Source organism: Indicator indicator, chromosome 30, assembly GCF_027791375.1.
Source record: "Indicator indicator isolate 239-I01 chromosome 30, UM_Iind_1.1, whole genome shotgun sequence".
NCBI lineage: Eukaryota > Metazoa > Chordata > Aves > Piciformes > Indicatoridae > Indicator > Indicator indicator.
In genome coordinates, this window is record NC_072039.1 from 1,819,872 (window position 1) to 1,957,237 (window position 137,366).

At 56.4% G+C, this 137,366-nt stretch overlaps 3 protein-coding genes across 3 annotated transcripts; 1 reads left to right on the top strand and 2 right to left on the bottom strand.

Moving 5' to 3' along the window:
- Nucleotides 1-5,684: 5,684 nt before the first annotated feature.
- Nucleotides 5,685-19,407, bottom strand: CCDC92B (coiled-coil domain containing 92B). Its single transcript, XM_054394448.1, has 4 exons — nt 19,363-19,407; nt 14,218-14,371; nt 9,936-9,983; nt 5,685-6,355 (listed from the first exon to the last, which is right to left on the bottom strand). Exons 1-4 carry the CDS (start codon nt 19,405-19,407, stop codon nt 5,685-5,687), a joined length of 918 nt encoding a protein of 305 aa, XP_054250423.1.
- Nucleotides 19,408-24,569: 5,162 nt separating this feature from the next.
- On the top strand, nt 24,570-87,759 carry RAP1GAP2 (RAP1 GTPase activating protein 2). Its single transcript, XM_054394308.1, has 25 exons — nt 24,570-24,619; nt 26,734-26,850; nt 41,021-41,056; nt 66,818-66,902; nt 72,670-72,705; nt 73,519-73,563; nt 74,116-74,148; nt 74,477-74,686; nt 75,239-75,342; nt 75,821-75,899; nt 76,351-76,404; nt 76,997-77,080; nt 79,195-79,295; nt 80,198-80,327; nt 80,508-80,663; nt 81,077-81,148; nt 81,363-81,449; nt 81,614-81,748; nt 83,899-84,036; nt 84,636-84,754; nt 85,070-85,183; nt 85,713-85,830; nt 86,062-86,188; nt 87,428-87,504; nt 87,738-87,759. The coding sequence occupies exons 1-25, from the start codon at nt 24,570-24,572 to the stop codon at nt 87,744-87,746; spliced, it is 2,316 nt and encodes a 771-aa protein (XP_054250283.1). The 3' UTR covers nt 87,747-87,759.
- A 7,856-nt stretch (nt 87,760-95,615) lies between these two features.
- Nucleotides 95,616-100,722, bottom strand: LOC128977052 (tapasin-related protein-like). The gene is made up of 10 exons (XM_054394519.1): nt 100,677-100,722; nt 99,982-100,209; nt 99,453-99,713; nt 97,716-97,752; nt 97,416-97,681; nt 96,943-97,269; nt 96,184-96,264; nt 95,999-96,015; nt 95,865-95,904; nt 95,616-95,680 (listed from the first exon to the last, which is right to left on the bottom strand). The coding sequence occupies exons 1-9, from the start codon at nt 100,720-100,722 to the stop codon at nt 95,890-95,892; spliced, it is 1,278 nt and encodes a 425-aa protein (XP_054250494.1). The 3' UTR covers nt 95,616-95,680; nt 95,865-95,889.
- Nucleotides 100,723-137,366: the final 36,644 nt, after the last annotated feature.

Here is a 137,366-nt window from a genome sequence, read left to right on the forward strand (position 1 = left end):
CACAAACTCAGCCAAGGAGAATATTTCTGCCCCGACAAAACCGCAGCTGCTCTGGGACCAGGGGAGCTGCACCCAAGGGGTGCTTGCCTCCCTGTCCTCCTGCCAGAGCACCCCTCAGGGACCCAAGCATGGCTCTGGCCAGGCAGAGGTGTTGTCCCCACCTAAGGAGGCCTGACACAACCTTGGCAAGCTCTGGGATGGCAGTGACCTTCTGTGTGACCTTGAAACACCCAAGCTAATGCAGATGGTGCCCACCCCTGCAGGGCTGAGGGGCTGTGGGTCTCCTGGAGGGAAAAGGGCCTCTTTGCTCAGCTGTACAAAGATCTGAGGGGTTCCATGGCCTGAGAGTCTCATTCCTGCTGTAACTGCAATGACAGGGGCAGGGATCTCTTTTGGAAGCCCCAAGATCAGTGAAATCTATCAGAAAGAGGCCGGAGGCATCACTGCAGCCTATGAAGGACCGGGTGCCGCGTGGGCTTGTGTTGGGTGCACCCAGCAGAGGCAGGAACGTGGCCCTGGGGAGCAGGGCAGCTGTGCCCAGCGAGGGGACAGGGCACTCTCATCGTTGTGCTCTTGCAGGCCACGCTGCGTGCCAGGATGCTCTGCGTCGGCTGTGCCCATTGATCCCAGGGCTGCCTTGCTCACCGGCCTGGCATGCTGGCAGTGCTGATCTTATCCACAGCATGAGGCAACCGACGGACGGGAGGGAGGGAGTTTTCTCTCCCCTCCTATTGTGTTCCCTGCAGGACCTGGCAGCCAGGCGCCAACAGTGCAAGAGGGTGACAAGAAGAGACGTGCAGCGAGGCGGCCCTGGCAGCACTGCAGCCAGACTGGCTCGTCAGGAAGCTGGGAATGCCAGGGCTGGTGCTCCCGGAGAAGGGCAGGATGTGTCAGCTTCACCAGGCCAGCAGGAGCCAGTTGGCAAGGCTGCACATGAAGACCTTGGAATGTTCACCAAAGATGGAAGTCCATTGGCAGGCTGCTGCTCAGCCTTCCTGGTGGGGAGCGCAGCGCTGCAGTGCTGTCTTTCCTCTGCCTCCTGGGAGCTTCTTCTGGGGAACTCATGCCTGGAGATGCACTGTGCAGAGTGCAGCAACCCCTGGCCATGCACGGCTCCAGCTCTCCAGCCACTTCAGGCAGATGCTTCTTGCTGTGCCACTGCTGGCTTTCCTGGTCACCCAGGAGAGACCACCCCTCGGCCCTTCCATGGTGGCTGCCCCTGTGCAGCACCCCTGGGTTGGGCTCTGCGCCCAGCTTCACCTGCACTGAGGGGGTTTGCAGAAAGCCTTTGGGGTCACACAGAATCACAGAATCGACCAGCTTGGAAGAGACCTCCAAGATCATCAAGTCCAACCAATCACCCAACCCTATCTAATCACCCAGACATGGCACTGAGTGCCTCATCCAGGCTTTTGTTAAACACCTCCAGGGACGCCAACCCCACCCCCTGGGCAGCCCATTCCAATGGGCAAGCTCTCTTTATGTGAAGAACTTCTTCCTGCCTCGGGGAAAGCTGCCCAGGGCAGCAGGATTGGGCTGTGCCACAGGCAGGTCTCTGCTCAGTGCTGGGAGAGGCTGTGCAGCCTCCTTGGGGTGTTCTGGGGGCAGCTTTTGCAATGGCATCCTGGCAGCAGGGACACAGCTGGGAGCACCTAGGGCAGCCCCAGCAAACACATTCAGAAAATATGGCTTTTTAATTCGTGGGGGGCAGGAGGGACAACCCCCTGACTGCTCTGCCTGGGGTTAGCACAGGGCACAGCACAGAGTGGGCAGTGGACACATCTCCTCCCCACCTGCCCCTTGCCCTGTGCCCGCTGCAAGGTTACACAATGTGAGACATTTCTTTCTCAGACAGCATTAGGGAAAAAAAAAACAACCAGAAACATAATAATAGTAATAATAACAAGAAGGAAAAGAGAGGTTAGCAAACCAAAGACATCAAATCCATGAGCCCCTACAGAGCTGCAGGAGGAAGGGGGTACAGAGGAGCGGTGCCTGGCTGCTGGTCTGTAGGCAGCAAGCTCCCAGCAGGTCATGGCTCACAGAAGGGGTGGCACAGCTGAGCATTATTGCATCGTACCCACTCCAGGCTCCCAGCTTCACCAGTCCAGCTTCCACCTTGCTTGCTCCACACAAGGCTCAGAGGTGTTGCCAGGTACCCACCTCGCTCTCTGCCTGTCGGGCACCCAGCACAGCTTGGGGCCCTGTGTGCCCTTTGGACTCTGGTGGCACTGCCAGCTCCCTGCTACACCTCACGGGCCAAGGGCTGAGCCCAGGGAGGGCTGTGAGAGCCCCCCGTCAGCCCAGGGAGAGGTGGGCAGCCACTGCCCAGGCTCCCACTGCTCCCTGGGTCTAAGAGCAGCCCCCTCCTTACACCACAGGAAATGCTGTCTTATTAGTCTTTTTTTTTTTTTTTATCATTTTGATCTCTTTGATCATTTTATAGAAATACAAAGATTAAAATAATTTATCTCAACATCATTTCTATTACAATCATACAGTGTTTTCCCTTCAAAACAAGTGCATATATATATATATATATATAAGTGTATATATAGTATCTCTAGAGCTTCCCCCCCAAAAAAGCAGCAGTGACTGAAGCAGGTACAGCATGGGGGGGGCTGATCCTTCCTGCTCTGAGGCCCAGGGAAAGTGCAGGGCTCACCCCCACAACTCATTTCCCAGCACAGGACATTGGTGAGAAGGGGGATCTAGGGATGCTTCCTCTCCACCCCACTAGGAATCAAGCCCCTTGCTGTAGGCAGCTCTGCTGGGGGGCTCAGGGCCTGCCCAGCTGCCTGCCAGCACTGCAGAGCACTGGGAGAAGCCATGGGGGCACTGGAAATGAGATCACCTCCTTGAGCGAGCTGCTAATTAGTGGCGGAGGGGGAAGGATGCTGCAGCTCAGACAGGGTTGCTTCATTTACATACTAGGCACTAAAAATGATGATTGCTAGGCAGGTATTTACACAGAAGGATCATCCCTCTCCCTCCCCTTTCCAGTGCTCAGGTCAGTCCTGAACACCACGATCTCATCCAGGATTTGATCATAAAAATGCCACAGACTGTCTCTTGGGATTGTCTAGGAAGGAGAGGGGAAGGCAGCTGTGCACACCACAGCTAAAGGGACAGCCAGACGTTGCCCTCTTCCACATTAAGAGAACAGAGGCAAATCCTCAGCAGCCCCCTCTCTGACCCTGAGAGAAAGCCATTTCCAAAGGTCAAGTGTCACCTGGCTTGTGTGACATCCCCGGGAAGCAGGTGGCCAAGGAGCTGCACCCCCAGGTGTTGCTTGTGCCATGCAGAACCAAGAAGAGGGAAGGATCCCACAGCCTTGCCCTGATCCAGGCTTGGAGCTTTTCTCCCTTGTGCCCTCATACCCAGGTGCTCATGCCCCAGCTGGAGGTTACAAGTGCCCTCTGTGCTGCCCCTGCACCCCCCTCCCAGGGCATGTGAGAGCCCTGCCTGGGCTCTTTGCAGCTTCCACAGAGGGTGACAGCTGGGGAGGGCAGATAGGAGCTGGTGGGGTCTCTGCTGGGTTCTGTACTCCCTGAGGCAGTGGCCTGGGATACATCAGGGGCTGCAAAAATGTCCTGCTAGAGCTTTGCCTTTGCCCCCAGGAGCTGCCCACTTTTGCTGGGCTCCAGGCAGGGCAACACTGGGCAGGCAGGACCCAGGCAGAGCTTTGCTGGGCTCCTTCCCAGACTTCCCAGGTGTGCCTCAGAGACCATGGCAGCAGCAGGCGAGTGAGTGGCAGGCAGGGGCGGGGAGGGAGGTGTCCCAAACCTCCCTGGGGGGAGCAGCAGGGGTCTTGCCTTCTGAAGCCTGACTATTCACATCACAGCCAAAGGAAAGGGACCAAAGCTGCTATTTTTCTGTCCTGCTAGTGCAAGTGCTACGCATAGGGGTTTGGGTTGCCCCCAGAGCTCACCGGGGGACTGCTGCTGAGAATCTCATCAAAGCAGTTTCATGGAGGATATAAATATTGAGCTACAAAAATAGACACCTCTGCCTGCATGGGCACACTGCAGGGGAGCTCAGGCAGCCTGAGCCTGGCCACTCTGAGAGGAAGGTGGTTTTCAAGAGGCTTCAAACTGAGAGGGAATGAAGCAGGGTTTGATGGTGGGCCCTGGCATCCTCCCACCTGTGCTAGCTGCAGTGGCAGCAGGGCTCCTGCTGGAAGCTGCTGCCCACCCAGCTGGGCATTGACACCCCATCCTGCCAGGCCAGCCAGGGCTGGCAGCCAAACCACCAGGGTGAAACCTGCCCCTCGGTGCCGCTCAGAGTCACACAGGTCCCATCCTTACCTGAGCAGCGAGGCCTTCACCCTGCCCAGCCACCAGAACCCTCCTCTGCCTGTTTCTGCTGTCTCACAACATCCAGGGCATGGATGTCTGAAGCTGGTGGCTGGGTTTGGGCATCAGGCAAGGCTGCCCTGGGGGGCGGAGGTGCGGCCACAGTGCCAGGATGCAGCAGGGGAGGACTGGAGACCTGGTCAGCACCTGGCTGTGGACATGACCCAGAACCAAGATGCTGGTGCCAGACAAGACCTGGGCATGAGTTGCAGCCCTGCTCCAGCAGCACACGAAGCAAGGCTGCAGTGGGTGAGGAGCCACACGGGGTGCCCGGCGTGGCTGGCATTCATGGTTCATGTCCATCCACCTTGTCCAAGTGCTGGGTGTAAATGTAACACAGGAGGAACCCATGCTGGAAACAGCAGGAGAGCAAGAGACTGGGACCTGGCTGGCATGGCTCCTGCATCCACAGCAGCAACTGCTGTTCAGCTGCCTGCATCCCAGAGGATCTTCCTGGTGATGTCTGGGGTCTTTTCCAGCCCAGCTCCTGTTTGGGTGATGATCAGGGCAGGAGACCCAGCTGAGCTCATCTTGCTGTGCCCAGCCATGTGCCACACAGCCTCCTGCTTGCTGCTGCACACCCACCTCCTGGCATCCCTGGCCAGGGCAAAGACACCCAGCATCTGCTCTGAGGAGCAGGAGCAGACCTTCTCATCCCAGAAATGCTATCTTCATTTCTTTCTTTCTTTCTTTCTTTCTTTCTTTTTCTTCCTTCCTTCCTTCCTTCCTTCCTTCCTTCCTTCCTCCTTCCTTCCTTCCTTCCTTCCTTCCTTCCTTCCTTCCTCCTTCCTTCCTTCCTTCCTTCCTTCCTTCCTTCCTTCCTTCCTTCCTTCCTTCCTTCCCCTTCCTTCCTTCCTTCCTTCCTTCCTTCCTTCCTTCCTTCCTTCCTTCCTTCCTTCCTTCCTTCCTTCCTTCCTTCCTTCCTTCCTTCCTTCCTTCCTTCCCTTCCTTCCTTCCTTCCTTCCTTCCTTCCTTCCTTCCTTCCTTCCGTCCTTCCTTCCTTCCTTCCTTCCTTCCGTCCTTCCTTCCTTCCTTTCTTTCTGTCTTTCGTCCTTCCTTCCTTCCTTCCTTCCCCTGGAAGCTCTGGACAGGTGCCTGGATGCTTACCCTCCACAGGCCCTGTGCTGGGGTTGCCTCCCTGCCCCATGGCACCCCTGGCTCAGACCCCTCGGGCAGGGAGGATCCTCCCCAGATCAGGAGGTTTGAGCAGAACATCCTCCTTCCACTGCCCCTTCCCCTCCAAGAAGAGAGGGCAAAGCAGCCTTGGCCAGTGCCTGCCCCAGTGCCGCTGGGCTCAGCCATCCCAGCCAGTCAGGCCACGCCAGCCACCTACTCCCGGGCCCGGGGGGCACCGTGGGCACCAGACCCCTGCCTTTTGCCAGGCTCGCTCTTGGCCGACCTGGCCCTGGCCACCGGCTCCTGCATGGGCTGCCGTGGGGCCCTCTGCACTCGGGGGGCTGCGCTGGCACCGGCGGTGCCACGGGCCTGGGAGGGGGGCTCCGGCGGTGGTCGCTGCGGGGCGTGCGGCCGTGCCGTGTAGAGGAAGAGAGCCGGGTCGGGCATGGCGTCGTGCTCCTCCTGCACGGGGTCCCTGAGCCGGGCACCAGTGTCCCCGGGTGGGCGCCGGGGGTGCGCCCGGTGGCCGCGGCGCCGGGGTCTGCCCTCGGCTGGGGGTCCTGGGGTAGGCTGCTCGGGGGGCGGCCTCCCAGCCGGCCGGGGCCCCGGGAGCCGCTGGGCCGTGGCGTGCAGCTGCAGAGAGAGGTACGCGGCAGCCTCCGTCTGCTTCTGCAGCTCGGTGTCGAGGATGGTGACGCGGTGGCTCCGCCGCTTCAGCTCTTCCAGGAACCGGCGCTCCTTGCTGCGCAGGCTGGAGCGCAGCGCGGCCACCAGCGTCTCCTTGTGCTGCAGCTCCTTGCGCAGCTCCAGGTTGTCCTTCTCCTTCTCCTGCAGCTGCGCCTCCATCGCCCGGCACTTCTCCTCCAGCTCCCGATCCAGCACATCTGCGGGGACGAGGCACAGAAAGGGCTCAGGGGAAGCAGTGGTGGAGGTTCAGCCCAGTGCCATGGCCTCAGCTCCCAGCAGGGCTGTCAGGGCACACATGGACACGGCTGCTGGCCACTCTCCTGTGCCAACATGTCCCAGCTGTGCCACTGAGGCTGCTCGAGTGCTGTCTGGGAGCTGAGGTGGGAACAGGGACCCTCGACAGCCCTGAGCTGTGGTGCTGTGGCAGGTTGTGATGTGCAGCACCACAGCGCAGGGGCTGGAAGCAAAGGCAGTGCTGGTGCAGGACGCCGTTGCCATGGCAGCTGCCGCCTCTGCCTCGCTGCAGCCTCACGCTGCAGCTTTGGCGTTTCCCAGCGCACTCAGTTTTCACGCTAAAAGTGACTTTGTGCAGAGGGCGCAGGGGAGCATACGTGCTGGAGAGAGAAGGGAACGGCAGTGAAATCATCAGTTTAGGAGGGGCTGTTGACCTCAAGCCCCGAGACCCCACAGCCTGATTGGAGAGGATGGAGATGCTAATCCAGGCTTATGGAGGAGCTGGAGCCGGGCTGGGCTGGGTAGGGAGGGAGGAGTGGGCTCAGGGGAGCAGGATGGGCAGGTCCCAGCCCTCCCTGGCTGCTGTGTGCTCACACCCAGGACCTCTGCTTTCTGTCCTGTTCAGCCCTCTGCTCCTGCCAGCGCTGGGGTGCGGGCTGGACTTGTTAAAACAGAGGTGCTGCATCAGGGCTCCTCATGGCTCACACCGCCCTCCCTGCCCTTCCCACACCTCAGCAGCTGATGGATGCCCTCCCTGCCCTTCCCACACCTCAGCAGCTGATGGATGCCCTCCCTGCCCTTCCCACACCTCAGCAGCTGATGGATGCCCTCCCTGCCCCTGCCCTTCTGAGTCACAACACAGGCCCCCAAAAAAGGGTGACATGGGCCCTGCACACTGCTCCTGCACACCCTGCCCTGTTCTGGCCAGCCCATGTGGGCTCCTTCAGCCTGCAGGAGGATAGCACGTGCCTGACATCCATCCATCCATCCATCCACCCACCCATCCATCCATCCCTCTCTCCATCCATCCATCCATCCATCCATCCATCCATCCATCCATCCATCCTTCCTCCATCCCCACCTGCCACAGTGGCATTGAGAGCCAGTGCAGAGTACACACATGTAGAGCAGTTTGGATGACAAAATTTGGCATTCCCAATCCCTTCTGCTAAAGATCCTGGAAGGTTGGAGGAGGTGAGGGATGGGAGGAGAGCACTGCAGCCACACTGATTCATTTCATGGTGTCTGGGGGATGGGGCTGCTTGGGGAGGGGGCACATCCCACCTGTGGGTGCGAAGTAGCAGCTGGAGCTGCTGGCACGGGGGGTTGACACCATTGCAGCAAAGGGGCTGAGCTCTGCAGCTGTGCCATGAGCCTGGCATGGGGACACAGGAGGCCAGACTGCCCTGGTGCACCCCCTCTGCTCACAGCCAGACTGCTGACCCTGGCAGTGAGCTCCTGCAGCCAGCCCTTGGTGGGGCACAGGGAGGGGAGCAGACGCTCCCCGCCAAGGCTGGCACCCACAGGCTCACCCAGCCTGCCCAGGCCTGCTCCCATTGTCTGCACTAATCCTGCTTTTTACGATGAGATTTGCAACTGCCCGAGCCCCAGCTCCTCCTGCTGAGGAAAATGCTTTATGAGGAGAGCTCGGGGAGGCAGCTGCACGCTGCAATTACTCCTGAGTGGCATCTGCAGAGCAGTCATTTGATGGCAGCTTAAATGAGGTGGTTGCCCCATAAGTGTGGCAAAAAGTGATGCTGCTCTTTGCAAGCTGTGCAAAGGCAGAGACCTGTGCGTGGGACTGGCTGCACAGGATGGTCTGTGCCATGCTGCTGGCACCCACAGGCAGGGTGCCAGGTGCTCCCAAAAGCAGCAAGGCACCAGCCTCAGGCTTAGCAGCAGGAGGGAGGTGAGGTGGGAGCAGGGGGTCTGTTGGGATCAGGGTGGGCTGAGAGGGGCTGGATGTCTCCTGGGGACAGCCCTGGGGCTCAGAGAGCCAAATCCCTCTGAAGCTTGCTGTGGCACTGAGCGAGGGTGCTGCCAAGAGAGGAGAATGCTAATGGCCCTGGTGAGGGCAGCCCCGTGCCCACCAGGCACTGTCCCCATGGCACTGCCAGCCCCTGCTCCAAGGATGAAGAGCAGGTTGCAGCTCAGTGCCAGGGACTGTGCCCAGGCAGCACCAGGGATGAGTTTCAGCTTCATCTCTGGGACAGAGGATGAAGAAGAGTTGGGCTGCTCACAGAGCATCCTCTGGCAGGCACCACTGCCTGTCTGAGCCTCCCCTGGGTGCTGTTTGGGACAGGGGTGAATCACCTAGAGCTGTGTGGTGGCATCATGGCAAGGGTGGTCTCATCCTGTGGCACCTAGGGGCAGAGGCAAGGAGGGAGCCCCTGGGGACACTGGTGTGCACCCACTCCCTACTGGGCTGTGGACAGAGCAAGGCCATGGCAGGCAATGGGATCCAGGAAAGGCAACAGGAAGGGTGGATGAGCCAGGGAAATCCTCGAGGGAGAGCCCAGCTCCCACCTGTGGGCCCCACTGTCCAGACTGCACCTCCCAGAGGGTTGCCCAACACAGCCCACGGGTGCCAGGCTGGCCAGAGCCTGCTCCAGGGGTCAGGGCTGCAGGTGAGAGTGAGAGATGCTGGGATCTGCCTTCAGACGAGGGGCTGAGGCACAGGGATGCTCAGGAAGGAGGGGGGCAGCAGGACATGGTGTCTGGGGTGTCTCTGCTCTGCTGGTGTGCCCACGTGCAGGTGGGTACAGCCCAGCACACTACCAGGCACAATCCTGCCTGGCTGGGCACTTCTTGCTGGAGGAGAGGCTGAAATCAGGGTGAGTTCAGTGCCTGCTCCTGTGTCCCTTGGCACTGGCTTTCAGTTGGCCATCAGGCTGCAGGGTCCAGCACTGATGCCAGAGCCCTGTGCCATGCTGGTCTGGCAGGAGGTCTCCTGCCTGTGGCAGACTTGGGGTGAGGGAATTCCAGTTACCCCCAAGTTTCCAGTTACCCCCAGTCCCATCTGCCTGTGCAGATATTTTCCATGCCCCAAGACATTTCTGGCCCTCGTTTTGGAACGTGAAGGATGAGTCTGTGGGCAAAGTTGCCTGTTCAGTGACCCAAGAGCACTGGCAGGTTTCTGAATGGTGTCTGGATTGCAGGGAGCTGGAGGTGGGGTTGGATATGTCCTTGCTGGCTTTTCCCTGGGTATGAAGGGTTTGTAGGCTTGAAGTCTCGACCTGGGGGTCTGTGAGCTGCCCCCCGGGGGGGGGGGAGCTGTGTAGGAGCAGTAGCAAAGCTGACCCAGAGGTGATGGCTTTCATGTGCAAAACCTTCCAGGGTGGCTGCCCAGGCATTTGAGAGGCTGCCAACAGGCTGTGAATGTGCTCACTGACTTCCCAGCCCAGCCCTGCCCAGCAGCCAAGGTCCACTTCCCCTCCTTGGGTGGCCTGATGAGGCCCCCTCCAGCTCCAGGCTCTTTGGGTGCCCCCTGCACCCAAACACACTCCCCCCTTATCTTATCTCTGCACAAACCTGTGCTCTTACCTTGCTGGCGGGCTTCCAGCTCCTTTATTTCCAGGTCATGGGTGAGCTCTGGAGGAGAAATGGCAGAGGACTGAGAAGGAGCAGCCGTCCCCTCCCCTCCCGCCCCCCCCCGCCCCATCCTGCGTGCTCCCCGAGTCCCCCCGTGCCAGGGCAGCGACCATCACCGCGGCTGCGACGTGGCCCCTACCCAGCCCATGGGGTGAGAGTGACCAGCTGGGAGCAGCGGCCCCAGGCCCAGATGATTCCAGCAGTTTATACATTATTGAGCAGCCCTGGGACCTGGCATCTGCCGTGGCACTTGCCCCCCGTGACGTGGCCATGGTGGCGCCCGCGGGTCCTGCCCCGCGGTGCTGTTTCTCCAGCGGTGCCTTTGCTTTTCCTAAGAGCCCTGCCGAACCACTTCTGGTGCTCTAAATCAGGACAAAGAGCAGAGCGAGGGACTGAAAATAGACCAAAGTGTGAGCTGCCACCCGACCGATTTCATCATTTGCTGCTCCCAGGCTGATCCTGTCTCTCTCTGGCATGAGCGGAGCAGCCTCGGCACCCTGTGCCCACAGGAGGATGCTGCCCTGCTCCAGGGGCACCCTGTGCCTTCAGAATCCACTCTCAGCCTGGCACCGAGCCCCTGCCTGCCCGCTCGGCTCTCACACGCTGCCTGCTGCTGCCTGCTGTTCCCTGCGCTCTGCTGAGCCCCTGGCTATGAAACCAGCTCACGGAGGGCATCGAGGGAGGGAGCTCAGGGACTTTCCAGAGTTCACTTTAACCCTGCACACTTCTGCAGGCAGCCTCTCCTGCATTCATCATCATAGCCCACCAAACCCCAGAGGAGGATGAGAGGGCTGGCAGCACCATTTAGTTGTTTTGGAGCTTTCCTCCTCCTTTCCCCTCCCCCTCCGAAAATGAGTTCAAACGGTTAATCTTTGCCCTACATTTTTCTTTTAATCTGCTTTCATGTTGACTCTAATCCTCACCACCCCATCCTTCTGAAACAGAATGCTTGGCTCGGGCTGCTCTGCCAGGCTGTCTTGGAAAACAAATCTGCAGTGAGAGGCAGAAGTAACCAGGGAGGTAATGCAGCTTCTGGAAAGCTTTCAGCACCCCGACTGCCCCACTGGAGATCGATGGCTGCTGTGTTATGCTGCTGAAGCCAGAATAATAGGTTTGGAGGCTCAGATGTGTTTCAAACGAAGAGTGAAGCACTTTGCCCATTTCCAGAGATGATTCTGCCCTGCTGAGTGGGGATGGGGTGTGTGTGTGGGGGGGGGGGTGTGTGTGTGCACAGCCTAGGCTCCCAGCATCTGTGCTGGAGCCACAGGGGCTGGTGGGAACCTGCCCCAGTTCCAACCCCATGACCCCCGAGGGGCAAATCCAGGGGAGAGCACCCAGAGGGCTCTCAGGTAGTCCCAGCTCTGTGGGATGGATCCAGTCATGGACTGAGACATAGTGGTCTGCGTTCCCTGCCCCAGGCTGGGACAGGCTGGTCTGTATCTCCTGCCATGATCTGGGACAAGCTGGTCTGTGTCCCCTGCCATGGGCTGTGCCATGTGGGTCAGCCCTGCAGCAGCCTCCCAGCTGTGTGACCCTCCTGGTGGTGGCTGTGTGCCCCTTGGAGGGCCAGATGCCTGTGGACAAACTAGAACTGGGTTTATTGAAGGCACAGCTTCTTTCCACACTGCATTTCCCCCTTTGCTGCCTGGAAGGACTGTCCTGGTGCCCCGAGGTTGCAGGGTGCAGAGAGGCCATTGGCCAGGGTGCAGAGACCCCATCTGCCAGCTCTGTGATGCCCTGCCCTGCTGCAGGGATCACCCAAGCCAGCTCTGCTCCCACCCCAGGCTTTCCTGCACCGCCCTGCTGGCACAGCTGAGCAGGCTGAGCATGGCCACAGGGCCTGAGCTCATCTTCCAGGAAAAGGAGAAGGAGAGGAATCAGGAACCCATCACTATTTCTGCTGTGTTTGTACCTTGCAGATGAAACAGGAGTGGGAGGGAAGCCAACTCTGCTCTGTAAGACCAGGCTGGTTCCAAGAAATGAATCACAGCACGAGGCTAGGGGCTGTGCCACCTTCCTGGGAAGTCTCCAACTCGGGACACTGGGCTGTGGGCTGTGCTGGGGCCAGCTCTGCCCTGCCTTGCAGGCAGGACTGTGGCACATGCCCACAGCAGCTGCTTACTTTCCCTGCCAGGCTGTGGCACGGGGCACAAGGCTGCCAGGGGGTCATAAGCTGGCAGGAGCTGAGCACCTGATTTCAGCTCTTGAAATCTTCCTGATTTCTTGCTCCTTGGTGTTGGAGTCTCCCAGAACACTGGGAATTGCCCTGTGTCCAGGGACAGCAAATCTGGGGATCTGTTTACTTGAATAAGGTCCCTTCCGAACCCAGCTGCTCTGCTGCTGGATCCAAAGCCTCAGGCTTGCTGTGTGCCACCTCTGGGGTTTCCTGGCACATGGCCAGCTCAACTGCCCCTCTGTCAGCAAGACTCTGGCATCTGGATGGAGCCTCTCAGGGCTGAGTAGGTGGCAGCTGAGAAACAGAACTGTGCAAGAGGGTGGCCATTTCCAAGGGTGACACCTCAGGGGACTGAGGGGATGGGGCAAAAGTCTAAGGTTTGAACCAAGAGCTGCAGAGCAGCCAGCACAGCTCTGTGGGGCATGTGCTGGGTCACCAACTCCTCCTGCCCCAGCTGCATCCAAACCATCAGCAAAGCCATCCTGAAACTAACCAGGGCTTGGTCCCCACCACTCTTGGCAGAAGGCACTGCAGGATCCCAGAGGAGGATGTAACTTGCCCAGTCAGACAGTGGTGGGAAGGAGATCAGTGATAACCAGCTGGGCAGCAGCCTCCCTTCTGCCCCTAGGGCTCCAAGCCCCCAGTCTGATTCAGGCACCAGAACTCCGCTGTCCCAGCCACATGGAGAGGACATGGATGAAGCCATTGGAGCGATGAAACAGAGCAGCAAAAGCTGGGAAAGGCTGGGGAAAACCAACCAAGTACTGATGCAGCCATGCCTTTGTTTCCTGGGAATCAGGGAGGCTGCAGACAAGGAGTAATTAGCTGTGCCTGAATTATTGATGAGAGCAGCGGCACAAGTTGGAATGAGCTCCGGCGGCGGGCAGGAGCCTGGGGAGCTGTGGCTCTTGTGAGGCTGGCTGGAGGGCAGGGTGACACGTCTGTGGGGTGGGGGCTGGCTCTGTGCACCCCACAGGCAGGTCCCCAAGCCCCATGCCAGGCTTGTGTCTGTGCTTCTTGGGGACTGGAAATGGGCAGACTCTCACTGGGGGCTGCAGGGGCTGCTGTGAGCCTGGGCAGCATTTGCCCTCTTCCTGAGGCTCCTGGGGACAGCCTCTGATCTTGGGCAAGGCTAGGAAGCTGCAGCCTCTGCAAGGGGCTGCTGGGGATGCCTGGCAGGGTCCCTCCCTCCAGAAGAGGGAGTAGCATGGGACAGGGGAACAGATGTGCTGATGCTGCTGGCAGTAGTGCTCTTTCAGCACAGCTGCAGTAAGGAACAGATTTCACCTCTCTGTGTGCAAGAGAATAAAGAGCAACAAAACCTAAGCAAGAAAATCACATTTCTTCCTCTTCTGAAAGTGGCCTTGGCATGGTCTCATACATCCCCATTATCAATGGTGTTTAACCCTCCTCCCTCCCCAAGTCTCCTGGCACCTGGCAGAAATGATGAACGACTTTTCCATTTTCATAACCAAAACCCCTTTGAGGGCACAGAGCCCTGGAGGAAAAGGCAGGAGCACCTTGCTGGCTGAGGCTGGGCTTTTCCCTTCCCCCACACCAGTCAATCCCTTGGGGCAGTGACTGCTGCAGCCAAACCACTGCCAGGGCAGGAACATGCAGCCAGGCAGAGCTGGGCCCTGGGCATGGTGAGAGCACAAGGGATGGGCTGAGGGGCTACCAACAGCCTCCTGTCCTATCACCTCCCTGGAGAGCTGAAGTCCAGAATCAAAATCCCCCTGGTTCTTTGGTGTTGCAGCTGCAGGAAGCTCCTGGCACACACTTGCAGAGCAGCAATCTCAGGCTGTTGCATCCACACCAAATCCAGTCCAGGGAGGTGCTGCTGGCAGCTGGGCCAGGGGTGCAAGTCAGAGGCTGAAGGAGATGGGGATCCCTGATCCCACTCCAAGCAGGATCCCCTGCGTCTCACTGCTCACCATCTCCACGTCCTGCCGAATGCTCCTGCATGGGACCATCCCTAGGGTGCCAGCAGGAGTTTCTCTGCCCAACGTGCTCCATGGGCACACAGCTTCCCCATGCCATGACCACCCCAGTGCTCACCTGAGCAGTGCTTCTGCAGGCGGAGGATCTCCAGGTGCAGGTCATGGAGCAGCTCCATCTGCTCCTTCTTCAGGAAAGCAATGTGGCGCTGCACGCTCTGGATCTGGTGCTCCAGGGACACAGTCTCCATCGCAACCAGATTCACAGTCCAGGCCTGTGGGGAGCAGAGAGGGCTGTGATCAGACACACAGCAGCACCCCAGGCTCAGGTGCAAAGTGGGGGTCTGCTCCCATCTACCCTTTCCACAGGGATGTGGCTGTGGGGGAAGCAGCTCTGTGTAGAAGATCCCCAGGGAATGGTCCCTAGGCCATCCGACGCATGGCAGGGCCAGCTCCCATCCTGCCTGCACTGGAGCTGGGAGGCTCAGGGGCTCAGGGGCTTTCTGAACAGAAGCTGCTGCTGCATGGACTCCAGTTTCAGCTCTGGTTTGAATTTGGCCTTGGGAAGTGTTTTGTCACTGAGCAGGACAGCATCAGGGACAGGACTGCTCCCAGCGGGCCCTGGCTGGGAGCTGTGCCGGAGAGGATCTTGGCTCTTGCTCGACAACCCCAGCACTGCGAAGCAGTGACTGCAGTGAGAGATCTGACACATGGAAGATGCAACATGCTCTGTCTGACCTGATCAGCATTACGTGCCCAGGGCAGTTGTGCTGCCCTCCAGAAGCAGGAATGCTGTCCCTGGCACCCTCCTCGCAGAGCAGAGCTGCTGGCAGCCCTGTGCCGTCACCATGCCTTCATTAATGGCTTCAGCTAGCTGCCTACCTGTGCTGCTGCAGCAGGCAGATAAAAATAAACCTCTGAAAGAACCCCTAGCCTGGGGAAACACCATCTTGGGTAGGTGTGGAGTGTGTCCTTCATCCCTGCACTCAGTCCAGGAGCACAGGAACCTGCAGCACACCCAGCTGATGCCAGAGGGACAGGAGGCACAGTCCTGTCACTGGGAAGCTGCTCCTGTTCCCTCCTCCATCACCCTCTGAGTTCAGGTTTCTGCCTGCAGAAGTTCAGGGGCAGTGAGTGCCCAGCTGCAGCGCTGGCATGCCCAGCTGGCCATGCAGCCATCCTGAGATAATTCCTGCAACCAAAATCAAACCACAGCCTAGTTAAGCTCTGCTCCACAGCAAGAGATCTTGGCAGTGCCCCGAGTCCAAAGCTTGGCTCTTGCCAAGGCCTCTCCAGATCTGTGAAGTCCTCCAAGCCAGCTCTGCCTGTTCCTGCTGTTTAATGGAGTAGGGGAGTAAGGGGAGGCTCCACAACTAATGGGTCTGGGTGAGGGAAACATTGGCACTGCCAGGACCCCAGGGACTGGCAGTCCCTCAGTGCTGTGCATTTTAAAATGGAACCAGGGGGTAAAAAAAAAAAAAAAAGAACTCTAGCTTCTGACTTAATTTCCTCATCATTCATGTTCTGAGTGGGGAGGTGATGGCTTGAAAGCCATCACCCAACACTTGCTGGTGGCACCCTTATTAACAGACACGAAGCTGGCACTCATCCTGTGTGCCACCAGAGTTGGCAGCGATGGGCATTGGTTAATGGTGTGATAGCATCGACTGACTTGTGCCAGCACAGCAGCCATGGAAGTACCTGGCATCTGCCATGGACTGGGGGCAGGAATCACAGCATGGCACAGACCCTCTGCCAGCCCCAGCTGTGGTGTGCTGGGTGCGGGGTGGGAGCTGTGGAACCTCATCTCAGGAACCATCAGAAAGTAGGTTGGACGGAGCCCGGGGGACATGTGGAGCTATTTTCAAGCACTTTGTTCTGCCTAGTTGAAATGTCTTTAGAAGGAATGGCTGCAAATTTTCCACTCAACTTTCCCTCCTCCCTGGAAGGAGGAAATTCCCCTCTTCTTTTTTTTTTTTTTTTTAACCAATGGAAATGTTTTTCCTTTCAAAATAAATGGTTGATAAATATCAAGCTGTAAAGAAAAGCCAAAGGAAAATCCTGGCATTGAGGTTTGTTGGCTCTGATTTGGAAGATAAAAATCCTGCCTAATGTACCTGTGCATGGTTCCAAACTCACTGGGAGAAATCCTTGGTGGGTCTGGGCCAGCTTTGCCTGGCCAGTGTGACTTCCCCTTGAGAAGTCACTCTCAACTGGGGGCAGGAGTGTCAGAGATGTTGTGTCTGGGGGAGAGCAGCTCACTTTGTCCACACGTGAAGCTCCTGTCAGCACTGAGGATGATGAGGCAGGCAGGGGCAGGAGCTGCCTTCACAGGAGTGACAACAGGGATGTCACTGGTGACAGTCACACTGCTACCTGAGAGCAGTGATGGGGAGATGTCTCCTGGGGCTCCTGTGCCCCTTGCAGGAGCCAGGGAAACACAGGCTGTCACCTGAGCCTGATGCTGCTTCACCACCCCAGGGGTGAAGAAGGAAGGTGCTTGGTGTCCCAGGCAATGATGCAAGAGCCAGGAGCTGTTAACAGAGCTGCAGGTTGGTGCTGAGGCTTCAGCAGAAGCTGCAAGAAGCTCTTGAAGCATCTCTAGCATTACCAAGGCAGGGGATGCACTCTTGCCTCCCCAGGGCCATGTCCACTCATTACCTCAAAGCTCTCAACAGCTGGAATCTCCCCTCCCTTGCTTCTGGAGGCAGGTGGGGCTTGCAGCAGCGTTCTGAGCCTTCAGCTTGGTGTGTGCCTCTGGTCTTTCCATGCAGCACAATCACTTGGGAGCAGTTGGGAGCTGATAGGGATTAGCTGCTGCTGCTGCTGGCTGACTTAATGATGCTTTACAGGGCCACCACATCTCCCAGCTAGCAATGCCAAAGCTCCCCATGTTGAGGTCTTCAAGGCACCCAGCAAGTGCTGGTGACCACATTTCAATGTGGTGAAGCAAGGTGGGGACCCTTAGCCCGTGCCAAAGACAAGACAGCCAAAGCACAGTGGTGAGGGCTGTCTCAGGGATGCTGAGGAGCATCCTCACCCTGGCCTCATGAGCACAGCTCCCAAAAGGATGGTTGTGAGCAGGGATGAGACTGGAAGTGAACCTGCTCCGATCCCTGCCTTGTTGCTGTAGCTGTTGCTTTTCTTTTCCAGACTAGTTCCATCCTGCCAAAGCAACCAGTGGTGGCAGCCTTCACAGTGACCATGTCCTCTGTGGCTCTGAGGAGTTCTGTATGAGGCTACAACTCCGGAAAACAATGTCATTCATCATGAAAGCCAAGGGCAAGTCACAGTCCTCTTTAGCTGGAAGGATGCTCTGTGCCCTTGTGCTTCTGGCAGCTCTATGTACAGAGACACAGAGCCAGGGAGGAGGCAGTGCTCAGCTGAACAGTTGTTTCTGCCCCTGTTCAAAGGTGACCTCTTCCTTCTCATCTGATCCTTTCTCCCAGCAGAGCTATGTCTGAATGCTGCCTCAGGTTTTGGAGGGGATGTCAAAGGGACTTTGCTCTAGCACTGAGAGCTTTCCAGGAACAAGCTTCTCTTGCTGACCATCCAAGATCTTGAGCACAGGGCTCCCAGGCCCCTCCCTGGAGTGGTGAGCCCCTCAGCAGGGCCCTTGGGATCAGATCTTTACATTTAAAAATGCACTTTTAATACCTTAATTCCCAAATTTACTCAAAGGAACTGTGAAAGCACAGCTCTAGAACAGGCCAGAGTGCTGCTCCCTTGCAGAGAAAGCTTCCCTGCTGTGCTGGGATCTCCCTGCCCACCCTGCCCCTGCCCAGGCCCTTGGCAGAAGCTCTCCAAGCCCTCAGTAAGAGTCACAATTTCATCTTAATTAATCAGAATTCTCATTCCACAGAGCAGAATGGCTGGAGCAGCATCCTGAAACAGCTACAAGGAGTGACTTAGTTCCAAGTCTACTAAGAGTTGATGTCCTTCGTACAGACTGTTTGAGAATCTGCTTCCGGACTTCTGCTGGAGTCTGTCACTGAAGGCCAAGCAGAATCCCAGAACTCTGACCCAAGGAAAGCCCTCATCTCCCAGTGATGCACTGGGCAGGTAGTGTACACACACACACACAGAGCCCAGCACAAACGCTGGCACACCACAGAATCATTTCCCCCCAATAAATGGCAAATTAACTGGGAGTCAGAGGGCACAAACGAGGTTTGCAGGAGCAGGTCGATACTTCATCCTGCTGTGGATGCCAGCAACGCCCTCCCCATCAGACTGGGACACACAGGAACAAGCACTGACACACCAGAAATCCATACTGCTCCCTGGCTAGGAGCTCAAACATCAACACAAACTTTGCAGCCACACCAGGCAGCAGCTCTGCCTTTAAGCAGGAGGAAAAAGAAGGCAGCAGGAAGATGAGAAACTTGCAGAAGGTCACAGAGGTAGCAGCGATGCCAGGAATAGAAACTAGAGGTGAAATCCCAGCCTTGGGAAAGTCACTGGGAAATGTCCTCTGATCCCAGCAGAGGCACAATGACACCTGGAGCCCTATCTGTGTTCACCATCTAGCAGCATCTATTTAAAGGCAAATCGATGCAAACCTGATCATAAATGACTGAGTTTTGTCACAATTCCCTGAACACAGCTGCCTGCCTGACAGCCAGAGCCCATCGTGTGGCTGCAGATGCTGGAAGCAAGGCCACCCTCTCCCCTGCTGGCTCCAGGGGAATTCACTATGGATCCAGCTCTCCGTCGGGAGCAGAATTTGGCCCACCATCAGCACTCTGAATCAATCCTCCTCATAAGTGGGTGATCCTCGCGGTGCCACCCTGCACTTCGGGAATTTGCAGCAATGTTGTCTGGTCCCCAGCTGGGTCCTTCCTCTGGCGCTGAACTCTGCAGCTGCCAGTGCTCACGGGCAGAGCCTTGCCGGACCTGGAACTGCTCCCTGCAGCGGGAGGTGAACCAAGCCACGGGAGGAGAACCGAGCCAGGAGAGGAGAACTGAGCCATGATGGAAGAACCAACCCAGGAGAGGAAAACCGAGACACGGGAGGAGAAATGGGCCAGGAGAAAAGAACCGAGCCACGGGGGAAGAACCGAGCAGTACGCGGAATGAAGCAACTTCCAAACAGCACGAGTGGGCAGCTCCCGGAGGACCGGTTCCCCCCGAGCCGCAGCCCGTTCCCCGGGCCTGTCCCCGCTGGCTGCGCAGCCCGGCCCCGCACCCAGCTCCCGCATCCCCGCTGCCAGCTCCGCCGCCGCCATCCCCCCGCACCCGTCCCGCCGAGCCCCCGATCCCTTACCTGGGGGGAGCGGCGGGGCCCCGCGGGGCGCCCGCTGGGCGTCATGGAGAGGGCGGCGGGGCCGGGGCCGGGGCCGCGCCGGGCTCCCGCGCTGCCCGCGCTGCCTGCGGCGGCCCCGCCTCGCCCGGCCCGGCCCCGCCACCCACCGCCCGCCGCGCCGTAAACAGGCGGCAACGTGACCGGAACTGGGGAGCTCCGCCGGGGCGGGAGCGGGCGGCGGGCGGGGAACGGGGCACGGACCCCCGCGCCGGGAACATCCCCCCCGCAGTCGGGCTGGGGCTCCGCGGCCCCTGGGGCTCCGCTCCCTGGGGACTCCTTACCAAGGACGGGGCTCTGCGGCCAGGACTCGGCTTCCAGGGACCCTCGGTGGGACCGGGACTCCTCACCCCGGGGACCCCCACAACCATATCGGATCACCGGTTCCCAGGGCCCCGGTGCGGCCTGCTCTCGGTTCCCCGGGCTCCCTATGCCCGGGCTCCGCTCCACGGTCCCCGTATCCCCGTGCTCGGCCACCGCCCCGCCGCTGTCCGCGGTGCTGAAGCCGCCCCGGCGGAGCAGCCGTAGCCCATACCCTGGACCTGGGGTCACCGAGCAGCGGGCCCGGGGAACTTGGGATCTGCTGGACAATCAGCCACCCTCACTCCCGGTGGGGGGTTCAGTGCTGGGGGGATGCGAGTGAAAGCGGGGTGGGGTGGGGAGGGTGGGAAGGAGCCATGCCTGCTCTGGGGAGGAAAGAGTCGAAAAAGAGGAACCTCCCTCCCGACCTTGGTGGGCAGAGGGGTGGCAGGGGAAGGCCGGGAGTCGGAGGTGCGGTGGGCTTTGCTCGGGTGGGCACTGACTACTCGTGCCCTTTTGCTTTGTCCGTAGCGGCTGGGCCGGCTCCCCGGGCTGGCTGACCTCGCTGCGCCTCCTTCCCGGTGGGAACCTGGGGCTCATGGCCTGTTCCATGGCGCAGGGAAGTGGTAGCGTCCTCCCCTCCCCGTCAGCTGACAGTCTGCTGATTGCCTTCCCCTCAACCCAAACCTGCTGCAGGCAGCGCAGCCTCCCTGTGCTGGTGCTCAGGGCATCAAGCTGCCAGTGATGCTGCTGCTGCTCTGCCTGGCTTTAAGCTGGAAGAAGGAGGGTTTAAACTGGAGATTAGGAAGAGATTCTTTACAGTGAGGGTGGTGAGACACTGAAACAGGTTGCCCAGGGAGGTTGATGGATGCCCCATCTCTGGAGGTGTTCAGGACCAGGATGGATGAGGCCTTGAGCAACCCGGGGTAGTAGAAGCTGTCCCTGCCCAGGGCAGGGGGGTTGGGACTGTTGTAACTGTCAGACCAGTGCTCACCAATGTGTCATTTGTCCCTTATTGTGCAGTGTACTAAGTTTGGGGTGTAGGGGGGGCTGGTTTAGTGTCTCTCTGGGCCTCCCCCAAGCCCTACGCTAACTTGGATGGCAGTGAATTGCAGAGGGAGGCAGGGGGGGAGGGAAGGGAAGCTGCTGGGTGCATCATGTTTCGCCACGATTGTACAACTGGCATTGATTTTCCACTGAATAAAAGGGACACCTGCAAACGGCCAAGGTCAGGCACTCAGGACCAGAGCTGCTGCTGTAAATGAGGTCATGGCTGCGGGATCCAGTGTGTGGGGAAAGCAGCAGAGCACAGCACATCCTCTGCGCCCAGCATGGTGTTGGGTGAAGCCTCTGCAGCCACTGCCTGGCACTTGGGGTTCAGCCACCACACGCACAGAGCATTGCCCATCACCTCACTTGCTAATGCTCACCCTTCCACAGAGAACTGGTTTCACTGGCAGCTTTTTGCTGGGAGAGCTGCTCTCAGCCTTTCTGGCAGGGACATGAGCCCATGGTCCCTTTGGTGATGCCTCCAGCAACCACCATGTCCTGGCACTGCAGCTGTACTGCTGCTCTTCCCCGCTGCCCCCTTGCACTGAGAGACAGGAGCCACTTCTCCAAGGGCTCTGAGATGGGTCCTTGATCAACATAAGCAGCCAAAAATGGCAAAAATGCCACTGCAGCCTCGGGAGGAACTGTGGGGTTCCTGCTGCCAGCCCAGGTGGTGATCCAGCTCTGCAGGCTGTCAGGCAAAGTTGTGCACCAGTTGGGAGACATCCAGCCACAGTGACCTCTGAAACAGGGCACCGACAGCACCCGTTGGTGCAGGCAGGAGATGAAGTGACAGGGTGGCAGTGGGGCTCGGGGGCTGGCAGCTGTAGGGGGGACCCTCCTGGGAGCCGCGGGCCCCGACTTTGCTGCAGACACCCGGCTGCTCCCTTTCGGGAGCCCTGGGGAGAAAGCGACGGAGGCGGCTGCGGGACTGCGGGGGAGCTGCCGGCAGCCGCGGCTCTGCCGTGAGGGATGGGCGCGGGCAGCAGCGGCAGCTCCCGGCCCGGCACCGACCTCTAGCGGCTGCGGCACCGGCAGCGGCACAAGCAGAGGTGCGGGAAGCGGGACAGGCAGCGGTGCGGGCAGCCGTGAGGGCATCAGGACAGGCATCTTGCACAAGCTCCATCACCAGGCTCGGTCTGCTTTAAGGGGCCAGTCAGAAAGCTGGGGACACGTTTTTGAGCAGGAGCTGCTGTGACAGGACAAATGGTGATGGTTTGAACTAAAAGAGGGAGGTTCAGACTGGGTATTAGGAAGAAATTCTTTACAGTGAGGGTGGTGAGACGCTGGAACAGGTTGCCCAGGGGCCTTGAGCAACCTGGGCTACCAGAAAGTGTCCCTGCCTGTGGCAGGGAGTTGGCATTAGATGATCTTGAAGGTCCCTTCCAACCCAACCTGTTCTGTGAGTCTATAGATGCCTTGTGTTGGGTGAGACCAGCTCGTATCCTGAGTGATCCCAGGATAAACCAGCCCCTTCCCCAAGGGACCATGCATCTTGGTGTGCTCTCAACCCACACCCTGCACCCTTCTAGCCCAACTACATGGAGTCCTTTTAGACCACTGCTTTCCCCTCCGCCCCCCCCCCCCCCCCCCGAGTTATTTATTAGTGAAATTTTCGCATTTAATTTTAAAATTAGTTTAACTTTGCCTCAGATATTATTTTTCAGCCTAATTGAAATGTAGGGGGGGTATGCCTCCTAATTGCTTTGAAGAACCTAATAAGAAGCTCCTTAAAGCAACAGAGGGCTAAAAGCTGGAAGGTTTTGATAAATTTAACATTAGCTTAACATTTCCACCGGGATTTGAAAATCTGAGGCTTGCAAGGATATTTGCCTGAGCTGTGTAATGCAATTTGTCCTCTTCAGAGAGCTGTGGCTGTGCCCAGCTGACTGCAGGAGGGCTGCAGTCTGCTGCAGCTGCGCCAGGGAAGGACATAGGGGCACATGGCCCTGTGACACCAGCTGATGGGGCAAAGCTTTGGCAAACAACAGGTCAGGGCTGGCAGCTCAGCTGGGGCCAGCGTGGTGCTGGCAGCACAGAGGGCATGTGAGGGATGCCAGATGCATCAGTATGTGCCCTCTGTGAGCAGTCCACTGTTCTGGAGTTCTCATTGGTTTAGCACTTTCCCCATTTTTTCCTTTTTCTTTCTTTCTTTTTTAATAAAAGTTGAGTTTGCTCTTTAGATCTCACAGGTCTGCCAAAAACCATCTGTGTGCTGAGGCGGGGTGGGTTCGTTCCTCAGCTCCAAGGGCAGAGCTTCTGCCTCTCCTGTACCTACTCCTCTGGCCCCACATCCTCACAGGGTCTCACTGCTGCTTCCCACTCATGACCTCTTGAGCAGAGACTCAGCCATTAGGACTGAGCCTCTCTCTGCTCACGAGTGTGAAACCCAGCAGGGCTCCAAGGCTCTGCAGAGCAGGGATCAGATGTTTGATCTGACCTTGGCTCTGAACCTGATGGTCAGCAGCATTTCTCCACACCACGCTGGTGCCTCTCCTGGGCATGATTTCAGCTGAAGCACCCAGCTAAGGACCAAACCGTCAGCCCCAGGTGGCTGCCAAAGCAGCACGTGGACACAGCCTCTCTGGGAGGTTGCTTCTTTCTAGCCTCCAGCCCATCAGGTGCAAGAGGTAACAGAGGGCAGGTAGATCACTGCCCAGAATTTGGGAGACCCCCTACTGAATTCCCTCTGTGTGACCCTGAGCAAGGCTCAGCCTCTCCAGCTGATGAGGGACAGCTGAGAGAGACCTCAATGCCCTTCAGGTGTGGTTGGACCCTACAGCAGTGGGGCTTTAGGGTTACCAATAATAGGTATTTAGTTGGGTAATTAACATCACTTGATTTAAATGAAATTGTGGGTGTAGCACCTGGGTTTACTGAGCTGTGAAACTGAGCTCTCCAATATCAGAGAAGTTGGGAGTTAGGGTCAGAACAGCACTTCTGAGCAATAGCTTTCAGTGTGGTTTGAGGCTCCTTGAAATAGCCTCTAGGTGTGCTTCCCCTTCATTTCCTGGGCACTGTGGGCCATCCATAAATGGAATACACCTTTCAGCTCCTGAGGGTTTTGGCAGAGGAGCCCCAGCCTGGGCTGGTGTCAGCTCTGAATCTACAGCAGCGTTTCCTGGCTACACACAGGCAAGTTCTGCTGGGGGCTTGTTTGCTCTCGAGGGTGAGCAAGGAACAGGAGCAGAACCAGGTTCAAGGGGTGGGCTCCAGCTCCCCAGCCTGCACTGGTGTGGCTGTGCACGTCCCTGCAAGGGGAAAGGGTGACTGGCGGAGGGCGAGGGGGGTGGCTGGCAGGACCCCGTTTCTGTGTTTATTTCCCCCGTTAACTGTTCCCGAGGAACTTTATGACACTGCCCAGATTTGCTCTGAGCCTTCCAGAGGCGGAAAAGGAGCCTTTCCCTGCAGACTCTGGAGGAACCCAGCCGGTCGGAGCTCTCCCTCTCGCAGCCGGAGCTGGAACCGGGGTCTCTGGTGTGTGCAGCACACCCTCCCCCCCACCTCCGGCATGCCCGTGGGGGGAGCGGCCATTGCATAAGGCTTTACATAACCGGGCACGGTGATGTGACCCCCACGGGCCGGACCAGGTTTCCCCCCTCCCGCCCGGGTCCTCCCCGGGTGCCGAAGGAGGCGGGAGCGCGCAGGAACCGGCGCAGCCGCCCCAGCCCCGCGGGAAACGGTGCCGGTGGTCGGGCGCTGCCCAACACTGGGACAGGTCGGAGACGGACTGTGCTAGGGAGAAATCCCCCCTGCCCCGGCCGGACCGCTCGGTCCCCGCCCGCCCTGCGGCAGCGCTTCCCGCCAGCCGCGCCACCGGCATGGCCTCGGGCAAGGCGGCAGGGGAGCGGCGCTGGGAGCTGGTGCGCTGGTGAGTGGAGGGGGTCCGGTCCTGCGCTGGGGGTCCCGGCAGGGTAGGGGAGGGGGAACCCCAACAGGAGGCACTGGTGGGTAAGTTTGCAGGGGGGGTCCTGGCTCTGGTGTGGGAAGGGGGCGCCGGGGCGTGGTCCCAGCCCTGGGGGAGCCCTGCCTGCTGAGGCTAGGGAAGAGGGGAATGCCGTCTGGAAGGATTTGGGGGCTGCTGGGAGGACCTAAGCCCACACCCTCGGGCTCTCCGGGGCATTCCGAGGGTCGCAGTGTGGTCCTGAGTGTGTGAGTCTGGGAGGTGCTTCAGCTAAAGCTGAGAGGAGGGGGTGCAGCTGCTGCGAGGGGCACCCCCGGCACTTGGGGTCCCGTTGAGGTGCAAGAGTGGAATCTCAAAGCCGGACCGTGCTGCAGGGAGATGTCCCAGTTCCGCACCGGGAGAACGGGGATGCAGCAGCAGCCTGGCCCGGGCACTGCTGGCGTGCTCTGGGGACGCCCTGGCTGGCATCATGGGGTGGAGGGTCCCGAGGCTGCACGCCTTGGGGACGGGGCGATGGCGGTGACCGGAGGAGCCGGGTCGGGCTGGCATTGGGAACAAGCTCCTCTCTCTCTGTTGTCATTTTCAATTGTGCAGTTTGTGACGTCCAGAGCTTGTGACTTTTGAGCAGGGCGCTGTGGCGATGCCAGGTTCTGACTGGGGTGACTCCGGCTGCAGCGTGGGGCTGCTGATGTCAGAGCTGGGAGCCAGCCCGGGACTCTCCGGGCGGGGGAGCAGAGCCAGGCTGGGTGCTGGGGCTCCCGGGTTGGGGTGGGATCGGATCCCTGCAAACACGGGGAAGCAGCAGAGGATTGCTCTAAGCTGGTGAAGTTGTCTTGTTTTATTTCGCCCCCTCATCAGCAGCCTGGGGAGCTGTTCTTCTCGCACTTAGAGCATAACAGTTCCAATGTCCCTTGGCTGGGCCGTTCTTGTACCCCTGCACCCTCACCCCCCTCTTCCTCCCTAGAAGCCCTTCTCACTCTCCTGCCTCTGCTTTGTGCAGTGCTCTCATATGCAGGAGATGCAGGAGAGTGTTGGGACTGCACTGTGCTTGGTTGCTTTTACCAGGAAAATTATCAGGTCAGTCTGTTCCAGGGAGACTCAAGGAGCTTCCCAGGCTTCCTTTGCTGAGAGCAGCAGGTCCTGATTCGAGTCCTGCACTGTCACTGCCCCTGGTTCTGGCAATTTTTGGGTGGGCAGCAGAGCCCAGAAGCTGCTTGTCAGGGCTTTGGGAGGCCTGTTGTAGCACTGTGGCATGTCCCCTTGGAGCCAGTGTGGTCAGAATCCTGCAGTTAATGTTGGGAAGGTACCACCTGGAGCACCCACAGGCAGGGAAGAGAGTCCCTGAGCTTGGCCAAGGCCTGGTTGGGGTTTGTGGGTGAGCAGTTGTGTGTGTGTGTGTGTGTGTTTGTCTCCATCCAGGATCACAGGGGCTTTGAATAATTAATCACTTGCTGATGAAATTTCATGTTCAGAGGAAGGAGTGTGAAGTGCAGCTGCTGCTGGGATGGAGCAGGCAGCAGGACTGTTCTGAGAGGGGAACAGTTGTGGCTACCCACATTTTGCCCATGCTTCCCCAACCCCAATGATTGCCATCGACTTAATAAGCCTCAACATCTGTTCTGACATTTGGAACGATGTTAGAAAGGCATCAGCCTCCTCCTGGAGCCAGTGATAATGCTTAGGGCAGGGCTGCTGCTCAGGAGAGGCCAGGTGGGAGCTGTTGGAGGCGAGCTGGGTGTGCCCAGAGCGATGGGGACCGCTGCTCTGGTGGCCACAGCGAGAGGGGGCAAGGGTAGCTGGGGAGCTACTGTCCCCTCATCTAGGGGATGCACTGGAAGGGACGCCCTGTTCCAGCCCTGGTCATGTGCAGTGGGAGAGTCTGCCGCCGGCCAGGGAGGGACGGGGACGTCGCAGGGATGCACATGGATGGGGCTGGAACGTCAGCTCGCTGCTCCCTCTGAGGGGCACGCTGGTGGTGATGGTGCTGGGCGCGCAGCGCTGCTGAGCCAGCCGCTCCTGCAGCTCCCCCTGCACACTCCTGCGCTGATAAATATTTCAGTCCTCGCTGCTGTTATTTTTAGGTACGTGCGAGAGGGACGGTTCCGGATCGAGGAGAGGACGCTGACGGCTTTCCAGTGGCTGTACCAGCCCCACCAGCACCGCATTGTCAGCAGGGCGGACCTGGGCTCACCCAGCAGGTAAGGAGGGTGGTGGGCGTAGGGCTGGGGACCACAGGGAACACTGGCACGTCCCCTGCCCGTGATGCCAGCAGCCTGTCCTGTCACAAACCTCGTGGGTTTGACGTGGGTCTCCTGAGTCTCAGCCTCTTTCTGGAGCCCTGCAAACATCTGAGCACCTTGGGGTTGACTTTGAAGTGAGGTTCCTGAGGCAGAGGTTGCAGCTGAGGGTTGCCATCGTCATGGGAGCAGCCCTCTGGTGCAGAGCAGTGGAAAGGACAAATTGTTGACTGCCTCCCCAGACTTTCACTTTTAAAACCCCCAAGCACACAACCTCGTGAGGACCTGCTTTAGGCATGTAGCACACCTGAGATTTACTTAAAAAGTAAACTGGGAGCCAGGGGCTGCACATCTCCTGGCCACAGGGGACCTCTGGAGAATATTTCCTCTGACACCATGATTTCATTTGGTGCTTAAGCTCTTCCCTTAGCAGCTCTGTGGGGATGGGTGTGGGAGCATGGTACCCTGGGCACACGCTGTGGCTCTCCTGCTGAGGCTGGCATGTTGCTGTCAGTTCAGATCCCAGGCTTTTGGTGATCCAGGCCTTGTGGGCATCACAGCTCACACTGTGCAGCGTCTGTCCCCTGCCTGCTAAGAGCACTGAGACACGGCGAGGCCCCACGTGGCTGCGTGGATAAAAGCTTTTCCCTCTTTATTTCAGCAGCAGTTTTGCTCTGAGAGCCCTCAAAGCTCTGAAGTGTTTATCTGCTGGAGTCACACGTACCAGGCTCATGGCAGGAGGGAGGGAGAGAGAGATGCCTGCAATGATGCCTCGTGGGGAGCATCGCAGGGCTCTTGGAGGCTCCCCGCAGGATGAGGGGTCTTGGGGAGGGGACAATGCTGCGGAGTCCCTGGGCTGGGTAGGGAGGACATCCACAGCTTGAGGATATTTCCTGGAGCAGGAGGGAGGTGTCCCAGTTCCCTTGGCAGGAGCCATGGTGTATGTCATGGCCGGCTGCTCCCCAAGGCAGTGATTCCTCTGCCTGCCACCGGAGAGGCTTTCCAAAACCTGGAATGACTCTGCTGGTTCTGTACTTTAGTCTTTGCAAATTTCTATCAAAGGCTGCATTCATCTCCCCCCTGCTGCACACATATCATGGCCATGTGGAGCTTCAATGTGTGTTAATGTCATTCATAATTAATGCTAAGTGCCACTGGGGTTAATTCCACTGGATTCATTTGCTTTCCCAGGGGGCTGAGAAGCTACCTGGAAAAGTCTGGTGGAGTGTGTGGGACATCCATGGCCTGATGGTGCCTGCATCCCTCTTACAGGGATGAAACCTTTACCCAGGTTGAAAGTGGGGCCTCAGAGCAGCACAAGGGGCACACTCCAGCTCAGCAAGTTCTGGGTTTGGCTGACTCTGAATCTAAAGCAGCCAGGGGAAGCAGCTGGCTTGGGGAACAGAGCTGCTGGCCCCACTTGGGGTACAGTCATGGAACCATGGAATCATTAAGGTTGGAAAAGACCTCTAAGATCATCAAGTCCAACCATCAACCCAAAGCCACCATGCAGCTCCATGGGACAGGAGCAAGCAGGAAGCTGCACTGGGGACCTGGTATCGCCTTTAAGCTCCTTGTTTGTCACTGGCAGCAGTGAGGTGTCCTGCAGCACGTCCTCACTGGTGGGTAAGGACCAGGGCATGGCAAGTGGAGAGCCATGCCCACATCCAGCACTGATGTTTGTTTTGGCTGTCACACAGCATTGTGGAGGCTTCAGCTTGGGGATGTTGATGTTTTTGTGCCCTGGGTGGCATCCTGACATGGGTGCTCTGTGGCATTTCAGGCTGTCACATTATTTATCTGTCACATTAATTGGATCTCTGCCTCTGTTTTGCACTTGCTGCTTTTCCTTTGGGTAATGGTAGTGACAGAGCTGAGCAAGAGGCTGCCTGACCTGCTGGGGAGGGATCCCACAGCAGGGGAGGGGGGTTTGATTAGTTTCATTATTTATGGACATTATGTACTCACTGGTCCCACCTGAGCAGCACTTTCTAGAAGGATGAGAGCTTGGGTCCTGCTTCCCACAGCCAGGTTGGTTTTGCTGTGGTCCCACACAGTGTCCTCTCTGGAAGCAGCAGCAGCTGCTGCTGCTGGCTGAGCTGCTACGAGATGAGCCTCTCCTGGGGCTCAGGAAGGCTGGGGCAGCTGGGTCCTGCTGCTGGGGACAGTGTGGTGCCCGTGGCTGTTTGCAACACAGAGCAAACCTGGTACAAGAGACCATGAGGGTTTGGAATTGTGTGGCTTTTGGTCACCTTGTGGCCCATGAGTTAGAAAGGATGGGCCTGATGGTGGGAATGGAGACTGGGCCTTATCTTTCACTGGGTCCAGATTTTGGCCCTGGAAACTCTCCTCTTGTCTGGTCCAGGTTGTATCTGTCTTCAGTCGTCACAGGCAAAAGGGCTCAAATGTGAGACCAAAGCTGCTGTGAGGCTGAGGGTGCTGAGATTGTTCAGCCTGGGGAAAAGGAGCCTGAGGGGAGACCTTCTGGCTCTCTCCAACTCCTTGAAAGGAGGCTGAAGCTGGGTTGGGGTTGGTCTCATCTCCCAAGGAACAAGTAACAGGACGAAAAGGAATGACTGCAAGTTACCCCAGGGAAGGTTTAGGTTGGACATGAGGAACAATTTCTTCCCCAAAAGGGTTGTGAAGTACTGGCTCAGGCTGCTGAGGGCAGTGGTGGAGTCCCCATCCCTGGAGGGATTTTAAAGCCTTGCAGATGTGGTGCTGAGGGGCATGGTTTAGTGGTGACCTGGCAGTGCTGGGTTAATGGTTGGACTTGGTGATCTGGTCTTTTCCAGCCAAATGACTCTGATTTTTCTAGTAATTTGTTCACAAAACATTTCTTTCCCTCTAAAACCCCCAGGCAGGTTTAATGGGCAGGATCCTCACCTTTGCTGGTGGCTATGGCTCCAGTGATGCTTCCCAAGTCTCTGTGGTGTATCTCGAGGCTCATGTTCTTTCCTTCAGCCCCATCAGGGAATCCAGTCCCAGTTTGCTGACACACTTCACCCGAGCAGTGCTGCTCTCCCTCTGCAGGGGTGATGCGTAGGGGGGCAGGCAGGGCAGGGCTGTGGAGGCAGAGGTGTAGGCAGGGCAGAGCAGGCAAGGTGGAAGAAGCGGCTCTGCCCCCCGGCGGCCCCCTAGCAGCCTTCATCTCGGTGCTGTCGTGGTCGGGGCTGCCAGCTTGTCCCCGCCGGGGGTCGCGGAGCTCCGCGGGTGCGCAGCGGCAGGCGCAGGCTCCTCCGCGGGTGCGGAAGCTGCGGGGCTGGGTCCGCAGAGCGCAGCAAGGAGAGGGAGGTAAGGGGCTGCGAGCTGCCCGAGCCCGGCTGCGGGCGCGGTGTACGGAGGGGTTTGCACGGCGGGGGGTGGCTGGGGTGCGGACAGTCGGGGTGAGGCTTCGGCAGCAGAGACTGAAGTGTCTGTTTGTCTTTTTTTTTTTTTTCGCCCTGCCTGGGCTCTCTGGATGCAAACGCGCCGTGGAACCGGGAGCTATTGTTGGAACGCTTGGCGGTTCTCAGCTTCTCTGCTTGCATGTAAATAAATAGGCGGTGGGGGCTTTGGGGATGGTGGTGGGGGGCCTCGGGGGCAAGGACGTGGGGACTTTGTGTTGGGGGGGCTCGGGGACAGGGATGTGGGGGTCTGTGCCCTGCTGCTACTGATGTGTGGTGGCCAATGCTTTTTGGTAAATAACGAAAATTCAAGGAGGCAACTTCCCAAGCTCTGCCCCCCTCACCCTGCTCCCATGGCTGGGGGGGGCGCTTCGTGGCATTAGGGTTATGGGGCCATGGTCCTGCCCTGGCAGGGCACCTCCTGTGCTGGGGAGTCCCAGATTTCGGCATTTGACAGAACCAGGGTACTGAGATTGTTCCCAGCACCCTGTTTACTGGGGGTGACCCCCTCTGAACATGAGATCCCAGCCTGTCTGCGTGCTGTCTGCTCACCAGGCTGGGCAGAGCAGAAAATTCCTCTTCCCCCTGCTCTGGTGTGACCCAGTGTGAGCCCACAGAACTGGGAATGTGTCACCGGCATCCCCAGCACACACAGGACCTGAGCTGCACCCTGCCAGGTGCTGCCTTCTTTCCTCCTCTCCTCTGCACTCCCCTGTTTATTTTAGAGCAGTTGTTTTAGCAGCACAAGGGACGTGAGACCTGTCCCCGTGCAGGATTTACTGGGCTTGGAGGCAGGCCAGGGAGTCTCAGTTCAGAATCAGCAAGCAGGGTGACCCCCAGCCAGCACACCCCAGGTCTAACAGATCTTTCATCCTCCTTCTGTTGCTAATTCCCTTCAAGGGCAGCTCACCATAACCACAGCAGCAAAACTGCCTTTTTATTCCTGCCTCCCCCTATCCCCTTTTTCCTTATGTTTGTTTTATCATCCTTTCTCCCTCTTCATCCCTAAGAGTATCCATATGGCAGCAGGGTCCCAGGGGCTGCTTGCAGAGCCTCTCTGCTGCTGCTGCCTGTTGTGCACCTGAAGTCAGACTCTGCTTGTTGTTAGTGGCTGCTGTGGAAACAGGGACAGGACTTCAGCAGCAACAGTAGGCAGAGACATTTTTTCCAGGAGCTAAAAACAGCTCATTCTCCCCAGACCTCTTTCCAGTTTCCTGGGGGTAGATGAATCCCTGCTTAGAGCTAACATCTGCCTTCAAGTTGGATGCCAAACCAGAAAGAGCTGTTTCTTGATTCTGCTTTGAATCTAGCCCAGCTCCTGCAAAAGCCACCCAAAATGGTGGAAAAATACAGGTGGTCTTGGCAAGATATGGCAGGGCTTTGAAAAGCTTGAGCCCCAAACCTGTGCGCCTGGTTTGTAGGGTTTAGATGGAGCCATGCACGAGTTTGGCCTCGAATCTGAGCCCTGATGCCTGCCTAAGTTTAATCCCACACCAGCTCGTCTTGGCTGCAGCAGTCACTGCTCACCCACCTGCTGCTGGGGGGCTGGGGAGTGGGGCACAGCATGGGGGTGCCACAGGAGGCTTCACCCAGCCCTGCTTCCTGCTGCTGTAGCCACCAGCTCCTATAACCTCTTCATGCTGAGCATCACTTAGGCTTTGGGTTTTTGTTTTTTTTTCCCCTTCTGTTATTAGGAAACAGTTCCAGAGACTGTTTGTATTAAAGATTTGAAAGCTCCTCATTTCCAGCCAAAGCCTGTTCAGGTCTCTCTCATGCCAGTGCTTTCCTGCCACCCCCATGCTGGGCCAGCCCTGGGTTTCAGTTTAAAGCAGATCTTTTTCTGCCTTGCCACAATTTCTCCACAGGCTGCAGTCACGTCCCCCCTGTGTCTGTTGTGTGAATTGGGCCAAATGCTCCCCATCTCCTTTGCTCTGGCTGTGTGCCAGTGCCAGCAGGAGTGGGGTTTTGGTGGGGTTGTGCCCAACCTCCTCCCTCCACCAGCCCCTGCAGTGCCCAGGCCAACAGGCAGTGAGCTCCTGCTCCTCTGGGCTGCAGGAGCAGGGCACTGTGGTGTGAGATGTGCAGTGGATGTGCAGGTATCCATGGAGACAGTGCTCAGGGACCTGGCACTGGGCATGGCCAGCTGCCTGCCTGCCTGCTCGCCCTCTTGCCTGGGACCAAGCTGTCTCTGGAGCATCCTCAGCAAGGCAGCTTTGTGTGTGCCACAGCACAGAGGAACCTTGGTGCTGGATCCTCAGGACAGGCATGGTGTGTGTGGGGCATGGGCATCAGCTGTCTGTCTGAAGCATCCTCTGGCTCAGCTCGCATGGGGAAGGACGTGGCTGGAAGAGGGAAAACAGAAGGGGGGAAAGTCAGTGTGCTTGAACAGCTTTTCCTAAAGTAAGAGCCTTTCCAGGGAATTTCCCCCCCCCCCCCCCCGCTAGCAAGGCAAGGCTCTAAAATGGGTGGATCTGAGAAAACAAGCAGCTCTACACCTTAAACCCAGAGTGGAATGAGGAGAGTTGGAAGAGGCTGGAAGCCTGTGTGTGATAGGTTTGTGCTGTGGTCAGACAGAGCTGTGTCACCTTGCAGTAAACAGCTGGGCCCTGTGATGCTGGGAGTGACCACCTGCTGCTGTATGTGGGGCTGCATGTCTGAGTCCAAAATGTGGGTGCTGCATCCCTGCAGCATCTCCAGAGCAGGGACTACAGCCTGTGCAGGGCTGGCACCCACGGGCCCTGGAGCATCCCTGCAAACTCTGCAGGAGCCAGAGATGTTAGCTGCAGGGTCGCTGGAGCTGCTGACTCCTTCCAGGGGAAGAAGTGGATGTGAATTTGCACTGGGGGCTCCAGCTCACTGCTGCTCTGCTGCAGGTCATCAGCTGTGTAAAACCTCAGTGCCCAGGACAGGCACTGTCTGCCCTTCTCCCTGTTTTCTACTCCTCAATTTAGGAGCCCCAGAAGCCTTTCTTAAGTTGGCTGTTCATGCTCTGGACTTTTTTTTTTTTTTTTTTTCTGGCCAGCTAAGCATTTGCTGGGAATGAGATCTTCATTCCTGGGTGGATGTTTGCAGTTCTTGCTCTGTTCTGCAGCCTGATCCAGTTAAGGCTCAGATGTATCAAGCCCTCCCTAATGAGTTTAAGGAGCTGTAGATAAGCAGCTGTGTGGCTCTGCTCTGCAGCCCTTCCATCCCTGAGGAGCAAAGCCACACAAATCAGGCTGTTGGGAGGAGGTGGACAGGGAGTCCCCTGCAGTGAGCAGCCTCAGGCCTGAAGGAGGCATGGTGTGGAGTCTGGAAGCTCCCCTTGGCTTTCCTGTCCTTCTGCTGACAGGTGAGTGTGTTCCTCCTCCCCCAGGCTGAGGGAGCTGGGTGCTGCAGACCTGTTGATTACTGAGCAGTAAGATCCACCCTGCAGAGCAAGCTGGGAAGCTGCTTAAGGCACTGAGTTTCTCACTTTGTTGTAGTTCAGCAGCGTCAGGAAAGGGAGAAAATGCTGTGAAGAATATTCCATGCACTGAGTCAGAGTTAATTCAGACACTGTTTTCCTTTGCTTTCTACATCAAGGCTGGTGATATGCACAGCCTGTTCTTCCTGCCAGGACCAAATCTAATATTTCTGGGTGCCCACAACCTTCCTCACCATCATAATAGAAAGATGAATGCCCTCAGCTTGCCGCATGCAATATTAAAGCACTGATGATGCAATCAGTCTCTCTTAGCCCCAGTAACAAAGGAAAGAATTACTCTGCCCTTCCTGGGCATGATTCTGCTCTGTGTTGTGGGCTCTGACTGCTGCCTACCTGCCACAGGCCCTGCCTGTGCCCACTGCTCGTCCCTCGGCTGGGACAGTGCCATCCGTGCCTGGCAGTGCCAGGGGCTCGTGCTGGAGCACCCCATGAGCAGGTCACCTTTCCATGTCTGCCCAAATGGCTGGAGCCTGGAGCAGCCCTTGGGACTGGAGCATTGGGTACCACTGGCACTGGTTCCCCATGCTGCTGGGGGCTGAATTGTGCCTGTGTGCTAGAGGCTGGTGGCCTGACTAAGCCATCCTGAAGCTGGCATGTTTGCAGGGGGCCAGACTGGCATCTTCAGCTGCCTGGGAGGAAAGTGCCTTTGGACCCTCCCTTCTTCTGCACCATTGTTTCATGCATCAGCTGGTGCTGTGCTGCATGGACCCTTGAATGCCCTGGGTTTGGTGGCTGCAGTGCCAGCGGTGATGCCAGGGGCAGTTGGAGCCCCTGGGTTCCCTGTGAGGTGATGGCAGAGCTGAGTGGGGGCCAGGCAAGATGAGCTGTTTGCTTTGGTAAACAGAATGGCACAGTTTGTGCTCATTAGGCACTGCTGGCATGTGGCTGGCAGTGTGCTGCTGCTGCCCTGGCTCCTCTCAGTTGTGCCTGGGTTGGGAGGGAGTGGGGGTGGGTGTTGGGGCTGGGCACCTCTTTCCTGAGCTGCCCCAAGGAGCTGCAGGTGCTGGCTGCTCCAGGGCACTTTGGTTTTATCAGTTAGCTGTTAACAATGTGCTCTGTGGCCCCCCTCCCTGGTGTCACCAGTGGCACTGGGGCTGCTTACAGGAGTGGAGAGCACAGCCAGGGGTGGGCTGATGGGCTCCTGGCTCTGGCAGGGAGCCCTGGCAGTGTTAATTTTGGCTGGTGCAGATGGTGCCAAGGAGACATCCGCCCCCCAGGCCTTTGTTTCTCCATTGTGGCTGATGGGTTCTGTGCTGTGCCTGCTCTGAAGGCAGGAGGTTGTTAGTTATTTTTTTTTCCCTTTTGTTTTTGAGCCCAACTGTGAAATAACCTCCAGGGGGGAAGTGAGAAATGTCATCACAGAGAAACTATTTCTGGTGCTGTGCAGACACTGATGCGGTGCCCTGGAGCAGAGGGAGGCTGGGGGTCTCTGGGGAGATGGAGTTGGGTCTTTGGTGCATTTTTGACCTTTGTTTGTAGCCTGTGTCTGTGGTGGCCAGCACGGCTCTAAGGGGCTGCTGGACTTGTGAGGATGGAGAGCAGGGCGAGATCTGCTTCTGTTCCCACGGGCCATGAGCATCCTGGGTGCTGGTCCTGCTGGTGCAGGGTGAGGTTGACTTCATGTGAGGGCTGCCTCCTGCCTCTTCTGGGCAGTGGGAAATGGAGACAGTGTCTCTGTGGCTGCATCCAGCTCCTCCCCATCCCGGGCTCTCAAATCCCAGGGGAGGTGTAGCAAGGACCTTGCCAGAGCAACTCTGACCTCCTGTCTGTTGAGAGCTGCTGTGAAAGGGGAGCCTGGCCCTGCCTCACTGTCTCCCTGTCACACTCTGTGCTCCTGCTGCCTCCTGGAGCAGCAGAGCAGGACCTGGTGCTTGCAGCACCGTGAGAGTCAGTGCCTCAGCGGAGAGCTGGCAGCTGTCCTGGGGCTCCCTGGGTCGGCCCTGGGGTGGTGCCAGCTATGCATCGATCTCCCCGTGGCTGCTGCGTGCTGGGCTGGAGCTGCAGCAGGGGGTTTGCTGCTCTGAGAGCTCAGCCATGCTGAGAGCTCCCTGCTCCTGTTCTCAAGCTGAGTGAATTGTGAGCAGCTCAGTGGAGCTGGGCAGAAATCAACTGGTGCCAGTGAGAGAGAGACGTGACCTGGGGGAAGATGAGGCAGAGGATAACGTCACCTTGCTGCTGATGCAGAGCTGTGACGTGGAGCATGCAGGACACAAATGAGCTCCTAGCAAATGTCTGCTCCAAATGTTTCATGGCACCTGAATTGTGGCTTTCGAGCCTGCAGCATGCTTGGGATTTTAAAATGTTTTATTTTTTTTAAAATAATGTCCTGAAGAGCTCTAAAATGCAAAGGATTTCTATCATTTCATGCCTTTAAGGAGAGATGGCTGTGGGCAGGGAAGTAGGAGTTGAAATAGCTGTATTTCAATCCAAGCTTCTTCCCTGGAGTTGAGTGATTTCTCTCTCCAACTCCCTATCCCGCCCCCCCCTTGATTCTTTCACACATCAGACAGAGTCCAAATGTCTCAATTTAAAGCTTTTGGGTGCTTGGATGAGAGTCTGATTCCTGCAAGTGCCAAGTGCTGGGCTGGGAGCTGCCTCGAGTCCCCAGGAGCCACAGGAGCTGGGCAGTGCCTGGTGGTGCTGAGTCCCTTGGTGTGCTGCAGGTGCCATTTCAGCTCATGCCTGCAGCAGGAGGTGAGTGTTCAGGTAGCTTGAGGGCTCTCACCCTTCCTCCTCACTCTGACCATGGGTGGTGACCACCTGTTGCAGCCCAGGCCTGTGTGGGCACAGGTGGACCCCTGGTGGCTGGTTTGGGAGGATGAAGGGTGGGAGGCCAGGGTGGCTGGAGTGGGGCAGGCACTGTGCCTAGCCTCCCCATGGATTCTGCTGTCTTGTGGTGCCCAGGGACAGATGCAGGGGGTAATAGTCTGTGCCCTTGGGATTGATGGAAGCTGGTACCAGCTAGAGGTCAGTATCTCCATGGAAATGGGATTTCTGAAGCCTGGCTGTTTAAGTCCAAGGGGCTTTGGAGGTGGCCAGGTTGCAGAGCTGCATTTCAGTGTTATGAGGCTGCCAGGAACCAGAGGAGAGGAAACCCTGAGTGCTGCAGCTGTGCAGGGGCAGGGTGGGAGATGCCTCTCCAGGGATTTGTTTGCCTGCAGGATGAGGGGATGGGATTTATGCTTGCTGAGCTTTGATGCTTTTAGCCTGGTGTCCCCTGAAATGCACTGCGGGGGTCTACTGGAGAATCCCCTCCCAGGGAGCCAGCCTGGTGCAATGAGCACAGCCCTGCCATTCTGGGGACAACTGGGGCCAAAGGCAGACCGGTGGCTCTCTGCAGCAGTACTGGTGGCCAGCTGGGCTGATAGGGTGGGGACAGCCCTGTGGCACGGTGGCTTCCATGCCCATGGCTCAGCCCTGGTGCCTGTGGTGCCCGTGCAGGGCTGCCCGCAGCCCCAGCCTTAGGAGAAATGCGACGCTTGCAGCGTGAGGTTGTGAAAAGCCTCGGGCCACACACGCACACACAAAAGCCCAAACCGAAGAGGAAATGACTTTTTTCTGGTGTTTGTGTGCGCCTGTGCAGGCTTCTGCCCGGGGGTGGCTGACCGGGAGGCGCTGGGGTGCCCCTGCCCTGGCACAGCGCTGAGCACGCTGGCAGGAAGTGCCTGCTGTGGCCATCCATCCTCTCCCAGCTCTGGCACAAGGGTGCTGCCAGCCCTGAGCTGCGGTGCTGCTGGCCCCATCGCCGTGCCCCCCATGGCCGGAGCGTCCCGGCAGCACCAAGCTGCCACCATGTTCCAGAGGAAGCGCAGCGTCTCCTTCGGCGGCTACGGCTGGTGGGTGCCTTTCCTTTCAACCCCCCTCCCTTTGCTACCAGCAGCTTTTCGTCCCTCTGCAGCTTCGAAGGAGGAAGCACCGCGGTGCTGTGGCATGGTGCCCTCGGCAGAGCCCCTCCTGTTGCCCCATGCCGACATCACGTGGGAGTTGGGAAGGACTTTTTCTCCTCATGCCTGTGGGGATGCACCCTTTGAGCCGCTGTGTCTCTCTCAGCGATGTCCCTCGTGAACCCCACGGGTGCCCAGTGGTCTTGTGGTAGTCTCCCGTGGCCACTGCCTGCCTGCGAGAGCATCCCGTGGCTGTCCCCCACTCCTTTCTCTTGCTGCTGAGGACCTGCTGCCTGCCTCTCTTCTGTCTGGGTAGTGATGCTTGCAGCCGCCTTTGGCATGCATGGTGAGGTCCCACCTGGTCCATGGCAGGTTCCTGGTTCCTTTCTAGGTCATCCCTGGTCCTCGGCAGAGCTCTGTGCCTGCTGCTTGTGGTCCGGGTTCTACAGGACTGTTTGCATTTCGTGTCCCTTTTCTGTGGGATCTGCTGAGCTCTAGGGAAACATCTGAAGAAAATCCCACGGTTCTCCCCTCACTTTATGCCATTTTTTTGCCCGCTCCAAGTCTGTGCTCTCTGTGTGGAAACTGGTGGTCAAGTTGGCAATTTCAAACTGGTTTTGGCATTTTGGTGCTGGGGCAGAGGGGTTGCTTTTCTTTCTGTTCCCTGTGTGATGGTGCCTGGAGCCGGGAGCCCTGGGGGCTTTGGGAGCGGCTCTGTGCTGGTGAGCTTAGAGCTGCTGGAAACCTGCCGGGGGAGATGCTGAGTAAGGGCGACGGCTGTGGGAGGGCAGAGAAGTTGTTGAGGTTTTGGGCAAATCTCATGGGATTTCAGCGTGCACCTTGCCGAAACCAAGGGCTTCGTCTCAGCTGGGATCGTTTAGTTTTTTACGTAGAACGGGAAGGAAGCACTCGGTGAGAAACTTGTGCACCAGAAAATTGCGGCTGTCAGGCAGCTGTTGGGAGCGGGGGCACAGCAGGCACATCCTGGGGGCTGCTGCTGGTGGGCTCCCCGTGCAGTGGAGCACAGACGTTATCCCTTCACAGGGGCGCTTGAGGTCAGCTGGGCTTTGCTTGGTTGTTTTCCTCCTGTGCTCTGGCGAAGGTGCAGGGGGGAGATAACCAGGAGCTGGGGGAGCCGTGCAGGAAAATGCGGTTTGTGGGCTGCTGGGGGCTGTGCTGCCGTTGCAGTCGGGGCTAGGGGGATGCAGGGCACAGCCTTCCCTTTGAATACCAACATCTACCTCTGCAGGGTGAGGAGAGCGGATGAGGAGGAACGGGGGAGCCCTGTTCTCTGTGCTCCAGCGTGCAGCTTCCAAGGGGAGTTAGTGACAGCGGAGGCCCCGGGGAAGACACCCCTTGCAGTCGTGCATCATGCAGTGTGCAGCTGGGAAAATGCATCCCTGGGCGTTTGTGAGAAAGGAAGGGACCTGCCACAGCCCTGTACCTGCATCTGCAGCTTCTCACAGCCGCCTCACGGGGTGGGTGCGGGCACACCCTTCCTGTGGGCACCGTGCTGGGGTCCGGGCACGCCCAGCTGCTGCTCGCTGTGGCCACAGTCGCTATTTCCAGCCCCCGGCTGGGGTTTGATGGCTGCATCTGCCCCCAGTGAGGGCCCAGCAGCGTCCTTGTCCTGCGGAGGCCATTCTTGGTGCCTTCCCCTCTGGGCTGTGGGATGCATACTGCGGGCCATGCAGAGCCGTGGGTGTTTCACATCACCCCAGCCCGGGAGGGGACGCAGGGCAGGGCCTGGCCGAGCGGCTCCCGTGACTCAGCCGCGGCGCAGCTGTGGTTTCCCGAGCAGAGAGCTCCTTTCTTCTCTGCTGCTTTTCTGTGGCCTTTTTTTTTTTTTTTTTTTAAACTCTCCCAACGGACTTTTCTTCCTTTGGTTCTGGATGGAGCTGCTCGCTGCAGCTTCTCGCTCCCACACAGGTCCTGCCCCAGCCACCCCCTGTCCCCAGAGCCCAGCCACGGAGTTTAGCAGCAGCCATCGACACCAGGGAGAGTCAATGTTCTACCTGATGTCGTGATCAAGGAGCCCTGCAGATGGTCTTGTTAAGTATTCTGTGACATCAGCAGGTGCCCCAGGTCTGTTTTTAGGAGTAGTAGGTCCAAGATCAGAGCACAAGAGCTGGTGGCTGGGGACATGCCTGGAATGAAGCACCCATGACTGTGGGGGGCTGTGAGCTCAATGTTGGCCCAGGAGAAGGGCTTCAGGGAGGTGCTGGGGTCTGCAGGTGGGATGAGGTGGCTTCAACCTCACCCTTGGGAAGCAGGAACAGCCCATACAGAGTTCCTAACGGTGCATTTGGGATCTGATGTGCCAGGGATCCATCCCCACGGGTGCAGCCTCCTGGTGATGGAGGAGTCCAGGCTGGCAGCCTGGATGGGAGGTAAAGCTGCAAGCAGAAGCAGGGGAAGCTGCATTTCTGCAGCCTGGCTGCATCCTCTGTGCCCGAGGTGTAAAAACAAGTGAGGTTTGGAGGTGTTTGATGTTTGCCTTTTTATTTTTTTCCTGAGAGCTGTGGAATTCGTTCCACAAGGCAGATAACGAGCAGAGCATTCACAACGGCTGCCAAAAGGCATGGGTTTGTGTTGGGAGGCATTACTATCATATCATTTGCATTAATTAATATGAAGATGGCTCTAAGCACAGTGATTCTGTGCAGATAGGTGTTTATTAAGGGTGCCAGATCAATAAAGGAAGGTGCTAGGGCTCCCAGCCCCGGATGAGCTGGCAAGGACTGGGAGGGATGGGGCTGCTCTCTCTTCCAACCCTCCATTCAGGGCTCTGGCTGTGGCTGAGGGAGATAAGTAAAGGGCAAGCTAGCAGCTGATGCCCAGGCAGGGATGGTGCAGCCCTCAGGCAGCGAAGCAGCAATGGTCTAGGCATGAAAATCCTACCCCTGGCTGTATCCTTATTCCTTCCCCATTGGACTGGACTTGGACCTGGCTCAAGGTCGAGTTTGGGGTGTTTGGGATCTTCCTGTCACAGGTCTGTGGTCTCTAAACCTGTGTTTTGTGGGAGGTGGGAAGAGTGCTTTGGAGAGAGCTGAGACATAGGGAATGTCCTCCTCTGGTGCTCAGTTCACCTCTGGGGTTTTGGATAAGGAAGCAACAGCTCTCCACTGGTCACCAGTAGGACATGACTGGAGGGGGGCAGGGGGGGGTTTGTTTTATTTGCCACTGGGCTTCACTTTAGGTTAAATTTTGGTAGAATTTGTTGTTGTTTTTTGGTGAAGTCTTTCCGTGGTGATTGTGGTGTCAGCCAGACTGATGCCACCTTCAAAAGAGATGCTGGAACTGGGTTTGCCAGCAGCCCTGGTACCCAGCTGGGGAGGAGGGACAGCCCAGATCCTCCTGCCCCACAGTAACCTGCTCCTCTGCTTTCTCCCCAGGATTGACAAGACGATGCTCGCCAGCCTGAAGATCAAGTGAGTACTCCCACTCCGCTCTCCTGTGATGTCCCTGTGCAGTGTGTGGTGCTGAGATGGTGTTGGCTGTGGGGGATGCCTTCTCCATAGCTGGGCTGTCTTCCCAGCTCCAGCTCTGTGCAGTGGTAGAGCAGCCAGGTGTGCCCATTCCAGGAGACAGCCTGGTGCGTATCCCACAGCTCCTTCTCCTGCTGAGTCCAAGGGGGTTCAGGCACTGGGGGATTTTAACAACCCTGTGAGCAGGGGCATGGATGGTTGCAGTCCATGGGGTACCAGCTCTGCCTTGGGAGGGGTGGGAAAGGGCAGGACAGGCCCCACTGAGCTTCTGGTTGTACATTTGGTGAAGTCTGGGGTTTTGGTTGGGGTTTTTGGGTATTTTTTGGCATTGTTTTTGAATCTTGCAGTCTGGAAGGAAGGGTGGGTGTGGGTGGATTAATGGCTGCCTGTGCTTGCTGCCCAGCTCCTGCTCCATGTTGGGGAGGCTCTGGATGCTGCCCTGGAAGGGGTGAAGATGCTCTTGGGTCCCTAGAGGGCCTGGGAGCTGGTGGTGTTGTTTGGTGGGTCTGTCTTGGGCTTGCTGTGGAACTTGCTTGAAGGCTGGCAGCATGGGTTGTATGGCTGCTGGTGAGGAGGTTGCTGGGCCAGATCCTGCCCTGTGATGGGGTGAGGGGTGTGGGGTCACCACCCCTGCTGGAAGATGCCATCAGCTTGGTGGGGCAGAGAAGTGAGAAAGGGCTGAGTGGGGTGGTGGTGCTTGTGCTGGCTGTTCCCCAGGCACTCCCAGCTGTCTGGGACCTGCCTCCCATTCCTGCTGGACCTTTGCCTCCTGGCTGCAGGACCCAGGGGATGATCCTTTCCCACCCACTGCAGTGCATCCCTGGCTCTGGATAATCTTCCTGTGCTGGGAATTTCTGTCTCAAGCATGCATGGCTCTAGTGTTGATGGTGTTCTGCTGGGGCAGAAATGTCCTGGCCAAGCCTCCCTTGAGCTCAGGGAGCAGCCCCTGCGGTTCCCTCTCTAATCATTGCTTGTGCAAATTGCTCATTAAGGGAGAAGTCGACCGGAAGCCTCGGGGGCTGTCTGCAGAGCCTGCCCATGCCCCTTGTGAAGAGCACCGCAGACACGGGGCTGCTAAGCTCATTGCTGGGGATTTTGCTGAACTAATGAGAACTTTAAATCACTGGTTACCACCTCTGGGAGCAGAGAGAGGTCTCAGTGGACTTCCCTTTTCCCTTGGAGCTGAGACGGATTTAGCTGCTCCTTGAATGCTTGGATTTGTTTGCCCAGCAATCCTGCTGTAGAAATGCCGTTTCCCCTCCTGTCCCCACAGTGCCAGGCAGTTAGTGCCAGGCTCAGGGCCCAGTGCTGGTGCTGTGGGACATGCTGCTGTGCCAGGACGAGGGTCTGGGGGCACATTTCTCTCTCCCTCCTTCCCTGAGCCGAGTGTTTGATGAGCATCCTCTGGCGTGTAGCCTCCTAACGCTCCTGCTTTGTGACCAGATTGCTTCGTTAAGTGGTTCTGTAATTGGGGCCCAGCCAGAGCCATTTTGGATATTTGTTGAAGGCTTTTAAAATTTAAAATAGACATAGTTTTGGTTTTTCTAACTCCCTCGTGATTGCTGCAGCCTTATTAACAACCAGGCAGCTGCTTTCTGTGAGCCAAGGAGCCCCTGACCAAGCCCTGTGTGCTGCAGCCATCAGCACTGACCTGCAGAAGCCTGGCAGGGGAGGAGCAGTGCAGGGTGCTGGATGGGGCTACAAGGTCTCTCTTGCAGAGAGGGTCACAGTGTGGCTGGGGGGCTGCAGCACCCTTGCCTACCCCTCTGTACTGCCAGCCCATCGAGTCCCTCCACCTTGGAACCATGGCCAAGGGGAGTCGAGGGCTGCTTCTGGGACAAGGTCCTGTGCAGGGATGGTGTTTGGTGGGACCAAGTACGATGCCAGGCTGCAGGATGATCCTTGCTCGCTGCTGTGGTTGTTTGTCACCACGAACTTGCACACGCAGGTGGCACTAGAGCTTCAAAGCGGTTTCCCCTCTGCCTGTCTTTTAATTTGGTTTCATTAGTTGCCATGGTAACCACGGACATGTCTGAGGGACTCACCGGGGAGAGTGAGTGGAGATTGCGGAGTGGGAGTGTCGAAGAGAGGGGATGGATGGAGAGCCCTGGCAGCGCGGCCAGGGGCTCGGCTGGCCTCGGCTGGTGACGGGCACGGCAGGGAGGGACCGGGGCTGCACTCGGCAGGGAAGGTGCTGCAGAGGACCAAGCATCCCCGGGCAGCTGCTGCTGAACGGCCTCACTTGCTGCTCAGCCTCCGAAATGCCCAGGAAGCCCTGGTGAGTTTGGGTCTGGCTCTGCTCCTGGGGCTGTGCCCATGACCTAGCAGCAGCAGCAGCCCCTGTGTGCCCAGTTCCACCACGTCGGGTTTCAGTGTGAGGCTGGCAAAGGGCCACCCTGGCTCTCAAAACCTGCTGCTCTGGGGTGGAGGCTGAGTTTTTGGCTGCTGCAGGGAGCTGTGGGCTGCTTTGGAGAGCCTGGGCACGGTCCCACCTCTGGGGGATGTTCCTGGGAAGCTTTCAAAGCTCCCAAAGGCAGCTGATGGGGGTGGAGAGTCTGGGAAAGGGACTGGAAATGCTCTGCTCGCTGGTTTTAGGGATGCAGGGGGCAGCAAGGGCTGGGGCTGTGGTGCTTGGGTGCCAGGAGAGGTGTCAGGGCTGCTGACAGCCATTGCGACTTGGGCCAAGGTGGGGTGATGTGAAAGGGATGGACCAGTGGAAACCTTCCTCTGATGGGGACAAACCCATGGGGACCTTCCTCTGGCATCCAACTGGACTCCTTGGGAAGGAACTGGTCAGGTGGTGGCCCACCCTGGAGGGCAGCAGCCCTTTGCCTGTTGCTGGCACCCTAGCCCTCTGCATTCTGGTTGTTTTCTCTTTGGCATCACCAGGGGAGATGTGCTGTAGAAACCATGAGGTGTTTAGAGAGGGGAAAAAAAATTAAAATCAATTAAAAAAAAGTCCCTCCTTCAGGCAAAGAGTCACCTCTTGCTTTAGCCTTGTAAGGCAAAAATAGCAACAAAATAATCATGTCTCTGTGGAACAGAGCAGCCTCTACACCAATTACCCAGAGTCAGCGTGTGGGGGGCTAAAACTCAGATGAAAGAGCATGTGATGCTCATCTGATGGTGGGAACAGCAGTGGAAGATAAAGGTGGGAAGAGATGAAAGACTCCGCTTGACCTTCGTAAAATGAGCTGTGTCCAGGCTTGAGGCTCTTTAATATTTGATGGGCTGGAGCCGAGCTAATGGGAAGATGTGGGAATGATTTAGCAGCAGCTGTGCTGACTTGATGCAGTAATCTTGGAGGTTTGCACTTGGGTCTTGTGAGGACAAGGTCTGGAGAGCAGATTGTGTCTTAAGTAAATTCCTGTGACTTTAATGCCACCTTTTGAAGTGGGTAATTGCATGCACTGGTCTGGTCTGCAATTATCCCTCAGCTGCAGCAGCATCATGCTGCAAGAAAGATGCTCCAGAGCCTGGCAAAGCAGTGAGCAGGGTGCACAGGATGGATTCCCACCTCGCTGCGTTCCCAGCTGCTCATCTCCAAGGCTGGTGTCTCAGCTCTGGCGCAGGAATGCGAGAGGAGGACTGGGAGTGTGGATCTGGGGAGCAAAGGATGCACTGGGACTTGGAGCAAGTTAAGGGCAGTGCTGGGGCTGGAGGGGCAGAATGAGGTGTGGGTTGGTCCAGGCTGCCAGATGGGTGCTGGTCTGTGTGTTGGGTGAGTGTTGCTTGTGTGCCCAGGTGAGGGTTGTTCAGTGGGCATCACCCCACAGCTTGGATGCTGTTCTCACTCCCTCCCTGTCACTCTGCTGCCAGTTGTATCAGTGTCATTGGTGCCCATGTGGCTCATCTCACCATGGCAAATTCTTCTGAGCTTTTCCTAAGCCATTGGTGTTTTGGTTTTCTGACTCTAATCTTGCCCTGATTTTCCCCTAAAGCTTTGCTGGAGACTCCAAGTGTCTGTGATGGGTCATGAAGCAGCCCTCCCCTTGCCTGTGCTCATGCACAACGAGGAGGCAGAGTGCCCCCTGTCCAGGGATGGCCCTTCCAGCAATGGTCTGACCTCGGCTCACCTTGCTGAACGTCTCCCCAGCTCTGCCCCCTCTCCTGGGAGATCCCTGTGGCACTGTGGGCATGTGAGGCAGTGGCAGCTTGGGGGGACGTGGCTGGAGATGGCATTCGAGGCAAAATGAGTCCTTGTGCTGGTGACAGGTCTTGTGCTCAGGTCCCTGCTGGGACAAGGTCCCTGACGAGAGCCAGAGAGGCTACGGGCGGTGGCCAGGGCTGGTGACAGGTCCCTGCTGCTGCCGCAGGCTCTGGCTGACTCCGTCCTCGCTCGCCGTCTGCTGTCTGCGAGCCGCCTCTGCCCTGGCCAATGCCGGGGGACCCGAGGGATGCTCGGATAAATGTCAGAGCCGAGGTGACAGCTCTGCCTCGCAGTAGGCTGCTGGCACTGGCACAGTGAAGCACCTGCCCCACGGGCTCCTGGGGCAAACGGCTGGCATATGGCTGGAGCTGCCCCTGGCTTTGGCTGCTCGGGCCCTGATCCGAGCCCCTCAATGATCCAGGGACGTTTGGTGTTGCTCCAGGATCCACTCTGAACAGGTTTGGCTGCGTGTCCAGGACCAGGCAGCCCACTGGATCTTTCTTTCACGGGCAGGTGTGAAAGTGTTTCCCAATCCTTGATCGCAGTATGGATGCGAAGAAGCAGGAGAGGCTAAGGGTCACTGCTGAGCAGCATCAACCTGGGACCTTTCAGGGGCTCTTTCTCAACCTGGCTCCTCGGCTGGGCTCCCACCGGCACGCCCGGTCCCTGCCGGTGCTTCCCTGGCTGGCTGGAGCCTCTTCGAAGCTGTGCCAGCAGTCGGCACACGAGCGCTTGGCTGCTGCTGCCGCTTGGTCCTGCTGCGAGTGCATGCGGGCGAGAGGACCCCAGGCTTTGCTTTTGGGGTCCTGCCGCCCTGTGCCCATGCACCGAGGGACTTCTGTCTGTTAGTCCCTCCCTTCGAGGGGGTTTCTGTCTGTTAGTGACCAGGCTTCTGCAAGTTGCATCACCCTGCTCTTGCCGAAGCTGTAGTCGATCCTCTGGGCTCTGAGTGCAGGGGATGGGACACTGCTAAGTGCCCTTGAGAAGGGCAAGGAGCAGGCACTGGCTTTGCATCCAGGGGCCCTGCCCAGGGGGTTCTGCCCACTGCTGTGCTCAGGGGATCTCCACAGCAGATGCTGCCAGTCCCCCCATCCTGGCAAACGCCACTGCCTGTCCCACCCCCATGCTGGAAAGCTTCAGCAGGAGGCAGCAAAGGTGGGAGTTGGTGATTTGAAAGAGGAATGTGAAAGTGGGGAAAGGAGGGTGGAAAACGTGGCAGCACCACCCATGACAAACAAGGTGACAAACAAGGTCATGCTGGAGGTGTTGGCCAGCGGATGGACGGCTGGGGAGCAGCAGGGTGCAGGTGCAGCCCAGCCAGGATGCTGGCCTTGGGAGATGAGCAGTGGCAGAGGCACAGCTGCCCTACCTTGGCCAGCCCCAGAGCTGGCTGGGGATTTGCAAAATCCAGCCAGTCCCAACGTCTCTGCCCTATCTCCAGTGAGCAGGCAGCAGCGTGGCAGGGCAGCTATCGCCCTGGCCCCTTGCAGGCACCCAGCCCCGCACCCTGCACCAGACTTGCTGCACGTTTCACAGCCTGCCTGCCGCAGAGGAAGCCTTCCCAGGAGGAAAAAGGTGAAGTCAGCCTCTGGGACTTTGGGGTCTTTCAGCCATTTAATCTGGTGAGCCTTATCTCTGGGCAATCCTGGTGGGAGGCACTGGCACAGCTCTGCTGATGCTCCTACCCTGGGAGGTGTTCAAGGCCAGGCTGGATGAGGCCTTGAGCAGCCTGGGCTGGTGGGAGGTGTCCCTGCCCATGGCAGGGGGTTGGAACTGGATGGTCCTTGAGGTCCTTTCCAACCCAAACCATTCTAGGATTCTATGATTTGGGCAAGGTCCTCTCCATGCTTGCTGCAGATGTCTGGGGTTTATTTGGGGGGTTATTGGTGCAGATGTCTGGGGTTTTATTTGGGGGGTTATTGGTGCAGATGTCTGGGGTTTATTTGGGGGGTTATTGGTGCAGATGTCTGGGGTTTTATTTGGGGGGTTATTGGTGCAGATGTCTGGGGTTTTATTTGGGGGGTTATTGGTGCAGATGTCTGGGGTTTCATTTGGGGGGTTATTGGTGCAGATGTCTGGGGTTTCATTTGGGGGGTTATTGGTGCAGATGTCTGGGGTTTCATTTGGGGGGTTATTGGTGCAGATGTCTGGGGTTTCATTTGGGGGGTTATTGGTGCAGATGTCTGGGGTTTCATTTGGGGGGTTATTGGTGCAGATGTCTGGGGTTTCATTTGGGGGGTTATTGGTGCAGAAGGCCCGGGGGTTTATTTGGGGGGTTATTGGTGCAGAAGGCCGGGGTTTTAGTTGGGGGGTTATTGGTGCAGAAGGCCGGGGTTTTAGTTGGGGGGTTATTGGTGCAGAAGGCCGGGGTTTTAGTTGGGGGGTTATTGGTGCAGAAGGCCCGGGGTTTTAGTTGGGGGGTTATTGGTGCAGAAGGCCCGGGGTTTAGTTGGGGGGTTATTGGTGCAGAAGGCCCGGGGTTTTAGTTGGGGGTTATTGGTGCAGAAGGCCCGGGGTTTAGTTGGGGGGTTATTGGTGCAGAAGGCCCGGGGTTTAGTTGGGGGGTTATTGGTGCAGAAGGCCCGGGGTTTAGTTGGGGGGTTATTGGTGCAGAAGGCCCGGGGTTTAGTTGGGGGTTATTGGTGCAGAAGGCCCGGGGTTTTAGTTGGGGGGTTATTGGTGCAGAAGGCCCGGGGTTTTAGTTGGGGGGTTATTGGTGCAGAAGGCCCGGGGTTTTAGTTGGGGGGTTATTGGTGCAGAAGGCCCGGGGTTTTAGTTGGGGGGTTATTGGTGCAGAAGGCCCGGGGTTTTAGTTGGGGGGTTATTGGTGCAGAAGGCCCGGGGTTTTAGTTGGGGGGTTATTGGTGCAGAAGGCCCGGGGTTTTAGTTGGGGGGTTATTGGTGCAGAAGGCCCGGGGTTTTAGTTGGGGGGTTATTGGTGCAGAAGGCCCGGGGTTTTAGTTGGGGGGTTATTGGTGCAGAAGGCCCGGGGTTTTAGTTGGGGGTTATTGGTGCAGAAGGCCCGGGGGTTTAGTTGGGGGGTTATTGGTGCAGAAGGCCCGGGGGTTTAGTTGGGGGGTTATTGGTGCAGAAGGCCCGGGGTTTTAGTTGGGGGGTTATTGGTGCAGAAGGCCCGGGGTTTTAGTTGGGGGGTTATTGGTGCAGAAGGCCCGGGGTTTTAGTTGGGGGGTTATTGGTGCAGAAGGCCCGGGGTTTTAGTTGGGGGGTTATTGGTGCAGAAGGCCCGGGGTTTTAGTTGGGGGGTTATTGGTGCAGAAGGCCCGGGGTTTTAGTTGGGGGGTTATTGGTGCAGAAGGCCCGGGGTTTTAGTTGGGGGGTTATTGGTGCAGAAGGCCCGGGGTTTTAGTTGGGGGGTTATTGGTGCAGAAGGCCCGGGGTTTTAGTTGGGGGGTTATTGGTGCAGAAGGCCCGGGGTTTTAGTTGGGGGGTTATTGGTGCAGAAGGCCCGGGGTTTTAGTTGGGGGGTTATTGGTGCAGAAGGCCCGGGGTTTTAGTTGGGGGGTTATTGGTGCAGAAGTCCCAGCTGCAGAGGGGAGGCAGCAGGCTGGGCCCCAGCGGTGCAGCCGCTGCCTGCCATTGGCGGTGGCACCGCTGTGTGCTCTGCCTGGTCCCATATGTTCAGTGGTTGCTGTTGCTGTCAAAACAGCCTTCACGTATTCCAAGCCAGATTATCCACAATTACATCTGCCCAGAGGACTTAGCAGCCCCACGTGGGGCTATTTTTAGCTGTGTCTCAGAACCAATGCTCTACTGTGTCCCTTTCCTCCAGCCTGGCAAAGCAGGAGCGGTTTGCAGACCATGGAGAGGTGGCTGCTCAGAGGAGCAATGCAGCAAATCTTCTAAGAGCAAATTGTGGTAGGGGGGAGGAAGCCTGAAATGGCTGGAGGGGTGGAGATACCACCTGCCTGTGAGTGCTCGCTCCCAAATGCCCACTGTGCCAAGGATGTGACTGTCTGCAGGAGCTGCAGAGTGCAGCCAGGACAAGGTCCCTTTTGACTGGTGAGTGCCAGTGGCTCAGAGAGGCATTGGCCCCTCTGGGTGTCCCTGCTGAGCTCCCCTCAGCTGTGTGCCCACTTGCCACAGGGGTGGGTGTGATTTGGGGAGCATGCTCAGGCTCAGCTCTGCTGAGCCAAGGAGCCCAGAGCAGGTAAGGAGTGCTGGCACAGGAGCACAGGAGCTGTGCCAGCTCCTGTGGTTTGTTCCTGATGATAATTTTGTTAATTACTGCACTGCTCCCTCCGGCTGTCACTTTCCCTTCTGGTCAGTGCGGTCCTGGCGTCCCGACAGCACCCGGCGCCGGCGAGCCCTGCAGTGTAACAGGGATGGGCAGCCCCTGGCACTGTGCCTGCTGCCTGAGAGCTCTCCAGTAGATGGTGTGGTGCTGGGTGGTGCTGGCAGGACCCCCTGCTCCCTGTCTGCAAAAGGCCCTCTCCATCTCTGGTGGTGTGTTTGCAGAGGGGTTGGTGATGCTTAGCAAACACCAACACCAGCACTGGGGCTGTTGGTATCCATGGACCTCACATCCTCCAGAGCTGGTTGTGGAAACCTGGATTGTCCCAGGCTCCCACCCAGGAGAGCTGTGTGGAGGTGTGACAGGTTCTGAATAGGTCAGAGCTCCATTAGGAAGTCTCCATGAAGGCTCAAAGGTCACTCTTTTCAGACACCACCCTGTCTCATTCCTCTCAAACGTTGCTGGTGTCCTGCAGGGCACCGTGACTCTGCCCGAGGTGTCCCCCTGTCCCCTCACAGCATCCTCAGGAGGGATCATCAGTTGGCTGAGGTTGGAGTTTGGGCCTAATCCTGAGCTTCCCAGCTGGATGCCAATGGCAATTGGTTGCAATAACAGCATCAGGGATGGACTCTGGGGAGCTGAGGAGGGTGCTGGTGGTGCTGGAAGTGTCAGGCATGTGGCTGGTGTTGGATTTCTGTGCATCCTGAATCTGGCTTCATTAGTGATGGTAATGAGAAATGATGGCATTTAGCTCCCTGATTTGCTAGTGAAATTCAGAGGATCTGCTCATGCTGTAAGGACTGATTTCCTCTGCTGATCTGATCTAATTTAATTGAGCACTATGATCTCAGGAGCTCATCTCTCCAGAAAGCCTTCCCAGGGACAAACACCCCCAATTACCAGGGGGACAATTCCCAGCAAATTGTGGTTTCCCAGCTGTGACTGCCTCATGCTGTGTTTAGCCACCAGAAATGATCCAGTCACTCCAGGAGCACACTGGGCACTGGCTGGTGCTGCACTCCAGCCCTGGCATGATACATGCCCACCCTGATTCACTGCCCAGCTTGTTGCATCTCCCTGTGCCACCTCTTTCCTGCCCACAAACCACCTTTGGTTTATGGTGGTGCCCATTAGCCCCACAATGCACCAAGGAGCCATGGCCAGCCAGCTCTGCTCTGCCCTCTGGCTCTGCACGGAGGGCTCAGCACCAAAATGTGGCTGTGGTTTTGAATTCCCAGCTGTGTGTGATGGGAAGGTGCTTTCTGAGGGCTCCTCAGCAAAGTTGTGTCTCCCTGGAGGCTGCTGAAGGAGGAATGGTTGCAAAAAATAAACCCAGGAGAACCTACAGACAGATATCTAGAGGCAGGAAGACACAAAGCTCTGGGGGATCTTCCTGCATAAAGCTGGTCCAGCTGCCTAAGCCCCCTGGATTGGCAGAGATGGTTTGATACCCAGCTCAGAGCAGGGAGCAGAGTGTTCCCATCTGCCCCTCTGTTTGCTCTGCAGAGTGTTGCTCAGCAGCCCTGGATGGAGAGCTTTGCCCTCGCTCCTGTGGCCCTGCTCAGCTGATGAGGTTTCCTTAGCAGGTCTCTGTTAGTTTGGGTAATCTTCCTGGCTTGGTGCCCATGGGCACAGGGAGCATGGCAGGAGTTGGGGGGGGCAGGTTGCTGGCTGGTGCTGGGGGAGGAGGCACAGGCAGGATCCCAGCTCAGATCCCAGCAGCTCTTGCTCCTGAGCAAACAGCCTCTGGCTTGACCTCTGCCAGCCCTGCCAAGTGGGCAAATGTTTGCTGCCTCCTTCTCTCAGCTGCTCAGCAGAAGGGGAAGGGAAGGGGCATGGTGCCTGTTTGTGGGCAGGTCCCGTGGCCTGGCTGTGCCATCACTGATTCTGTGGTACAGGTCACCTCTCTGGGGGTACAAACAGGCAGGCTGTGGCATCCCCTGCCAGCCTCTTGTGCTCCAAGTGCCATTGTGGTGAGGCAAAAAGGGGTTTGCCATTGCTGTGCCAGTGCAGGGGCAGCTCAGGCTGTGCTCTGTGTGCTGTTGCAGCACCAAGGGGACCTTCCTGCAGGGGAGCCTGGCTGCTGGGGTCTTTTGAGGGCTTGGCCCGTTTGCTGTGGCTTTTTATATGTTATTTTAAAGTATTTTTAATCGGGTTGCCTGCTCTGAGGTGCTGGAGGTGCTTTCAGTGCATTCATCTCCCCCTTTTGTTTTTGCAAATGCAGCTAGAGGATGTCCTGAGGTGCAGCAAAAGCCCTGCCCTGCTTCCAGTGGCTTGTGCAGGGTGCAGCCAACACCAGGCTGGGACCTGCTGAGCTCCTGGTTAGTTTTAGGTGGGATTTTTTGTGATCACTTCACATAACTGAGATCTCTTCTCCCTCACCACAGGGTGGGTGCCCACATGCACCTATGCCGCTCCCTGCCCATCCCAGCCCCTGGCTGCTCTCCAGCCCTTACAGATGCTGTCTCTACCAGCCCCTCAGCAGAGCCAGTTTGTGATGGGCAGTGCTACCTGGCTGAGCCTTGGTTCCCTCTTGGTTTGTTCATAATGGATTTTTGTTCTTCCACTGCAGCTCTGATTGCTTTCCCTGCCTGTTTCCTGGGCGGGCTGCTAATTGCACCAGGCAGATGTGGCATCACGGGCTGAGCTCAGCCCCAAGCCTGACAAAAGGTCAATGTTTGTGTGCACATGTGGTGGAGACAGGGATCAGAGAATGCTAGGGCTTGGGAGGGACCTCCAGAGATGGAGCCTGTGGTGTTGGCTCCCAGTCAGGCTAGGCAGATAAATGTCTTTCTGCACATCCAGCCAGCATGGCTGTCCAAGGGCTGCAAGGAGCTGCCAGGTTTGAGCTCTGTGATGTGGTAGAGATGCCTGGACAGTGGTGCCAGGCTGTGGGGCAAGGAGCTGGGTCTGCCCCACACCTTGGGACGTTTTGATCCCACTTCTTACCTCTGAATTGCCGAGGTGCTGAGGCTGCTGGCTGCACACCACACTGGGTCATGCTCACTGTGTTCTGCTTCTGCACCTCCTGCACAGAGGGGCCAGCTTTGTGCTTTCTTCATGTCTCCTCTGAGTCTTTCTGACTGATGCCATGAAATAAATCTCTAATCAGATTACTTAGAGCTGGGGGTAACATCATCTAAAGCTCTACTTCTTGTGATACCTCTTCTAAAACTGGGTGCCCTCTTATCCTCCTCCTGCAGCACCGTTGGAAATGCTGTAATCGCTTTCTCCCCAGCTCCCAAATCCTTTTCTTCCTCTGCCAGGGAAATGGGGATGTGGCTGCTCCTTTGCTGAGAACCAGCTACTATTTTAGTCTTTCAGTCAACACTACTTCAAGCTTCTTTTGTTCCTCTCTGGCTCCTGGTCCCTGGTGTTGGCACTGCTGCCCAATCCCAGTGCTCCCACCTGGGTAGTGTGAGTGCCCATCCCCAGCTGTGTCCTGCTTGAGTCTGGGGAAGCACCCATGGGGGGGCTCTCCAAGTGAGTGCTTGGGGTGGTGGGGAAAGGATTTGAGTGGTGGTGAGGAAGGGTCCTAAACGCAGCAGGGAAGGGTCCTTGGGCAGAGCTCGTGGCCATGCCCCCAGCCCAGCCGTGGCAAATGCCTGGCATAGCTCAAGTATTTCTGGTTCTGTCCCTCGTGAGCGAGGGAACCAGAAATATCTCTTGCAAAGGGAGGTGCAGAGGGTGTCAGGGACGTATCCTGCACCGTGTGACAAGGCAGCACCGCAGCTCTGGCTGGAGAAGCCCTGAGTCACCGGAGCTGGGCTTGGCTGTGCCTGCTGCTCAGGTGTGAGCCACGGGGCCCTTTGCTGCTGGAAGTGTGCCTGCAGGCAGTTTGGGAAGGTCGATGAGCTGCTCACCCGGGGTGATCGACTCTCCCTGCAGCCTGAGCACAGCAGCCAGAGTCGTTCCGTAAGCAAAGAGCTCCTTAATGACATCAATAGTGTCGTTGGTTCCCAGGGGATTGGGGAACACCGGGGCTGAGGGGTTGATCTTCTTCAGAGGCTGGTATTTTCAGATCCTTCCTTCATAGCAGAGTGTCCAGAAGGAAATGCCAGGCTTTGCAGAAATGAGTCAGCTGCCCAGGTCATTTATTAATCACGGTGTGTGATTGTCCAGCCCCTTGGGACCTGGCTTCCCAGGTAGCACTGTAGCTGCTCTCTCTGAAGCAAAACCAGCAGGGCACTTCTAAGGAGATATTTATTTCTTCCTAAAGCAGAGGCAGCTGCTTAGCTCAGAGGTTGTTTAGTCACTGCAGAGGTGACACTGGGTTTCTAAAGGAATGAGGGAGATTCAGAGGAGCCCAGGAGCACCATGAGGGGAAGGAGAGATCTCCACAGTCTCTGGTCCAGCCTCCATCACAGGGCAACCTGTGGCACCTGCCCAGCTGAGCTTGGGAAGCTTTTGTGTGTGGGGAGCTGGCAGCTGCTCTGGGGACCTCTTTCAAGGCCTAATCCAACCTTCTGGGTTTCCCTCATTTCCAGTCTCAGTCCCTCAGGCTGCAGCTTTCTGTCCTTGGGACCATCCCATCTGTGCAGACACCAGATGGAGAATTTCACGGGCACTGGCCCCAACAGGATGTCCTTCTCTCAAACCCCCAGGAGGGTGATGCTCTGGTGGCATCACTGTGGGGTTTGGAGGATGGCCAGAGTCACCTCAGCCCTGCAGAGCTGGGGGATGAGGCATGGCACTGGAGGATGCTCTGCAGAGGTGTTTCTGAGCTGACAAAGATGCAGGCAGAGTACCTGTCCCTGGCTGGGACTGGTTTGAAGAGATTCTCTCTTGGAGAGAGTCAAAGCTGAACTGGGGCACACAGCATGGCTGGTGCACTGCAGCAGCCAAGGAGACTTGGCTCTGCTCCTGGGTCAGGGTGCCCCAGCAACCCACAGTGGTGTGCCCAGGCAGTGCAGCTCTGTGTGCCTGTGCTGGCCATGTGGTGCAGCTCACTGAACCCACCCTGCTGTGCCCACCCTGCTCCTGCTCATCCCTTTGGCACACAGGGATGATCACGATGTGCACGATGAGCTGTCCCTGTGCAAGGGAGAGCAGGAGGCGCTGGGAAAGGCAGGCAGGAACTGTTCAGATGCTCTGCTGTCTCCTCTGCCTGCCTGGGCATCCCTGGCGTCCCACTCCAGCCTGTCCTGAAGCCTTTTATCAGATGGCAGAACCTAAGAACTACAGGGCAGCTTCTTCAGGGCCCCATCACAGTCTGTTGTGCAAGAGGGGAGGTAGGTGTATGGTGTGGTGTGGTGGGGCATGGCTGCAGCCTGGCTACTGAGCTCCCATCCACTTGGGGAGAAATTTCTTTACTTTGGGGGTGCCAGAGCCCTTGAAGCAGGCTGCCCAGAGAGATTGTGGAGTCTCCTTCTCTGGAGACTTTCCAAACCCACCTGGGCAGGTTCCTGTGCAGCCCAGCCTAGGTGTACCTGCTTAATAGGGGGGTTGGACTCAAGGATCTCCAGAGCTCCCATCCAACCCCTACCATGCTGGGATTCTATGATCCTTCCCTCCCCTGCCAGCCTTCCTCCAGCCCCTCACCATCTATTCCCTTGGCCTTCCTCCTATAAATTGCAAATCAGCTGCAAGACAGCCCAGAAGCAGCTGAGGAGAGTGAGGGAGCATTGCTGTGTTTGGGTGGAGGAGCAGCCATGGCTGAGTGTCTGCCTGAAGTGCTTCTCTATTTCCAAATATGAGAGAGCTGAACATCTTTAAAAATCAATACAAAGCCACTTCAGCATAAAACAAGAGGAGATTAATACTTAACTTGTCTGGAGAAGGGGAAGGGAGACAGTGGAAAACGTCTCCAGAGAGGGGGAGAGAGAGAGAGAAAGAGACTCAATGAAATTTGAATCTGCCTGTTTAATGTGAGAGGCAAAAAGGTTTAAAATTAAAAACCCCTCCCCCTCCATTAACTGGAAGCTAATGAGGTGCTGGAGAATTGGTGTAATTTGGCATGGAAATGGGTTCCAATTTTTTTTTTTTTTTTTTGCTGTGCCTGAGAAATTTGTCAGACAGATGATTTCTGCTTGAAAGGAAGCAGCCAGGTATTTGCTGTGAGAACAAAGAGATTTGTTGCTCCAACAAAAACTTGATGGAAAGGCTTCTCAGAGTGAGTTACGGCTGCCAGGCAGGCTGAGGGCAGCCCCCAGCTCTAGCAGAATTCCTCTGTCTTACCCACTCATGTTCTCTCACCCCTCCACACGCTGCTTGGCATCATCTGGTGCTGCAGAAATGTGGGTTTGGGGCATTTTGAAAACGGGCTTGGGCTTTTCCTTCTGGGGAAAGGGGGGACCTCAGCCCTTGTCTGATGGAATTACTGTGCTGGAGGGACCTGCTGCTGCTGCTTCAGCCTTCCCAGGGGCCTGCCAAAGATCTGCTGAAGTAGGAAAATGCTCATTTGGGATTTCAGGGTGGATCTTGTTTCTTTAGAGCTACATGTGCGCTGGGTAGGTCAGTGAGGGTGGTGTGGGGACTGCTGAAGCACCATCAGGTTCTTCTGGGGTGAATTAATGTGGCCTGTTGATAAAAATAACCCTGCACATGTTTTATCTGATTTAACAGCAGAATGCATAAAGAGATTACACTGGGGAGGGCAGGGCAGGGGAGGGGGAGTTGTTGAATTTCGAGAATCCATCTGATTAGAGATTGTGCTGAAAGGTTTAGATAGCAAAAGGCCAGAGCCACAGCACTGTCGGTCACCTCCTGGTGGCAGGAGAGGGGTGGCAGCAAGGGTGGTTGCTTGGTGCCAGATGTGGCCTGTGGCCTTTGTGAGTTGTTTGCTCCCGAGCAAACACATTTGTTATGGACTTTGCCAGGAGAGCCCCACGGCCTGTTAATGATTGACTGCTCTGGGAGGGGGGTTTCCAGCAGCTCCTGTGCTGTGTCTTGGTGTGTCCCCATGGGGGATGGCCTCCCTGGTGCATAAGGATCCTAGGGCTGTTCTCCCCAGCTGCTGAGGGGGTGCCCTGCTGTGTGGAATGCTGGTGATGGGGTGGCTATGGTCAACCCTGCAGCCCATATGTGCCCCCCTGAGGAGGCTGCCTGTCCCCACAGAAGCCCTGACCTGTTGGTGCTGACAATTTGCTGAAGAACCACTGGTGGGGGTCCTGCACTCCAGGGGCAGGGAGAGGCTGTGCTGTGCCTGCTCTGAGGCAGGGGTGGTTGACACAAACCCAGCAGAGCACCTCCATAGGGATGCAGCAGCATTGGTGCAATTTCTCTCGGGCTGGTTGCAAAGATGTGGAGACTGGTGGGTTTGGAGCAGGTGCTGATGTTTTGGTCCCAGGCAGGGCTGGAGTTTCAGCTGCAGGCTCTCATCCCTGCCTGCAGCAGGGGTTGTGTTTTCATCCCTCTAACCAGGAACAGGCTCAAAACATTGGAGCTGGTCCTGTGCCTAATTCCTGTGAAAATTAAACTCGAAGAGGAGGAAGGTGAGATACTGGGGGGGGGGGAGGAACAGAGAGACCCGGGTGTTTTATCACCATGGCAACAAAGACTTCTAGGGAAAGGTGCTGAGGTTGTGAAGTAGATCATTTACAGTTTACTTAATAAAAAAAAAAAGGGGGGGGGGACAGGAAAGAATATTTCCTGTAATAAGCTGTGTGCCAGCTCTCCTATTAAAAAGCAACTGGAGGGCTTGGGCTGCTCCCAGGCCTGGATCGATGCTTTTGGAAGGAGGAATGGGTGGAGAGAGAGGGATGGATGCATGGTGGGAGAGGGAGGGAGGGATGGAGAAAGGAAGAGACGGGTGGAGGGATGAGTAAAGGGCTGGATGCTCATCCCAGATACCAGCAAGGCAGGTGCATGGTCCTGCTTGGAGCCGTCCTGTGTGGGGAACGTTTGCTGATGGCTGAAAAAGGCAGGAGGTGGCAGAAGAAGGTTTGTAGGGCAGGGATGGGTCTCCCCCCCCACCCCGCCCCCCACAGGTCTGGGGGGCGGGGAGGGGGCATTCTGTGCCTCCCGGAGCTGTTTAGGTTGAACCCTAAAGGTGAACCCGCTGTAAGGGTGCCAGTGTGGGGCTGCTTGCACCGAACCCCCCGCACCGGCGTAACCGTGTCCGTGGTGCGGGAGCGCGAGTCCCCTGCGCCGGGATGTTCCCGGACCCGGCTGCGGGGGAGGGGGGGGTGGGGGTCCGAGCGGGAGGGAACGGGGAGGGGACGGGGCGGGGATGGGAGCGGAGCGCGGCCGCCATTCCGCGGGGCTCCCGGCTCGGCCCTGCGCTTATCCCCGCGGAGCGCGCAGGGAGGCGCGGGCGCGGAGGCGGGCGGGGACGCGCCGCACCCCCTCCCCCCATCCCGCTGTGCCCTCCCTGCCCGCAGGTGCGGCGGGGCTGGAGCGGGAGCGGCGATGTCCCGGCCGGGTGAGCGGCTGCGGTCCCGGCGGGCGGGGGTGCGGGCGGCCGTGGTGCTGATCGGGCTGCTGCACCGCTCCCGCAGGCACGGCGCGGAGGGCAGGTGAGCACCGATCGGTCCCGGGGCGCGCTCGGGGTTCCCGGTGTTGGCTGCTCGGTTCGCAATGGTCTCTCATGCACTCCCGGTGCTCGTGTTCCCGGTGCTGTCTCGTGTGTTCCTGGTGCTCTCTCATGGGCTGCCGGTGCACGCTTGTGCGCTCCCGGTGTTCACTCATGGACTCCCGGTGCTCTCTTGCTGATGCTCTCCTGTGCTCCCGGGTCTTTACCGGTACGGGCGGCAGAGCCGAACCCCGGTGCTGCTCGGCAGTCGCGGTGCTGGCCTGGGGCGGGCGGGCGGCACTGTGGCCAAGCCGTTAGAAGCTCTCGGGGGACCACGGGGGCCATTATTTGGATGGACTTGATGTGCGTGAGCTGGCAGCGCTGCCCCACAGCTGGGCAGCGGGCTCCAGGATAATCGGGATCAGCTCCTGGCGTATACATGCATACACATACGTGTGTGTGTGTGCAGGGGGCTGGCCTGTCCCCGTTGGGTTAACCCCCCAGACTCATTCTCCCTGCAGCAGAGGACCGGGAAGGACCAGGGGAGGACTCTGGTTCTCCGTGCTCCCGCAGGGATCGCCGTGCAGGCAGAGCTGCCGTGACTCTGCCCGGCAGCTTTGTCCCCTCTCTGGGAACAGCTGATAAATGGTTTCGTTCCTCCTTGCCTGAGCCGTACACTATCCTCCCAGTTCAACTTTGTGCTGGGTGGAAATGGCCTGTCCGGAATATCGTGGAGCTGGCATCTAGCTGCCGCCGCAGCTCCGCTTCCCCGGTGCCTCGCCGGGAGCTGCCGGTGAATCCCCCTGCTCTGATTTATGCTGTGGCCCCGCTCGAGGGCTTCTCCCTCCCCCAGGACTCTGCTGCTCTGGCAACTTTGTTGTTAAAAATAGTAAGGAATAAGCACCCAAACCTTGGCGGTGTGCACGGCGCGGGCTCGGGGTGGGAGCGACGTGGGCACTGCTGCAGACTTGAAGGGGTTGGGGTTTTGGTTCAGTTTGTGATTTTTGTACCATGTAAATGAAGAACTGGTGATTTGGAGCCTTTTTCTTCCCTCCTCCCCTAGTCTGGGAGCCCAAAAAATTCTATAGAATGAGTGGAGATGAAGCTTTAGCTCTTCACCCACCTGCAGTTTCAGGTCACAGGGTCTGTGCCCATGTTTTCAGTGCTGCTGCTGTAGGTGCTTTGCCTTGGACACCGAGGAACCCTGCAGAGCAGGACGTCAGCTATGCTTTCATGACTTAACAATAGCTTTCCTGGGTAGTTCATGTGTTGCTGGTGTTGGTTTGGGCTTTTCTTTCTCCTTTGCTGGGTTTTCAGGTGGATTGTCAAAGCCAAGCAGGTGGAAAAAAAACTAACCCACAGGTTCTGATGGTCCTGGTTGAACAGCAGAGGTGGGTGCTCACCTGTGCTGAGACCCACCATGGCTATGCCCCCTGTGTTCTACACTGTGACGCTGTCCTCATGTCTCACAGATGTGGGCACCCTCCCTCCTGTGCCACAGCTGTGACCCTTGATCTCCCCTGTCTCAGCTGGGCTGTGGGAGCTGTGTCCTGGCACCCTGTTGGGCTCAGTCTTTCCTGTTCCCTCTGCTGCCCCTTGGGTATGGTCTTGTTTAGCCAGTCCCTGTTGTAGGCTCTGCCCATGGGCTTTTGAAGTGGCCAGCTGGCCTGGGGACAAGCCAGGGCCCCTGTGCCTCTTTGGCACTCCATGGTCCAGAGCCTCTTCTGCTGTGTGTAGGGAGATCTGGGGCCCCAGGTGCTTCTCTAGCGCTGACCCTGCTGCAGGGCACTGCCATCCCTTGCTCACCTCAACGTGTGGCAGGGGAGGGAGGAGGTGCTTTAAACCCAGCCATGGTGAGCAGGACTTTTCCCAAGGAGTCATCTCTTCCTTGGTACCAGAATTCTGTGAATGAGCCTAGCATGGCACTGGAGTGCTGAGGAGAAATCTGGCTCTGAGCTCTCCCAGAGATCTGCCTGGTGATGTCTGGGGCTGTTTTGGTTCCTGATTTTTTTTTTTTTTTTCCCCCCACTGCCTTGCTGAGCACAACCCTCCCAGAGCAGCTCTTGCTGCAGGGTTTACTGAGGACAATGAGAGTCATGCAGACATCTTGAGGGGAGGACAAGACCCTGAGGAGGTTTTTTTCCTGTCTGTTGTGGAGTGAGAAGCCTTCATGGGAGCAATTGCAAGACTTCAAGTGGTCCTTTACGGTGGTTGCTTTGTCTTATGCAAGCTGCTAGGGCCATCAAAGCTGCAGGAAGAGGAAGGGACTGCGAGCAGCATCGTCAAAAGGGACTCTGTTCCTCCACCTGCTCCTATTTTCCTTTTTTCCTCCTACATTCAGTCTTTGTTCTGCCTTTGCAGTTGAATTTTGCTATCTATGAGCCATATGCAAGCCTGGCAGGATGGGTGTCAGCTGCACAGTCCCTGGGGGCTGATGTCCCTTTCTTGTTAGCAGTCCTGCAAAATGCAACACAGCAAACTGAGCTCCCCTGGCAGGGCAGAGGTGATGCTCACTGTGTCCCCTCCATCCATGCCTGTCCTGTGCCTCCACCCAGAGGGGATGGCAGCAATGGACCCCGGTGGCTGGACCTGGGGGGGGTCCTGTGGTGGATTTGGGCTCCTTTGGCTCCTGTCCTGCTTTGGAACTGGGTAGTTTTATTTAAACTTGTTTTCCTGAGTATCCCATGAGCACTGCTGTGGTGGCCATCCTCTTGTGGAGTGAAGCTGGTGGTGAGGGCCATGTGCCCATCAGTCTCAGCTCCAGTGCAGACCACTGGGCATAGGACAAACGTCTTTATCTCTGCTGTGGTTTACTGTTTGGTGCAGCAAGAGCTGTTCATGGTCTTCTGGAGCCACTGAGTGAAATCTGTGTACTGCTGATGACAGTTTAATGCCTGCTTGTCTCAGTGAGACGTTCACTACAGCAGTGTCCCTTCTGCCACCCCGGGTGTGGGTGCCCAGGCAGGCACAGCCTCCCTTCGCCCTTCGGCTTCCGTTCCAGCAGCAGCGGCTGCAGACGCTGGGTTCTGGGAGCTGTTCTCTGCAATTTGCAAATTATTGAATCAGCTCAGAAGCTGCTGCCTGAGCTCCCTGGCTCCTGTTTGCCAGGAATCAGATCAGACAAGCCTTCTGCTCTGGAGAACTCCCAGCGCCTTGCCTGTTTGACTCAAAGCTGTGGGAAGTCACCGCTTCTCTCTGCGCCTGGGAGAGAGAGCAGGGAGCAGAGCTGGACAGGGACAGAAACCTCTTCCCACCCTGATTTCTACATCAAGCAGGGTTAGGGCCAGCTAGGGTTAGGGCACTTCTGTGGCCATTTGGAAAGAAACCTGTGTCTCTGAGTTCTGGGATAGAACCCAGGGTGGTTCATGGCACAGCCAGCCCAGGCATCAGTGACCCCAGAGCCAGCCCAGGCAGCACTGTCCCACAGATCCTGGGCATCAGTAACCTCCAGAGCCAGCACAGGCAGCACTGTCCCACAGATCCTGGGCATCAGTAACCCCCAGAGCCAGCCCGGGCAGCACTGACCCACAGATCCTGGGCATCAGTAACCCCCAGAGCCAGCCCGGGCAGCACTGACCCACAGATCCTGGGCATCAGTAACCCCCAGAGCCAGCCCAGGCAGCACTGACCCACAGAATCAGCCCAGCAGAGGTGCCCCCCCTGAGTATGGGACACTTCACACTGTTCTCAACAATACTTCTTCCTTGTGCAGAGGGATAATTAAAGCTAAACTCATTGGCAGTTAAATGTCACCTTGCTCTGAGCAGGCTGTGCAGTGAGGGCTGCACACCAGTGCAGGCTGTGCAGTTCACAAATACTGAATTTATTGCAACAGACCCAGACCAGAAAACGCTGCACTTTTCCTTTGCTGACTCTCAGGCTTCAAAGCAAGGAGGTGTTGGGTCAGCCTGAGCTTGATTTACCTCATAGTGAATCAGTTTGGAGGGAAGCTGCTTCACGGTGGGGGCTCTGCCCCTGGAGCACCATCAGTATACTGCTGCCAGGCACAGGGGCTGAAACCTGGGTCTGGGGTGGCTGCACAGCTTGGGGCTGGCTGAAGCTGGTGGGAGCCCTGCAGCAGTGTGTGTCCTTTGCAGATGTCCTCTCTGTGATGAGTGATGATGCAGCGAGATCTTGCCTGCCTGGAGTCCCTAGATTGGATGGAAGCTGCTGAAAGTCAGGGAAAGGTGCTTGGTTAGGGCACTCACTGCAGGTTTCTAAGTGCAGACTCTCAGGGAGGTGCCCTTGTCTGTGTTGCAAAAAAATAACAATGAAAAAAGGTTTGGTTGAGGTTTTGTACAATTTGTGAGCAGCTGGCTGAGGGCTCCTGGGTGCTGGGGCATTGGCAGGGCCTCACCAGTGTCCTGTGAGCTGGGGCTTGGTCCCAGCCTTGTGCTGGTTGGAACTGGGGATGGAGAGGACCCCCCACAAAGGGAAGGCAAGCAGCCAAGGCTCCAACCCATCCCAGGGTAGTGTGAGGGTGAAAAGCAACACAGCACAGTCCCCTGTGAACACTTATGACACTGGGCACTGAATATTAAACAAACTAAAGAGGGAGCAGCTGGCAAGGTGATGCCCATCAAGGACAGAAAAATGATGAGTCCAAAAATAGAGGCTGTTAATTTACAGGATGATGGTTGCTGTCCTTCTCAAGGATATGCCTTCTCAGGCAGGCTGAACTTGTTGCTGCAGGAGTTTTGCACCTCCTTAGGCCAGGTTTAATCTGCAGAGCTGGGGTAGGTGCAGAGGTAGCCTGCCGTGCCCTGCGTTGGGTTCGCAGCGTAGCAAAAGGCAGAGGTCATCACTGAGTGGGATGCACTTCCCCAGGGCAGGGAATGTGTGGACATCTCCCCTTCCCATGGGTGGGCTGTAGGAACAGAGCCTGTCAATGCAGAGCCTGGCTGGTAAATCAGAGGAGCAAACCAAGAAGGTGGCATGCATCAGAAGTCCTTCATTAGGCTGCAGGAGGGGAGGGGTGCACTCAGCAGTGAGGGTTTGGGCCTGGGGGTCCCACTGCCCTAGCTTGGTGCCCATGGGATGTTTTCATCAGGATTTTGGTCTGCTGGTGGGTTTGCCAAATGAATTGGGATATGAATCTGTGGGAACTTTTGGGATGTGATCAGGGATGCTCTAAACAGAAAGGCTTCACCTGCCCTTGCTGTGTCAGGAACTCAGGTGCTCAAAACAAGGGGGGGAAAATTGCCATTTGTCTCCCTTTGGGACAAGCAGGAGGAGCAGCCCTGGCTATGGGGGCTGTGCCTGCCTGTGGGGTCTGGAGCAGTGGGGTCCCGCCCTGAGCTCAGCCCCACAGGCCCAGGAGGGGCACAGGACCCATGCTGGGATGGCAGGGCTCTCGTTTAAGCACTGAAAGACCACCAGAAGGTCTTCCTGGAGCTTTCTCTTCTCTAGGGTGAACAATTCCAACTCCCTCAGCCTGGCCTAGCAGCAGAGGGCTTCCAGGCCTCCCAGCATTGCTGTGGCCTCCTCTGGTCCTGTTTGGACAGGTCCCTGTCTGTGCTGAGGACTCCAGAGCTGCCCCAGCACTGCAGGTGGTTGTCTCAGCAGAGCGCAGCAGAGGGGCAGAATCCTCTCCCTGCTCCTGCTGCCCACACTGCTGAGGATCAGCCCAGGATGCTATTTGCGTTCTGGACTCCTCGCTGGAGGAGCTCCTGGGACCTTTGCTGTGCTTTGGAGTCCCCTGGTGCCTGCTGAGGTCCGGTGCAGGCGTGGGGCTGCCGTGAGCAGCCGCCGGCATCGGCGTCAGGGGAGATCCCGGGGGGCTGCTTGTCCGTGTGAGCACGGAGCAGGACGTGCTCATCCTCCTCATGATTCACTTCCCACCCCGGGGCGGGGGAAGATCTGTTTGGGAGTTGGGCTGGTGGCCCTTGGCCCTGTGGCTGGCGTCAGCAGACCCCTGGAGCCTGTGTCTGTGACTTTAGCTGTTGCCAGTGTGTGGAAGTTGACGGCACACAGTGGCCATGGAGGGGCTTGTTTGGCTCTCCCTGGAATTGCAGGAGCAGTTCCAGCAGTTTGGCCCCGAAGCAGCAATCAGCATGTGAGAGAGGAACACGTTGTTAAGTTGTCTGAGTGATTTTATAATACTTAGAATACGATGCTATGGCAACCTGCTACAAATCCCAGATCAAATAAATTTATTTGTGTGCATCCCTGGAACTTTAATCTTTGGGAAGTCTGAAATGTTTGCTGCCTCTGAGGGCTACGGTGCAGATTAGTGCAGCCAGGCAGAGCTGGAGGTTCAAAGCAAGGGGAGTGCAGGGTGGGTGATGTGCTGCAGATCAGGCTGTGCTTTCACATCCTAGGAAGTCAAAGAGCAGGCAGTGAGGATCTGCCATCCTCGGTGTGTTCTCAGCAGTGGAGTCATGGTGAGCTTGTGGAGAGGAGAGAAGGAAGGAGCCTGAGAGGCAGAGCAGATGGGCAGGACCCTGGGTTCTGCTGTTACCCATGGGCCATCTCACATGGTTCTAACTTATTTCTTGTACTGAAAGGCTGGAAGATGCTGAGAGCTTCCATGAGAGGTGACAATGAAAGGCAGATGTGACCTGCTCAGGTTTCAAATAGGAAAGAAGCAAAGGTGGGGATTGGTTTGATGTGAAATGTCAGTCCTTGGTCTGGACTCAAGTTTGGGCACAAAGCACTGAATGTTTCCCCTGCTGCACAGCCTGGGCGATGCCACAGTCCTTGGTGCCATGTGATAGGGAGGGGACAGGTCCTGCTGGCCCCACTTTCTCTTGGTCCCTTGCAGTGTGGGGCAGCTTTCTTCTCTGCTCCTCCTGCTCTGTTGCACTGCAGCCCAGAGGCCAGTGCTCCTGCCTGCAGCTGCCCATGCCCTAGGAGGAGCCTGGCAGGATCCCCAGCTCCAGGAGAAGTATGTCCTGCCCTGAGAAGTGCAGTCAGCAATTAATTACCACTACCCAGAGGGTTTGGTTTAGTGGGTCCTATGGGCCTGTGAGCCAAGTCCCCACATGCTAGCAGTTGATCTTGGCTGTGGTGTTGCCTGGCATGGTGGTGTGCCACCCTGCCCCTCACTATGCTGATCACCCTGTGTCATTCCAATCCCCTCATGCCATGCTGATGCCCCATGTTCCACCTGGGCTGATCTTCCACCTCTGAGACATATTTATGGGCTTGAGCCCCAGGCCTGGCTTTCCTCCAACATCCATTCAGTGTTCTCCTGGCTACGGCTGAGCTCCATTGATCCTTGTTCCTTGGTTGTTGACTCTGGATCCGTGTCCTGCTTGTCTCTTCCTTCCTGTGGTCACAGACACCACAGCTCCCTGCTTCTTCCCTGTCCAGATGTACTAGTGCAGACTGACAGCTGCCAGCCCCCCAGCCGCATCCATCATGCCAGGTGCAGAGACACAGGCTCCAGCTGCTGGCTGCTGCCTCTGTGTGTCTGTACCTATAGATGTGGTGCAGGAGCTGGAGTCAGGTGTCAGCAGGAGCAGTCCATCGGCAGGAACAGTTGTGCTCACAGGCAGGAGGAGCAGGAGCTGCACTTCCTCAGGCTCTGGTTCAGCAGGGATGCAGGCCAACAGCTGCTGCTTTGCTCACAGAAGTGGTGCTGAGGCCTTGCACTCGCCGTGACATCAATGTTCCTGCAGAAAACCTGCCTGCTGTGCCTTCTGCACCCCACTACAACCCCTCTGCATCCTGCCACATCCCCACAGCCACCCCCATGGTGTGCAGGACCCTGCCAAGGAGGGGCTGTGGCTACTGGAAGCTTCCCAGTGACCAGCACCTGGTTGCCACCTGCTGTCACAAGAGCTGAGACCTGGTGGCAGAGGGCAGGAGCCAGGGTGGAGAGGCTGGTGATGAGGGCAGGCATTGCAGGTGGCCAGTGCCCACCTGCTGGCAGAAGCTGCATGTTTTGGAGAGGGCCTGGGGTGGGTGTTGGTGCCCGGCTGCCGTGCATGCCACACTGTGCTGTGCCATCCTGGGTGGGCTGCCATGGGAACCAAACCTCCTTCCTGCAAGATAAACAGTTGGGCAATTTTGGCCTGGTTTCTGCAGGACTAACCTGGCAGGGACGAGAGGAAGCAAATTAAATCTCAGATTTTCTGACTCCCGGGGGAGCATCTGGCGGCGCTGCTGCGAGCAGTGGCCTGGCGGTCCTGTGCCTGGAAAGCTGCTGGGCTGAAGGGAAGGGATGATGTGATCAGCTCCTTGCTGGAGGGCTGAGGCTGTGCCTTTTCCAGGTTTAAGGGCTTTTTGGTGTGGGGGGGTTGTGGCAGGTCTGTGGTGCAGGGGCTGCTCCTGCTTCCCTGGGCTCTTGTAACCTCAGGATGCCTCTCACAGCCTCCACGTTCAGCACCGGTGGGGCTGCTCTGTGAGCAAAGAGGCTCTCTGGGCCTTGCCAAACCCCAGCGAGGTGTCCCTGGGGCTCACACCACTGTCACCAAGCTGGAGCCCTCCTCTGCCATCCACGGCTGCTGGGAGGCTGATGGGCCACGCATCCTGCCCAGGCAGGGATGGTGCCAGATGGAAGGACACCATCTGTGGGGATGGGTTGTCATAGAAACCCATCCCTGCTGTCCCAGCACCACCACACCAGCCCCACATCACCCCACCAGCTCTGGCTGGGTCCTGGGGGTGCAATCTGGGCACTTGGTGGGGCAGGGAGGGGTCTCGACCCATCCTGGGCTCGGGACTCTGCGGGTGGCTTTTGTCATCTCTTCTTGCCGTCTGTTTTGGGTTTCTCTCCGATTCAAGATGCTGCTTCACCAGCAGCCTGCCCGCCCGCGGCTTTGCCAGGGAAGATAAGCTCTTATCTGCCGCCTGGCGCTGCTGCCCGGCACGGGGGGAACCTGACGCCTGCCTTTGGTTTTTCAGGAAGCAGGAGCTGCTGAACAGCTCAGATGTGACCGTCCCGGAGCGGCCGCTGTCCCCCCCGCTCACCGCCCCGCCGAGCATGAAGGTGAGTGTGAGGGCGCTGCCGCGGTGGGCGCACGGTCCGGCCTGGCTGCCAGTTTCGGAGCTGGCACGGAGCGGCGCTGCCAACGCAGCGGCTGCCCGGAGCCGGGGCTGTTGCCGCGGGAGCAGCGGTAGGCGGTTTCTGGAGCCCAGCCTGCGGCGCGGTCGTGCGTGCCGGCGGGGCCCATCCTGTGCCACTTCTCGCGTTACGCAATCACGGGCGGCGGTGCCAAGCAGGGTGCAGAATCCCAGAGCTGTTATCCTGCGAGCAGCCCTCCCTGGGCGCCGCGGCGGGCGGCTGCTTGCCAGCTGGAGGTAGACGGCGCATCCCCCCGGCGGGCAGGGCTGCTGGCACAGCCTGACCCACGGCTCCCTCCTGCCAGGACCGCTTGGCCGCTTACTTTGGCCGTGCCCTGGGACCTGGTGCTTCCCCATCTCTGCTCCTCCCTTACTTTTCCTAAACCCCCCAGGAGAAGGTCATGAGCAGCCTGGTGAGACCTGGAAGCTGGTCCTGCCCGAGCTGGGGTGGAACTGGGCACTGCCACATCTGCCAGCTTGCAGTTATCTCGCTCAAACAGTCTCAAGCAAGCAGGGTGTGTGCACTCCTGTGCCAAGTAGGGTGATGCAGAGAACGGAGGTAGTGCCCTGGGTCAAAGGGCTTGCCTCCTGGGGGCTTCTGCCTTTGCCTTCCACACGTTTTCAGGGAAATTCTGCTTCTTGAGGAGTCTGTGAGCCAGGCAGGCTGAGCCCGACTGCGGGTGCAGAGGTGGCTCCCAGTGCTGGGATCTGCTCTGTGCCCAGGAGGGGCTATGGGTGTCAAGGCCCTGGGCACACTGTGGGCAGGGAGGAGGACAGCTGTTCCTCAGCTGGAGCCAGGGTGATGTGGGACAGGTCAGGCTCTTCAACGATGTTCAAACACTAGTCTAATGCTCCCCTCAGCTTGGGAAACCTGGCGTGGAAACCTATGGGAAGTTTGGCATGGGCAAAGCGTGTGTGGATGCTGCTCCAGGTGATGCAGGCTCCCCAAAAGCAGACGCTGAGGGCTTTCTCTTCTGGCCACTTCTCACACCACAAGCTGGGGCTGTGGCCAGAGGAGAGGCTGGGGGTGGCTCTGGCTGAGGACACGCAGAGGGAACCAGGCTCCATGGGCAGGGCTGGAGGCTGCTGTTTTACTGCTGGTTCACATCGTTAAAGCAATTAAAAGGCGATTACCGACTCGTTCTGCTTTACAGCAGGATTAAAGGCCTCCAGAATCTTTTGCAGATGGTACAGGTTGTCCTCTCAGAGAGGCAAGGCAGAGCTGGGAGCCCGTGGCACCTGCTGCCTCCCTCTGCCCTCAGGCCCTGTGGCGCTGGCAGAGCCTCTGCGGTTGTGGCTGCCTGTGCTGGCACTGCAGCTGGGCAGTGGCACAGGAGGATCCTGGACACTGCTTTGCCAGGCACAGGGAGCTCCAGAGGTGCCAAACAGAGATAAATCCTTATGGTCTCCAGCGTGAGGGTTGTTTGTGGACCACTGGGTTTGTTTCTGCTTGTTTGGAGCTTCTCTGTGCCCCTGCTGCCGCTTTGGTCTTGGCTGCATCGGTTCTTGAAAGGTCAGGGTTGGTGTGGGCTTGCTGACATTTAAGAGATGGAGCTGGAGAGGAGATGTCAGGGGTTAAGGAACCACCAGCTTGATGAGGGGAAACCCAGGGTGACATTGTGGTGGGAGGCAGAGACCTGGCCCTTCTGGAGACATCAGCTTCATAGACAGTGTGGGGGATGCTGGATGTTTGCTCAACCAGAGCCAAGCCTGTGATGAGATGTTGCACAGCATGAGTGCATGGAGTCGACCGTCCTCAGTGCTCATCCTGCCCTGCTCTCCTCTTGGTAAGCTTTAAGGTGCTTCCCAGAGATCTGTGCAGGACTTACTGCCGTGGAAAGGGACAAAAGCTAAGTACAGGCACTGGGAGCATGGACAGGAGGCCTTGGTGCTGCTAGTGCCTAATCTGCATCTTCTGGGCCAGCAGATTGGGGTGTCCTGAGGTGACTCTTGAGAGGGTTTACAGCTGGGAGTCATTCAGCAGCTTTGGAAGGGCTGTGGTTTTTTTGTGCATACAGATTCCAGCTGGAGAGGTTGGGGTTTCTGCCTCCTGCCCAGCACCCTGTTCCTGCTGCAGCTTGCCCAGCAGGCTGCTCTCCTGAGGGGCTCTGTGCATCCCACCAAGGTTCTATGCATCCGACCAGGCGCTTGCCAGTCCCCTGCAAACCCTCATCTGCTTCCTGCCCAACCTGTTTGGGGCACTTTGCCTCCCAGGGGAGCCACCCCTTGAAATAACAAAGCAGCAGAGCTGCCTGCCTCTGCCTTGGAGAAACATTAACGAAGGGAGGTGTGGGGTGGGGAGGGATGCCCGGGCTGGTGCTTGGCTGCTGGTGCCAGGACCCCTGAGGAAGGCTGCTGGTGGCAGTGCCCGTGGCTGCATGGCAGATGCAGGAAGATGGATTTCTTATGGGGCATGCTGGTGAGTGCTGTGTGACCTAGGGAGCTGGGCAGAGCTGTGCCCTGCTCTGCTCCATCCTTGGTGGCCCCTGCCTGGGGCAGGGCTTGCTTTCTGGCTGTCATTTCCTTGGACAGCTTCAGAGCAGGCTCTGCTGTACTGCAGCTTCTGCTCTGAGCGCACCTCATCGGCTCTCCAAACTTGGCCCCGGGGTGCTGGGTGCCTGAACAGACACCATGTGCTGTGGACCAGGTGCCTGGTGCTGACAGAATAGGACCGTGGGCTTTTCTGGGCTGCAGCACTCGGGTGGGACTGTCCATCCCCTCTCAGGCTGCTCAGTGGTGAGGGCAGGTGAGCAGGGAAGGAACAGCAGCTGTAGGGTTCCAGGTTGGGTATTCTGCATTTCTGAGGTTGTCAGGACATGAAGCTGGTCAGGTTTGTCTCACTGAAGATGGACAGAGCTGTCTGCTCTGGTGATGCCGTGGTGGCACTGGGGGAAGCAGGGGCAGGTGTAGTCAGGAGCAGTGTAACCATTGCTGCTGCTGGGCCCTGGCAGGGCCATTACTTCCTGCCCAGCATCACAAGGCTGTCATTGTCCCCACCTAATCACCAAGATGTTTGTGTCCCTGTAAAGCTGGCTCTAAGCAGGGGGGATGCAGGCTCTGCTCCTATGAAATACCTGGATAATTTTCTGCTGGAACCTGCCCCAGCAGGTGGATCTGGTGCTGCTGCATGGTTTGGTTCTCTGGTTCTAGCCTCTGGCAGAGTGGGAGCTGGGAACAGCTTCAATGGACTCAAAGAGCCTTTGTCCATCGCAGGTATCTGGAGATAAACTGGAATCTAAGCCAAGCTCAGAGTATGGAGAAGCCTTTGGAAGTGCTGTTGGCACAGAGCTCTCCTACCCAGGGTCTGATACCCTCTGTGGGTGCAGTGGATACCTGCTGGGTGTAGTCTAAAGCCAAAGCCACACCGGGGCTGCCCCGGGGCACCCCCTGCCTGCCTGCGCTGCCGGCGGCTCTCCTGTCCCAGCTGCTGCCACCCAGGGCAGCCACTGGGCTGCTCCTGCTGTAAACCCAACCTTTGCTCCCCCCATTTATTGAGAGGCAGTCTCCGAGGTTTTCCTTGGCTCATTTTCATTCCTTCATCTCCTCTGCTCGTTGTTTTGTTTTTGCTTTGAGAAATCCATTTCGATTCCTGGTGAGTGGCAGGGAGCATGGGGGTTAGAGGAGAGGTGGAGGGGGAGGCCGGGGAGAGGAGGAGGGAGTAGGCTGCTGCCTCCTGTCTCCAGAAAAGCTGTTTGCTGGGAGTGCCCCAGCGTTTACAGCTGTAGTTTGACTCGGTAAGTTATTTGCATGTGTTTGAGAGCAGGAAAAGCCTGATGAGGATCGGGATTGTCCAGCTGGGGTTTGGTGGTTGCTGTGCCGAGGAGGTGACCCTGCTGGTGCCCGGTGACTCAGGGGGCTGCTGTGTGCTGGCAGAGCACCAATCGGATTTCCCGTGGCTGTGGGTGGAGCAGTGTCTGAGCTCGTCAAACCCAGAGTTCTGCATCTGAACATCACGGCAGGCCCCTGGGGAAAAGTCCCAGAGCAGCTCAGCAGCACCGGGACCATGCCAAGACCCAGGGACCTGTGGGCAGTGCAGGTAGATCAGGGCAGGAACAGGGTTTGTGGTTGGGCTCTTCCCAGCCTGGGTTTGTCATTCCCAATCCCACTGTGCTGAGGGTTCCTGAAGCCCCAGGATGCTCCTGCTCTGTGTCCCATGTGTGCTGCACTGGCTTGGGGCAAGACAAAGCCCCAGCACTGCTGGGACAAGGCAGAGCCCCTAAGATGGGCATCAGCACTGCTGGGGACAGGGCAGAGCCCCCAAGCTGGGCACCAACACTGCTGGGGACGAGGCAGAGCCCTTGACTGGGCACCAACACTGCTGGGGACGAGGCAGAGCCCCCAAGCTGGGCACCAGCACTGCTGGGGACAGGGCAGAGCCCCCAAGCTGGGCACCAACACTGCTGGGGATGAGGCAGAGCCCCCGAGCTGGGCACCAACACTGCTGGGGACGAGGCAGAGCTCCCGAGCTGGGCACCAACACTGCTGGGGACGAGGCAGAGCTCCCGAGCTGGGCACCAGCACTGCTGGGGACGAGGCAGAGTTCCCGAGCTGGGCACCAGCACTGCTGGGGACGAGGCAGAGTTCCCGAGCTGGGCACCAACACTGCTGGGGACGAGGCAGAGCTCCCGAGCTGGGCACCAACACTGCTGGGGACGAGGCAGAGCTCCCGAGCTGGGCACCAACACTGCTGGGGACGAGGCAGAGCTCCCGAGCTGGGCACCAACACTGCTGGGGACGAGGCAGAGCTCCCGAGCTGGGCACCAACACTGCTGGGGACGAGGCAGAGCTCCCGAGCTGGGCACCAGCACTGCTGGGACAAGGCAGAGCCCCCAGGCTGGGTGCCAGCGTGGCTGGGTAGCAGGCCAAGCTCCCTGCTGCAGGCACAGGCTGCTCTGGAGCAGGCAGGCAGTGTTTTTAATCGAGTCCCAGCTAATCTCTTTAGTTCATTTGGCAAGTAGGGCATTAACCCTGCACAGGCAGCCCAGCACTGGCACAGCTGGTGTGTCCACAGCTGGCAAAGGGCAGAGCCCAGGGCTTACACCTCACAAGGTAAGGGGCATGGGGCTGCTGTTGATGTCTCGTCTGCCAGGGCATTGTTTTTCTTTTCTGGATCAATCACCCTGGGCCTGTTCCACGTCAGAAGGAAAGGTGTTTGCTGCTGATCTGCGTGCACAGAGGCTCTCCTGCCAGGGCCTGGCAGGGCAGCAGCAGGACTGCAGGGGCTAGGGCACCCCCCTGCCCATGCTCTGCTCCATATCCTCAGCAAACACCACACCTGCGGCACTGCTGGGCACCCTCTGGCACTTGGCAGCCATCTGGCTGTTGTCTCTACCTGGTCCCTGAGATCAAGCAGCACACAGCAGGGCAGTGGTGTGTGCCTGAAGCAGCTGCTTGCTTTCCTCTTTTCCCTTTCCCCTTTCCCTTGTGCTTCATGGCAAGATCACTCCTTGGCCCCACTCTCCCCTTGGCACCTCCAGCCTGTGCCACTGCTGCTGAGAGACCCAAGGTCACTGACCTTAGAGACCTGACAGCCAGGGCACATGAGGAACCCAGGAGGGCTTCCTGCTCCTGCTGAGGGCCAGAGTGCCTGGTGTGAGGGGGGTGTGTGGGGGGTGTCTGGTGTCCCTGCCTGCTGTGCCTGGGGCTCTCATTTGCTTTCAGTCACCAGCAGTTCTCCTTCTTCTCTTTTTCAGTCTGCAGAGTTCTTCGAAATGCTGGAAAAGATGCAGGTGAGCAGCATCCCTGTGCTGGTGACAGGGGGTCCCTCCCTGCCCCACAGAGCCTGCAGGGACACAGAGCCCACAGCACCTCCTGCACCTGATGTGCTGGGAGGCCCTTGTATGACTCTGCCATGGTCTGGGTTGTTGGGGAAGTCCCCAGTGCTGTGTGGGTGCTGCTGAAAGGGGCACAGAAGGGCTCCAGACTGGACCGTGCAGCAGAGTGGCACAGGAGCACCCAGCACAGCAGGGAGAGCAGTGGTGGTGTTGGCAGCATCCTCCCCTGAGCTTCTCCTGCAGTGTCCTGAGCAGCTCTGTGAAGGGAGGCTCAGAGCATAGGCTTGGGGCTGGCACTGCCTCAGCACCCTGGGGTTAGGGCACACACTAAAACACATCAGGATCTGCCCCAGGAGAAGTGTCAGAACACCAGGGCATGTGCCTTCTCCCCACAGACCATCAGAGCTGGGATCTCTTCTGGGAGCCCCTCCTGGAAGAATGAAGAAGCTGGAGGGAGACATGGGGGGCAGTTTGTGTTGGTGCTGTGCCAGCTCCTGGGAACTGATCATCCCTGCCTCACATTTAGGGATTTTCAGGGTGGTCCTGCTGTGTCCTAGGGCTTGTCCTGCCACATCAGGGGGTGGTCCTGCCACATCCCCATCACCCATTTTCTCTGGGGTCTGCCCTGGTGTGGGCAGCTCTGCCCAGCTTGTCCCCTCCTTTCATGCCACCTGTGCCACGGTGATTCCCATGTAGTGAAACACCCTCATGGCTTTGTGTGGTTGGAAACCTCTTCATGATCCAACCTATTTGTACTGTTCCAAACAGGCCCCAAAACTGGAAGAACAGAGAGCTGGAAGCCAAAAACATAAGGTTGGTTGGATTTTGTTTCTTGTGGGGATCCTCTCAAGTGCCCTGCCCTGGCTCTCAGGGCTTTAATCATGGTCTGGTCAAAGGCAGGCCCCCAAAGGGCTCCACATGGTTTGCTCATGGTTAAAGACAAGGCTCTGATGGAATTGCAGCAGAGAGGCTGTGCCTGGAAATCCTAATCCAGCTTTAGTCCAACCCCTCTGCTTCAGTGGGGAGCGGTGTGCAGGGGGAGTCTGCTGTGGACCTGAGGGGCTTACACCCATAACAAGGACCCCCCTGACCCTGCTGCAGAGCTTTCCTGCAGACCCTGAGTGGGGAGGGCTCCCAGGCTGGGCCCCAGGGATGTGGTGGCATTGCTGCTGGGACTGCCACCCATTGCCATGCCCAACACAGCATCACTCTGTCACTGCTCTGTGCAGGACACTGGGGACAGGAGGGAGCAGGGCAGTGGCTGGCTGGAAGTGCTCCCTGGGTGCTATGTGCCAGGCTGTGGTCTGCAGGGACAGTTGATGGGAAGCAGCTGGTCACAGCTGGTGTTTCCATTCCTTTTTCCAGGAAGACTACATCCCATACCCCAGCATCGATGAGGTGGGTGCCCTGACCCCCCCAATTCTCCCCGAGTGCCCTGACCCCCTCCCTAAGTGCCTTTCCAAACCCACTACCAATGGGAACTGGTGGAGTGCTCAAAGCCCATTCCCTCTGCCCACCTTTATGGTTGCAGCTTTTCCTCAGTGCCCTTTTCCAGGGGAGAGAGAAGAGGGTCCAGTGAGGGCCTGGCTTTGCCCCCCCTGGTGCCAGGGCTGGGGGCTGCTGTGGGAGGGGGCAGTGCTGGGGCAGAACATGGGCCAAGGAGCTCTCCTGCACCCCACACATGCACCCTGGTCCTGCCCAACCCTTCATGGGCACATCTCTGCAGATCCTAGAGAAGGGCAGCCCATACCCACTGATCATCCTGCCCCAGTTTGGGGGGTACTGGATTGAAGACCCAGAGAACCTTGGCACGCCCACCTCGTCTGACAGCAGCATCTGCGAGGAGGAGGAGGAGAACCTCAGCCCCAGCACCTATGGCTACAAGCTGGAGTGCAAAGGAGAGGCCAGAGCCTACAGGAAGCATTTCCTGGGGAAGGTGGGTGCCCCTGGGGGAGATGGGTGCCCCTGGGGGAGGATGGGGCAATGAGCAGCTGGAAATGGCACCCACAGGTCCCTGGAGGAAAAAGAAATTCTGACAGCTGTGAGCAAAATGGACAAATGGTACAACTTCCCTCTTTGCAAGGAGGGGAGAGGAGACCACCATGGTTGGCATGGCCACACACATGGCCTTGCTCCTGCACCCACCCTGGGTGGGCTCTGCTGGCTCTGAGCCTGCCCCACCTGCAGGGCTGTGGGGCTGGGGGCTCAGGCAGACGCGGGGCACTGGCCATGGCAGCAGCCCGCCTGCCCTCTTGCCCCCAGCCTGGTAATCCTCTTTCTCCTCCGCACAAAGCTGGGAGCGGGGTGGTGAAGTCCACAGGCAGAGGGATTAAAACCCCAGTCCCCAGGAGGAGGGGCGAGGGTGTGTGTCCCCAAGGTGTCAGGGATAGTGCCAGGGTGGCAGGGGAGTCCTTGGCTCCTGGGCAGGGTGTGGGCAGTGCCATGGCTGAGCTGCCTCCCCCACCAACGCTCTCTTCTCCATTTTTAGGATCATCTCAATTTCTACTGTACAGCCAGCAGCCTTGGGAACCTGATCCTCTCCATTAAGTGTGAGGAGACAGATGGCACAGAATATTTAAGGATTATACTCAGGTATGGGGGGAAAAAAAGCTTTGTTTAACAAAATTCCTCTCTGGGGGTTCCTGGGTTTGTTTCTGTGCTGGAGCTGGGCTGGCAGCACATGGAGGGACTCAGACTGGGGTAGGGAGCAGCAGCATCTTCCTTGTGCTGCTCTGGGGCTGCCTGGCCCCCACTGCTGGGCATGAGGCACTGATTCAGTGCTAAGCCTGCTGGCACTGGGTGTAAAGCTCTGTGTGAGATGGGATGGCACCAGGCACATCCACCCCCAGGGCTCTGCAGGCTGACAAGACCTGGTGTGTCTGAAGCCTTCTGGCACTTCCCTCCAGATGATTAATCTTTTAGGAGCAGCAGAGGTGAGAGGAAAACCAGAGCCTGTGCCTGTGCAGACCCCAGCAGAGGCTGCAGAACCTCACCAGGCTGGGTGGGACTGCACCTGGCACCTCTGCCTCAGACACTCCCTCACAGCTGCTTGGTTCTGTTCCCATGCCAGGTCCAAAGTGAAGACACTGCACGAAAGGATCCCCCTGGCAGGGTTCAGCAAGCTGCCCAGCATCCCCCAGATTGCAAAGGTAAAGTGCTGGGCTGGCATAGCTGCAGCAAAGCCCACACTGCCCTGCCCAGCACCTTGGGCAGTGTTGGGTGGCATTAGATGGCATTGGGCAGCACTGAGCAGTGTTGGGTGGCATTGGGTTGGGCAGCAGGGCCTGGGCTCTCAGCCCGGGGGACCTTGGTGGGTGATGGCTTTTGCTGGTCCTGCTTCTGGTTTCTTGCTGGTCCTGGGCAGGTCTCTGGCTGGTATCTGGGAGAGGAGGTGAGGAAGTGGCAGCACCTTTGACCTATGGAGAGATCTGGGACGTGCTTTGTGCTCAGTTGGGTACCAGCCAGGCCATGGGGCACCCCCTGGGGAGCTCCTGCAGCCAGAGCCTGGCTGTGGCTCCTGGCTGTGGTTTGGGCAGGACAGGGGTGGCTGTTCCATGTGCCCAGGAACCCAGCACTGACTGCTCTTCCCCTTGCCCACAGGCCTTCTGTGATGATGCCTCTGGGCTGAAGTTCAACCCAGTTCTGTACCCCAAGGTGAGGTAACTTACCCCAAATTGGTTGTGTATAGGACAGAGGTGGTCAGGCAGGGCTGCTTTGGTACCTTGTGTGTGGATGTTTGTGCTGCACCTTCCAGCTCCCAGCCTCTGCCACTGGCTGCACAGGACATGTGAGCAGGGTGCTGGAGGTGGGCAGAGTGAGCATCTGGCAGCAGCTCAGCTCGTGGCCATCTGGTGGCATGTGTGGGCCACCAACTCGTTGTGCTCACTGGCCACCAAGGGCTGATGGCATTTTGGTATTTACCTACCTTTGGAGAGGGAAGAGAGACCAACTGTGGCGAGTAAAAGCAAGATGGGTCTGGGTTTGACGCCTTAAACTGAGCAAGAAGGGCTGAGCCTGTGCTCAAGAAGCTGTCCAGGAGGAGATGCAGGGGTGGAGAGGTCACTGCAGGGCACAGAGTGCTTCAGCTGGGTGGCAGTGCCCACTGCTGATGTACCCAGACTTACTCATTGCCTGCTCTGGGATGGCTTCTCCTCTTGTGTGCTGTGGTGTGTGCCAAGGGAGCTGAGAGCCTGAGCAGGGTTGGCTCTCCTGATCATTGTGTTTTGACCTGACTCATTTCCTGCAGGCATCCCAGATGATTGTGTCCTATGATGAACATGAGGTCAACAACACCTTCAAGTTTGGTGTCATCTACCAGAAGTTCAGGCAGGTGAGTAGTGCCTGTGCTGCTCTCGTGGAGCATGGCCTGGGGCTCTGTGTCTCACAAGTGCAGATTTGGTCCCACAGCTGAGTCCATCCCATGCAGCACACTGTGGTTCAGGCTGCCTGCTCTCAGAACTCCTTTCCTACTGCTCAGCTGGTTCACAGAATCACAGAATTGTCAGGATTGGAAGGGGTCTCAAGGCTCATCCAGTTCCAACCCCCCTGCCATGGGCAGGGACACCTCACACTAGATCAGGCTGCTCAGAGCCACATCCAGCCTGGCTGCAAAAACCTCCAGGGATGAGGCTTCCACCACCTCCCTGGGCAACCTCTGCCAGTGTCTCACCACCCTCATGGGGAAGAATTTCTTCCTAATGTCTGATCTAAATCTCCCCTTCTCTAGCTTGGATCCATCACCACCTAGTCCTATCACTACCCAACCCCCTAAAAAGATCCTCCCCAGCTGTAGCCCCCTTCAGATACTGGAAGACCACAATCAGGTCTCCTTGGAGCCTTCTTTCAGGCTCCCTTCAGATACTGGAAGCCCACAATCAGGTCTCTGGAGCCTTCTTTCAGGCTCCCTTGAGATACTGGAAGCCCACAATCAGGTCTCCTCAGAGCCTTCTTTCAAGCTCCCTTCAGATACTGGAAGACCACAATCAGGTCTCCTCGGAGCCTTCTTTCAGGCTCCCTCAGATACTGGAAGACCACAATCAGGTCTCCTCAGAGCCTTCCTTTCTCTGCCTCATTAAAAAAAAAATTAAAAGAATGAAGTGGCTGAAAAAAATTTGGTGTGGAAGTCAGCCCACGAGCTGCTGGGGGAAGTGGAAGTGGATTTTAGCAGGGGTGGTGTTTCAATCAGCTGTGTGTTCAGACAGCGGGAGGCTCCTGCCTGTCTCGGGGGACTGTGGGTTCCGGGGGCAGGCAGCCGCCGAGCGCCGCCGTGAGCCGCGGGACTCCGCCTGGCAGCGCGGAGGCAGCGCAGCCTGCGGCTCGCCAGAGAGGCTTCTGACAGCCACTCCCAGTTGTCTTTTACACAGTGCATTTGTGGTGCGTTGAGCAGCTCGGGCAAGACCATAATTAAGGTCTCGTTGTCCTATAGCGGCCAGGGGGTGATTAAGGTTGGGGTTTTCCGAGGGAGGCTGCATTCCTGCTTTGCTCTTTCCTGAGTGTCACTCTCAGGTCCTTGCTGCTGGTCAGAAGTTGTTCTCAGCACCTTCACCCTTGGGTGTTTTGGTGGCTGAGGGGCTGTGGGCAGCTGGGATTTTCCAATGGAGGCTTCATTCACGTTTTGAAATTTCCTGAATGTTGCCCTCAGGTCCTTGCTGCTGGTCAGAAGTTGCTCTCAGCACCTTCACCCTTGGTCAGAAGCTGCCCTCAGCACCTTCACCTTTGGGTGTTTTGGTGGCTGAGAGGCTGTGGGTTTTCCACTGGAGGCTTCATTCCTGCTTTGCTGTTTCCTGAACATTGTCCTCAGGTCCTTGCTGCTGGTCAGAAGTTGTTCTCAGCACCTTCACCCTTGGGTGTTTTGGTGGCTGAGGGGCTGTGGGCAGCTGTGGTTTTCCACTGGAGGCTTCATTCCTGCTTTGCTGTTTCCTGAATGTTGTCCTCAGGTCCTTGCTGCTGGTCAGAAGTTGCTCTCAGCACCTTCACCCTTGGGTGTTTGGGTGGCTGAGGGGCTGTGGGCAGCCTGTGACTGGTGGGGGTGGTGAATGTGATGGTACCAGCTGGGGAGCAGCCTGTGGTTGTGCATAGCAACCCTGAGAAGAGGTGCTGGTGATGTCCTCTGGCACCCCAGGGATGGGGCAGGAGGCAGCAGGAGATGGAGAGGTGACCTGAGCAGAAAGCACCATCAGAGCTGGGGGGCAGGAGGGGTTCCATTCTGTGTGCTGTGGCACTTTTGGGTGACATGGGTGGATGTTAAGGAGGTGTGGGGGCACACTGCAGTTCAGGCAGTGTGGGGGCCTCTGTGGCTCAGCTGGACTGGTGCCATGCTGGCAGAGCTGTGGCCAGAGCCTCCTCCCTCCCTTGGCCCCACTGCTGGTGGGCACTGCACAGCTGGTCTGGCTCATGGAAACAGGCAGCCCTGGGGCTCACAAAGAGGAACCTTGCATCCTGCAGACCCAGGAGGAGGAGTTATTTGGCAATAATGAAGAGAGTGCTGCCTTCAAGAGCTTCTTAAGTTTTCTGGGAGACACCATAACGCTGCAGGACTTCAAAGGGTAAGTTAACTAAAAAGAATGATTCTTACAAATCCTTTTAGCAAGAGCCCCTGGCATGAGTAAAAATACCCACGGGTGAGAACAGAAGCTGGGGCTGTGCAGAGCAGGAGCAAATATAGCTTTGGCTTGGCTTGCAGAGCTGGGGGAGTCTTCCAAAATTAAAAAAAAAAGAAAATGGAGCTGCCAGAAGAGGAAAAAAAAATGTTCCTTGGGTGCAGCTTTGAGGTTGTGAGAATATCTGGCTCTGTTCAAGCCGGAGAGGAAAGAAGCTTTGTGTGGAAACGTGCCCAGTCTGGTGTCACAGCCTCAGCCATGGTGTGCCTCCGGGGTAGGCATGGGGTGGGCAGAGACTCCCTGCTGCTGGGGAAGGCTGTGGGCTGGCAGGTGTGGGCACTGCCAGTCCCCTTGGCTGTGGTCAGCCTGGTGATCAGCCCAGCTGGCCTGCACCCAATGGGTAGTGCCTGGGTATGGGACATGATGCATGGATTGTCCTTTCATAGATTCATGGAATGGTTCAGGTTGGAAGGGACTTTAAAGCTTATCCAGTTCCAACCCCCTGCCATGGGCAGGGACACCTCCCACCAGCCCAGGTTGCTCAAGGCCTCATCCAGCCCTGGCCTTGAACACCTCCAGGGAGGGGACATCCACAACCTCCCTGGACAATCTATCCCAGTGTCTCACCACCCTCACCGTCAGGAATTTCTTCCTAATCTCCAGGCTCTGTCTCCCCTCCTCAGGCTTGAAGCCATTGCCCCTTGTCCTAGCACTGCCAGTCCTTATAAAAAGTCCCTTCCCAGCTGGATCAAGAACAAATGAGCTGCTTTATCCTGCTGCCTGTCCCCTGACAGCTGGCAGTTAGTGTCCCCTCGGTAACGTCCCCTCCTTTCTGCCTGGCTTTGCAGCTTCCGCGGGGGCCTGGATGTCAGCCACGGGCAGACGGGGGCGGAGTCGGTGTACACAGTGTTCAGGGACAGGGAGATCATGTTCCACGTCTCCACCAAGCTGCCTTTCACCGAGGGAGATGCACAGCAGGTAGGAGAAGAGCTTCCTGCTGCAGCAGTGTCCGAGCTGCTATGTGCTGGCTCTGCCCTGCCCAGTGCCACCTGCTGCCAAGCCCCCACGCCAGCCAGGACACCTGGAGCTGGTGTTTGCTCCTGAAGGAGCAGAGCCACCCAGCTCAGGGATTTTTTTTTTTTTTTCCCTTCCACACAGCTCCAGAGGAAGCGGCACATCGGCAATGACATCGTGGCCATCATCTTCCAAGAGGAGAACACTCCCTTCGTGCCCGACATGATCGCCTCCAACTTCCTGCACGCCTACATCGTGGTGCAGGCTGAGAGCCCCACGGCTGAGAATGCAGCCTACAGGGTGAGGGGCACCCTCCTGCTGCAGCTCAGCCATGGAGGGGGCTGCCCAGCAACTGCCCTGCCTGCCCCAGGGCTTGGTGGCACACGGATGTGTGCAGGAAGGGTGTGCACACGTGTGCTTGTGTGGGAGGTGTGACCCCTGGGTGGGCTGGGCTGGGCTGGGCTAGGCTGGGCTGAGCTGAGCTGCATAGAACTGGGCTCTGCAGGGCTGAGCTGCATGGAGCTGGGCTGGGCTCTGGGACGGCTGAGCTGGGTTGAGCATTGTCCTGCCCCAGCATCGTGTGTCCCCCCACCCACAGCACACCCCTCTGCCACCCCCGTCCCGCCCCCCCGCTGGCTGCCCCCCAGGAAAGGGTCATCTCTGGGGGCTGCCCTGCTGCACCCATGGCAGTAATGCTTCTCTTGGCTCTGCAGGTGTCAGTCACGGCCCGGGAAGATGTCCCGTCCTTTGGGCCCCCCCTGCCGAGCCCACCAGTGTTCCAGAAGGTGAGAGCTGACTCGGGAAGCACCTTTCCAGCCACGGAACAACCAACAGCTGCACGTCCGAGGTGTTCCAAGCAGGGCTGTGCAGGGCAAAGGAGACATCTGGAGAGTCTGCATTTATTTCCACTTGTAGTGCAGCCCCTGGGGCTTGTGGTGGGGCAGGTGAGCAGGGCCTCATGCTGATGGATGTTTTCCCCTCTTGGCTCTCTTTCTACAGGGTCCTGAGTTCCGGGAGTTCCTGCTGACCAAGCTCATCAATGCTGAGAACGCCTGCTGCAAGTCCGACAAGTTTGCCAAGCTGGAGGTAACTCTGACCCTGCCCGGGGACCAGTGCCCAAAGCCTGCCCCTGGCTCAGCTCTCTCCAACGGCTGTGGGGCTGCCCATGGGAGGGGGATGGGCCCCAGCTGTCCTGTGGGTCAGTGCCACTGTGCCCCCCTCTCTGACCTGAGCCCATTCTCCCCCCCCAGGACAGGACACGGGCTGCCTTGTTGGACAACCTCCACGATGAGCTCCATGGGCACACCCAGACCATGCTGGGCCTGGGGCCTGAGGAGGACAAGCTGGAGAATGGGGGTCATGGAGGCTTCCTGGAGTCTTTCAAGGTAAAGCTCTGTCCCATGCCAGCAGCAGAGTTGAAGTGCACGAGGGGTGGGCAAAGCATCTTCCAGTGAGAGATGCCCCCTGAGAGCAGAGTGGTGGGATGGGGGTAGGAGCTCACTGCCCTCAGTGCCTGCTCAGCCAGCAAACACCTGAACTGGCAGGCACAGGCTGGCATGGTGGTTGGTGGTGAGTGCCAGCACCAGTGTGATGTCTCTAGGCATGGCTGGTGGGCAGCAGCTCATCCTGCACCCCAGGAGGGCTGCAGAGGGGTGAGCTGCTGGAGAGGGGAGGCTCACTCCTCACAGCCTCTGCTTCAGGAGGTGATGATGTGAAAGAATGACTTTTTGGCCTGTTTTTTGTGTCCAAGAACGTGGACTTTGCTCTCTTGGCATTGCAGGGTGTGCCAGGGCAGGTGGTGGGTGCTGTGCTCCGGGCTGGGCTGTGGCTGCCTGGCCACCTCAGGACCGTGCTCCTGGGCTGCCTCCTGGCATATGTCCTGCACCTTGTGCTGCCAGAGTGACCAGGGAGGTGGTGAATGAGGGCTGGAGAGGGGCAGGACCCCATCCCCATGGGATCTTTCTGCCCAGTGCCTCACACCTGTGACCCAGCCTGCAGCCCCTCCCTGCCCAGCTTGTGTCTGCTGAGCTCAGAGCAGGCAAGGGGGCTCCAAGGGGGTCTGCAAGGCTCTGAGCAGCCATCACCTCCTCACCCTGGGGAGAAGAACCACTGGGCAGCCCATCTGGGACAGGGTACTGGGATGCCCTGTGGCCTTGGCAACCCCAGACAGAACCCCATGTCTGCGTGGCCTGAGCCCTGCTGGAGCTGCACACACTGACTTTGTATGTCTCACAGACCCCAATAAAGGAGGACTGCTGGACTCTGGCTTGCTGTTTGTTACTGGATGGGCAGGAGGGGACAGCAGGGACTGTTGGGTGCCTTACAGTCACCAGCATGGGCTGGGTGAGAGCTTGGGGCTGCAGCTCCTACCCACCCCAGTGCAGGTCAGAAACCTCTGGAGCCAGCAGCAGTCCAGAGCCTGTGCACCATGGATATGGTGCTGGGCACCCCCAGAAGGTTGTCTCTTGGTAGTTTATTCATTTATATTGAGCTGGGATTCTGGGGCTGGAGGAGAGGAGAGGTGGCCAGGGCCAGGCAGGTGGCACAGCAGCAATTCAGAGGAATGGCTGTGAAGAGGAACTTGCCTGCAGTTGGCACTCGGGCACTGCAGTCCAGTTTGGGCTCCTGTTGCTATGGGGACTGCAGTAATGGAAATGTGGCTGTAGGTTTATTTAAACTTGAGCATTTCACTGCTGCCTTTCATAGCCTGTGCCAGATTTCCAAGACATCTCGTGGTTGCCTTTGTTAAATGCTTGGGACAGCAGCTGAGGAGAAGATTCACATCCACCAAGCTTGGTGATATGGCTCAGACAAGGGCAGCCCAGAGGAAAAGTGTTTCCAGAGCCAGGGGATGTCACAATTCCCACTCTGGTGGGCAGAGTGAAGGAAGGGGCTGCTTGGTTGGGAAGGATGGAGATTGAAGGGAGCAGGGAGAGCCTGTGGCTGCTGTGGGCGTGAGGCTGTGCTGCTGTCTCTGGGTCTCTTGCCGAGATGGAGGGGCTGAAGCAGCAGCAGCAGAGCCTTTGGGCTCTGTGTTTTTCAAGCACAAGAATGCTCAAGGGCAGGAATTCTGTTTTGTGGCTCTGGAGAGGGTTTGGGGCAGGCTGGGGAGGTCTGTTGGTTTGCAGGAGAGGTCCATGGGAGAATAGTGGAGGTCTGCATCCAAACACTTGGCTTAAGGCTTGGCTGTGGTTCCTGCTTGAGGAGTCTGGGAGGTCTCTAGGCACTGGGCAGGAGGCTCTGGGGTGTGTCTGGTGCTCCTGGTCCTGCAGCTGCATTCCTCAGCCCTCACACCCAGAGTTGTGGGGGGGAATCTGTCCCTGTTCTGGCTGTGGGGCTCCTGCTTGGGCTGCAGAGAGCACTGGCAGCTGCTGTCACTCATCAGGTGGTTGTTGGTGTGTACCAGCTCTGAAGGGAGGACCCCCCAGGTCCCACTCCAGTGGGTGGGGTGACTGGAGCTGGGGGTGAAGGGTTCGGGGTTGGTGGCCCTGCAGGGCAGTGATGACCTGCTGTCCCCTGTCCCCTCTGACTGCAGAGAGCCATCCGGGTGCGCAGCCACTCCATGGAGACGATGGTGGGCAGCCAGAAGAAGCACCACGGTGGTGGCATCCCAGGCAGCCTCAGTGGGGGCATCGTACACAACAGCAGTGAGGTGACCAAGACCACCTTCTCGGTGAGCGTGTCCCTCTGTCCTGCTGTCTCCTGGTCTGTCCCTCCCTCCCTCCCCAGCCTGGCAGGGTGAGTGTAAGGGCAAGGAGAAGATGTGAGCAGAGCATGATTGTAGTCAGTGCTGTGTTCAAGGTGGCTTTGTCTTGTGGAAGAAATGAAAATCAGCCTCCTGGGGCTTTCAGCCCCTAAGGACAAGGGAGATAGGGCAAGGAGCAATGGCTGGAAGTTGAGGCATAGGAAGTTCCATGGAAACAGGAGGAAGAATTATTTCACTGTGAGGGTGACAGAACAGTGGAACAGGCTGCCCAGGGGAATTGTGGAGTCTCCCTCTCTGGAGATGAATTCAAGACCCACCTGGATGTGTTCCTGTGTGACTTGGTATAGATGACCCTGCTCTGGCAGGGGGCGTGGACTGGATGATCTCTTGAGGTCCCTTCCAGCCCCTAACATTCTGTGATAGAAAAGAACATCTGGCACTAGGGGTTCTCTGGGGGTACAGGCTGAGAATGGTGGGCAGCATAGTTCCTTGTGGGATGTTGTACTGGTTTAGGAGCCTGCAGGAAGGAGCTTTGCTCTCTAGCCTGGGCTGTTCTGTGCTTTCAGCCTCCAGTGCCAGCAGCTGCTGCCAAGAACCAGTCCAGGAGCCCCATCAAGCGCCGCTCGGGGCTGTTCCCTCGCCTGCACACCAGCTCCGAGAGCCAGGCGGAGAGCAGGACAAGGTGGTGAGTTTGACATTGACCTGGCCACCAAGGTTGAAAACTCCCTTTGCCTGTTAAACATTAGAGAAGCTGTCGGTGGGTGCTGGACACCTTGCCTGGGGCACAGCCTCCCCTTTCCGTGCAAGCCAGCGAGCAGAGCGGCTTTAGCCATGTCCAAGGAATGGAGCCTTGGATCCCTCCCCTCTGCTGTAAATCACAGTGGTGGTACCCACAGCATCTGCTGCCCACCACCTAGCATTTGCTGTTGGGGACTACCATTTGACCATCCTTTACAAATGCCTTGTGTGACTCTTGCAACTGCTCTCTTTGTGCCCTCAGTGACAGTGTTTCTGGAGCCCAGAAGACACCAGATTTGGGACATTCCTCTCAAGAGATGAAATCTGAAACCTCATCCAACCCCAGCTCCCCTGAAATATGCCCCAACAAAGACAGGTGAGCCAGGAGGAGCCCTGTCCTCCTCAGACTGGAGCTCAAGTCACCCCTTAGCTGACAGACCCTCAGGGGCTTGTCAAACAAAACCATCTCCAGGTTTTTCCTATAAATAAGTTTGATATTGAGGGAGGAGAAAAGGCTTCTGGTGATTCATAGCACAGCTTCTCTGTGGGCTGAAAATAGTCCTCTTTAAAAATAAAGAGGAAGAGCAAGGAGCAGTGTTTTGAGAGAATTTGCCCAAACCCTCATGGCACAGGAGCTGGGGAGGCCTGTGGTGCCCATCCTGCCCCTCCCTCCCTGCCACCCGGGGGTCAGCCTGGCCCAGGGATCTCTGCTGGTGGCACCCAGCCAGCTGCTTTGTGCTGTGCTCCTGGGGATGGTGGCTTAACACCTCGGGAGGTTCATGTCTATGGCAGCAGCCCTGCTCCAGGGGGGCACGGGAGGGTCTGTCCCCGCTGGCACAGCCCGGGAGCCCCCGGCTTTGCGAGTGACAGCCGTGAGCCCTTGGCTTTGTCTCACTTCTTCCTAGGCCATTCATCAAGCTGAAGGAGAACGGGAGGTCAAACATCTCCCGCTCCTCCTCGAGCACCAGCAGCTTCAGCAGCACGGCAGGGGAAAGCGAGACCCTGGAGGAGTACGACAGCGTGGTAGGCACCGCCCCCTCCCCGCCCTGTGCTTGGCACCCCCACCCAGAGCCTTGCTGGGCACACTGTGGGGCCAGGATGAGCTCTCCCGGGGGTAGGCAGGCAGCAGGGATCTGATGGGCATGGGTGCAGTGGGTATCAGCAAGGCACGGGGAGCAGAGCTGGGTGCCCAGAGTTGGGTGCCCGAAGCGGGGTGCCCAGGAGGTAGCCATGCCCTGCTGTGTCCCCCCGCAGGGCAGCCAGCCCTCCACCGCCTCGCCCTTCAAGCAGGACGTCTTTGTCTACAGCGCCTCGCCTGGCAACGACAGCCCCAGCATGGGGGCTGCAGCCACCCCTGTCATCATGAGCAGGAGCCCCACAGGTGGGTCGGGGGAGTCTGAGGAGGACACCAGCTCAGCCCTTCCCCTCACTGCTCCCGAATTCCAATCCCGAGACGTGACTCCCGAGTGTGCCTGCTTGCTGTGTTCCCGTGGGGAATTTGTTTCCCCTCTCAATCAGAGCGCAGAGGTGGCTTTGGCTGGGGCTGTTCCCTCCCTTCTCCCCCGGCAGGCGAGCTCAGTAGCCGTGGAAACTCAAACCGGCTGTCTCCAGGGCCCCAGCCGTGACTCACCAATGATTTAATAACCCAGCAGCTTCCCCTGGCCTTGGCTCCGTGCTGCAGCTGCCAGCTCCCACCCTTCCAGTAGGACCACTTGCAAAATGAGGCTCAGTTCAGCAGGGCAGCAAAGGGTCCTGTGCTGCTGCCTCTGATGGTGCCAGTCTGATGGGGCTGGGGGTGTCTGTCACCCCTTGCCCACAGACCACAGGGACTTTAACCTCCTTGTGTGGCTGTGCTTCTGCTGGGGGAAACACTCGGTGTGAGCTCAGGAGCCTCTTGTGAGGCCAGGGAGGGGGACACAAACCTGCCCCAGCAGCTCCAGGGGGACAAGCCCTGCCCCAGCAGCTTCGGGGGGACAAGCCCTGCCCCAGCAGCTCCGGGGGGACAAGCCCTGCCCCAGCAGCTCCGGGGGGACAAGCCCTGCCCCAGCAGCTTCGGGGGGACAAGCCCTGCCCCAGCAGCTCCGGGGGGACAAGCCCTGCCCCAGCATCTCCGGGGGGACAAGCCCTGCCCCAGCAGCTTCGGGGGGACAAGCCCACCCTGAACTGCACGGGAGGAGCTGGCTGCAGAGCAGAGCCTGTCTGGCTCTTTGTGTCTCAGCATCCCACAGGTCTTCCTCCTCAGTTCATTAGTAATTTTCTGAACTATTAAACCAGCCCCTTTTTAATGTTTAAAGTGTTTATTTTGTGTTTTGCCTGCCAAGAACATGGAAATCCACCCATACATTATACGGATCAGTCATTTCTTGTAGCCTTTTCCAGTGGCATTTCCAGTAGAAAGACTGTGAAATGCAATTAAGCCTCAATTTACTCTATCAAAAAACGTTTAATGTACAGCTTTTTTTTTTTTTTTTTGGCCAAACACTCAGCCAAGAGAGACTAAATATTGGTAGGAAGTGCCTGGCTGTCAGGCTGCTCCGGCACAGTCAGCTCCGCAGCTGCCGCAAATATTTGTGTTCTCTGATGATTATTTTTGTTCTTTGCTTTCCCCTCCCTCCAGCAGATGTCAAGAACAGGAACTCTCCAAGGTCAAACCTGAAGTTTCGCTTCGACAAGCTCAGCCATGGCAGCTCCAGCTCGGTAGGTGCTGGTGCCTGGTGCTGGGTGAGATGCTGTGTGGCTGCATCCTGCCCTGCTCAGCTGCAGCCACATGGCACTGGGGGTCCAGGGGGTCGGGGGGGGTGGGTAGTTCTGGGTCTTGTGGGGGCTGCAGGAAGCAGACCCTGCTGGGACAGGTGGTGAGAGAGAGGAAGGGGCTTCATGGCTTCTTGCCCCTTTGTTTGCAACCAACCCATGTTCTGTTCTCCACTCAGAGCCACTAGCAGGAGGAAGGAGTCATGAACTTGTCACAGGTGAGTCTGTGAGATGGGGACCTGCAAAGTGCCCTGTCCCAGCTGTGCATTGCAGCTGCTGGCTCTGGTTATTGCTGCACACCTCATCACTAACATCCCTGAAAGCATCCTAAAGGCCTTGGCAAGATGAGGGGCACTGAGGAATGCTCAGCTGGCTGGCTGTGGCTCTGAGCAACCTGCTCTAGTGTGAGGTGTCCCTGCCCACGAAAAGGGGGGTTGGAACTGGCTGATCCTTGAGGTCCCTTCCAACCCTGACAATTCTGTGGTTCTAACTTCTGTGCAGCTTCCTGTTCCTACCTTGAGTACCTGGAGGTGCTCCCACAGTGCTTCTGCCACCCACTGCAGGGACAAGAGGGCACAGCCTGTTTGTCCTCAGTTAACCCTTGTGAAGCCTTGTGCCTGTCTGTGCAGGGAGGGTGAAGCTGGCTGGGCTGTGCCCTGTGGGTGAAGAAGCAGAGCAGCCTCCTTACCCCCCTCCAAACTCCAGCTGGAAACAGCCAGGTGGATTTCACAGGTAGAGGTGAAGGGAGAGTGCAGCAGGATTAGCCTGGGGGACTTGTTGCCCAGTGGCATGGCTTGTCCCCAGGAGTGGCTGCTTCCACTTGGGAGGCATTCTGAAGCCAGAGGCAGGTTATTTATTGTTTTTTCTCACAGGCTCCAGTTCCTCCTATGCCACGAATTTGGGGGTTCATTAGGAAGCCCCTGGCTGAGCAGGACAGCCAATAAAACTCAAAGTGAGGGCTCTCCCCCTCCAAAAACATGGCTCTCTAGATGCCATCATCTTCAGCTCCCTCCTCACCCAGCCAGGGATGATGAGAGGCTTGGTGTGCTGGGGTGGGCACTGCCATGGCGTTGGCTCCCCACCTGGCACCAGTTCTTTGTAGCCATCACTGCAGCAGAAGGAATACTCTCCTTCCACAGCCTCTGACATGTTTATCCTTTCCTTCTTTGCAGAGGATTTTTTGTTTCAGCAGAGGGAAAATCTTCAGTGTCCCATGGCAAGAGGCAGGCCCTGGCCCTGGCTGTGGGCAGCACGGTGCCCTCACCCTGCACCGGGGAGAAGCTCTCACCTTGCTGCCACCCTGCCCTGACAGGGACCCAGCCACCTTCCCACCAGGTGACCCCCTCCCAGCAAACACCCTGCACCCTGTCCCACTCTGCCAGGGTGGGGGAGATCATCTCCCACTGCCTGGCACCCACCTGCAGCCAGGGGCCATGTCCACTCCGTGGTGCCATGTCACCCTCTGGGCATCTGTGTGTGCTGCAGCTGGTGGGTGCCAGGTAGGCACTACCTATCCATATTCACCCCCTCCTGGCTTGCCCACTGGCTCCTCTCAGGCAGAGGGATGCAGAGTGGATTCCTGTGCAGCCCAGGCCCCTCTGTGCTTTATTTTTAGCTGTCAGTGGGGAAGCAGGGGGCTGTGTTTGTTTGTTTGGGCAGGGGCAGGGGGCTGTCTTTGTTTCAGCAGGGGGTCTGTGTTTGTTTTGATGGGGGGGGCTGTGTTTGTTTCAGCAGAGGGGGGTTTGGTCAGGGCACTCAGGTGCTTGCTTGGCCCCACCGTTTGCTGTTGCTTTTCTCAGTTTGGAGAAAGTTTGGTTGTCCTCAGTTAACCCTTGTGAAGCCTTGTGCCTGTCTGTGCAGGGAGGGTGAAGCTGGCTGGGCTGTGCCCTGTGCACTGTGGGTAGAGAAGCAGAGCAGCCTCCTTACCCCCCTCCAAACTCCAGCTGGAAGCAGCCAGGTGGATTTCACAGGCAGAGGTTTGGAGGAGCCACCCCAGGGGGCTCTCCCCTCACTGGCTGCCCCCCTCCAGCCCATCACTCACCTCAGAGAAGCCTTGGGGCAGGGCAGCCTCTTACTCTGTACCGGCACAGGAGGAGGCTTGAAGCAGCCCTGGGGGAGCAGAGCTGCTTGCCAGGCCCCACTCATCCATCCTCTCTTGGCAGCCTTGGAAATGGTTTCTGTGTCCTCCCTGCTTTTCCCTGCCTGAAGCTCTGAGCACAGGCCTGGAGAAGGTTAACCAAAGCTAGAGCTGTAGTAAATCTACAGACCAGGGCTTGGAGGGAATTTACTTGCTGGGTTCTGCTTTGCCCTGTGGTTGGATCCCCAGGCAAGCAAAGATGTAAAGCTCTGGAGATTTGGGTAGCATTAGGCTGCTTCCCCCTCACAAGTTCTGTCCTGCTGCTTTTGAACCTGCTTCTGTTTGTTTTGAAAGACAAGGATTAGGAATTCTGCAAGGGGACATCCCTGCAATGTCCTTTTCCCCCCAAAATACCTCTCTGAACATGCCAAGAAATCCTGCTCTTCTGTGGGGCTCTGCCTGAAACTTGCTGAACTCCGTCCATGGATTTCCCACTTGGGTTTCTGACAGACCCTGCAAAGCTGCAGTCACTCCCCCTCCCCTCACCACCTTGGCCAAACCCCCATGAAATAAGTTCTGAACCTCATGTGGCAGCAGTTCTCTGAGCTCCTGACTAAAACAACTGCCAGTGCCAAAGGTAACTTGGTGCAGCTGGAGCTCTGAGGGGCACCAAGTGCTCCACAGCCACTTTGAGGAGGCAGAGCTGCACGCCTAGAACAGCCCTGGCAGTGGCTGTGGTGCTCCCCAGGGATGCCTCTCCCTGAAGGCAGGTGCTTGTAGGAGCAAACCATCACCTCTCCTCCTCCTGCCACCATCCCCAGGCCAGAGCCAAGCCAAGCTGAACCAGACTGGCACCCTGGGCACTGGGCTCACATAGGTGCTCCCACTTGTGTGTGTAACCCACCCATCTGATGAGGTTGCAGCCCTCACTGGGCAGGAGGCAGATGAAAGGAGAAGGTGGAGAACAGTCTCCCAGGTGCCAAATGTGCTTTGTGGGACTGGTAGATCCCAGTCAGCACCAGTGGGGACATTCCCTTCCTGCTTTCAGTGAGCTGCATTTCAGTAGAGCTTGAATCTGGAGGTTTTCTTTGCCAGAGGAGAAGCAGGCTGTGCTTGGCCTGTCCCTAGCTAGCTCTGGATGTCTCAGGTTCCACAGAACTTTGCTGTTGAGCACTTCTGTCTGAGGATGCTTTGGTAGCACTTTCCAGCCCTCCCCCACTTCTTCCCTATAGGAGCTTAGGATCTGTTTTCCTTACACTGACTAGTGCCACGACCTGCTTCAGGGTCTGTCCTTGGCTTGCTTCCCTTGCTCCCACAGTCCTCCTCCTTTGTCTGGGTGTTGATCTCCATGAGATCTTTCAGCAGAAGGTGCAGTGGCTACTGTCAGTTGGGCTCTTCACTTTTGGTTGTTGGATTTTGTTTGGGTTTTTTGTTTAGTTAGTTTTTTTTTAATCTTTTTTTAATTTGAAACTGACTTTCCTTTTGGTCCTAGAGTGGTTTATAAGAGTTATTAAAAGGGACCGATGGACAGGCAGGGCAGTGGGAAGCTTCAGGGAGACAGACACAATGGGTTGGGCTTGTCCATGCTGCACCAGCCTGCTGGAAAGGCAGCAGGGCCAGGAGCTGGGCTGGTGGGGGGCAGCACTTCTCACAACAGGTTGTAGAGACCCAGTGCAGCATCCCCCTGAGCCGATGGGCAGCTCCAGCTCCTGCCCTGCCAGGCTGTGGTGTGGTTCCTGCCTCCTGGCACTGCCCTGCAGTGGGGGTACTCCGGGGGTGTGCTGAGCTGTTCCCAGCAGAGCTGGGGCTGGCTGCTGTGTTACAGCTCAGAGGTGTCTGCACTGCCAGCAGTGGGTGAAGGTGTTCTGAACAGACATGCAGACTGTTTTGTGCTTACAAGTCACACACACACACATCCATCCAGCTGTGACAGTGATTTTTGTCTGTCACAGGAAGGGTCCTTAATTGATGCTAAGCTTCATGGGCAGTGCATTTTCTGAGCCACGCCATTGCCATGCCCATAACTTCTACCAGCCTCAGAGGTGGCTTGGCATAGGGAGCTGAAGGAACTCACAGACAGGCTGGGGGGAGGGGATCAAGGGGGCTTGTCCCCTTTCTTGATGAGGTTTCAGACCCCCAACTGCTCCTGCTGCCACTTGGCTTGGGCCAGTTCATGACCTTGGTGATGGGCAGGGCAGGTCCAGGAGTACTGGAGGTGCAGGCTGTGAGTCCTGGCAGCAGAGCAGAGGGAATCCTGCTCCCCTCTCACCCCCCAGTGTCTCGTGCTTTGGTGGCCCTGGGCACTGTCTTGTCCCTGCAGAGCTGGCAGTGAGCTGCTGCTGCTCCTTCTAGGTGGTTCTGCAGGAGAACACTTAGGACCTACTTGTGTCCTCTTGAAATCCCACAAAGTCAAGCACAGGATTACACTTAAGCACAACATGAAAGTGCTTTTTCTTCTGAGCAAAAAGAAGGGATCCTAAGCACAAACTCAGCTTCTTTCCAGAGCTTTTTGAGGGTCTTCAGGAACAGCAGCTGAAGGGACCATGCGTGGTGGGCTTCAGGAACGGTGTGGGTGGGCGTTGAACTAGGGCTGAACTTCCTCGGCTGCAAGAGGTGCTGAGCCCTGATAATTGCCTTTAAAACCAGAGCTCAGCACCTCTACAGATGGCCCCTTGCACTCACCTTGCTTTGCTGCTGTCCCAACTTGTGTTCCACCAAGAGCTTGGCCAGGAGCCTGTGTGTGTCCCCCCCAGTCCAAGAGCATGCTTTCATTACCCTTACTGAATGTAGCACTGTGTGCGTCCTGCAAAGGGAAATGCTGAACTTCTATCATTAGAATGTGAAGAGAATTTCTAGAGTGAAAAGAAAAAGAAACCACAGACAAAACAAAATCCTGAAGCAACTGTACCTGACAAAGTTTATTTTTTACGTCGAGGCGGTGCTTTGTAGTTCCTGGTGGCCTATGTCTGTTGTAAATAATGTACATTTAATTTATTGCTATGGTAAGCAGATTGTATTTGTTCTGTATAAAAGGAAAGGGTCACAAATTGTATATTTTGTCGCTTAACTGGTGTCTTTGCAAAAATTCACAATAAATAACATATTTTGTGTCCATGCCTGCTAAGCTGGCTATGTCCATCGAGTGGGGGAGCACCTTGGGGGAGCAGGTGGTGGTCTTTACAGCAGGAGATGGATCTGGTGACTATTGGGAGTGGCAGAGCTCAGGAAGGTGTGAGGAAGGGACATTTGAAACAGGTTGCAGAGATGTGGTTGAGGCTCCATTCCTGGAGGAATTCAAGGTCAAACTTGATGGGGCCTTGAGCAACCTGATCTACTTGGAGATGTCCCTGCTGAGAGCAAAGGAGAAAATGACCTTGGAGGGTCCCTTCCCTCCTGGTGCATTCTGTGATCTCTGCCTGGACCAGACTGGCAGAGGAGGACCCAGCTTCTCTTCTAGGATCTTAACCAAGTGGCCTGTTCCATCCGAACTGGAATCGGGGCCCCATAAAGCTTAATGCAAACTGCTCCCTTGGGACAGGCCAGTGCCAGTCAGCAGCTGGGACAGACCAGTGCCAGTCTGCCAGCAGCTGGGACAGACCAGTGCCAGTCTGCCAGCAGCCAGCCCAGACCAGTGCCAGTCTGCCAGCAGCCAGCCCAGACCAGTGGCAGTCAGCAGCCGGGACAGACCAGTGCCAGTCTGTCAGCATCCAGCCCAGACCAGTGCCAGTCTGTCAGCATCCAGCCCAGACCCAGTGCCTGCCAGCATCCAGCCCAGACCCAGTGCCTGCCAGCATCCAGCCCAGACCCAGTGCCAGCCTGCCAGCATCCAGCCCAGACCCAGTGCCAGCCTGCCAGCATCCAGCCCAGACCAGTGCCAGCCTGCCAGCATCCAGCCCAGCGCCAGTCTGTCAGCATCCAGCCCAGACCAGTGCCTGCCAGCATGCAGCCCAGCCCAGTGCCAGTCTGCCAGCATCCAGCCCAGCCCAGTGCCTGCCAGCATCCAGCCCAGCCCAGTGCCAGTTTGCCAGCAGCCAGCCCAGCCCAGTGCCTGCCAGCAGCCAGCCCAGACCCAGTGCCTGCCAGCATCCAGCCCAGACGAGTGCCAGTCAGTATCCAGCCCAGACCCAGTGCCTGCCAGCATCCAGCCCAGACCCAGTGCCTGCCAGCATCCAGCCCAGACCAGTGCCAGTCTGCCAGCAGCCAGCCCAGACCAGTGCCAGTCTGCCAGCAGCCAGCCCAGACCAGTGCCTGCCAGCATCCAGCCCAGCCCAGTGCCAGTCAGCATCCAGCCCAGCCCAGTGCCTGCCAGCATCCAGCCCAGCCCAGTGCCTGCCAGCATCCAGCCCAGCCCAGTGCCAGTCTGCCAGCATCCAGCCCAGCCCAGTGCCAGTCAGCATCCAGCCCAGCCCAGTGCCAGTCTGCCAGCATCCAGCCCAGACCAGTGTCAGTCTGCCAGCATCCAGCCCAGACCAGTGTCAGTCTGCCAGCATCCAGCCCAGACCAGTGTCAGTCTGCCAGCATCCAGCCCAGACAGTGCCAGTCTGCCAGCATCCAGCCCAGCCCTGTGCCAGTCTGCCAGCATCCAGCTCAGACCAGTGCCAGTCAGCAGCCAACCCAGACCAGTGCCAGTCTGCCAGCATCCAGCCCAGACCAGTGCCAGTCAGCAGCCAACCCAGACCAGTGCCAGTCTGCCAGCATCCAGCCCAGACCAGTGCCAGTCAGCAGCCAACCCAGACCAGTGCCAGTCAGCAGCCAACCCAGACCAGTGCCAGTCTGCCAGCATCCAGCCCAGACCAGTGCCAGTCAGCAGCCAGCCCAGACCAGTGCCAGTCTGCCAGCATCCAGCCCAGACCAGTGCCTGCCAGCATCCAGCCCAGACCAGTGCCTGCCAGCATCCAGCCCAGACCAGTGCCAGTCTGTCAGCAGCCAGCCCAGCCCAGTGCCAGTCTGTCAGCAGCCAGCCCAGCCCAGTGCCAGTCTGCCAGCAGCCAACCCAGGCCAATGCCTGTCAGGAGCCAGCCCAGCCCAGTGCCTGCCAGCCAGCAGCCAGTCCAGCTGCTGAGGAAGCAGAGGCAGCAGATGGAGTTTTCCTGAACCAGCTCAGCATACCTTGGGTCCTCACTCTTGGCATCTTGGCTGCCTGTGGCCCACTCTGTGAGCTAACTATGAAACTGGATTTTCTCCCTGCAGCTCTTCAGGCTCCTTTTCACATCCCCCTAATTTTCCAGAGCTCTTCCTCCCTGGACACTAAGAAAAAAGCTGTGATTGTTTGGAGGCAGCTTGTCTGGTGCTTTCCCCCCCTGGCTCAGCTGAACGAAGCACAAGCTGTGAGCCAGTGCTGGGTTTTTAACATTCTGTGGTGGCAGCACTGGAGCCAGGAATAAAAACCCAAGGGGATAAAACTCTGCCCTCTGCCTAGGGAAAAATGCCACCAGCAGCAGCAGTTTGTTCACCCTCCACAGTGCAGCAGCCTGGCTCAGGTAGGTGATGCCTGCAGAGCCCATGGTAGACTTGGCACCCTAGGGGATGCTCCAGCAGGACTGGTCACAGCCCAGCTGTGGATATGGGTGCCTGGGGATGGCTGAGGTGGAGTCCTCCTGGGCTGAGGTGAGGTCCTGACCAGGTGCTGGCTTCAGCTAGGGGACACAGGCTGGGTCTGTGGTTGCTCCCACCCAGGGGCAGCAAAACCAAGCACAAAGTGCCCAGGAAAGAGGCTTGACCTGCCCCCAGAGCTCAGGGAGGGCTCCCCAGCTTCCTTCCAGGGCTCTGCTCAGGGCTGCACTCTCCTGCCAAGAGCAAAGTGTGAGCTGTGGGGCTGTGTTCATCAGAGCCACCAGCTTCTACTGGCAGTGGCAGGTGAACAAACCCAAACCTCCAAAGTTCTGTTTCTCTTAACAAATCTTTATTGGTGTAGAAGTTACCAACCCCAAGTTCTCCCCTTGTCCAGAAGGCAATGAGCCAGTACTGAATCTGTGTCAGAACAAAGTGAGTCCAGCCCAAGATGAAGCCACCTCTGTCCTCCAGCTGTGGTCACGTTGCTGGTTCCTGAGGAGAACAAAAAATCCTGAGGTGAGCACTCCCAGAGAGCTGGTGAGAGCCAGGGCAGCCATCCTGTGTGGGCACACACAGCTAGGGACTGGCACTGGAACTGGGCAGGAAGACAAGTGGTGGGGGGTTGGCAATGTGCTGGAGACACCTTTCCTCTCTTGAATTTTTCACTCATACTCACCTGGCTGGCACTGGAGGTGCTGTCTCTAGTAGGGTTTGGGCTGGAGGGCAGAACAGCAATGAATCAGTGGAGGGTAAAGTGGGAAGCAGTGACTGATTCTCAGGTGGGCAATGGGGCCCAGGAAGCACACCTACCTTAGCTGTGCTCCTCTCTAGGGCAAGGAAGAAGGCAAAACAAGAGGTTGTGACCAAGAGAAGACAAAGCATGGCATGCTAGCACTGATGCCCAGCCTGCTGGTGGGTACTGGGGAGAGCCATGGCACCCACCATGGGAATGCTGGCACAGCAGCCCCACTTCAGGAGCCTGGAGGGGATTTTACCTTTCTGGTAGTACCAAAGGGCAACCATGAGACACACGATGAGGATGAGGAGCAGCAGCAGCCAGGCAGTGAAGGTAGGCTCTGCCCAGGGACAAGAGAAAGACCAACAGCAGAGACATGATGGCTGCAGTGCCTGACCCCAGCCATGTGCAGGGATGGGGACAGGAGCAGCAGCTTGTGCAGGAGTGAGAAGCAGCCCCATGGGCTTGTGGCCATCCTACTGCAGCAAGTAGGCTGCAGGCTGTGTTACTGGGATCCAATGAATTAAAGGTGGAATTTAGATATGCCCCAAATGCCCTGGCACAAGCTTTCCCCTGGTACTTGGTCTGAAATGGTGCCCTCATTTGATCCTCTCTGCAGAGGTTATCTCCTGTCTTGCCCATGGTAAAGACTGCCCCACTTCAAACTTGCTTTGTCAGGAGGGTTCTCTGCTCTGCTAAGGGCACCTGGCAGCTGCCTCAAGAGACTACAGCCCAGGCCTGGCCAGGGGCTGGCTGCCCTGCTCAGAGGGCACTGGGGTAAACCCCAAAATGTTCTGTCTCATCATTTTGAACCAAGGAGTCAGTTTTTGTTGGTTTTCCTTGAGATGGTAGAAAGTCTGATTAAAAAAAAAGAGTATTTTGGAGGGGGGACTTATTTTTTTTTTTTGAGAAGAGCAGTGGGAGACTGAGAAAGGGAAAGGGTCAGTGGGAAGTTGCCCCCAGCAATCCCATGGAGGTCAAAGGTGCAGGGGACAGTGTCCCCAGGTGACCAGCCTACCTCTCACCTCCACAGTCACACTCCTCCTGATGGAGGTCTGTAGGCTTTTGTGGTCTACCAAGCAGGTGTACCTATGGCCATCATCCTTCAGAGATGCTGTGAGCAGGAAGTATATGGAGGAGCTGTAGGTCCCATTGATGCTCTGCTGGACACTGCTCAAGAGAACATTCTGCAGGATTTCAGGGACCCTCCAGGGGTCCTTAGGCTCCCGGAGCCACTGAGCCTGGATGCTGTGCGGGTAGTAGTGCTTCATGTTGCAGACCAGCTTCTGCTGCTCACCTTCCACCAGTGACAAGGAGGCAACATTGGTGGTCACTGTGGGTTTCTCTGGTGAGTGAACAGGTGTTAGGCTGCTGAGTCTCTCAGCTCAGAAAATGTCTCCTCCATCACACCAACCCAAACACAGCTTGAGATGCAGTGTGTCTGAGCACTTCCCATCAGCCAAACCCCCTGCCCCGAGTCCCTGCTCTCACCTTCTACTTGCAGCTGGATTGTCTGCTCTGCAGTGAGGGAAGCCACTGACACCACACACAGGTAGATTCCTTCATCTCTCAGCTCCACGTTTCTGAGTAGCAGAGAAGCCTTTCCCTTGGGGATCTCCTCCAGGGCCACCTCAGCCCGAGCCACCCGTTCCACCTGCCCGCTGGATCCGTCGTAAGCCAAGAGGAGTTTCCTGTACCCTCCTTGCTGGAGCATCACCCACTGGATGCTGGCACCTGCCTGGTGGCTGGTGGAGAAGCTGCAGTGCAGGAGGACATCCCTGGCCAGGGCGCTGGAGGAGGACAGGGGTGGTGCGCACCAGGAGGGGCGCTGGGAGGCGAAAGCCGCGGTGAGGGGCGGGCACCGGCCAACGGGCAGGCACCGACGGGCACCAGTTGCCATCTAGTGACCTGAAGCTGTACTGCAGACCCTGGAGTGGCTCTAGACCAGGCTTTTGCCATGAGAGGTTGGATCAGATGATCCTTGAGGTCCCTTCCAGCCTGGTATTGCATGAAGCCTATGAAAGCCTGAGTGAGGTGACTCTTGTGGTTTGTGCTCAGCCATGGGACACGGCAAGGTTGGGCATGAGGCTGTGGGAGTCAGGAAGGTCAGAGTCTAAGGCTGCCCAAGAGTCCTCAAATGGGCCTACAGAGCAGATGGGGAGGGACTCTTCATCAGGTGGTGGTGGGACAAGTGGTAAGGGTTTCAAACTGCAAGGGGGAGATTTGGGTTAGATTATTAGGGAAGAAATTCTTCACTGTCAGGGTGGTGAGGAACAGGAACAGGCTGCCCAGAGAGATGTCCCCTCCCTGGAAGTGTTTAAGGCCATGTTGGACAAGGTTCTAAGCAACCTGGTCTAGCTGGAGATGTCCCTGCTCACTGCAGGGGGTTGGAACTAGATGAACATTGAGGTCCCTTCCAACCCACACCAGTCTGTGGCTCTATGAAGAGACATTCTTACCACTTGCTTTCCTCCTGTCCCTGAGCCACTGCCAGATTCTGCTTTGTGACCTCATTTCGTGTCACCCAAGAACTGGTACAGCAACTTCACAACTCTTAGTGCAGCAGAAGGTTTGCTGAAGCAGCTCCCTGCAGCAATGTGTGGTGGTGCTGGGTGCTGCTGCTGGCTCCCTGCTCTCGCAGTGCCCCCGGCCTGGCCAGAGCTCTGCTGGGGAGGCTGCCTGGGGACGTGGCTGCAGTGGCCAGGACACCATGTCACAGGCTGCCTTCACCTTGGAGTCCTCTTCCTGCTGTCCCTGAGCACTGCAGCTGCACATCAGGTGACACCAGGTCACCTCAGGGCTGGAGTGTTAAGCATTGCAAGTGTGTGGCCTGGAGATGGGAGCTAGAGCTTTGCTTTCTTGTCCTGACCCTGACTTGGCAGCTGGCACATGCCAGCTGACCAACCTCTTTGGGTTTCTTCACCCCAAGCTCCTCCCTAACCATAGATGAGCAGCTCAGGCTGCTGCTTTCCACACAACCACCACCAGAGTGCTCTGTCTGCTGAAAAACAGAGAGAAAGCTTCAGGGGCATGGCTGTGCCACAGCTTTGGTGATGAAAATGTTGCCTGCTGGGGCTTTTGGTGAGGGTGGCATGGAAGTGTATAAATAGGAGACAAATGTGCTTCTGAGAAGCTGTTTGGAAGTTCTTGGCTGACCCTCAGCAGAAGGCAGAGCCCACACTGTGATAAAAGCTTCTTGTCCCATAGCCTTACAAAGGCAGCTGGAGCTCTCTGAGGTTCCAAAACAGACTGAGGTGTACCATTGCAGGTGTCCAGGAGCTAGGTGATGGGAAGGGACATGGAGGTGACAACTGCTGCCATGTGCAAAGCCAGAGTATGGCTTTGTAACACCCCAGTGTAGATGGGGAGGAAAGGGCAGGTTTCCTCCACCCAGCCCCCCTCAAAAGGTCCTAGTTTGGGTACAGCTGCAATAGAGCTCTGGCAGCTGCTCACCAGTTAACTTTTGGGAGTTAACCAAGTGCTTGAGGGTGTGTGGAAGCCCCCAATGAAGGTCAAGTTTTATATTACCTGAAACATGTGACTGCTTGGCAATGCCTGGGAAGAGCTGCCCGGGGTTTGGGGTCTCCTCTCTCTGCTCCTGCAGGAGCAAGGCTGTGGCTCTGTATTTTCCAGCTGTGTGTCTTAGGGTGCACGTGAACCAGGAGCTGTTGGCTCTGACCTCTCTCCCAGGCCAGGCAGTCTGGGTGTCTGCTATGAAGGAAGGGCTGATGCTGCACTCAAGCTTGTCCATGTCCTCATCCACATACTGCAGGATATCCACCGAGGGCTCTGTGAGAAGGAAGCCAGGATGGACTGGTTGTGATCCCAGCCCATCTGAACATGCAGCTCTTCACAGGGTGCTGAGCCTTCCTGCACCAGCCTTCCTGCACTGGAAGTGCTTTATCTCACCATATCAGCCCTGAAAAGAGCCAGCTCTTCCAGGCACTAACCCTCCTGCAAGGTAGAGGATCTGTGGCTCTCCTTGCAGGATGCTGTCTGTGACTCCTCCCCTTGATGAGGGGCAGGACTTGCTCACAAGTGTAAGTGAATAACTCACCTTCTACAATAAATGAGGGAATGCTGTCTGGAGGAAGGTTTTCTGGCTGAGACCTCTGACCTTCTGTTGATCCAGTCCTGCTCAGCAGGAGCCTGGTGTTCAGCCTGACAGTCTGGGGCTCCTTGGACAGGGGAATGATCTTGCTGGTCTCAAACACGCAGGGAAGTTGCCAGCTTCTCCTGAAACTTGAGTCCGCTGTAGCAATTCCATCTGGGATCCCTGTAAGTCCTGAAAGCCATGGCCATGCAGACAGAAGCTATTTTGAAAGTGTCATGGTTGATCTTGGAAGTGAAGTTTACTGAAAGCAGCCAAGTGGTGTAGCCAGTACCTTGCACCCGCAGTGGAGCAGTTCAGCTCACAGCAGGCTGGTCATGGCAGGGAGCATTTCTGAATTCAAATCAATGCTCCACACTTTGCCTTTGAAGCTGCTGCTGCCAGAAGCTTGGGGAGCACTGGTGGTGCTGGGCAGGATCCCCCTGCCCGGGCTGGTGTCCCGGCTCGGGACTGTTGGTGCTGGGCAGGATCCCCCTGCCCGGGCTGGTGCCCGGTTCGAGACTAGTGGTGCTGGGCAGAATCTTCCTGCCCAGGCTGGTGCCCGGTTCGGGACTGGTGGTGCTGGGCAGGACCCCTTCCGCCCGCCCTCCCCGCAGCCAGTGGGCCTCCAGCCCGCAGGACACAGCGCGGTGGGTACGTACCGAGGCACAGCAAGCAAGCGGCTGCCAGCGCAGCTCCGTAGCCCATGGCGGGGCCGCCCGGGCTCTTCCTTTCCCGGCTCGGGCGGTTTCGCTTTCGCTTCCGCTTCGCTCCGGGAGCTGGAGGCAGGGCTTCCCCTCTGACTGTAAAAGGCACCTTTGGCCCGTCGGAGTGCGGGTGATTTGTTTAATGGCAGAGTACAAGTGGCATTCACCTTCCCTGAGGACTCTGAACACCTCGTGTGTGCTCAGCTGAGGTTAAAAGAGGACTCTTGAAGCCAGCTGCCGTCTCTTCACGGAGCTGGGATGGGTGGGAAGGCTGCAGAGACCCAGTCATGCCCCTGCTCTCTGGCCAGGGCTGATGCAGCCATGGTGCTGTGCCCTCATTTGCTCCCCAGAGAGCTTCTGGCACAGTCCAGCACATAATCATCATCCAGGGAAACACAGGACAGGGATTATCCAGTGAAGAATTCTCGGTGTTTCCTCCCACACAGAGCCGTGGCAGCCTTGAGAGGTTGAAAGAGTTAAGCTTTAAAACGAAGCTGTGTGAGCCAATGGTGACAGTTAAAGGCAAAGCAGCAGCTCAGGCACACCTGTTCAAGGCCAAGTCTCAGAAGACCTGGGGGACAGTACTTGAGCTAAAGTATCACATTTAGAGCTCAGATGGACCAAATCCTTAAATAATGTGTTTGAAAGCACTTGGCTGCTGAGGCTCTTCCTCATGGGGTGAAATGCAGACCCCAACACTGCAGATCCTTTCCCAAGAGGTCCCTGAGCTCAGCCTGACCGCAGTTCAGGGTTCTGTGCTCTGGACAGGAGGCTCTTCCACTTTTAGCTGAAGAACCTTCTTCAGCTCAGCCCTGGAATATTTAAGACACTTGCCACAATTTATTCCAGCAGTAGTTGCAGTTTTGATGTGCTGTGTACACAATTTTTCCAGCTCAGCCTTATTCCATATAATTTTGAACTCGATGCTCCAATCAGGATCCTAATTCTCTGGGCTCTCTGTAGACATACACACAATAAGTGGCACTTTGAAATGCTGCTGCTGTGCCTTTTCTTGGGAGCTGCAGAGAAGCCAATCAAGCATGAATCCAGGGAAATATAAATAATCATTACAGCATTTATCTCCTAGGGGTTGATTACCAGATTACTGACTGGATTAAGGCATTTCCTTTGGCCACTCAGCTGTCCATAGGCTGCAGGGATTTTCTTACCTGGAAGCAAACTGGGCTTTCCTGGTGCTTTACATGGCATTTAGTAGTTTGCTGGGAGTTTTTAATCCCATTCCAGCTTTCCACTGGCCCAGCTTGCTGCTGGAGATGGGCTGCCCACATGCACAAAGGCAGAGCTGAGAGCAGGGTGGCCTTTGCTTGGCTGTCACCTGCTTGGAGGATTAGAACCACAGAAAGACAACTGAGGACTCACACTGCCCAAGCATCTCCCCTGCCTCTTGTAGCTATGTTCCCTATGCCATGGACTTCTGGTTCTGATCACAGAGGGGAATAATTTGATCCTTCAGTTGCAGGAGCAGTTGCAGACATGAAGAAGGCTTTGAGAACTGTGTCACTCCAACCCCAATTAACAGTGGGTAGAGGTTTTAAGGCTGCTCCGAATCATCTTCAGAGCTTATCGGATCTGGCAGAGCAGCACAGTACAGCTATTAGGGAGGCTGATAAGACCTTGTCTGTCTCTCTAATGAAAGCCTCTGTGCAGCAGATAATCATGCTGAATAGTGCTCATTGGAAAGCCTCCCAAATGTCATTTATCAAGTAATTTGCTACCCTCTGTCAGAAAGCAGAATGAGGAATGAAGTCACAGAAAGGTTTGGGGCAGAGGAGAGCTTCAAAGATGACCTCCTCCAGCACTCCCCCTGCTACCAAGGGCTGGGACTTCTATCACTGCACCCCTTCCAGCCTGACTGTGAGCACTGCTACTGAAGGGCCATCTCTGCTACAGCATGGTCCAGACCCAGCTCTGATGGGTGGCTTTGTGTGGCCTAAGGGGTGATCAAGACAGCTGCTAATCAAAAGCAGGTTTGGTCTTAACATTGAACTTTGGAACTAGGGGCAAGAAAACCCAATCTAGAGATTTTTTTTTTAATGCCTGTGAGTTTTTGATACAATAAGAACAAACTGTTCACAGCAGATGTTTGCAGCAGCTCTTTGTAGGTGCTCTTGGGTCCAGTGGAGCATTTGAGGAGGTGTCGTTCCCAAAGCACTGCAGCCCCAAGGCAGCCTGGGGGGACTGAGAACCCTTTCACACCTTTCCCAGGGGGAAGATTTGGGATGACGAAGAGAATAAACCCAATATCCCTGCTCACATGCAGCAATTATGGTCCTCTGAGTTCATTTAGCAAGAGGCTTTGATATTTATAGCCAGGCTCATGCTTCAGTTTGCTTTCCTGATGGTAATGGATGTTTGTTTCTCTCATCCATCCCATGTCATCCCAGACACTGCAGGAATTTATGGAAAACACAAAGTGAAGCTGCTGTATGTGCTTGGTAAAATTAGAAGGTTTTTTGGCACGTGTGGGTGTCTTAAGCACACAACTCAGCCTGCTGTTGAGCTCCTGAGAAATGTAAATCTTTGGTATTTAATTTCAGCCGTGACTCTCTGCCCGTGTGGGTGGGGAAGAATTTTCCAGTTTCATTCCTTTGGCGCTCCTCAGGCTTGGCTGTTTCCTGCTCTGTACAGAAGGTGGCACTGGAAACACAGGAATGAAGTGGGATCCTGGTCTGCTCGGACCGAGGAGGCTGATGTGAGGCACAGCTTGGCAGAGGGTTCTCCCCTGCAAAACGCCCTGCGTTCCTCTCTCTCAGTTCCCGGGGTCCTGCTCAGCCTCTTGCAGAGGATTCATTTACAAGGTGACTTATGCTGACCTGGAGGGGGGGGGGGGGGGGGGGGGGGGGGCGGGAATTTCCTGAATTACAGAATCAAACAGGTTGGAAGAGACCTCCAAGGTCATCAAGTCCAACCAATCACCCAACCCTATCTAATCACCCAGACCATGGCACTAAGTGCCTCATCCAGGCTTTTGTTAAACACCTCCAGGGACGCTAAACCCACCACCTCCCTGGGCAGCCCATTCCAATGGGCAAGCTCTCTTTATGTGAAGAACTTCTTGCTGAGATCAAGCTTAAACTTCCCATTACGCATCTTGAGACTCTGTCCTCTTGTTCTGTTGCTGGTTGCCTGGGAGAAGAGATCCACCCAAACAGCAGCACATCTCCTTGCTTCTGTGAAATGTTGGTGTTACTTTTTTTCCTCAGCTCATACCTGCAGAACTCTACAACAAGCTGGAAAGGTCAGTGGAAGTTAAACCAGACCCGACCAAACCAAACCACATCTGGGCTCCACAGCTGTTAGCATCCAATGTCAATTGCCACAGCCCTGGGGCAGCGGCAGCTCATCGGCGCCCGCTGCTGTGTTTGCATAAGCAGCGTTTCAATGGTAATTTGGTGTCTCTCCTGCCGTGCATCTCTTGCCCTGTTTGAACGGTGCCTTCTGTATGCATCCTGCTCTACAGGTACCAGACAGGGCTCCTTCTGCAGAGAGCTCCTCCAGCATTAGGGCTGGCAACACAATGAGTGGTTCAAGCAGTGGAAGGAAAGTAGATAAACCGTGGTTTGGTTTGCTCCCCGTAGTGCTGCTGGATGGCAAGAGGGCACTGCAGCTCTGCTTAGCTGTGGAGTTTTTCAGCTTTAATAACTGACTTGTACGCTGCCTCCTCACGGGCACACAGCAGGACAGCTCTGAGAGGAGCTGGTTTGGGGCTGGTGCCATGTGCAGGAGCAGCAGCTGGTACCCCACTGAGGTTGCTTTGGTAGTTTAATGGAGTCTGGCTCCATTCCTAGAAAGGCTGCTGCCAGTTTTGCTGTCACTGCTGCTTCAGAGTGGCATTAGGGTGGGGATGCATGGAGGGGAGGGACATCAGGCAGCAGAGGATGCTTGTGGCCATCTCACAGGGCTTTCTGCTAGCGTCATTAGCCTGAGGACAAATGGCCTCTGGTGTAAAATGGAATCAGGTCTAGACTGCTTATGGCACAGCCAGCCCTCAGCAGGTATGGTCTTCTCTAGATTCCCAGGGAAGAGAGATCCTTTTGCTGCCCACTGGGTTAGAACCAATTCCTCTGAACTGTTTCAGCTGAACCACTGCACCAGTGCTGACCAAACCCACTGGTTTCTAGGAAACTCTTCCCTGCTGTCGCTGTGGAGATGATGCTCTCCACACCTCCTCCTCCTCCTCCCTTGCAAAAGGGAAAAGTGAAGGAGGGATTCCTGCTCTCCTGTCACAGCTGGAGACAAGCCACAGTGCCTGCAAAAGCACTTTCATGACTTGATCCGTGTTACCCAAAGTGCCTGAAGTGGCACTGCCCCAGCTCATCCCTTAGCAGGCTCCATTTACAATCCTTGTGTTTAGAGCTACTTTGAAGAGCTTTGGAGTTTATTTTGCAATGCAGAAGCTGTTTGTTCAGACCTCTCTAATCACAATTTGCTACTTGAGTGCTTGAGGACAGGAGGCAGCAAAGCAACTGAGCTGTAGAAAGAGAAGAGGAGGAATGAAGAAAGGAAATCAAAGACACTTGCCAAAAGACTCAGAATTGTCATCTTCATCTCCAGTGCTCTGCCTGTGTCCATGCTGCATGAGCTGGGTGGCCACTGGAGCTCTTGGTGAGTAGCAAGGGTTGCCTGGCTTCAGCTGCAGTCCCTTGGTGCAGGCAGCTTTGCATTTTGGGCTGCCAGAGGGAAAGCTACCAACAACCCAGCAGCCTGTCTGGAATGCTGAGCAAAAAGAGAGGTCTGGCTGCAGTGGGTGTGCAGGATGGGGTCTGTCAGCTGCAGCCCACATGGGCTGAGAGGGAAAATGCAAATGAGAGCAGATCTGTGACCAGGACCAGTGAGGCCATCAGTCTGGGTGCCTGTGGGGCCTCAGGTGATGGGAAGTGGATCCTTAAAGGGCTAGAGCAGTTGTTCTGAGAAGCTGCTCTGCTTAGAACAGGAGGCAGAGATTTTTATTCCTGCATTAAACTGAATGTGAGGGGTCTGGGGGGCGTGGAGGACCTGTGTGGATTGACTGGCTTGAGTGACAAGCTCCCAGTGGCAGAGAGCTTGCTTGGCCTGTTCAGCAGTGTCCTTTGACAGGTGATGGGGACTTTCTTCTCTCCAGTTCCTCTTCATGCTGACAGGGAGGGAGCTGCTGTTTGCTCAGCTGGGTAGCTGCACCGGAGTTAATGGTGTCCTGAGCACATTGGAGTTCCTCCCTGTGCAGCCAGGAGCTGTCTGCTGGGGGCAGAGCGGAGGAGCAGCTAGGGGGCAGTTGGTGTGTCTGCCAGGAGCACACATTGTGTCCTTCTGCTGCCTCCTCCTGCTGGAGCCTGGCTGCTCTTTTCCTGTGCACTGTCTGGGTCAGGTGTCCAAGCTAGAACACAGCCCTGTCCAATGCCCAGGACTCCTGACTTCTGCTTTTGAGGCTGACTGCCTCTGGTGATGTTCAGAAGAGCAGAGGAACCAAGCAGAGGGCTGCCCCATACCAGGTGGAGCTGGCCACAGGCATCACCACCCAGATGCAGAGAGAAGCTAGCTGAATAATTTCTGTGCTCCCCAAAATGCCCCACTCAGGTCTGGCAAAGGCTCATGGGCTGACTAAACACCTGGCAGCTCCCCTCCTCTTGCAGCCACTGCCATGCTCTTTAATTTCCACAATGCTGCTGGCCATATTTCACCTGGCCAATAGGAGAGGAAAGGCTGGAAGGGAAAGGGAATAGATCTGTCTGAGCAGGCAGGGTGCTGAGACTGAGACAAATGGTGCAGCTCTGGGTGCTGGGCAGCCTGATAAATGGTGCTGCTGTGCTAGGCTCTGCCCTCCAATCCATCTCCCCTTTGATTCCCACCTCCCCACCTTATGCTCCCCACCCTCAGTTTCCATCAGCCTCATTTGGGGAAGGACCCCACACCTCCTGAGCTGCTGTAGTAGACAGAAGTCCTTCCCAATGCCTGAAGCCAGCAGTTGGCTGTGATTTGGAGTGCAGAAATGGCTGCTTTGGGACACTCCAATCACACCTCTGCTTGTCTGGGGTGTGTAGCAGGGGTGGTGTTGCTCTACTCTGCTCTGCTGCACTTTCTGCAAATCAGGTGGAGAAGCAGGGGCTGGGCTGTGTTTGGCACCCTCCACCCTCCCTCTCTTTGCTTGAAATCTTCTTTGTGGATGTTTTTATTATTAAACAAATGAAATGTGTTGGGAATAACCCCCCCCCAGGATGTTCCAAATGGCTGCCTAAAGGCTCGGCTGCCACTGACACCAGTTGGGGACCTTTAACCATCAGTGTGGGCTCCAGCACTGTGTCAGTTCTGGAGCCTCTATTACAAGAAGGATTTGGATGTGGTGGAAGGTGTCCAGAGAAGAGCCAGGAGGATGATCAGAGGGCTGGAGCTCCTTTCCTATGAGGACAGCCTGAGAGAGTTGGGGCTGTTCAGGCTGGAGAAGAGAAGGCTCCAGGAGACCTTCTTGTGGCCTTCCAGTATCTTAAGGGGGCTACAAGAAAGCTTGGGGAGGGACTTTGGAGGGTGTCAGGGAATGATAGGAAGGTGGGGGGGGGAGGTGGAGCAAAACTAGAAATGGGGAGATTCAGATTGGATGTTAGGAAGTTCTTCCCCATGAGGGTGGTGAGACACTGGCAGAGGTTGCCCAGGGAGGTGGTGGAAGCCTCATCCCTGGAGGTTTTTGCAGCCAGGCTGGATGTGGCTGTGAGCAACCTGCTGTGGTGTGAGGTGTCCCTGCCCATGGCAGGGGAGGTTGGAACTGGCTGAGCCTTGAGGTCCCTTCCAACCCTGACAATTCTGTGATTCTGTGAAGTGAGTCCTGTGCTGGGGTGTGTCTGTCTCTGCACGAACAACCAGGTTTGTTGGCAAGCAGGACGAACCTGCCGGGGTTTGTTTGCATGGCTTTTGCAGGAGTAAACTCCAGCTTGTTTTCCATTTCTGCACCATCAGAAGCCTATCGATTTTTCCTCACTTCCGATTGCTCACATTACTGGATTGCTTATAAATAGTTGACAGAGAGATCATTCCTTTTTTTTTTTTCCTCCCGTACCCCAAAATATTTTTTTCCAACACTTTCCCTGTTTTATTTGGGAGGGGTTCCACAGTTGCACATCATATTGATTGCCTTTTGCAAACTGCAGCCTTTGCAGAAGAGGAGAATCTGTCCCTCTGTGGTGGCTTTTGCTCCTTCCCTTCCTTCTCCCCAGAAGCCTCAGCATTTGCTTTTCAAGTTCCTGTCTTGGAAGCTGGAGGGGTGAGGTTCAAAAAACCCCCGAGCCAAAGGAAACAAAAATGACCATGGATAAATCTATGGAGCTGCAAGAGGTGTTGGTGACAGCAGTGTGGAGTGGCCACTTGTCTTTTGTCACTGTGGGAGGGCTGAGTGGGGGACGTGCTCTCTGGGGCAGGGTTGAAGAGTCCTTCCCACCCAACAGAGAGCAAGTGAGGAGACCTCTGCGCAGCTTTGCAGTTCAGAACCCACCAGCTCTGAAATACTGCCCCAGCCCCAAGAAAGACCAACACCTGGTGAAGGTTCCTGCCCTAAGGTGCAGCATCTTGCTCAGCACCTGCCCTAAGGTGAGGCATCTTGCTCAGCACCTGCCCTAAGGTGCAGCATCTTGCTCAGCACCTGCCCTAAGGTGCAGCATCCTGCTCAGCACCTGCCCTAAGGTGAGGCATCTTGCTCAGCACCTGCCCTAAGGTGCAGCATCTTGCTCAGCACCTGCCCTAAGGTGCAGCATCCTGCTCAGCACCTGCCCTAAGGTGCAGCATCCTGCTCAGCACCTGCCCTAAGGTGCAGCATCCTGCTCAGCACCTGCCCTAAGGTGCAGCATCTTGCTCAGCACCTGCCTTAAGGTGCAGCATCCTGCTCAGCACCTGCCTTAAGGTGCAGCATCCTGCTCAGCACCTGCCCTAAGGTGCAGCATCCTGCTCAGCACCTGCCTTAAGGTGCAGCATCTTGCTCAGCACCTGCCCTAAGGTGCAGCATCCTGCTCAGCACCTGCCTTAAGGTGCAGCATCCTGCTCAGCACCTGCCTTAAGGTGCAGCATCTTGCTCAGCACCTGCCTTAAGGTGCAGCATCTTGCTCAGCACCTGCCCTAAGGTGCAGCATCTTGCTCAGCACCTGCCTTAAGGTGCAGCATCTTGCTCAGCACCTGCCCTAAGGTGCAGCATCCTGCTCAGCACCTGCCTTAAGGTGCAGCATCTTGCTCAGCACCTGCCTTAAGGTGCAGCATCTTGCTCAGCACCTGCCTTAAGGTGCAGCATCTTGCTCAGCACCTGCCTTAAGGTGCAGCATCTTGCTCAGCACCTGCCTTAAGGTGCAGCATCCTGCTCAGCACCTGCCTTAAGGTGCAGCATCCTGCTCAGCACCTGCCTTAAGGTGCAGCATCTTGCTCAGTACCTGCCTTAAGGTGCAGCATCCTGCTCAGCACCTGCCTTAAGGTGCAGCATCTTGCTCAGTACCAGACTTGTTTGTGGCAGAGAAGCCATCTAAGAGTTGCAGACCCTTGGTCTGATTTTTTCGTTGCAGATCAGCATTGGGGAAAGCTCCAGCTGGCCCCTAGCAAAGCATGTGTGTGGCCTGAGTGGCAGAGCTAGCTTGCCCATCCTTGCCTGTTGCACAGCCACTTGATTTCCTGTCTGCAGTGTTTACCCCTGGGGAGTGGGGAAGTGTCATCTGTCATGTTTGCAGATGGTGATATTAAACCCCAGGTCCCCTAAGATATGCAAGCTTGTCCTGCATGGAATTCATGTCTGTCTCCGCAGGAACTGCAGATACTACACAAAGCTTTTGCCCTGGAAAGTTAAAACCATCTTGTCTGTTCAGCAAGCCTGTGATTGAGCTCGAAATAGTTTGCCTGCCTGGGGCAGGAAGTGGTGGGGGAGCAGCTGAACCACTGGGCAAATGGAACCAGAACCAGAACTTTTCTCTTGGTGTAGTGAATGATTTTCTTGGCCCCTTGGCTTATCTGCTTTTTGCTTTGAGTGTGGCACAGCAGACTTGGTGGAAATGGATATTTATTTCTCATAGCTCTTTACACTGGAAAAAGGATGGTGCCTTTTAATGCTGATCTGAGATGTGATTAGTATTGATTAAAGCACCATTACTGCTGTCACTCAGCTCCATATAGAACAGCAAGCACAGGACCCTGGGGGCACAGCGCCTGCCTCGCTGCCTGGCTCTGGGCACCAGCTCTCTGTGGAGGCTGGGCAGAGCTTGCTGCCCTGCCTGTGGCCCTGGGCAGGCTGGGCTCACTCTGGCTGCAGCATTTCCATGCTCAGTTCCTGCCAATTTGCAGCACAGCTGACCTGGAAAATCAGCGTCAGCGTTTGGTCAGCCTGAGTGATGCCTTGGGTGTAGCTCCAGGCTGTGAGGTATTTTTAAATGGGATGGAAATGTGGATTCTGTAGCTTCCAGGGCATTTGCAGTGGCATGAAAGGCAGAAACACTCAGCAGAGAGCTTGTTAACCAATTTGGAATGAGGACCATGGCAATGGAGGCTCACACAGCTGCAGTGCAGGGGCTGCTCTTTGGGTGTCTGGAGGCAGTTATGAATCAAAAGATTTGTTTCTGGAAGCTACAAACATCTTCCCCAGAGCAAGGGGCAGTGGCTCAGAGACTGTTCCTTCTCACTCTGTCCCAGCTCCCCTCCTGTCCATATGGCTAAATGGTGTCTCTATACCTGTCCCACCACACACCTTCATTAGTGGAGTGTGGAGTGAAGTTAGGCATGGTCCCACATGCTCCACGTGCTCCTTGCTTTGCCTCTGTCAGCTGTGCCAGCCAGGTCTTGTCTCACACATCACAGAATCACAGAATTGTTAGGCTTGGAAGGGCCCTGGTGAGACCCCACCTGGAGTGCTGTGTCCGTTTCTGGAGCCCCTATTACAAGAGGGATATGGACATGCTGGAAGGTGTCCAGAGGAGGGCCATGAGGATGAGCAGAGGGCTGGAGCACCTCTCCTATGAGGAGAGACTGAAAGAGTTGGGGCTGTTCAGTCTGGAGAAGAGAAGGCTCCAAGGTGACCTTCTTGTGGCTTTTCAATATCTGAAGGGGGCTCCAAGAAAGCTGGGGAGGGACCTTTTAGGATCTCAGGTAGTGACAGCACTGGGGGGGATGGAATAAAGCTGGAAGTGGGGAGATTCAGACTGGATGTGAGGAAGAAGTTCTTCCCCACGAGAGTGGTGAGAGCCTGGAATGGGTTGTCCAGGGAGGTGGTTGGGGCCCATCCCTGGAGGTGTTTAAGGCCAGGCTGGATGAGGCTCTGGGCAGCCTGCTCTAGTGTGAGATGTCCCTGCCCATGGCAGGGGGGTTGGAACTGGATGAGCCTTGTGGTCCCCTTCCAACCCTGACTGATTCTATGATTCTATGACCTCAAGGCTCATCCAGTTCCAACCCCCCTGCCATGGGCAGGGACACCTCACACCAGCTCAGGTTGCTCTGAGCCACATCCAGCCTGGCCTTCAAAACCTCCAGCAGTGGTGGTTCCATGGCTTGGGCAGGAAGCCCTCAGCAGCTCAAGGCGCAGGCTCTGCACCAAGGAGCAGTGTTGCCTGCCTTTGAGGGGATGTGATGGTCATGGGGATGATCTGACCAGCACAGGAAGCAGCTGAGAAGTTGGAGGGCTGTGGTGGATGGAAGTGCAAGGCAAGATGTAAAGGGTTTTTGGGGAGTGGGAGCTAAGATCTCCCACCCAGCAGAGAAGGCAAGAGTGCCTTCAGCCTCACAAGGGCTGGCCTGTGTCAGGGTTGGTTCAGAGCCCAGAGGTGCTCAGCCTGTAGGAACTGCCTTCCCTGGTGGCTAATACAGCCCCTGTGAGTACATCTCTGCTGGAAAGGAGGCACAGAAGGGTGATGAGAGATGTTGGCTCTCTGTGAAGGAGGAGAAACACCCCCAGGAAACACTAAGTGCACAAGGGGAGGTGAGAAGAAACCATACCCTGAGGTTTCCTCCTGCCAGAGGCATGCTGGAGCACAGCCCTCTTCTCAGCTCTGCCACAGAGGGGCTGGAGATGATGCTGAGACATCAACTTGTCTCTTCACATCCTTCCCCCTGAGCCATGCAGCCCTTTGGAGCAAGCAGCATCGCTCCTGATTTGCTTACACAGCACCTGAAGCAGTGGGATCCTGAATTCAGTGAGGCCTCCAGGCAACAGGACAGCAGCATTCATCATGAGAATTAATAATTCATTCATCACTTGGCTCTGGGTGGATAATCTCCAATAATCAGGTGCAATTTGCTGCTCTGGTGAGTACTCTGAGAGTAAACAGAGCTGGTAAGGATCAAGTCACAGCAGTGGGGAGCCCCCTGTGAAAGTGAGAGTGAGAAAAAGGGTCAAAACTAATTAATTAAAAAAAAAAATCTCCCAAGGAGTGTTTGTGCAGAATCCTCTGCAGAGTTTGCCCAGTTCTAGCATTGGCCTGGGTAAAGCAGAAGTGTGGGAAGCAGATGAGAATCCCAGAACCATGGAATAGATCTGGTTGGAAGAGACCTCCAGGCTCATCCAGTCCAACCCTCAGCCCAGCCCTGAAGGCCCAACACTGACCCATGTCCCTAAGCTGCTGCAGTTCTTGCTGTGGAGCTCAGTGTCCAGCTGGGTGACCCCAGGGAGCAGCACTGGGTAGTCTAGGAGGTGCTTTTCCCTTCTTTAACCTCATTTTGGGGTGAAGAAAGTGCAGTAAGAGAAAACTGCTCACTGCTGCAGCAGCTGGGTGGGAATTAAGGATTCACAAGGTGCAAATGTTTGGGGCATCCAAGAGCCCCATCCAGAGAAAATCCCAGCTCCATGTGCTGCTGCCTTCAGCACAGCTGTGGGGGGTGGTGTCTCCCTGTAGCTCCCCAGAACGACCAGATTTACTCTCCCCCTTCACTCCTGCCCTTCCTTCTCCTGTGATTGTTGGATGGCTGATCCCTGGGGCCGGGCTGGTGCCGAGCTGGAAGATCCCAGCCCCTTCCCTTTGTTTGTGCTGATTGCAAGGCTGACTCCAGCAGCGTGGGGCTGAGTCTGGCTGTGGAGGTGTTACTGGCAACTGCTGGAACCCTGACTCTGTGACCAACAGGAATCTCTCTGCAGAAGAGATTCCATTGGGATGTTGTTGTTTGGTTTGTAGCAGGGTGTGTGCCTGCTGACATTGTCCCTTGCTTAATTTCAGGAGGCTGAGATGAAGGCTTCAGCAGAGTTTCCATCCCCTCCAGTGGCAGCAGCAATGCTCGTGTCCTCTCCAGAGAAGCTAATGGCACTGGCAGGAATCACCAAGCTTCTGTTCTCATCTAAAGCTCTCTCTCAGAGATGGCATTTCTGCATGCAAGCAGCATTATTTGCTGATAGCAAACTCTTATCTGCTTCCCCCTTTGGTTTTTCTTTCCCTGGCCACCTTTCCAGCAGATCATTTGGCAGCTGTTGCTTGCTCCTGCTTTGCTCTCTTACATCATTTTTTCCCCTGCAGCAGTATTCACACATTTCTCTTTCCTTTAGACCACCAATTCCCATGGTTTTCAACTAGAAATGTCATCTCTGGGTGCCTGGGAGGCTCTGAGTCTCTGCTGATCTTCCCAGCACTCAGGTTCCTGCTCAGCTCTGGCAGCCAGCTCTGCTCCTCAGCCATGCTAAACCCATGAGCCTCTGGTCTGGAACAGGATTTGCAAATCCTCCCATGCAAATATTCCTGGAGAGATGAAGCACAGTCAGAAGCCAGATGCATCCTTGATCCCAAAAAAAAAAAATGGGTTTGGACTTGAGGTAAGAGTTGATTTTATGTTCAATGTGATCAGAGAGGCTCAGATTTTCAAGGCATGTGAAGAGTAAATCACCTAATTCTTGTCAGAGGCTGCAAGCCTCTTTGAACATGACAGGCACAAGCCATCAGCTTCAGGAGCAGCCAGGCTGTGACCCAGGGTTTGCCACCACAGCCTGGGGTGTTTGCATCTGTCTTGCTCTGCTGCACAGTGAGCTGAAGACACGTTCTGGGGTAAAGTCCCTTTGGAGTTTTTCTCCTTGCCTTCTGCCCTATAGCCATCTGCCCTCTGCTCCCATGCAGGTCAGAGGCTTCCTGTGCCCATGGCTGTGAGTGGTTGGCAGGCTCTGGGGGTGCCCATGGCTGTGAGTGGTTGGCAGGCTCTGGGGGTGCCCATGGCTGTGAGTGGTTGGCAGGCTCTGGGGGGTGCCCATGGCTGTGAGTGGTTGGCAGGCTCTGGGGGTGCCCAGGCTGTGAGTGGTTGGCAGGCTCTGGGGGGTGCCCATGGCTGTGAGTGGTTGGCAGGCTCTGGGGGTGCCCAAGGCTGTGAGTGGTTGGCAGGCTCTGGGGGGTGCCCATGGCTGTGAGTGGTTGGCAGGCTCTGGGGGTGCCCAAGGCTGTGAGTGGTTGGCAGGCTCTGGGGGTGCCCAAGGCTGTGAGTGGTTGGCAGGCTCTGGAGGGTACCCATGGCTGTGAGTGGTTGGCAGGCTCTGGGGGGTGCCCATGGCTGTGAGTGGTTGGCAGGCTCTGGGGGTGCCCATGGCTGTGAGTGGTTGGCAGGCTCTGAGGGGTGCCCTTTGGCTGCTCTTTAGTTTCACTGCTAACCAGATTGATTCATTGGATCCTTCCAAATCAATGTTCAGCCTTGCATGCTCCTGAGCTGAGTTGGCACTCCTGGTGCCAGCTGATGCCCTGAGATTCACAATGCCTTGACCCAGCCCTCCCCAGTCCTAATGAGTCTGCAAGCCTGCAGCCCCCAGTGCTCCCCCAGTGCTAAACAAACACTGAATCTCCATCTTGTAGGCATGTCATGAGACTTAATGAATTCCTCTGGAGTGCTTGGAACCCCTTGGATGACCAGCTGGCTGAAGTATTGCTGCTCCCCAGGGAGCTCTCCCCTTCAGTGAGGCACATGGGGTTTTATTCAGTTAACAGTGCTGGCTGAGGACTGTCCTGACAGTGATTGTTTCCGAGGCAAAGCAGCAACACATTCCTGAGGCACTGCCAAATGTTAAACACACTGCAGTTTGCCACTGAAATCCAGCAGTGGAGCAAAGGATCCCTCCTGCACCACTGCAGCAAGCCTGACCTGAGCCCTTGCCTCCAGAAATCGCTCTACAGCTCGGTGCAGAAGAGGCACAGAGAGAGATCCGAGTGCAGAGAGAACAGGTTCAAGAGGTTCTTCTGCCTTGGGCAAAACTGTACAGAGCCAGGTAATTCCCCTGCCCTGCAGAATGCCTTCCCTTGCTCTGTGCCTCTACGATGGGCACTGATCTCCTATTGTACCTCGGGGTGAGGTCCGGGGCAGCTCAGCGGTGCCGAGGAGCTAATGCAGGGCATGCCAAGGTACCAGGTTTGCTGCCATTCCCAGTGCCACCCGTGGCAGCAGGCTGCAGAACTGAACCTTCCTCCTTTTAAAAGAAGCTTTGCAAGGACAGAAATATCCTCAGAGGTTCACCTGTCTGATGTCTGATCTGCTGCCAGTGAGCACAGCAGGAGCCAAAGGAGCCTCCAGGAATTCTCCCTGGTAAAATGATTGCTGGGGCACTGCAAACAGCTGTGCTTCATCCCATAAACATATTCTCCCTCCTCTTGGAGCCTCAGCTTCCAACTTCTGCCAGGGCTGTCAGCTTCAGGAGCATCTTTCCTCTGCAGGAGTGAGATGATCAGAGTGGAACAAATGCTGTGCCCAGCCCGGGCTGCCCAGCGAGCGCTGGCTGTGCGGGGAGGGAGCAGGGACTGAGATGAGCTGAAGTGACAGTTCCCCTGCCTGGCAGGGTGGCAGTGGAGCTGCCTGGTGTCAGCAGCCTAGCAACACTTAGTGGCAGGAAAACCTGCCCTGAAAGGCTCTGAAGGGCAGCATCTTGCCATCACAGGGCACCTGGGAGCAGGCTGTGAAGTGTCACAGGGGATGTGCCAGCAGAGAGGTTCCCCTGCAAGCCAAGTGTCCTCCTCCTGACACCTTCACCTCTGTGGCAGCACAGGCAGCCCCCCCTGGGGTGAGTGGGTGGGTTAGGGCCCTCAGCCCCCCACACATCCCCCTGCACAGAGCAGGGACCAAGAGCCTCTTCTCAGGAGGTGTGGGGTGATGCCTGGACAGATTTATTTACTTGTCCTGTGCCTCTCTCCTACAAATGGCCCCAAAATGAAAGCCTTGCTGGGCCCAGCGTGTATGATTGGCCCTTGGTCCATCCACCTTTGTTGGCAAGCTCCCACTTCAGTTCAGAGGGATGGAGCTTCACCACTGTCCCATCAGGCCACCAGCCAGGGTCCTCTCTTCTCCCTCTTCCTCAGCCTGCAGCTCACAACTGCTTTGGCATCTTGGCTTGAAATTGGCCCCTGCAGTCAGGCCAGGTTGGCTGCTTGGTCTGCTTTCCCCCCTGGCCATGGAGCTGCTCTGACAGCACTTCTTTTTCATCAGTATCAGTTGCCTTTTGGGCTGTTCCTTGGCTATTTTGACCATGGTCTTAGCTGAGATGTAATCTAATCCTGAATAATTGACAGTCAAGAATCATTTCAGCCTCAGCCCTGTGGGAAGGCAGAAGATTCTCTGGCAGGTTTTGATTGCTTGGCTGGTCTAAAGCACAGCCTGAAGTAAAGCCTGGTTTGGGAAAGGCTGGAGCTCCTGGCTGTGCTCACACCCTGTCACTGCCTGTGGCACAGCTCTGCCTGACCAGCAGCAAAGGGCAGGAGGGTGAGAGACCCCAGAGCCAGGGGTCCCCAGGCTGAGACCACCAGGTGCTTTGTGGTTTGGGTGAGAGCAGGAGCCCTTAAACCTTCCAGTCCAGGCAGGGCAGCTGCTGGGCACTGAGCAGGGTGCTGGAGGAAGGACATCAGATGGAAGAGAGAAACCCCAGTGTGCAGCTGGAGGGGCTTTAGGGGACAGCTGCTGAGCTCAACACAAACTCTCTTTGCCCTGTTCTGGTGGGCTTGGTGTTTGCCTGACCAGCCCAAGCCCCCTGGTGGACCCATTTATTGCAGTAAGTGATGTCTGGCTGGAGGAGATGAGCCATGGGCACCGTCACCCATGGGAGGCTGGGCTGTCACAGCCTGCTGCTGGGCACAGGAAGGGGCAGGGCATGCAGAGAGTGTTGCCCACCCGCAGCTGGCTCTGCCAGTGCCCCCTGGTGCTGCTCAGCCCACACCATATTGGCACAATATTGTTAATCAAGAGCCACAGTTGAAGGCGTTTGACTGGCACGTCCCTTTAAGTGGTAGCAAACCCCCCGTCGTAAAACCGCTGTGCCGAGGCCACCTTCCTAATGAATGCAAAGTGGAAGCGATCAATCAGAGCCTGCAGAGCAGTCGGGCACTCAGCTTCCCCGCGTCTGCAGATGCTAATTGAATGAGCAGTAATGAGTGTTACCTAATTAGTGCACGCAGCTGCAGCGGCACAGCCCCAGACGGGACACACCTTGGTAAGTCTCCGGGCTGCAGAATGTTAGTGGCTGCCTTAGAATGATCGAGATCCACCGAGGTCAGAGGGAGAGAGTCTTGGCTTGGGGCAGTGTGGCTGGAAAGCTGTCTGGCACAAAGGGACCTGGGGGTTCTAATGGAGAGGCAACTGAATAGGAGCCAGCAGCATGCCCAGGTGGCAGACTGGCATCCTGGCTGGGATCAGAAGTGCTGTGTCCAGCAGGATCACAGAGGGGATTGTCCCCTGGGACTCAGCTCTGGGGAGGCCACACCTTGAGTGTTGTGTCCAGTTTTGGGCACCTCAACACAAGAGAGAGGTGGAGGTGCTGGAGGCAGTGCAGGGGAGGGCAAGGAAGCTGGGAAGGGCCTGGAGAATAAACCTGAAGAGGAGAGACTGAGGGACCTGGGGGTGTTTGGTTTGAAAAAGAGGAGGCTGAGGGGAGACCTCATGGCTCTCTACAGCTACCTGACAGGAGGTTGTAGAGAGGCTGGTGCTGGACTCTTCTCACAGGTAATTAGTGACAGAACAAGAGGGAACAGCCTCAAGCTGCCACTGGGTAGGTTTAGGCTGGACATTAGGAAAAAGATTTTCCCAGCAAGAGTGGTCAGGCACTGGAATGTGCTGCCCAGGGAGGTGGTTGAGGCGTTTGAACACCCTGGATGCGTTTAAAGGTGGTTTGGTTGTGGTGCTTGGGGGTATGGTTTAGAGGTGAACTTTGTAGAGTAGGGTTCTGAGTTGGACTTGGTGATCCTGAGGAGCTTTTCCAACCTGAATGTTTCTGTGATTCTGTGAAGGTGTTCTCCTCAGCAGATGGCCTTGGGATCAACTAATGCAAGGAGCTCTCTAGCAGTGGTGCAGCACAGGTTTGCAGTGTGGGTGCTCTGGCACAGGATCATTGGTGGCTTAGGAGCAGAGCCTTTGCCACCATGCAGTCAGCCCTCAGTGAGTCCTCCAGCACAGTCATTGCTCCAGGAGCTTTGTTCCTTGGTTTGGAGGAGGATGGGGAAAGGCTGACTCAGGGAGCTGTGTTTACCTTCCATGGCTCATTCCTCTGGAGCAGGTGGTTTGAGGCTGGGGGCTTTAGTCCTCCCCAGAGGTGGAGCTCTGTCTTTTGCTCTATCCTTTCCTCAGAAGCACAGATGCCTCCCTCACCCCAAACCACAGATGGGAGTTCTGCTTGTGCTCAGGCTCATGCTGTCCCTAAACACACTCCTCAGCAATAACATCTGCCTCCTGGGGTGACCATGCAGAAGGTTTTTTTCTTTTGCATCCTCCTGTTGGTTTGAAGCTCTTGGCATGAAGCTGGAAAGCAAATGATAAATGATTCAGGATCAGCAGCTGAAAGCTCCTTCTCTGGAGCAGCCCTCAACTCTCCCCAGCAGTGTCTGAGCTGGGGGCACACACTGAGCAGCAGCAGGGCTGAGGAGGTTCTGACTCACTTGTGACTCAGTCCTGATTGTGTTCATGTTTACTTGGAGGGGTTGGAGCATCCCTCACCTTTAGGCTCCTTGTACGAATCCCATGGAAAATGGTGGATTCCAGCCTCCCTGCTCTGACCCTAGGGAAACCTGAGTGTTCTGCCCAGGCTCTGCAGCTGGATGGTCAGAACTGGGCTGTCCTGCGTCAGGATAGTCCTTCCTAACATCATCCAGCAGTACAGGGAGGGACCCAGGCTGACTGTCACCCACCCAGCACAGCCACTGGCTGTCTGTCTGGTGGGAGCTGCTCCAGCTGAAAATCATTCCTCTGGCTCCACTTAACCTGCAAGGATCTGTGGTGCCACTGTGGGGGAGGGTGGTTAAATATTGATGCTTTTAACAGCTTCTCTTTTTAATACCCTTACAAATTATGCACATTTTAGAGGTTCATCATCAAATGAATCTCTTCCAGCTGCACAGGTGGGGGGGGTCTTTAGTAGCTCCTGGTTGACTTCTGCCTCAACCTTTGAATTTCTGTGGTTGGATGTGCCTTGGTGCCTTGGCAAGGTAAACAGACCCACAGCCTTCAACTGAGCACCACTGGTTGGTGCCCATAAGTGTGTAATGAGCTACTCAGCAGCCTTGGAATTAGGGCTCCTTAACCATCATTAGTTCCATCCCTCACAGCTTCAATAAACCTCTTGGTAGCAGGCCAGGGCCAGTTAGGTTGTGCCTGGGAAAGTATAAAACAAGGAGAAAAACGGGGAGTGGCCAGAGGCAGGTGAAAGTTTTGGCTGGCCTAAGACTGAGACATGTGAGGGACCTGTCCGTGGTCTGTCTGAGGTGGAGATACTGGAGACAGCCTGATGGGACCTGTCCGTGGTCTGTCTGAGGTGGAGAGTAGTGGAGACAGCCTTGAAGGGACCTGTCCGTGGTCTGTCTGAGGTGGAGATACTGGACACAGCCTGATGGGACCTGTCCGTGGTCTGTCTGAGGTGGAGATACTGGAGACAGCCTGAAGGGACCTGTCCGTGGTCTGTCTGAGGTGGAGAGTACTGGAGACAGCCTGAAGGGACCTGTCCGTGGTCTGTCTGAGGTGGAGAGTACTGGAGACAGCCTGAAGGGACCTGTCCGTGGTCTGTCTGAGGTGGAGATACTGGAGACAGCCTGATGGGACCTGTCCGTGGTCTGTCTGAGGTGGAGATACTGGAGACAGCCTGATGGGACCTGTCCGTGGTCTGTCTGAGGTGGAGATACTGGAGACAGCCTGATGGGACCTGTCCGTGGTCTGTCTGAGGTGGAGATACTGGAGACAGCCTGATGGGACCTGTCCGTGGTCTGTCTGAGGTGGAGATACTGGAGACAGCCTGATGGGACCTGTCCGTGGTCTGTCTGAGGTGGAGATACTGGAGACAGCCTGATGGGACCTGTCCGTGGTCTGTCTGAGGTGGAGATACTGGAGACAGCCTGATGGGACCTGTCCGTGGTCTGTCTGAGGTGGAGATACTGGAGACAGCCTGATGGGACCTGTCCGTGGTCTGTCTGAGGTGGAGATACTGGACACAGCCTTGAAGGGCATCTGCCTTTATTTTGCACACTTGTGGAGCCTTCCAGCTGGTGCTAAGGTGATCTCCCTCTGCATGTCCCACCACAGCAGGTGGGAGTGAACTGCAGGGCTTCCACAGCCTTGCTTGTGCTCTGCAGACCCAGGAGACCTGCCCAGCACCACCCAGCGGGTCACACCATGAGAGCTTTGGTGAATTAACTCTGATTGGCAAGGTTTTGTGGCAGGATGCCTGGCCAGTGAGCAATCCTTAGGAGCAAGGGTGACTGTGTGACAGTGACCGACACCGAATCAATGGAGAGTGCCACGGAGCTGCCAGCTCTTGTTGCTAGAGCCCAGCCCTGGGAGGCCAAAGGCTGACTTGGTATTTCCTTCTCTGCAGCCCTGGATGGGCCATGGAGCATCCCTGGGACCAGCTCTCTGCTCTGCTGCCTGTTGGAGTGAGCCCCAGGCACTACAGAGTGCCAGGGAAGGAGCTGGGCAGCTCTCAAGTGCTCTTTCTATTCCCACTGCACTCGAGGTGAGGGCTTCCCTCCACATGAAGCCTTTACTCTCTGGAAACCTAGGAAGTGATCCCTTATCTGAGGGACACCCCTCCTGTGTGGCTGGGCTCTCTCTGGGTTTAGTGAACAGGCTCTGTGCTGATTAGCAAAGCACAGCAAGAGGAGGAGGAGGAGGAGAAGGATTTGCACCAAGCTTGATGGTCGTGTGGGCTCTGCCTATGAGAAAATTGTTCATAAAAGATCCATTGGTTCTTCTCCAGGCACTTCTGATGCCATCAGGCACGAGCTATGTTTCTGAAGGGTGAGCTGAACAGCTTCTAGGAGGCAGCATTGGTTTTGCAGTAGAGCTGCTGGCGCTGGGAGAGGAGAACAGCAACACAAACTGTCAAAATAACAGATGGGAGGCAGAGGGAGGAGGAGAATGGAGGCACCAGCAAATTATCAAACCCATCCAAACTGCTCCTGCAGATAAAAGAAGGCACCAAACCCACTTCTGAAGTCACAAGCACTGGGTGTCTTTTGGGGGGGGGGGGAGAACCTGTTTGATTCTGCTGTTTGGTGGTGGTGCTACTTGCAAGGGAAGCCTTCGAGTTCAAAAGACCCGAAGGAGCTGCAGCGGTTTGTGTGTCAGAGGAGCTTCTGCTGTGACACCATCAGCTGCTGGTGAGGAGTATTTTTGGTGTGGAGGCTTACAAATGTTTTTTTTTTTTTTCTTTTCTTTTCCTTCCTCCCCCACCCCCCCCACCCTACACTGCAAACGTTAACGTTCATCTCGTGCCACTGCAATTACCCTTAGTGCAGGAATAAAAGATCAGCCCAGTAGTTTCTGAAGCATGAAGGGAAAGAAAAGAGGCCCTCCAAAACCTAAAGGGCAGCTGAGTGGGGAAGTGGAGACACAGAGGTGCTGGGATCTTCTGGAGGGTTCCTGGCTGTTTGTGCTGTGGGAGGTGGGCAGCCTGCAGGCAGTGTTTCCAGATGGGTGAGGAGGTGCAGAGCCCTTGTGAGGCTGTGGGTGGGTGACATGGAGGCTGTTGCTGTGCTCCTGTAATGGGGCTGACAGCCATGAGCTGACCCTGCTGCCCTCTGGGCACTGCTCACCGTGCTCAGCACTCACCATGCTCAGCACACTCAGGATGCTCACTGTGTTCATCATGCTCCCCAGTGTGCCACTCTGGTTTCCTAAGTGCCACTGGTTAGACCACACCTTCAGTGCTGTGTCCAGTTCTGGGGTCCTCAATTTAAGAAGGTCATTGAGATACTTGAACATGTCCAGAGAAAGGCAGCAAGGCTGGGGAGAGGTCTGGAGCACAGCCCTGTGAGGAGAGGCTGAGGGAGCTGGGGGTGTTTAGCCTGGAGAAGAAGAGGCTCAGGGGAGACCTCATTGCTCTCCACAACTACCTGAAGGGAGGTCGTAGCCAGGTGGGGGTTGGTCTCTTCTCCCAGGCAACCAGTGGCAGAACAAGAGGACACAGTCTCAAGCTGCAGCAGGGGTTTAGGCTCGAGGTGAGGAGAAAGTTCTTCACAGAAAGAGTAATTGGCCATGGGATGTGCTGCCCTGGGAGGTGGTGGAGTCATTGTCCCTGGAGGTGTCCAAAGAAAGCTTGGATGTGGCACTTGGAGCCAGGGTTTAGCTGTCAGGAGGTGTTAGGTATTAGGTGATAGGTTGGACTTGATTTCTGAGGTCTTTTCCAGCCTGGTTGATTTTGTGATTCTGTGACAATAACTGATCTGTAAACCCTGACAACTGAGCACCCCTGAGCAGCCCCTGGCTTGGAGGACTTCACTGGCTAGTGAGCTCATGGCCCTCAGCTCACTGTGAATGCTGCTGCAGGGGTGAAAGATGCTGGAGGCTGTGAGCACCACAAAGATCATTGAAAAAAAGCCCCAATGAGAGACTAGGTGCAGTGGAGCACCTAAAATCTTCTAGCCAGCACCCCTTCCCAGCAGAAACTGGGTAAGCGCCAAGTGATCCATGCCTACAAAGTCAGCCTCCCAGTTTCTGGTAATTAGCAGATTAGAGACTTCCTGAGCCAGAAGTTGCATTGGGACCAAAGGACTTAACAGCCATGGAGAGGTTTCTCCTCTGAATGAGCTGAGTCCCTCTTTGGCCCCATTTATCCTCCTGGCTCACAGTTTAATTGCCCTGTGCCTGAGGATTTAACTTGGGTGCCCCTTTCCTGGTGTACTGAGCACAAGGAACAGCTGGTCACAGTCTCACCTTCTTCACACCATTTATCCACAATCTTCTGGCAGGCTGCTGCACCATCTGATGCTTATTAATGCCTCACTTTCTGAAGGCTCTGGGCTGGGAGTCTGTTTGCTTTTCCTTAATGATTTTTAGCAGTGCATGAAGGAGGTGGGGGACGAGATCTGAGTAGGTTCTGAAATCTTTATCCAGAAAGTAAACAAAGACCCTCAAGTGACTTTTGGTGGTGAAGCCTTAGGATTTTGAGCTAATCTCACTTTTGTGGCAGATGGAAGGAGCTGGCTCACTGCAATGGTGTGTATTTAGCAGAAGACAATGCAGAGGTGGGGAAGGTGAAGCAGTGCCTGGGCTCTGTGGAGCTTCCCCTGTGCCAAGGTGAGCAGATGGGGCTGGAGGTTGGCCAGGTGCCCTCCTGGGTCAGCAGCCCAGGTGCTGCAAGAGGAGAGCTCTCAGCCTGCTAGCAGGGTGTTAGGAGCTCTTGTACAGCACAGGGTCTGGGCTTGTGAACTCTGCAGAGTTCAGGAGAAGACAGCAGGAGCTGGAGCTCAGGCCAGAGGGGTGCTGTGTGCCATGGGCTGAAGCCACTTGCTGTTTGGTGCAGGAGGCTTCTCTGCTCAGCTCCAGCCCTCCTGTCAGCCAAAGCCATGTCTAGGAGTTAACCCAAAGTCATCTCCTGTGCAGGACTGACTTTAGTGGTTGTACACCCTGGTCCTTAGCAGTGTGCAGCAGAGAGGGGTAACACGAATCCAACCCACTGCAAACAGGACTTGGACAGCAGAGCAGACAGGGATGGGAAGCTGCAGGGCAGGGGACAAGCCCCATCTTCCCCAGCCCAGCCAGAGGGGTGACAAATATGCTGAAGCTCCACTGAGATCTGCTGTGCTGAGGGGGGAGAGGCAGAGAGCAGAGAGTTTGGCACCTTGATTTACTCCTAGGTACCTTTGAGCTGTATAATTGCCTCTCTGTTCTGCAAGATTGGCATTATTGCTCTAAATTTCATAGTTCTTCCCCATTTACAGAGCTCACTTCAGAGTCAGAGCATTTGGAGTACTGCTCTGGAGCATGAGGCTCGTTGAGGCAGAGCTGGGTGTTGGAAGCATTATGCTGCACTCTGCCATGGGTGCCATTAGCGATGCAGCTTTGAAGTCAAATGTGGAAAATAGGACTGCTGGGGGAGAGGGGGTGAAAAAAATCACTGCTTAGAATCTGCTTCTGCAGAGAGAAGCCCCAGGTTCATGTCTAGGGCAGCAGGGTGCAACCCAGGCTGTACCAGCTGGGGCTGTCTGTCTCTCTTCTCTCTGTCCAGGGATGTCTTAATGCCAGGCCTGCTGCAGTGTCTGTGGTGGGGGTTGGAGAATGGGGAAAGCCACAAGGGCTGAGGACTTCAGGGCTGTCACCTCTCTGAAGCACACACAGAGCTGTAGCAGTGTGAGGGGACCAAGCCACAATGGCCTCTCCCAGCTCTTCTCTTTCTCCTGCCTGGCCTGTGCTGGCTGTGCCATGAAGACAATGCCTTTTTTTTTTTTTAAATTGCTTTTCATCTCCATCATGATTTGTGTCAGCAGAATGGTTACAGAGACAGACAGCTTCTCATCAGCTTTAAGTGAAGAAACAGAGCACAAGAATGGCTGCTAAGAAAAAAAGAAAAAGAAGGGGAAGGTAATTAACAGTGGGTGCCAGAATGGAAATGCATCATGGAATTGTCAGGGTTGGAAGGGACCTCAAGGCTCAGCCAGTTCCAACCCCCTGCCATGGGCAGGGACACCTCACACCACAGCAGGTTGCTCACAGCCACGTCCAGCCTGGCTGCAAAAACCTCCAGGGATGAGGCTTCCACCACCTCCCTGGGCAACCTGTGCCAGTGTCTCACCACCCTCATGGGGAAGAACTTCCTAACATCCAATCTGAATCTCCCCACTTCTAGTTTTGCTCCATTCCCCCCAGTCCTATCACTCCCTGACACCCTCCAAAGTCCCTCCCCAAGCTTGCTTGTTGCCACTTTCAGATACTGGAAGGCCACAAGGAGGTCACTTCTTCTCCAGACAGAACAGCCCCAAATCCTTCACAGGAGAGGAGCTCCAGCCCTCTGCTCATCCTCATGGCCCTTCTCTGGATATTTTCACTTTCTAAATCCAAATTAACTTCTGTCTTCATGTTCCAGAGGGAACTCTGAGCCTCTGTCCACAGCTCTGCATCTCCCTGGGTGCTGTGTGGCACAGTGACTCCCAGAGCTGCCCAGTGTGCCCCAGGGGGGAGCAGAGAAAGCGAAGGAAACTGCTGCAGAGCTCCTGCACCCACATCTGAGCTGTTTCACCTGAGCTGCAGTGACCCCTCTGGGAAAGCATGGGGTAAGCAGGGAATTCCAACAGCCAGGAAAGCTTTGGGGCAGCAGGGAATTCCAACAGCCAGGGAAAGCTTTGGGGCAGCAGGAAATTCCAACAGCCAGGAAAGCTTTGGGGCAGCAGGGAATTCCAACAGCCAGGGAAAGCTTTGGGGCAGCAGGGAATTCCAGCAGCCAGGAAAGCTTTGGGGCAGTAGGGAATTCCAACAGCCAGGGAAAGCTTTGGGGCAGCAGGGAATTCCAACAGCCAGGGAAAGCTTTGGGGCAGCAGGGAAATCAAACAGCCAGGGAAAGCTTTGGGGCAGCAGGGAATTCCAACAGCCAGGGAAAGCTTTGGGGCAGCAGGGAAATCAGCCAGGAAAGCTTTGGGGCAGCAGGGAATTCCAACAGCCAGGGAAAGCTTTGGGGCAGCAGGGAATTCCAGCAGCCAGGAAAGCTTTGGAGCAGCAGGGAATTCCAACAGCCAGGGAAAGCTTTGGGGCAGCAGGGAATTCCAACAGCCAGGAAAGCTTTGGGGCAGCAGGGAATTCCAACTCCTTTTTCAGTGCATTTCACCATCCCCTCCTCAATGTTCTCCCCCTCATGTGCTGTGTCTGCAAAGTACTGAGGCTCAGGTATTTGATGGATAAAGTGGGAGTGGGAGGGAGGGCCAGGGAGGGCAGATGGAGATGAATTGGGAATCTCCAAGTGAAGAGAAAAGAGGACTGGAGGGAGCCATGATGACTCTTTACAAATACTGAGAGGGACATCATAAAGAGGCCAGGGACCAATTACTCTCCTTAGTGAGAGCTGCACAAGCAGCAGTGCCTCATGCTGCAGAGGGGAACCCAGACTGGGATGGAAAAGCTCACACCAGAGCAGCCCAGAAGGAGCTGCCTTGGGAAGGGGTTGGTCCTGCTGCCCCAGAGCTGCACAGGGAGGGCTCCCAGAGCTGCTTTGGGCCTTGGAGGGCTGGAGCAGCCCTGTGGCAGATGCCCAACTTGCATCCATAGGTTGCTGATGTGGCTGTCCATTGTCCCCTCTCCTCTTCTTCCTGCTGCTGGGACAGAGCAGGTGCACCTCTTGTCCAACACTGAAAGCTTCTCTGCTTCACTCCTCCCTGCCCACAGCAGCTGATGGCCACTTGGAGATGTCTGCTGCCAACAGCTTCAGGGAGCCCAGACCATGCCTTGCAGCTGTGAACTCTGGGCTGGAGCCATCACCAAGCTTGCCTGAGGCAGACAAGGTCAGCTGGGACCACAACCCCAGTGTCCCACAGCCCAGCAGGTGCTTTGCTGGTGCCCAGCTGTCCTCACTGGAGGAGCAGCTGCAGGTCCTGCTGGCTCTGAATGAGCCTTTGCTGCTGGACCTTTGTGGGGTTGAAAAATGCTCTTAAAATGCTTTTTCCTTGGAAAAGCAACCACTGGAACCACTCTACTGTCTGATAGCTCAGCAATTAACCTGCAGCACCCCTGCCTAGTTGCTCTTTTGCCATAATACGGAGCTTTTAAGAGAAAAAAGAAATTAAGCCTGCCAAGCAGCACTGCCTGCTAAGGCCTTGAGTGAAGAACCTGCTCACATTCAGACAAGGGAAACATGCAAACATCTGGCCAGACTCCAGATGTTTTACCAGTGCATTAGAGAGAATTTTCTTCCTGGCTGATCCCTATTCAACCATGGATTTTTTTTTTCCCCCTGCCCTCCACTCCATCCCTGGGTGATCTGAGGTGACACATTAGGTGCCAACCTGCAGTTTATTGCTCCTGCTCCTTCTTGCTCATCTGCTCCTCCCTGAAAGGAAGTGACAAAGAGAAAAGCTTGGGAGGAATCAGGCTGGGAATGGTGGGGGAGTGCGTTAGCATTTGGTGATCTGGGCAGAAGAGTCACTCAGGAAATTAAAAGGAGGTGAGAGTTGGAGGTGATAAAACATTAAAATATGAAACTTTGAATCTGAGTCAGATCCAGCCTCAATTTTTCTTTTTTAAGCTGTAGCTCTTGAGAAGCTTGAGCCCATGCCAGTACCAAGTGAAGCCTTTGGGTACTGCAAAAGGGAGAAGGAATTCAGTGGGGGTCGAGTTGGGCTTAATGGTGAAGTCCTGATGAAGTGAGAAATGCTGGCAGAGGTCAAAAGGCAGGGAAGGTGGCCATGCAGGTGAACCAAGCAGGCAGGGGAAGCTGCTTACACCTGTGGTGGCTAAGGCAAGGTGGCTGTAGCCATCCCTGTTGGTGAGGGTCCCCAGGGGAGGAGGAGCAGGCAGTGGAATGTCCATCGCCTCTCTGGTAATGAATTTGCCTTGGGCAGCTCTGCACGATGGACAGAGACCAAATCCCCCCAGCCCCAGCCCAACCTCCCTCTTGCAGGTGTGAATGACACAGTCCCAAGCACACAGAGGGCCTGGGGCTGCAGGAGCCAGGCATGGAGTGATGCCCATGGTCCCTGCCCTCCACCCAGGGCTGCAGAGGGGCTGGCCAGGCTCCCAGCTGGGCCACCAGCCCCTGCTTGGTTTGCTTTGGTTCACTCAGCTCCACGGTTCCCTGAGCAGGAGGTTGTTTCCCTGCTGGATTGTTCTCATGCTTTTTGGAGGCTGTTCCTGAAGGTACAGAATTCATCAGGGCCCTTCAGTGGCAAGAGAAGACAGAACCCAAAGGGGGAAAGGCAGGAAAACAGCATTTAAAGAAGCAAATGCAAAGTGCTGCTGCCTCTCTCTGCCCAGGAAAGAGAGATTTTTATGCAGCTTTTTTGGCATTTACAAATCCTTTGTGAAAAGGTCACCCTGCACTTGGAATCTTATTAGCACAGAAAAATGGCCCAGAAAATGTCACATCTCTTTAGGGTGGCATTTACACAGCAACAGTGACTCAGCACACAGCTGCTTGGGCAGGATGGCAGGGGTCAGCCTGGGCACTGCCAGCCTGTGCCAGGAGAAGTGGTTCTGGGTAGGGGAGTTCCAGTGCCACAAAGGGATGACCTTTGTCACCATGCTGCTGGGGGGGGAAATTCTGATGGCTGGAGTCTGCAGAGCTCTGGCTGCAGCACTGGGTCGGGGCAGCTGCAGCCACCTTGTGCCTTTTGTCCCCTCAGCCACAGCAGGAGCCAGAGGGCAAGCAGAGGTGTGGGGACAGAGGGGTGGTAAGCTTGGGGACCCAGAAGGGTGCAGAGAGAGCCCCATGAGAGCTCGGGGACCCAGAAGGGTGCAGAGAGAGCCCCATGAGAGCTCAGGGACCCAGAAGGGTGCAGAGAGAGCCCCATGACAGCTCGGGGACCCACAAGGGTGCAGAGAGAGCCCCATGAGAGCTTGGGGACCCACAAGGGTGCAGAGAGAGCCCCATGACAGCTCAGAGACACACAAGGGTGCAGAGAGAGCCCCATGAGAGCTTGGGGACCCACAAGGGTGCAGAGAGAGCCCCATGACAGCTCGGGGACCCACAAGAGCCCAGAGCACTGTGGCAGGAGCTGGCAGTGTGGGCACATCTGTGAGCAGGGAGTGTGTGAGAGTAAATCTGTGCTCTGTGCACCTCTGCCACACCACCTCCCCAGTGGATGCAACGTGCAGGGTGGCACCCCCAATGCCAAGGAGCAGAGATGATGGCAAAGGCCCTGGTTCCTCAGTGATTTACCTTCTGTTATTTCAAGCAAGTGCCCTGGGTGCCCTCTCGCCCGAGCAGAGGTGCAGGGCTCCTTCAGAAGCAACCTGCTGTGCATTGCAGCAGAGCCATGCTGCTGCAGAAAGCACCTCCTTCCCTGAGGGGGGGAGTGGGGCAGAGGAAGGAGCACCTGCCTGGGGAAATGAAAGTAATCAATTGCTGAGGCCAACACCTTTGAGAGCAGGCACATGGGAATGAACCCAAGCAACCCCAGGGGTAGACAAGGGCTTTAAAGCCATGGGGTGGAAAACACACACAGAGTTCTGAAACATGGCCAGATGCAACTTGCTCATCAGCAATGGAAATAAAAGCCTGGTTATGGAGAGGGGCCTGCCCCCCTCTGCTGCAAGAAACCACAAAAGCCATTCCTAACAAAGCTTGGCCCTGCTAAACCCCAGTGACCCCCCCCCTCTGGAGCTCCTGGGCTGTTTCTTTTTACATTCAATGGTGATTTATTTCCATCCTACCACTTTCTGTTCAAGATCTGTGGAAAACTTTCTAGCCACAGCCTGAAACTGCCCCAGCTCAGCCAGCTCTAGCCTGACCTTCAACACTTCCCACCCAAGGTTGCTCATCTAGATGTTTGCAAAACACTTGCAAGAGGAAGATGTGCTGCAGAGCTGCTGGGCACTGAGTTACAGCCACCTTGTAGGGCACCTCAGAGGGGTTTGTTAAATGTCTGCAGAGCAGTTAGAGCTCTGGGAGGGTGGGGTGAGGGGTGCTGGGGCTGAGCATGGTGATGCTGCCCTGCAGGCAGAGTTGTGCCACAACACTGTGCCAGAGTTGTGGCCCCACAGCTGCAGCCCTGTGCTGGTGTCAGGGGCTGCTGCTTCAGCTCCAGTAGCTCTGCTCCTGCCTATGAGCTCTTGGTTGCTGTCTTTGTAGAAGGGTTTTTGTTGCTGGACAACTTGAGCAGCACAGATGTTGCAGTGAAGGCGTTGGGATGTCCATAAGGGACCAGACCACAGCTGCAGGAGGGCACACAGCACCTTTACATCAAACTGGACAGCACTGGCAGTTCATGGGGGTTGCCACTCAGGAGGGAGTAGGGCACTGTGCTTCTAAACCTGAGCCCCAGCAGCTTCCCTGCCCCCCTGTTCTCTGCCTGTTCTTGGGGTACCTGCACAAACCCAGATTTGATTTGCCTTGAGGGGTACCAAGTTCCCCAACACTCTCCTGGTCCCTGGCCCTGTTCCTATCTGAGACACTTCACCACCAGCTCTAGACCAGGACAGGCGTGCCTACAGCACTTGAAAAGCAGAAATTGTTTAGGCTCTTCAGCCTCTCTCTTGTAACCCCAATCCCAGCCCAAACCTTCACTGGAATCTAACCCAAAGCCCTCCCTGTACCAACAGCTCCCACCCCTCCCACTCCCAGCCACACCAGCACCAAACCCATTTCAGATCTGGCCACAGAGGAAGTTTTTCAGCCCTCCTGTTCCTAACAATGGTTTCCAGTTCACCCTGATCCAGTCTGCTCCCACCTGCCAGCCCCATGCCCAGGGGCTGCCTCCCACCCCATGCTCTGGGTGGGGATGCTCTGACCCTCTGCAGTCCTGCTGCCCCCTCCAGCCCTCCTCACTGTTTCCACATCCCTCACCTTCCCTGATCTTCCTCTCCCAAAGTCACTTTGTCATCTCCTGGTGGTGACAGGTGGCCACAACCCTGGACTGGCTGCAGCAGTGATTTATTACTGCAGGCCCTGCACAGCTCTATTAAAAGAGCCATTTCTGCTTTTCTGGCTGGCACTGACAATTACAGATAGTTGAGCATTTTTTTTGCAGTCTTTAGCTCGCAGCTTTTTTTCCTTCCTGGGCAGCTCTAGGAGTTAACAAAAAATGCAGGTGGGCTTCCAGGTCTGGAGGGAAAACTTCTCTTTGCCCAGACACCCTCAGCTGCAGACCTCTGGAGAGGTGGAAAACCCCAGCAGCTCCTGGCCCTTTCTTGGTGGGAGGGATTCACCCCTTCCTACGAACTGGGTAGTCTGGGCTTTGCTGGATCACCTTTGGTCAGCAAGGACTTGGCTTGGCTGTGCTCAGGAGGGGCTGGACACTGTTCCCAGCACTGAACCACAGCCTGGCCATGTGGAGCTGAGGGTGCAGAGCACAGCTCTGTGCTTGGGCTGAGCAGCTTCTCACCTGGAACCAGGCCTGACTCCACCTGAGAGGAGGTGCTGTGGTCCCCATCACACTTCAGGCACAGGAGCTGGGGGCTGTGAGGAGGTGAAGCAGTCCCTGGGGTGTGTGGGTCAGGCCCCTGGCAGGGAGGTGCTGCTGCTGGTGTCACAGAGCCAGGACCATGCTGCTCACACTCCTCCAGGCTGCAAGAAGGCAGAGGGCAGGGTGAGAAATGCAACAAAAATGCTTTTCCCCCCAGAAAAAAAATAACTCACAGGAAAAGGAAAGGTTTGTTCCTCATCTGCAACTTACCTCTGGGTTTCAATCTTTAATCTACAGCTTTTAGTTCTGTTGGCAGCCAGCTCAGAAACTGGAAGCAGCTGAACTTTTCAGACATGAAGATCCCAGATTCACAAAAGCAGAGATTAGAGGTTTAGGGATTCATTCTCAATTCTCCTTGATTTGATATGAGGAAAGAACTTGAAAGGGGAAAAAAAAAAAAAAAGACCTTCTCAAACTCCTTTGCTTGTTAGAGACACTCAGGGAGCTTCACATCCTTGTCTTCTCCTGAGAACCTGTAGGTATTTATAGTTACTTCAGATTTAGTCTCAGCACAGGCACACACCACCCCTGCTTAATTCCTGCTCCTCAGGTTGTCTAAAAATGAGGCTTTTTCCTTCCCCTCTCACTGAGGGATGAAGGCTGTTGGAAGCTGCTTCATCTCCTGGGGCTCCTGGTGCTGGACCAAGAAATGATTCCCTGGCAGCTGTTCCCTCCAGGTACATGGAGGGTGTCAGATGGACATGGACTGACCCTGCTCCCTGTCCCAGTGCCTGCAGATCCCATTGCCACAGCTCACTGCTGGAATGATTTTGTGCAGCTCCATGCAATCTTGAGCAGCTATGATCCTCCCACAGGAGCTGCAGCTGATGCAAATTCAACAAACTTTAAAGGGAGATTATTTTGCCTCAGATGCCTCAACTCAGGAAGAGAAAATAAAACCCCAAACCCCAGCAAACTGACCTGGGAAGGAGTTTTAGCCTCTCCCTTCCACACTCAACCAGGCAGGAACCTGGGGAATTCCCCAAACATCATCCACAGAAGGAATTTGAAGGAATAAAAGGGGACAGCATCAACTCTCACAGAGCCTAAATGTTTTCCTCAGCACCCAGTGTGAGGAAGAGCTGCTTCATGACCCCCTCCTGTGCTGCAATAATCCTTTGGGGAAAGCATCCAAGACCTGGGCACATGGACAAGGACATTTTTCATCCTCAGGCTTCCCAGCTTAGCTGGTTCCAGGCTGAAGCTCTGCTCACACCACTGCTCCAGCCCCTTTGATTGACCCTTTGATGGACCCTGCCCCTTGGTGCTCTTCCTCACAGCACCCTGTGCCAGGCTGTCTGGGTTGTGAAGGAGAACATTTCACCTTCCTGGGACCATCATAGCCTGGGGAGGGTGGGAACCTCCCTGGGGCTGCAGACCATTGCTTGCTGCCCCTCATGTCCTTCCTGCTGCCACGGACAGGAGGATGGCTCAGCAGCAGGAGCCCTGCCCACCTCCTGCATGCCTGTTCTCCTCTAGTGTGCCCTGGAGGTGACTCATTTTCCTGTTAATAGCTTTTGGCAGGCCTGAGGTATTTGTTTTAGCCAAGGAGTGGGAATGGTTGTGAGCACGTTGGGGAGCCAGCAGCGCCTGTCAAGCCCCTGCCTCCCTGTGCGCTGGGCTTGGGCTGCCCTGCTGTAGCTCTGAGCAGACACAATCAATCACATCAAACTTCACACCAAATCCAACCCCCCTCCCTTTTACTAACTTGCAGAGTGAAACATTGTGCTGCTTGTGAGATGTCACAGGCTGGCCCTGGAAGGTGCTGGCTAGCTCAACCTCCTCTAATGCACTGCAGCACTGCCACTGTCCTCTGCCCCCAGAGGAGCCAACTGTCCTTGTGAGAGCTCAGAGTGGGTTTGATAGCATACAGCAGGGGTGAGTGATTTCCAGGAGAACTCCTCCTCTGACTGCAGAAGGCTCCCAGGAGTCATCACTTCTTTTGTTTTTCGTTTCCTCTGGGGTTTCAGATCCCTGTCCCACCTTGTGACCCCAACACTGATTTTACACTGGGATACAGACTGCGCCTGAGTGCTCATGAACACACAAATCCCCTTCCTTAGCTACCCAGCCACTGCTGCCCCTCCTAGGCAGACCAAATCCTGCAAAGCCACCAGCAGCAGGTCCTTGGCAATCATCTCCACAGCCAGCACCTCACCAAGAAAGGCTTTGATGGCAACACAACAGCACTGCAAGGCTGGAGCTGTGCTTGGCTCTTTAACCAGGTGCATTCTCCTTCCACCAGAGCCTCAGAGCCTGCACAGCACATTGCTCCTCCAAGCTGTTTTTAATTGAGGCTGGTTTTGTAATGCAGCTACACGTGGGTTATGTGATAGATGGCAATGCCCTCAAGCCAGCTCTTTAAAAGCAGAGAGCTTCATAAATGTGCTTCATAAATAGCAATAGTTTCTGATTTCATAGCACAACAAGAACAAATCACCAGCTTCTCCCAGAGATAGATTAGTTCCCTGTAGACAATACATTGATCCTAACAGATTTCCATCCATTTTCAGGCCTTTCAAAGAACTGCCACTGCCATTCAATTACCATGCTCCATTAAACAACTTCAACCCTGCACACTGCATGCTTTTAGCCAACAAAAAAACCCCAAAAACCAAACCAAACCAAACAAACCAACCCAAAAAACTAAAACAAAAAAAGAAAAATAAAAAGAAAAAGAAAACAAATGTTCAGCCACCTTGTTTGTGACATGGAAGGCAGTGTTAGCTCAGGGAGAGCTGGCAGAGCCCAGCCTGTGGCTGTACTCCATTGCTCCCACTCCCTGCTGCTGGCAGCCACAGGCCATGTCCCTGGGCAGCCAGTGCCTGTCCTGCCCTGCTCACCTCGTTGCAGGTGGCACCAGGCTGTCCCCTGTGCTGCTACCAAACCACAGCTGAGCAGGGGCAAACCCCCAGCTGCTGCCCTTGGCTGCCCCTGGAGCACCAGGCTGCCCAAGAGGAGCTACAAACCTGTTTGTCAGGTGCTTCACCAGGGAAATGCCAAAATCCTTCCTGGGCTGGAGAGCAGGCAGCCCCTGCCAGCAAAGCTGAGTGTGGCAAGGGGTGGAAGCTGCAGACCCCGTGGTGACAGTGACCTCTGTGGTGACATGCAAAGCACTGTGCGAGTCTTCCTTGCCCTTCCATGCTGTGAAGCCAGGGACTGATCTTCAGCTCAGCTCAGGCAGGTCTCTACACTGGCTCCTGGTCAAACAACAAGAGGCTGGCAACATTTAATGCCCCTCAGTTTCCCCCAGCCCACCTCTGGTGTGTCTCACCATCACCCACCTGCTCCTTGGGGACAAGGCTTTGGTGGGATGGGGACCTGCTGCTGCCACCCAGGATGCTCAAAGTGTTACCTGAAACCACAAGGACCACTGAGAGACAACAAACAAACAACTTCTGCATCCAGCTGCAGGGCCTGAGCTAAAGGTCACCCCCACACCTCTCTCTAGGGGTTATTGGTCTTCACAGTTGGAAGGTCCCTCATGAGCCACACAAGCAATGAGCAGTGACAGCTCCTGTGCTGTGCCTGCACACACATCCCCCCCCACCAGCTGAACACCATGCCAAAGAAATTATGTTTCCCATCATTTCTGGTGTCATCTTTGATTAATTTGTGTCTCTTCTCTCATTATGGCTCATCCCTCATTGCAAAGGTGTCCTTCAGCCAGGACACTGGGAGAGGGCTGAGGAGTGAGAACCAGCAAAGAACAACCCAGAGGCAGGGTCCAGGAGAGGCTGCCAGGCAGCCATACCTCTGCTGGTGTCCTTACACTGCTGCTTCCCACCTGTGACTTCCCCCTTGGCACCTCAGCAGGGAGCCACTGCACCCCAGTGGGCACAGATTCCACCTGACACCTGATAATTCTCCCCAGCAGTGCCCCATTCCCCCCAGCAGTGCCCAAATTCCCCCCAGCTGGTGGAATCAAACCCTGTCAGCACTGGGGTCGTGGGCAGTGGCTCAAGAAATGAGCTCTTGCCATGCTGGGAGCCCAAATGTGTGATTGTAGGGCTCTGGGACAGGTGGTTCTGTGCCTAAGGCAGAACGAAACGTGCTGAAATCCACCAAGTGCTGTGTTTTGTCCCATGAGAGATTAGCTTCAGAAATACTGAGACAGGAAAATGCTCATCATCTTTCATTATCATGCTGGTTGTTAAACAGTTGGAAAATACAGCTCCTTCCCTCAGATGAGCGAGTGGAAGGAAACAGTATTCTACCTCCACCTCCCCCAGCCTTTCTCCCTTTTCCCCTGGAGATTTTTCCATTTCAATTAGATTTCCTCTTTATTACCACCCTCCCTTCTTATTGTTTTCCTGGCACATCTTTTCTTGCCATTAAACTTTCTTTCCCCCACCCCTACACAGCTATTTTTTGTTTTCCCCAGCTGCCAAGGGCCACAACATGCATCCATCTGCGTGTGCTGGGGAAGGAGGGCTTGAGGAATGGAAAAGAGAGAGGTAAGAATAAAAAGAGAGAAAGGATGTGATAAGCAACAGCTGCTGGGAAGAGCAGCTCAGCTGCTCACTTCCATGAAAACAAAAACCTTCTGTGCTGCTGGAGGGGCAGCCCATGCTCTTCTCTCCTGAACTATGGCCCAAGAGGGACTTCACCCTCCCTGCTTATTCCAACCACTGCTCTGTCTTAAGAGCTTTCTTGCAGAGAACGAGCAGAAACGAGAAATTTCTGGTTCCTAAGCCAATCTCAAGCTACTTTTACCAGCAGCTGTGCTGAGGAAGAGGAGCAGGGTTGTGGAGTCTCCCTCTCTGGAGACTTTCAAGATCCATCTGGATGTGTTCCTGTGAGACCTGGGCTAGATTCTATGATCCTGCTCTGGCAGGGGGGGTGGACTCGATGAGGTCCCTTCCAACCCCTAATATCCTGGGATTCTGGGAACCAGAGGCAGCTGCTGGGTGCTGGCTCAGAGAGCTCCTAGGGCTCAGGAGCATCCCAGCAAGGAAAGCTCTTGTGCAGGGGGACTCCCCTGCCAGCGTTTCCCTGCTCTCTTTCTGTGCCCGCATTTGCATTTACAACCCAATGAAAAATTTATGACTGCTAAACTTCTCCTGCATGTCATAATTAAAACACAAACAATCATTTCCAAATAGCTGTTTACCATATTGCCTGTTCAATTGTGCAATTAATCTCAATGACTCTTTCTCCTTGTAAACGGAGGGAGGCGGAGACGCCGCAGCCTGCCGGAGCGCTCGGCCGCGGCGGCAGCCGCCGAGGATCAGGAGTCCCCTCTGGCATCTCAGGAGAGCGCCGTTACCTGCCTCGTAAATAGATTAGGGGCCCTGTGTCATCCTCAAACAGATGCCTTGTTCTGCTGCTAACTATTTGTTCTGAGCAAAGCCTCCGAGAGAGATTGATAGCACCAGCGCTCCTCAAACATTAATCATCGCGCAGGGAAAGAGGGAAGCGGGAGGCTCCCGGGGCTTTGCCAAGGGATCTGAGACCCGAGGAGGTTGCACACGAAAGCTGGTCCCCAGCCCTGGCACCGGCAGTGGGACAGAGGGGCTCTGGAAGGGAACCCCTCACCAGAACCAGGGAGCTGGGGCTCTTCAGCTTGGAGAAGAGGAGACTCAGGGGTGACCTCATTGATAAAGATGTGCAGGGTGAGTGCCCAGAGGCTGGAGCCAGGCTCTGTTGGGTGATGCCCAAGGACAACACAAGGGGCAATAGTGGGAGCTGAGGCATAGGAAGTTCCATGGGAATAGGAAGAAGAATTTTTTCCCTGTGAGGGTGACAGAAAACTGGCACAGGCTGCCCAGGGGGGTTGTGGAGTCTCCCTCTCTGGAGATATTCAATACCAGCCTGGATGAGTTCCTGTGTGACCTGCTCTAGGTGACCCTGCTCTGGCAGGGGGGTTGGACTGGATGATCTCTCGAGGTCCCTTCCAGCCCCTAACATTCTGTGACCCAGCTCCAGTGTTGGGTGGCTGAGTGGAGCTGCTGGGAAATCACCAGCAGAAAGAGGCTTTGGCATGAAGGGGGTTAACTCCCGCAAAGGACCCACCCCTGGGCACACCTGTCCTCACCAGCACAAATGGGCAGAGCCCAGGGGAACCAGTGAGGAATGGCCTTGCTGCCAGTGCAAACCAGGAGTGCCACCTGTGCAAACCAGGGGTGGGGGGGTGCTGCCACCCACCACTCACCAAGGAGCTGGTCCACGCCGGGGCAGTGGCACCGTGAGCAGCGCACGGCTGGGGGTCAGCAGCAGTCTGCTTCCTCTCAGGCACGGAAGATGAAACGGTGACCCGCAGGGAGGTGCTGGTTGGTGGCTGGCTCCACCTGGAACAGCAGTGTCCTGAGAACAAGGTGAGGAAAAGACTTAATGGAGCTCAGCAGGCACTACAAATAATGGTTGTCCCTTTGCATTACCAACAACACTCAGCAGGCTC

What these genes read in the sequence shown, in the direction of transcription:
- CCDC92B (XM_054394448.1), bottom strand. Translation starts at nt 19,407, where the DNA reads ATGACGCCCAGCGGGCGCCCCGCGGGGCCCCGCCGCTCCCCCCAG. An exon ending in GGCCCCGCCGCTCCCCCCAG is followed by an intron (nt 14,372 to 19,362) that starts GTAAGGGATCGG and finishes TGCTCCCCACAG; the next exon opens with GCCTGGACTGTGAATCTGGT. An exon ending in GCTGGAAGCCCGCCAGCAAG is followed by an intron (nt 6,356 to 9,935) that starts GTAAGAGCACAG and finishes TCGTCCCCGCAG; the next exon opens with ATGTGCTGGATCGGGAGCTG.
- LOC128977052 (XM_054394519.1), bottom strand. Translation starts at nt 100,722, where the DNA reads ATGGGCTACGGAGCTGCGCTGGCAGCCGCTTGCTTGCTGTGCCTCG. An exon ending in CGCTTGCTTGCTGTGCCTCG is followed by an intron (nt 100,210 to 100,676) that starts GTACGTACCCAC and finishes CATGGCTTTCAG; the next exon opens with GACTTACAGGGATCCCAGAT. An exon ending in ACCACCCCTGTCCTCCTCCA is followed by an intron (nt 97,682 to 97,715) that starts GCGCCCTGGCCA and finishes CCTGCACTGCAG; the next exon opens with CTTCTCCACCAGCCACCAGG.
- RAP1GAP2 (XM_054394308.1), top strand. Translation starts at nt 24,570, where the DNA reads ATGGCCTCGGGCAAGGCGGCAGGGGAGCGGCGCTGGGAGCTGGTGCGC. An exon ending in CCGCCCCGCCGAGCATGAAG is followed by an intron (nt 66,903 to 72,669) that starts GTGAGTGTGAGG and finishes TCTCTTTTTCAG; the next exon opens with TCTGCAGAGTTCTTCGAAAT. An exon ending in TGGAGGAGTACGACAGCGTG is followed by an intron (nt 85,831 to 86,061) that starts GTAGGCACCGCC and finishes GTCCCCCCGCAG; the next exon opens with GGCAGCCAGCCCTCCACCGC.